General features: G+C 40.2%; 3 protein-coding genes, 2 long non-coding RNA genes and 1 pseudogene across 6 annotated transcripts; 4 read left to right on the top strand and 2 right to left on the bottom strand.

The window, feature by feature from the left end:
• Positions 1-41,309: 41,309 nt before the first annotated feature.
• LOC129054819 (zinc finger protein 717-like) lies at positions 41,310-42,992 on the top strand. Its single transcript, XM_054546189.1, has one exon. It carries the CDS (start codon positions 41,325-41,327, stop codon positions 42,990-42,992), a length of 1,668 nt encoding a protein of 555 aa, XP_054402164.1. The 5' UTR covers positions 41,310-41,324.
• A 12,765-nt stretch (positions 42,993-55,757) lies between these two features.
• LOC134760198 (uncharacterized) lies at positions 55,758-59,229 on the top strand. The gene is made up of 2 exons (XR_010137114.1): positions 55,758-55,972; positions 59,039-59,229. It is a non-coding gene; the product is annotated as an uncharacterized LOC134760198 (long non-coding RNA).
• On the bottom strand, positions 55,990-91,037 carry LOC112131866 (uncharacterized). The gene is made up of 4 exons (XR_002913749.3): positions 90,936-91,037; positions 64,180-64,244; positions 61,581-61,751; positions 55,990-56,275 (listed from the first exon to the last, which is right to left on the bottom strand). It is a non-coding gene; the product is annotated as an uncharacterized LOC112131866 (long non-coding RNA).
• Positions 91,038-91,109: 72 nt separating this feature from the next.
• LOC129054818 (zinc finger protein 25-like) lies at positions 91,110-115,003 on the top strand. 2 transcript variants are annotated; one of them, XM_063716119.1, is made up of 3 exons: positions 91,110-91,207; positions 94,801-94,958; positions 111,743-115,003. In XM_063716119.1, exon 3 carries the CDS (start codon positions 113,024-113,026, stop codon positions 113,510-113,512), a length of 489 nt encoding a protein of 162 aa, XP_063572189.1. In that variant the 5' UTR covers positions 91,110-91,207; positions 94,801-94,958; positions 111,743-113,023; the 3' UTR covers positions 113,513-115,003. The 2 variants fall into 2 exon arrangements, with proteins under 2 accessions (XP_063572189.1, XP_063572188.1); XM_063716118.1 differs by having other exon boundaries at positions 91,140-91,214.
• On the top strand, positions 114,810-134,167 carry LOC134760231 (uncharacterized). The gene is made up of 3 exons (XM_063716327.1): positions 114,810-115,159; positions 125,020-130,047; positions 133,882-134,167. The coding sequence occupies exons 2-3, from the start codon at positions 129,092-129,094 to the stop codon at positions 134,165-134,167; spliced, it is 1,242 nt and encodes a 413-aa protein (XP_063572397.1). The 5' UTR covers positions 114,810-115,159; positions 125,020-129,091.
• A 146-nt stretch (positions 134,168-134,313) lies between these two features.
• Positions 134,314-140,545, bottom strand: LOC129054817 (tubulin beta-8 chain-like; annotated as a pseudogene).
• Between the last annotated feature and the right edge of the window lie 3,634 nt (positions 140,546-144,179).

Raw genomic sequence — 144,179 nt, 5'->3', positions numbered from 1 at the left:
GACAGACTGTCACAAACTATCATCTATTCTGCTAAGGGTCTGGTCATCTTTCCCAAAAGTCATTTGCTCTCCCCTAAGTTTCCTACATTCTCCCTCCTGCCTTCCCTATAATCTCCTAAGTCTCACTGGGTTTTTTCTTGGTGGTGTTTTGTTTTGTTTTTGCATCCACTTTTCTTTCCTGTGATTCCCCCATGCATGTAATAAATGTGTATACCTTTTCTTCTTTTGACATTCCTGTTATCCATTTATTTCATAGACTCAGTTATCATACCTTCAGAGGGTAGAGGGAAAGTTCTCCCAGTCGTACAGTTCCAAAAGAAAATAGCTTGTAATTGAAAATGCAAAAGTCATATAAACTTTGGACAAAGTTAGCTTCTTATACGATATGTTCAGAAAGAAGAGGTGTGTTGCAGACCAAGGGACATTTCCCTGGTCTTAGCTCCTAAGTTTCTCTGAGAAGCAGCAGTTACTAGCAGTTAAACACCTGACTCCCAAATTATAAAAGCCCAAGTGTTGAGATTAAATCATTAGTTGTCACCTGTGAATCATAAAGTCTGAACTCTTTAAATTGCAAACACACATAGAAAGGGGATTCTTATACAGGGATCCATGAGTGGAACTGCAAAGTTTTGTCAAAATCTGTATATATGTTTTCTTTTTAAGGGTCATAGATGTCAATATATGTTAAAAGATATCTGGAGCTAGTAAAGATTAATAATCATTTTCAGTTTTGTGCTGAAGCTGGCTTATCCTGGCCTGTACCAGCTTTTGAGAGCTGATTATTAAATTGTCAAAAATGTTGTGAACTGGTTATCAAATTGCTGGTAGCTTGAAACTGGCCAGGATGGGAGTATTTAAAACATGGAAATGTGAAAGTTGTACAAATCATGGCTTTTCTCCTTCCAACACACCCCCTCCTGCCCCAGCATTACCACTGGTTAATCTTTATTTTCAGGAGAGGAAAAGATGTTTCATATGAATAAAGGTAAATTATACACTTGTTTGTTTTATACTTTTCCACCTCTTAAGCTTAATTGTGTTTTAATAATGTATAATTGAATACATTCACATTTAGATGAGTAAACTAATAACAAATGTTCATTATTTCTCTTGAGTAGAGGAATACAAATTTTGCACCTGTTGTTGTATAGAATGATTTTTAAAATCTCAGTCAATCCCCCAGAAATTTAAGATTTTTTTTCAAGAATTTAATATATAAAATTTTTACTTATAAGCAGATAGCTCAAAAAAAGTATGGGGTTTTTTTGGATTATAAATAAACTATTCCACTCACCAAACTGCTGAGACATTTTACTTTCTGGTATTTTGAAATGAAAACAAAACAAGGATGTGACGATGAAGCAAGTGAAAATTAAAAGGGTACAGACTTTAGAAGTATCATAAGCTAAAAATAAAATGAAACAGATCTGTAAAGGAACCAAAAGCCCAGGCAGATATAACACAGTAAATTATGAAAAGCTAAAAAAATGAGGAGGTGACAAACAATAAAGTGAAAATCTCTGATAAAGCCAAAAATATTTGAATGGCAGTCAACAAAATAGAAGAAAAACATAACACTCATGATAAGGCAGAACTATGGAAATACATCCCCGGGGGTAATACAATAGATCTGTGAATTAGTGGAGGCAGATCACCAATACTGGCCAACTGAAGCCCGCTAACTTAATTCAAAGGATGGAGAAATTCTGTAAAGATAAAAAGTCTGAAATCTATTATGGTATAGTCAAACGAGTGTCATTTCTAATATACACACTTATTTTTCAAGAGTTGATAATATGAAGTAAAAATTTAGTATGCAAAGTTCAAATTTTCCATTTGTTGACCAATTCATTTTTATTAAATATTTTCCAGCAATTAAACTAAAGTGGTACCAGAACAGAGTAGACATTCTGAGCTTTCACTTTACAAAAGCTACACGTAAATCTAGATAATTTTTAAGGGTATAAACAAAGTCAGAGCCTGTGTGATATTTCAATAAACAATTGGAGAAAATTTTTCTTTAAGAATAGATTACATACATATTGACCTCTTTGAGATCCTTATTCTGAGATTCAGTTCAGAATCTGGGGTTTTGTTTTGTTTTGTTTGGAGATGGAGCCTCTCTCTGTCACCAGGCTGGAGTACCGTGCACAATCTCGGCTCACTGCAACCTCCGCCTCCTGGGTCCAAGCGATTCTCCTGCCTCAGCCTCCCAAGTAGCTGGGACTGCAGGCACGTGCCGCTACGCCCAGCTAATTTTTGTATATTCCTTTAGTAGAGATGGGGTTTCACCATGTTGGCCAGGATGGTCCCGATCTGTTGACCTTGTGATTTGCCTGCCTCGGCCTCCCAAAGTGCTGGGATCACAGGCGTGAGCCACCCCACCTAGCCCAGAATCTGGGTTTTAACTAGATTTGCCATTATAAAATGAAATGAAACCAAAACCACCAGTCAATATCTGTAGCAGTGTTATTGTTTAGGAGCATGCATGTTTGTTTGAGCTTATTTATATATACAGAGCTGTTTAGCTTAATACTTAAATTGAAAATTTTTAGTACTTTCAGAATGTTTTAGATACTTTGATGAATAAATTTTGTGTTAAACTACTATTAAAAAAACTTATAGGTTATATATTTCTGAACACATTGGTAGATGTAAATGACAAAGTTATATTCACACAATCATCAGTTTTTCTTGCACAGAATTGACATTTTGTCAAAAAGTTAAAATCTTTGAAATGTATTTTCTATGTCCTCATCTTTCCCTTTTTGAGCCTTTTTTCCCCTCTGGGTTGGTTATAAAATGTTCCCTAACTTCAGGCATCTGATTAAGTTTTGGGTTTTCTCCCTTCCTCCCAACTCATGGATTGGTAATGATCTGATAGAAGACAATTGTCAAAGATCAATGAAATATGTTTTAAATTAAACTTCTTCAAGATAATATTCATATTAATCCTTCTTTAATTGCTGAATGAGGAATAATTGTTCATTGACCCTTAAAATCCTAAAACTTAATCAGCTCACTGGAGTGGATGAATGGATATTTGTCCAGATGAGAATGCTTAAGGTCTACTTCAAGGGGTTCATAATAGTAAAAATGTCCTTTTCTTCCATCAGAAGCTTCATCCTGGATCTTTTCATACTTGTTTTTCTACTAGCTCTCTTTCTCCAAATACATTGACTTGGAACCCCAGTTTCAGTGGTGGACTGTGTGGATTTGATTCTAAGCTATGCTATAATGAGAAAGTAGCTCTAACCCTATTCTCATTTTCATCTGTAATATAGAAATCATCATCAGACAATATACAGATAGGGGCCAGCAGTTCACGATAATAATAGGTGAAAAGGGAGAGTATGTGGGTGTAGACATGGGAAAGTGAGTTTAAATGGTTTCAGGAGTCTGTGGAAGTTGTCCTTGTGTGATTCAACATTCTCAGGGAAGCACAACCAAAAAGAGAATGAGGATTTCTGGGGAAGTGTTAGGGGTTAGAGACAGGATAAGATACAAAACTAGGTAAATTAGAGAGTGAATAGATTGGAACATACGTAGTATGATTGATTGATAGGCGGCGCTGAGAGTCTCAGTTTCAAGTGGGATATTTTTCAGTTTGCTCCATATAGCTAGTTGCTCAAATATATGTGGGGATTTGGTGGAAATTTGGATCTAACCCGGGTTATTTTCCTGGTTAGATTCAGCAAAGTGAAAGAGAAACAAGGAAGTTGAAGTTTCCTGGGAACGGTTGGCCGTGGAATTTAGGCAGGAGAACAGGCAACAGAGTACATCAAGGAGGTAAGGGTCATTGTGAATATGATAAAATAATAGTTTGGAGGTCTCAGAGAGATTGAAATATTTTATGTCAGGGTATGAAAGGGAATGATTAAAGGAGGAGCTCAGAGAATGGGATGAATGAAATTGTGACTACAGAGAAGTTGCTATTATAAGTAATGACGATGCTTCACTCAGTCCTTCTGGAAGTGTGGTCCCTGTGCTAGCAGCATCAGCATCACCTGGGAAATTACTAGAACTGCATATTCTCAGGTTACAGCCCCAGAGCTACCAAATCTGAAATTCCAATAGCAGGCCTCAGCAAGCTCTTATTTTAACACAACTGTAGGCAATTTTGAGGCACACAGTAGTTAGCACAACTGGTCTAGGGTATGTCCTATTTGATCTTCCTCCCCAGTTCACGGTACAGAGTTCCTAAAACTTGAAATTTCCTGATAGAGATGAGAGGACCATCCTTTACTATTCATAAGTTCCTTTTAGCCATACCTGAGTTTATGCTATTGACATGACATGACTGGTGGCTAGAGACCCGTATAGCTTCAGGGTGGGTACTGGACACCAGAAAGATGAAGGCATAACTAGACGTTTGGAACTGTCAGCCCTCTCCTCCATCACCTCTGAGGTGCTGGGAGGGTGATACAATGATATACCCAGAGGGCATATGGCAGCTCTGTTTCCCTTTTCACCATACCTGGCCCTATGTGTCTCTTCTGTTTGACTGTTCCTGATTTCTATCAGACAGTAAATGTAAGCAAAGTGCTTTCGTGGGTTCTGTGAGCCATCTTAGCAAATTATAGAACCCGGGGAAGGAATCCATGGAAGTCCTAATTTATAGCCAGTTGGTCAGGAGTATGGGAGGCCCACAACTCATCTCTAATGGTTGTAGGGGGGCAGTCCTGTGGGCCTGAACCCTGAACTTGTGGGATCTGAGGCTATCTCCAGATAGTCTCAGGATTGAATTGAATTGTAGGACACCAGTTGGTGTCCTGAGAGTTGAAGAATTGGTTGGGGTGAGACTAAATCCACAAATTTGATCTCAGAAGTTTGAGTAGAAACAATTCTGTTGGAAAACATTATCATTAGATCAAAGGTGTTCATAGAACTGAGAGATCAAGATGACAAAGAGTCATCTATGATTACACATTATTGACATAAACTAGAATTAAGAGAAGAGTATGTCAAAGAGAGTTACATTGAGCCAGGGATAAAAATAGTCAATCAACTGATTGATTAGAATTTAGTAAATGCTATTTTCTAAAAAATTAATCTTTACTTAATTAATGGAGATAATTACTTAATTACCTCCATTTTGACTTTAAATTTATAACTAAAAAATTGCTATTTTATCTATTTCCCATAAATGGAAATTGAAAAGCAATAGCAAAATGCTTCGACAGAAAATCTGCCCTTTTTATTCCCAAGAGGAAGAATGGCCAACTACCTTAAGCATAAAGTTAGAAAAACTTTCATAATTTTTTAAGTTGCCATATTTTACAGCTTTGAACAAGTTGAATTGTTAACTAGACTGCCCAGGGAATGGAGCCATCTAATATAATTTCCTTACTATTTAGATAAGATCTTTGTTGTTGAAAATCTTAATCTTTTTTAATGATCCTGTTTTCAGAGCCTGATATTAATGATTCATGAAACTCATTAAATGCAGTTGTGCATCTGATTTGAAAGTCATGAGGGAGATTTTTGGTCAGATATGCATAGCAAATCTATGTCACTAGACATATGTCCCTGCTACCCACATCACAACCTTTATGTCTACTCTTGAATTGAGCTTTTGCTACATGTTTTATTTTTGAGGTTTAAGAATTATTCATTTATCTGATGGAAAATTGTGTTTCTCTTGTTAGGATAGAGCCCAATTTATCTTTTCTATTTTTCATGGAGACATGAAAGGATGTGAATTTGGAATCAGACACACCTGAGTTCCACCATGCTTTCTTCCTCTTGCAAGCCATGAAATCCACAGTGGGTTAGTGGACATTACAAAGCCTCTGGTCCCACCTTCTTAAGGTGGAAAAAATAATACTAATTGAAAGAATGAATGTGATAATGAGAAGAAATGGTATCAATAAAGTTTCTGGAATACAGTAAGTTCTAACAAATGCTAGTTCTTTTCTTTCATTATTCAAAATCTAAATAGAAGCCAGTTGGTAATTCCAAAATAATAGTATGAAGACAAACAAAAAGTTTGTTAACCGACCTTCAACCATTGAGACCTTATCTTATAGGAAGCAAAATTAACAAATATTTTCTCCCTTCTACAACTGTACACCCTCTGAGAAAGAGAGACAGTGTTCCAATCAAGACGATGACAGTATTCTGTGCACACATAGGAAGGGAAGAAGAATAAGAGAGAACCTTTAAAAAGACAATTTTAGATAGGCACTCTATTTTTATCGGCAATAACATTTTTTAGAACTTATGGCATACAAAATAGACCTTAAATGGACTCAGTGTTGAGAAATTTTTATAAGGGTGCTTTATTTTCTTCTATGGTAAATCTAGGAACCAATAAAATAGCTTTGATAATTCACTCATTACATTCTTTCCTGACTAAACTATTTACATTATAAACTTTGTTGATATGCTATGCTTTTCCATTAATAATTCTCATGTGTCTCATTTGTGAATCCATGAAAACTAGTTGTACGATAAGGAAAATGTAATTTCAAAACATCTTCAAAAACAGTTGTATAATTTAACAAATGTTTATAAATTTTCATCCTTACTCTAAAAGCATAGATATCCTAAAAGTGATTGAAGGTAAAATGATTTCTTTAAAGAACTGGATTTCTCACCATGAGTTATTTTATCTCCATACAAACTGTAGTAGTGTTATACAATGGTTAAGAAGAAATTACTTACAAGTGAGAATAAAGATACAGCTTATTAACACTTCATTTTGTGGATGAGACCTGAAAAATTAAACCTTTCTTTTAGAGATAAGTTGGAGTTAGTAGTGTATATAGAGTGTGAATAGACAGTGTCCATATTTTACTGTCATTATTTAAACAGAAACATGCAATTTACACTTCAAAAACCTATTACAAATTAGCTGTGTCATTTGGAAGTGTCAAAATTACCTCATTAATGATCAGATAGGCTTTTGGCTCATTGTAATGAGATGTTCCTATAAACCAAAGTTGAAAGACAAAGAGTTTGGAGTCTTTAATTCTTGGTAAAATCAGTAGCTCTATTTAGGGCTATATTTGCAAAATACTATTTCTACTCAAGCATATTTTTATTTACAAGGCACTTCACAAATGTTGACCACAAAAATGTTTCTACCTAGCATAAATAATTATAGTTACATATAATTGTCTAGGAATATATTAAACATAGGGATTAAAATAACTTTCAAGAACAAGAAGAAATATTATACCCAACATTTTTGTACCTAGTGCTCTATTTCAGTGCGATATTTGTGGCAATTAAAAAACATCAATGGCTTGGATATATAGTTAAGATAGCAAAGGAAAAATATGCAAAGGCATGATTATTTTATAAATGTTCTGCATATGTAAATTGAGGTACGAAACCTCTAAGTTTAAAATTGTCCTTTTAAAAAAGAAATCAAAATAGACAAGTGGGCAATGAGTTATGGATATTATTATAGGGTAACCTGATAACCTAGTAACAAGAAGACTTTTGGTACTGAAAATGCCAAGTAGCCACGTGCCTCCATTAAGACCATGATTACTGCCAATTTTTACTTGCAAAGGCTGGAGCTAGAGTTATATGGAATTTCATACGTATCTAAACCATAGATTTATCAATTATCGCCTAAAACACAACTTAGAGGACACTATCCAGAATTTGTAGGGCTTGACCTTATTCTAGAGAAACATACACTGGAATAGGCAGTTGGATTTAAAATTCAATCTTAAATCTCTTAAAAATGATGCACTTTTTTCTGAGAGATGAGAAATTGTCCAACTCTCTTAGCTGATTTTAAATTTGATATTATACAGTTCGAACACCATGCAGATTTACTAATCTGAATGAACACATACCAAATTAGTCTTCGCTCCAGTCTCAAAATCTGAGATTAATTCTGGCAGCTGAATAAATTTTCCAGGGTTAGGAGTATGCTTCTACGCTGGTGACCGGTACTACTTTCTGGTAAACTGTGGATGACATGTGCCGTTTCACTGCCTAAACTCACTTTGTAGAACACCATTAAATGAAAATCATCACCAGCAATTTGGGAGGCTAAGGCGGGCAGATCATTTGAGGTCGGGAGTTTGAGACCAGCCTAGCCAACATGATGAAACCCCGTCTCTACTGAAAATACAAAAACGTATCCAGGCATGGCGGGCTGCACCTGTAATCCCAGCTACTTGGGAGGCTGAGGCAGGAGAATCGCCTGAACCCAGGTTGTGAAAGTTGCAGTGAACAGAGATGTTGCCATTGCACTCCAGCCTGGGCAACAGAGCGAGACTTCATCTCAAAAAAAAAAAGGAAAAAAAAAGAGAGAAAGAAAATTATCAGTGTTCAGGGACTCTTTTTTCATGCTGATAAACTATTACACAGAAAAAGAAACGTATCCATTATGGACAATTAAAAGGGCTATACAACCTCTCTCACTGTATGATTCTGGTTTTCTTTCTTTTTCTTTTCTTTTTTTTTTTAAGACAGGATCTCACTCTGTCACCCAGGCTGGAGTGCAGTGGCACTGTCTTGGCTCACTGCAACCTCAGCCTCCCGGGTTCAAGCGATTCTCCTGCCTTGGCCTCCTGAGTAGCTAGGACTAAAGGCATTCACCACCATGCCCAGCTAATTTGTGTATTTTTTTTAATTACAGGTGGGGTTTTGCCATGTTGGCCAGGCTGGTCTCGAACTCCTGACCTCAAATGATCCTCCTGCCTCGGCCTCCCTAAGGGCTGGCATTACAGGCATAAGCCACCATGCTTGGCCTGATTCTGTTTTTTAACAGAATTCTTATTACTTCTGTTTTAATTTTACAAAGCCATAGGTTTTTAATCTGGGAAACCTTTGAGAAAGCATCCAGATAAATTTATAAATAGAAAAATAAATTCAGATACATAGAATTAAGTTTATGATCTAACTAGTGGGTGGCAAATGAAAAATTTCCAAGTTCCTGAAAATATTACCAGGCATGATAATTACCTGGATTGTACTAAAACCTACACAATCTAGTATATTCCATAACAGCAATTCATAAAGACAGCTTCACTTTCCATGTAGAATTTATACCTACACTAAATTTAAGGAATGCATTACTTGTTATTGGAGTAGGATAATAAACTCCCAGCAGAACTGATTTGCATGAATGCCTATTAAACTATCATTGATGTAGAAATTAAACAACATATTCAGCTATTCAGCCCCAGATGTGTGAGAGACACAGAAAAATTTCAAAAGAGTTCGGCTACCAAATCCCTTCCTCAATAGCTCTTTGAGTCTCAAGACAGTTTCAACCACACACAGCCTCAGAGTCTGATGGTCCAAATATTTGACTGCGGCTCTAAAGTAAGCAAACATTTGAAAAGAAACAAAGATCTATGCCTGTAGTTACCATCAAGGAGGTCCACCCACTGGTAGATGACCATGGCAAGGATAGGGACTAAGCCAAATGATGGGTTTACCAAAACAGAAACAAGAGAAGCCATTGGAAGCAGAGTCGAGGTTATAACAGGAGTGCAGGCACTTGATGTGGGAACCCTATTTGTCTCATTTAGCAGCTAGAGTTTTAACATCCTATGTGGCAGAGCTAATGCCCTTCATTATTATTTATTTTTTGTAATTGACTGCATAGTTTAGAACTATGCCTTGAATTTAATATCTGTCTGTTGAATAAATGAATTAATAATGATGAAAATCTGTCCACAGGTTATGTGCAGCACTGAAGAGCGACTTCAGCTATTGAGGTATCTAGCAGAAGTCTTACTCTCTAAAAAGCCTCTCGTTAATTACTGATATAGGTTGCTGACGATTTCACTCTCACAATGTAGGGGAAGCAGGAATGTTATCTGGCCTCTTGGCTCCTCTTCCTTTGCCTTCCACAGCTCTCTCTGCTGGTTTACAGAGGGACACTTTTGTGGCTCTCAGTTCATTTTGCAATTCTGCTAGAATCTCATTCCATCCTCAACTGTAACCAGCTTGTCCTCCACCCAGCGCTTATTTATGGAGGGACAGATAGCAAGAAGAAATCACACTCTGGACTACAAAGTGGGAAGACGCACCCCTTGGCCAGAATGCCTGCCTCCTATGTTCGTGATGGATATTTCTAATTGATCTTGGCACTCTTTTCCATTGAACCCATGTCCCAAGTTGGCCCTGAGTTAGGGAGAGGACTCTAGAATGGGAAAGGTGTACCCAAAATTTCCCTAATCTGACTATCAAGCCTAAAAAATTAAACTTTCAATTCAACATCCCTTGTTTCTCCAGCTCGGAGTGCCTGATGGTGTGGGAAGCCCCTACTCATAAAAATTCATCATTGAAGATTGTTGGTAATTTTGCCCAACTTCCTTCTTTCTTTGCCTAGTTACACCTCAAGGCAACCTCCTGGTAGACCAGCCTTAAGCCCAGCAGTCCAACCATGCATCTAAGCTGAGTTCTCATCAGAGCCAACTTCAATTATAAACAACTGAGATGATGCCAGAGGCCAGAATCCCTGAGAACCCACTTTGCTGCCATCACCATGGCTAAAACAAGACTATTGGCATCTAGAAAAGCTGATGTGTAGGAAATTTCCAAAAGAGTTCAATTTTTTCTAAGTTTAAAGTACACGATATCATCAAGGTCAGACACTCGAGATAAAACTAGGCTTGCATTTAAATAGAATAAAAATACCTGAAGAATAGTAAGAGTGGTGACTACTTTTACACAGGAATGTTTTAAATAAATTGTTTTTTTCTTGTGCCTTTTAAATTTTGTGATTTGTCAATGTGATACTGACATATTTTTCATGAAGCATGCCTTGTAAAATAATAAGTGAATGAAAAATACACAGTAATATTTACATCAACAAAGCTAGAAGAAGACTGCATGTCCCAAGAGGCTCCATCATCTACCCAGTGGCCACTTGACCAAATTAAGATCCAAATACCAAAAAGAAAAGTAAATAAAACTTGTGTTGTATGCCTTACAAGATCAAACCTATAAAATGAGGGGAAACTTCACAATTACTTGTAATTTGCGCTGTGGAATCGTAACAGATGGATTATAAAGATGATTCCATGATAAATATCTAAATGTGGTTATTACCTTCTGTGCTTTCTTGGTTCATATTTTTATTCTTTTTTTCTTTATAAACAGATAATTCATTCTTATCTATGGCAATGCAAAATTTTCAGATGTATTGAATATGTCATAGTTTTTTTCTATTGTAGGTATCTCTAAAAAAGTTAGAGAAAACAAACAGAGCAAAGTCTGGTGTTGGAAAGGAGAGAGAAATAAATCTTGTAAAGGAATGAAAATTAGAGCTTTCTGGAGACAAAAATTCTTAGAGGACACAAAAGGTAGTTACTGAATTAGATGAAGGTTCTTTTTCAGTTTTTCCCATTTGTTCATGTCTTAGAAGTCACTTATTCACCGCAGAAAATAAAGAAAGGGTTAAAAAGAAAATACATCAGTGTAGTGAGACTGTAATTTCATGAAGGCATTACTGAAGACTCACCTTTTCCAGCATCACTCAGCATGGTATTATGCATGCATGTAATGTAAAGGAAAGTGAATACTCATTCTTGGATGGGTGATCAAATCATGATTCCAGAATATATCAGAAGCTGATTCATTATCCTCTTGAGATTTTACAATCTTTCCATCAGGAATTAAAATTCAGAAGAGAGTGAATGTATCCAGTCTTTTGAAAGTTAAAAATTAGAGGGTGGAGACAAGATGGCCGAATAGGAACAGCTCTAGTCTACAGCTCCCAGCGTGAGCGACACAGAAGACGGGTGATTTCTGCATTTCCAACTGAGGTACCAGGTTCATCTCACTAGGGAGTGCCAGACAGTGGGTGCAGGACAGTGGGTGCAGTGCACCATGCATGAGCCAAAGCAGGGCAAGGCATTGCCTCACCTGGGAAGCACAAGCGGTCAGGGAATTCCCTTTCCTAGTCAAAGAAAGGGGTGACAGATGGCACCTGGAAAACCGGGTCACGCCCACCCTAATACTGTGCTTTTCCAACAGGCTTATCAGACGGCACGCCAGGAGATTATATCCTGCACCTGGCTTGGAGGGTCCTACGCCCACGGAGCCTCGCTCATTGCAAACACAGCAGTCTGAGATCAAACTGCAAGCTAGAAGCAAGGCTGGGGGAGGGGCGCCCACCATTGCTCAGGCTTGAGTACCTAAACAAAGCGGCCAGGAAGCTTGAACTCCGTGGATCCCGCCACAGCTCAAGGAGGCCTGCCTGCCTCATTAGGCTCCACCTCTGGGGGCAGGGCACAGACAATCAAAAGACAGCAATAACCTCTACAGACTTAAATGTCCCTGTCTGACAGCTTTGAAGAGAGTAGTGGTTCTCCCAGCACACAGCTTGATATCTGAGAAGAGGCAGGCTGCCTCCTCAAGTGGGTCCCTGACCCCCGAGTAGCCTAACTGGGAGGCACCACCCAGTAAGCACGGACTGACACCTCACAAAGCCGGGTACTCCTCTGAGACAAAACTTCCAGAGGAACGATCAGGCAGCAGCATTTGCAGTTCACCAATATCCACTGTTCTGCAGCCTCTGCTGCTGATACCCAGGAAAACAGGGTCTGGAGTGGACCTCCAGTAAACTCCAACAGACCTGCAGCTGAGGGACCTGACTGTTAGAAGAAAAACTAACAAACAGAAAGGACATCCATACCAAAACCCCATGTGTATGTCACCATCATCAAAGACCAAAGGTAGATAAAACTACAAAGATGGGGAGAAAACAGAGCAGAAAAACCAGAAACTCTAAAAATCAGAGTGCCTCTCCTCCTCCAAAGAAATGCAGCTCCTCACCAGCAACGGAACAAAGCTGGATGGAGAATGACATTGACGAGTTCAGAGAAGAAGGCTTCAGAAGATCAAACTAATTCGAGCTAAAGGAGGAAGTTCGAACCAATGGCAAAGAAGTTAAAAACTTTGAAAAAAAATTAGACGAATGGATAACTAGAATAACCAATGCACAGAAGTCCTTAAAGGACCCGATGGAGCTGAAAACCACGGCACAAGATCTACACGACAAATGCACAAGCCTCAGTAAGTGATGCGATCAACTGGAAGAAAGGGTATCAGAGATGGAAGATGAAATGAATGAAATGAAGCGTGAAGAGAAGTTTAGAGAAAAAAGAATAAAAAGAAATGAACAAAGCCTCTGAGAAATATGGGACTATGTGAAAAGACCAAATCTATGTCTAATTGGTGTACCTGAAAGTGACTGGGAGAATGGAACCAAGTTGGAAAACACTCTTAAGGATATTATCCAGGAGAACTTCCCCAAACTAGCAAGGCAGGCCAACATTCAAATTCAGGAAATATAGAGAATGCCACAAAGATACTCCTTGAGAAGAGCAACTCCAAGACACATAATTGTCAGATTCACCAAAGTTGAAATGAAGGAAAAAAGGTTAAGGGCAGCCAGAGAGAAAGATCAGTTTACCCACAAAGGGAAACCCATGGGACTAACTACTGATCTCTCGGCAGAAACTGTACAAGCCAGAAGAGAGTGGGGGCCAATATTCAACATTCTTAAAGAAAAGAATTTTCAACCCAGAATTTCATATGCAGCCAAACTAAGCTTCATAAGTGAAGGAGAAATAAAATACTTCATAGACAAGCAAATGCTGAGAGATTTTGTCACCACCAGCTTGCCCTAAAAGAGCTCCTGAAGGAAGCACTAAACATGGAAAGGAACAACTGGTAACAGCCACTGCAAAAACATGCCAAATTGTAAAGACCATCAAGGCTAGGAAGAAACTGCATCAACTAACGAGCAAAATAACCAGCTAACATCATAATGACAGGATCAAATTCACACATAACAATATTAACCTTAAATGTAAATGGGCTAAATGCTCCAATTAAAAGGCACAGACTGGCAAATTTGATAAAGAGTCAAGACCCATCAGTGTGCTGTATTCAGGAAACCCATCTCACATGCAGAGACACACATAGGCTCAAAATAAAGGGATGGAGGAAGATCTACCAAGCAAATGGAAAACAAAAAAAAGGCAGGGGTTGCAATCCTAGTCTCTGATAAAACAGACTTTAAACCAACAAAGATCAAAAGAGACAAAGAAGGCCATTACATAATGGTAAAGGGATCAATTCAACAAGAACTAACTATTCTAAATATATATGCTCCCAATACAGGAGCACCCAGATTCATAAAGCAAGTCCTTAGTGACCTACAAAGTGACTTAGACCCCCACACAATAAAAATGGGAGACTTTAACACCCCACTGTCAACATTAGACAGATCAACGAGACAGAAAGTTAACAAGGCTATCCAGGAATTGAACTCAGCTCTGCACCAAGTAGACGTAATAGACAACTACAGAACTCTATACCCCAAATCAAGAGAATATGCTTTCTTTTCAGGACCACACCACACCTATTCCAAAATTGAACACATAGTTGGAAGCAAAGCACTCCTCAGCAAAAGTAAAAGAACAGAAATTATAACAAACTGTCTCGCAGACCACAGTGCAATCAAACTAGAACTCAGGATTAAGAAACTCACTGAAAACCACTCAACTACATGGAAACTCAACAACCTGCTCCTGAATGACTACTGGGTACATAACGAAATGAAGGCAGAAATGAAGATGTTCTTTGAAACCAATGAGAACAAAGACACAACATACCAGAATCTCTGGGACACATTCAAAACAGTGTGTAGAGGGAAATTTATAGCACTAAATGCCCACAAGAGAAAGCAACAAAGATCTAAAATTGACACCTTAACATCACAATTAAAAGAACTAGAGAAGCAGGAGCAAACACATTCAAAAGCTAGCAGAAGGCAAGAAATAACTAAAATCAGAGCAGAACTGAAGGAAATAGAAACGAAAAAAACCTTTCAAAAAAATCAATGAATCCAGGAGCTGGTTTTTCGAAAAGATCAACAAAATTGACAGACCACTAGCAAGACTAATAAAGAAGAAAAGACAGAAGAACCAAATAGATGCAATAAAAAATGACAAAGGGCATATCACCACTGATCCCACAGAAATACAAACTACCACCAGAGAATATATAAACACCTCTACACAAACTAGAAAATCTAGAAGAAATGGATAAATTCCAGGACACATATACTCTCCCAAGACTAAACCAGGAAGAAGTTGAACCTCTGAATAGACCAATAACAGGAGCTGAAATTGTGGCAATAATCAATAGCTTACCAACCAAAAAAAGTCCAGGACCAGATGGATTCACAGCCAAATTCTACCAGAGGTACAAGGAGGAACTGGTACCATTCCTTCTGAAACTATTCCAATCGATAGAAAAAGAGGGAATCCTCCCTAACTCATTTTATGAGGCCAGCATCATCCTGATACCAAAGCCTGGCAGAGACACAACCAAAAAAGAGAATTTTAGACCAATATCCTTGATGACCATTGATGCAAAAATCCTCAATAAAATACTAGCAAACCAAATCCAGCAACACATCAAAAAGCTTATCCACCATGATCAAGTGGGCTTCATCCCTGGGATGCAAGGCTGGTTCAACATAGGAAAATCAATAAACGTAATCCAGCATATACACAGAACCAAAGACAAAAACCACATGATTTTCTCAATAGATGCAGAAAAGGCCTTTGGCAAAATTCAACAACACTTCATGCTAAAAATTCTCAATAAATTTGGTATTGATAGGACGTATCTCAAAATAATAAGAGCTATCTATGACAAACTCGCAGCCAATATCATACTGAATGGACAAAAACTGGAAGCATTCCCTTTGAAAACTGGCACAAGACAGGGATGCCCTCTCTCACCACTCCTATTCAACATAGTGTTGGAAGCTCTAGCCAGGGCAATCAGGCAGGAGAAGGAAATAAAGGGTATTCACTTAGGAAAAGAGGAAGTCAAATTGTCCTTGTTTGCAGATGACATGGTTTTATATCTAGAAAACCCCATCATCTCAGCCCAAAATCTCCTTAAGCTGGTAAGCAACTTCAGCCAAGTCTCAGGATACAAAATCAATGTGCAAAAATCACAAGCACTCTTATACACCAATAACAGACAAACAGAGAGCCAAATCATGAGTGAACTCCCATTCACAATTGCTTCAAAGAGAATAAAATACCTAGGAATCCAACTCACAAGGGATGTGAAGGACCTCTTCAAGGAGAACTACAAACCACTGCTCAATGAAATAAAAGAGGATACAAACAAATGGAAGAACATTCCATGCTCATGGGTAGGAAGAATCAATATCGTGAAAATGGCCATGCTGCCCAAGGTAATTTATAGATTCAATGCCATCCCCATCAAGCTACCAGTGACTTTCTTCACAGAATTGGAAAAAAATACTTTAAAGTTCGTATGGAATCAAAAAAGAGCCCTCATCGCCAAGTCAATCCTAAGCCAAAAGAATAAAGCTGGAGGCATCACGCTACCTGACTTCAAACTATACTACAAGTCTACAGGAACCAAAACAGCATGGTACTGGTACCAAAACAGAGATATAGACCAATGGAACAGAACAAAGCCCTCAGAAATAATGCCACATATCTACAACTATCTGATCTTTGACAAACCAGACAAAAACAAGAAATGGGCAAAGGATTCCCTATTTAATAAATGGTGCTGGGAAAACTGGCTAGCCATATGTAGAAAGCTGAAACTGGATCCCTTCCTTACACCTTATACAAAAATTAATTCAAGATGGATTAAAGACTTAAATGTTAGACCTAAAACCATAGAAATACTAGAAGAAAACCTAGGCAATACCATTCAGGACACAGGCATGGGCAAGGACTTCATGGCTAAAACACCAAAAGCAATGTCAACAAAAGCCAAAATTGACAAATGGGATCTAATTAAACTAAAGAGCTTCTGCACAGCAAAAGAAACCACCATAAGAGTGAACAGGCAACCTACAGAATGGGAGAAAATTTTTGCAACCTACTCGTCTGAAAAAAGGCTAATATCCAGAATCTACAATGAACTCAAATTTACAAGAAAAAAACAAACAACCCCATCAATAAGTGGGCGAAGGATATGAACAGACACTTCTCAAAAGAAGACATTTATGCAGCCAAAAAACACATGAAAAAATGCTCACCATCACTGGCTATCAGAGATATGCAAATCAAAACCACAATGAGATAGCATCTCACACCAGTTAGAATGGTGCTCATTAACAAGTCAAGAAACAACAGATGCTGGAGAGCATGTGGAGAAATAGGAACACTTTTACACTGTTGGTGGGATTGTAAACTATTTCAACCATTGTGGAAGTCAGTGTGGCGATTCCTCAGGGATCTAGACCTAGAAATACCATTTGACCTAGCCATCCTATTACTGGGTATATACCCAAAGGATTATAAATCATGTCCCTATAAAGACACATGCACACGTATGTTTATTGTGGCGCTATTCACAATAGCAAAGACTTGGAACCAACCCAAATGTCCAACAATGATAGACTGGATTAAGAAAATGTGGCACATATACACCATGGAATACTATGCAGCCATAAAAAATGATGACTTCATGTCCTTTGTAGGGACTTGGATGAAGCTGGAAACCATCATTCTCAGCAAACTATCACAAGGACAAAAAAACAAACACCGCATGTTCTCACTCATAGGTGGGAATTGAAGAATGAGAACACATGGACACAGGAAGGGGAACATCACACACTGGGGCCTGTTGTGGGGTGGGAGGAGAGGGGAGGGATAGCATTAGGAGATATACATAAATGACGAGTTAATGGGTGCAGCACACCAATATGGCACATGTATACATATGTAACAAACCTGCACGTTGTGCACATGTACCCTAAAACTTAAAGTATAATAAAAAAAATTAGCAGGAGCCTTTTATACAGATAAGTTTGCTTTGCACCATGATCAGCACTAAAGAGTGTCATAGATTTAAACCATATTTATACAGTTAAAACAATATAACCAAATATGCAATATATTATGTAACATTGTACAAGATGCTTTTCAAGCATGCAAACTGACCTTTAAAACAATCATAAAATAACATTTTTAGGTTAGCGAAAAGACAGACATTTGGTTAGGGCAAAATATTTCTGTTCAAATTACAAAATCCTGAATGACAAATCACAGGATAGAAAAAAATTATATTGTACCTGGAATTTGAAATCTTCAAATTTATTTAGATATATATATCTATATGTACTAATAGAGACATATTTAACTAATTATAAGTTTAGAACATTTATATTTTGAAGATGTCATTCTTTAAAAAAATTATTAATATTTACAGCATTGCTACAGATATTTTAATTTTAAACACATATTTTCACTAATGTGACGAGTATTTATGCCCTATTTCATTAAAGAGACATTTCAAGATTCTTTTAGAGTTAATTTTTAAAAACTAAGTATCACAAATATTTCTGAATTACTACCTTTAAAAAGAAACTCCTTTCCTGGCTTTTCATATAGTTAAACATTTTCATAATGACTAGAAAGAAAAATAAATTAACAACCATAATTAAATTAGAATTTTACTTTTTATATCAGATGAAATACTACATAAAATGTCCAGAAAATCTAGTGTTAACGAGGCTGTGCAGCCTGGATATTTGATGTCCCATCTGTGGGAATGTGAACTAACCCAACCATTCTGAATAATTATTGGCTCTGTGTGTTAACAGGCTAGAGTCCTGAAACAAGGATCTTAATTCTAAAATAAAATCCAATTCTAAGAATATGCCAAGGGTTGATAATCAAGGAAGTTTCAAAGTTATAGAGAAGAACCTTCATCTTAGCATTATATACGTAATCATCCATATAAACCAGATAGTGTTGAATGAAACTGCAGAAAAACAAAGAGCCTACAGAATATGTTTCTCTTTGTGTACAACTGTAAATGTACACATCTATCCATGTAAAATTTTACATCTCAGGAGGATAGGTACCAACGTGTTAACAATGCTATATCTATAAGATAAGAAATTTTACTTTCCTACAATTTCATACACACACAGACACTCTCTCACACACACATACACATACACACACAGAGGATATATATGCACACAAATATATATATAAACATACATATTTATATAGATACACATGCACATACATATATACAGATGGTCACCAACTTATTATGGTTCAATTTATGATTTTTTTAACATTATGATGAAGCAAAAGTGATAGGTTTGAATAGAATATAACTATTCTGCTTTTCACTTTCAGTACAATATTCAACAAATTACATAAAATATCCAACCCTTTATTACAAAGTGGGTTTTGTATTCAACGATTTTGCCCAACTGTCAGCTGATGTATGTGTTCTGAGCACATTAAAGGTACACCAGGCTAAGCTGTGATGTTCAGTATGTTAGGTATATTAAATACATTTTTAACTTACAGTATTTTCAATTTATGATCAGCTTATCAAGACTTAACCCCATTGTACATTGTAAAGCATTTGTATTGCATTAAGCATGTTATATAATATTTTTAATTGAAATTACTGGCAACTTTTGAAAAAATGAAATGAAATAATGTGCTTTGCTATTGGTTAAAATGTTTTTGGCCAGGGTCAGTGGCTCACGCCTGTAATCCCAGCACTTTGGGAGGCCAAGGTGGGTGCATCACTTGAGGTCAGGAGTTTGAGACCAGCCTGGCATACATGGTGAAACCCCATCTCTACTAAAAATACAGAAGTTATCCGAGTGTGGTGGCGGTGCCTGTAATTCCAGCTACTTGGGAGGCTGAGGTGGGAGAATTGCTTCAACCAAGCAAGCAGAGGTTGCAGTGAACCAAAATCATGCCATTGCACTCCAGCCTGGGCAACAGAGTAAGACTCTGTCAAAAAAAAAAAAAAAGAAAGAAAGAAAGAAAAAAGAAAAGAAAGAAAGAAAAGAAAAAAAAAGTTTTAGCTTCAAGTAACAGAATAGTCAACTAATTGTAGAAAAAAACTAGGAGCAACTTTTACCAAGTCGCACAACAAATAGATGGTATCAATGGTTAGTTAATTCAACATGATCCACTTCTTTGTGATTCTCTTATCTTTCTACCTATGTTTTCAAGATGACTATGGCATTCCCAGCCTTACAACTTCATGTGACAAAATTCAATGGCAGGAAAGAATAAGTGAAGGCATTTTGGAACTTTAAGGAAAAACTTTAAGGATTGGAAAACAGGGATGCCAAATGTCCAGTAACATGGGATAGCCGCTCCTAATCAAGGATTGCTACATGTCATGAATGACTTTCTAACATAATGAAAGTGAATAACCTGCCTTGTCTAATTATACAAACCCAAATGTAACTGCCTAAGTGCCAAGTACTTTTGCATGGTTTTAATATTCCATGAATTTTGCAGGAATGAAACTATGTACATTAGAAAAGATGGTAGATTTTTTCATTTAGATACTCATTTCACAGTCTCAATAGGAAAAAGAGAACACACCCAAACTAAGATAATTTAACATGGGTTTATTTCCAAAGAGACTACTTACAAAAATGTCAGGGGAGAAGGTTGAAGGAATCACAGAAATCACACCCCACAATAACTCTGGGTTAGTAGCAGCAGGCAGAGTTCTGGGGAGTAAACTGCCCTAATCACACAAGGAAACACTGATTTTCTTATGAAAAAGATTGGTCAAGGAGACCTAGCAGAGAGGGAGTTCAGGCAATAACCCTCAATCCCATTTCCTCCTTCCCTTTAATCTCATGAACATGCATAGAAGGCAATGAGCAAGGGAACCTATTGACATATTCAATATGGACCATTCCACTTGGACAAAAGCCAGTAGATAGGGGAGTGTAACAGGGGACAAGGGGCAAGCAGAAAGTATCTATTACATTTGCCAATGCAGATCAATCATGTCAACAATAGAAATGGCAATTTTGGCATTTGGCTATTCAATGAAACTATATTTGTAGCTTTATATTTACAATGTTTCAAGGTATGGGTGAAGATATGAAAATTTCATCATGTTCTATTGTATTTGATATGTAAATGTTCTGGCACAATTATATACATTTTGGATTATATATTGACAATAAATTATTTCTCCTTTGTTAGCTGCAGCATAACATTAATATTTTCAACAACTTGAATGCATACATTGTGTTCTCATTAATAGTTTAGAATAGTGAAGGGGTCTTTGAAGAATTTCTTATGAAGTAGAGGCACTGGGTCAGACAGAGCTGAAAACCGTTGGCTTAGATTAATCACTATTTATCCTAGGGCTGAAGAGGGCCAATTGAAGACACAAATGTCCAATCCCTCTAGGACCTGGGAGTTCTATGAACCAGAGAAATAGAGACTGGTTCTTAAGGAGGTAATAAGTGTGCCTTCTATGGTTTATAATAATATGCATTGTCTTAACAATTGAATACTTAAAAGTTAATGCCCTCATAATGTGCAAAATTTTTAATAAGTACTTTGGTCCCTGTGTTCAAGTAGTTGGCAATCAAATGGCTGAAGTATGGTAAGTATTTTGAAGAGCATTAAACAGCAGAGAATGTAAGAAATTTGTCTCTATAATAGTGTGGGCCTTCTGTGTTTCCTAAGGACACATTCATATGATCTAATAACTGAGCAGAGAGAAGCCTAAAGGATAGTTTATGGTTTCATTTGTTTGTTTTTGCCAGTTAACATACATTTCTAGATTAAAAGTCAACTATCTTTTCCTTGGGAGTCGACTATAGGAGAAGATAGCGAAGAGGCAAGGAAAATTACAGCAGCTCAACAGCTTTACCCTGGAAAGAGCTGTATTGTATACCGCTATAGCCTACCTTTATCAGTCAGATAACAATGTCAAAGAGGCAAGTTTGGCACCAATGCTCTTAGTGAATCCCTGCTGCCAGCCTTTTATCCTAAGTGCTCTCAAAAGACCCATTTAATGGACCTTCCTGAAATTGTGCTCAGGATCAATATAAGGCTCATTGATACAGCATTTTTGGAACTCACCATTTGCTTATTTATTAAACCTGGGATAGTTGCCAGACTTCTATCATCTGAAATCCTCTCCATGACTTTCAAAATTACCAACATTTGTTCCAACATCATTCCTAGAAAACATTTCAGTGGAGTATATTTATCTGACATTTGACTGTGTTTATAACAGTAAGAATCTATGATGATTCCTCCCAAAATAATCTCACAATTACCTTTGAGGGTCTTATCCTTAATATCAGAGATCTGTTCTATGCATTTGAATCTTAGAAACAATTACTAGCTTCTCTCTGAATTTAACTGAAGTTGCTTACTTTTATTCAACCTATTACCCAAATTACATAATGTATTGAAGGCTAAAAAGTGTCCAAATGTCTGACTACATTTAGTTAAAAATAGGAATATGACTTTTTCTTTTTCTAACTTGGCAAAGATTATTTTTTTTATGAAGAAATATAGGCATATTTAAACACTCAGGATCTGAGAATCTGAAATACATGAAACTTAGGAAGTGGTCTTTAAGTAGTTTTCGTTTCTAAATTATAGTACATACCATTGAATGCTACAGAAGATAAGACAATGAGGGATTACTCATAAACACTGCCTTTATGATATCCTTCCAAAGGAAACCAAGTGTCCCTGTGCTTGGACTCACAGAGCAGGAATGTTTAACTTGCTTTGATGTCACTAACAAACACTTGTGCCTAGACATTGAATTCTAATGTATTTAAGCCACCTTGAGAGTAGAGCCCCTAGGGAAAACCACAAATGGAAAATTCACTGATTTTTGATTTTTCGTTCCTATGGATTAAATTTAACCCTTTCTTATAAATCTCTCCCTTGGCAGATCATATGTGATAAATAGTTATCCAACTTTCTAGATGTCCACCCACAGCTGCTTCCATATGAAGAGGTGGAAACGGATTCTGTGCATGATACTGGTTAGGCTCGGGCACTGTTTTTTTTAAAGGAGATTTTTAAAATTTTGTTTGTTTTCCTTGTACACATAGCCATAATATTGTGTTGCTAACTGCCCTCTGGGAAAAAAGTCATACCAATCACAAATACATTGCTTAAAGGGGGAGGCTTATTACTCTGCTGTGAATTCCATCTCCTATTATGTTTTAAAGATGCTACAAACTTGAGACATTACTATGTAGATGACATTCCCAGCAAATCCCCAAATAACACTTAATGAGATTTCAAATACCAGGATTATGAAACTGTGAAGGATATAAAGAAATAAAGAAAAGCCCAGTATATGTATAGAAGGCATTAAAACAAATTTTATAATTATGAAAGCATATAATAAGGAACAAATTTTATTCTAAATAGCAATTAAATCAAAACTACCATACAGGGAATAAAAGTGAATATTAAACCATTGTACAGACAATAACAGAGCCTTTTATCTGCTGCGTGATGGAATTTAGTGTTTACTAAGGAAGAAAAAAATGCAAGATATCTTAAATTTGATAATTTCCAACAAATTTAAGAAATGTGTACACTCTTGAGGAAGCTTAAGAAGTCTCTGACTAAAACCCTGGAAAAGAAAAACAGTGAAAAGCAAAATAACTATTACTCAACAATAACAACATTTATTAACTTTATATTAATATTAAACAAACTATTAAGCATCAACATTTCAGTTACTCAGTGAGCCCAAAGTCATTTTTCATGAACCATTCACAACACTGATAACCTATTGAAAAATGATTGAAAACAAAAAAGCTTATTGCTTTCCAAGTCCTTTTAAAGCCTTCTCATGTGTCATTTCATATAATCCTTATAACAAATCTATGGGGTATATACTGACTATCTCTGTACAGAAAAGAAAACTGAGTCATATTCAGAATAAGTTGCAAAGTTCCCCAGACAATCAGTGTCATAGGTGAAATTTGATGTCACAGTCTAGTCAAGTATAATTTAGGGAAGCAGTACAAATGATGGTTGAAAGCGCAGGCTCTGGGGTAAATAGCCTGAAGTCAAAATCTGGTTCACATCCTTAGTGGCTGTGTGATCTTGGGAAATTTCCCTTAACTCTCTGTGTCTTGGTTTTACAGTTTCATCCATTTTTGCCTCTCATATGAGCTGGTGAGCATCACACTAGTTTATGCTTCTAGGACACTTAAAACAGTACCTGGCTCTTGATAAATATTAACCATTTTGTTTCATTTTCTTCACCTTGAGTATTCATGGCCAGATGGAAATCAATGTCAATATGAAAAAATGTTCATAATTCAACAGGAAGAAATACAAAAGCATATAAACAACTTTGTTTTACCGGCAAGTGTATTTGGAAGCTATGTTAAATTGAGAAGGGGAAGGGAAAGCCTCTAAGGGCATTGATTAATCAATGACTGAAAGTTGATGAGACTTGTCTGGAATTTTTTTTGGAGACTCTGAGACTTAAAATTTTGACAAAGATAAGGAGATGAATTGAGTAGTGTGGAAGAGACATTTTCTGAAGTCAACAGAGAAAGGAGAGACAAATATGGTAAGGGGAAAATGGTATTAAGTAATAATAACTATGAAGTGCTTTCTAAAGTATAACACATGTAAATTGTGTTAAATGTAAACTATCATGATTATATCATTACTGCCTGACTGATACAACTATATCCACCTCAGTTAGCCACATAAGATCAATTTTCCTATACCTTAGAGAATACTAGTAACCTCCAGTTCAGAGACAGCATAAATATCTATCCACAGCTGAGCAGACACATACAGCTAGCTACCAGATGAAATGGGCTTTCTTCAAATACTATTGTTTTCCATTTTTTAATTGTGGCAAAATACACTCAACAATTTGCATCTTAACCACTGTTAAGTATACAAGTCAATGTTATTAAATGTGTTCACAATGTTGTGCAAGCATCACCACCACCCATCTCCATAATTCTTTTTGTCTTGTAAAATTGAAATCCTGTACCCATTAAACAGTGACTCCCCATTCCTTGCCCTCCCAGGGCAACTACAGCTTTACTTTCTGTCTTGAAGAATCATACAATATCAAATTCAGTTTTTAAGATATTTAAAATCTTTTGTCTGGAAGCAAAGTGGAAGTTAATATCAATGGCTATGCCTTCAGTAAGTTCTCAGACCACATTACAACATAGTTAACTGTTTATCTTTTATTACGTTCTAGACCTATTCTTTCTTCCTGGCATGAAAATATCTTCTTTGTAGATGATGGCATTTGCCTCTATCTCCACGCCTTTTTGCATCTCTCATCCACAGATCATCAGCCTCTTGCTTAGTCTTCCATTTAATGACAATTTCTGTTTAGTATACAACAGCCCTTCCCCCTGCAATGCAATTTCTTCACTCTGAAAAGCTCTGACTCTGGCTACTGGTCTCTGTTATGTACTCATTCCTAGAGCCATGTCTTCAAATATTTCTCAGAACTTCTTCACATCTAAAAATCTAGGATTAATTTATTGCTCTCTGACTATATGCTTCTGGTATTTCAAGTATCCTGTATAACTTCTTCGTCTGCCCTTGCTTTTCTTCTACATCGAGATGTCAAGTTCCTGGACTTCCCAACTCATCATTTAAAAAATTTATTTCAAGCCTTTATGAGTCACTACAATATACATATGTTCTCTGGAATTATGGCCCTACAATTTATATGTGAGAATAGTTCCTGTGTCAGGCATTATGGACATAAGAGTAAATAAATTCTAGCCCCTGCCTGCAAGGAGCTAACTCCCAGCCTAAGACAGATTGCAAGCAAATAATATGCAGAGTGGTAAGTCTAATGAAACTGATTAGGATATACCTAATTCAAGCTGGGAATATCAAAAGAAAAACTTTTTGAAAGTCATGAGACATGAGCTGTGCCTAAAAGAATAAAAAATATAGAGAGAAATAAGAAGAAATAAATTAGGGGATGAGATGAGTATAATCGTAGAAAAAGGAAATCTCTCTAGGTCAAGGGAGCTTAGAGATGAAACAGGGTATGAGAGTATATAGGGAGGCTCGTTAACTCAGTGTGGTTGGAGAAAACAGGTTGAAAGGAGAAATAGGGGAGAGAGTTACAAAGAGAATCAAACGTGTTAGTAGTTGAGGGAAAAGCAAATATTGAATACAACCCATAGATCTTGGATAACTCAGTGTTTGGTAGTAGCTTACATAAAAGGTTGTGACAAAATAGCCAGAGATATACAGAGAAAATAATAACTGAGTGTTATATTTCCTCTCAGTAGAAACCTAAAAAACAAAACAAACAAAAAAAAAAGACGTGTAATTGCAACCTGATCTTTTAACTGAACTCCACTTATCTTGCTGCCTGGATTGGCATACATATTCCTCTGCCTGAAAAACTGCTCAACACTTTTGAAAGGTCATTTCTCACTGTTACACCCAGGCATTTCTGCTAACACCAGCTGAGTTGTAAGGGGCCCTCTAGGAGGCCTAGGTTGTTCTCCTTATCATATACATTATTTTCATTTATCAATTTACCCAAAACATCTAATGAAATATTATGGACACCAATAACATGAATACAAATATAGCTATGGACACTAAAAAGTAAATTGATGTCTCTTGAAAGGCTGTCATGTCTTAGATGCTAAATTTGGAGTATGTGTTTCTAATAAATAAATAGCTTGCTTTAATCATTCTGATTTATGAATGTAATATAAGGGAGCAGCTTTGATTTTGCCCTTAACCTTAAAAAAACAATTAGCCGGGCATGGTGGTGGGCACCTGTAGTACCAGCTACCCAGGAGGCTGAGGCAGGAGAATGGTGTGAACCTGGGAGGTGAAGCTTGCAGTGAGCCAAAATCGTGCCACTGCACTCCAGCCTGGGTGACAGTGTGAGACTCTGTCTCAAAAAAAAAAAAAAAAAAAATCATACAAGGAGTAAATGATGATTTAGCATAAAACACAACTTTAGCATAAAACACAGTTCATAGGACTCAAACTTTGTTATTTTATGGGATTATACTAACCAGTTAATATTCAAAATTTACATTTCAAAAGAAGAAATATTGGTCTGGGAAAATTGCCATTGCTTATACAGAAGAATCGAGGAATACTTTTGAGCACAACAATTCTAATGATATTCCTCATCACTGGTTCCAAAACCAAGCCCAAGGAAGGCCTGCATAGGGATAATGTGGAGAACATGCAAAAGAAATACACATCACTAGCTCCTCAACCCAGAGCTCCAAGGGAATGGCCAAAGAAGCTGTATTGTCCTAAGAAACTTGAGACTGTTTTGACTTACATTAAATCCTGCTCAATCATACGTATGTATACACACACACACACACACACACACAAACACACAGACGGTGTTGTCAGTGAAGCCTCTAACAATGCATCTTGACTGGACAGATTTGATAATTAAAATGGCTAGAAGAAAATTGGGCTTCATAAGTGGCACTTACTATTCACATTACACATTAAAAGGACATCTCCTAAATTAAATCTTGTCTACGATAAAAAGGCAGAAAATCATGATCCAAGGCTAGTTTATAACTGCAGAAATGTTCAAGGCAGACCAATGCTTGCTATGTTTAGGAACTGAGAAGAAAGTACAGGTCTTCATAATCTACCATTTTGCCTCATTTGGTACCAGGTGAACTTCATAATGCAGGCAATAGAGAATTGCAAGATTTGTCAGAGATTTCAGGTCTTTGGAAAGCTGTGCTCTTTCACAGGAACAGCCATGGAAACAGGAAGAAAGTCAATTCCCACTTAAGGTAATCAGAATTTACAAATATTCCTTTCTTCATTGAAATCTTAATAGGCACTTCAATATTATCCTTAATTCTTTTGTTACAGTCATGCATCACATAACAACATTTTGGTCAAGGATGGTGCACATATATGACAGTGGAGCAATAAAATCATAACATTGTATTTTTACTGTACCTCTTCTATGTTTAGACATGTATAGATACACTTACTGTATAGATATAAGTAAGTATAGATATACTTAACTGTTGTGTTACAATTGCCTACAGTATTCAGTACAGTAACATGCTGCACAGGTTTGTAGCCTAGGAGGAATAGGCTATACCACATAACCTAGGTATGTAATCAGCTATAGCATCTAGGTTTGTGTAAGTAAACTCTGTGATGTTCATACAATAATAAAATTGTCCAGGAATGCATTTCTCAGACATACCCCTGTCATTAAGTGACACATGACTGTATTAGTTAACACTGTGGGAACTTCATGGGAAATGGACTCTGCCGCTCCATCATAAATAGAAACTGTTTATGTCAAAAAACACATAAAAGCATAGCTGCAAGATTACAATTCCTTCCAGATATTTCATTTAGTATCTCCACAGATCACTAACTGCCCAAATAGCATTCTTGAGTCTCCACTGCCTCACATTTGATTTTAGATCATTCCATCAATTGTCAAAGACGCATCCAACACTAACTTTCCAACTACTGGTTTGGATTGTGTCAACATTGTCATCCTGGGCCACAACAACACAAAAGGCTAACTCAGTGAGGTAACATAGACACTGATCGGTGAGATTTTGCTGACGGGTGGTACCATTTTTTACCAAGATCAAGGGTAATCATACCTTCAGGCATCTAGATAACATTGAAAAGGGCAGGTTCGTAGATAAAAAGGCAATGAGGAAGGGTTATTGCAGTATACATGAGCTATCATGTCTCCTGTTTAACCTGAGTCTGAAGAGATTCAAAGTGCAGGTGCCATGTATGCCTCTTTAATAGTTTCATGTCGATTGATTTTCTGGGCTACACTTCCCAGCATTCAAACTGCTAAATGCATATAAACTACTACTGAATATTTATAACCTGGATTTGTGCTTTTGAGTGACCTTATCTATAGTTAGGTGTTTCAGTGATCTAACTTGGGGTGGACTCCAAACTTTGATAAAGTAAAGACCCTGCTTATTCCTTGAGTATTGCTACACTGGCAACTGATTTAGTGAATGCCACTGTGAAAATAATAAACCTCTTGGTGAATATGTTTAGACATGTCTTGTAATCTGTACACATCTTAACCAGGGATGTTACTTGGTCTTTCTATGTATAGGAGTGTGTGGAGATAGAACAACATACAGGATTGCAACTGTTGCCTGTGAGACTAATAGAAAATTCAAGCTAGTGAAGTATGTTTATGCATGACACACTTCTCACCAGCAATTTTAGGAAGTTCTACCCACAACCCATATGTCTTTTGATATGTGGGTTACCTTGGAGAGAGAAAAAGAAACTCTGAACACAAGCATGAAATACTTTAGAATTTTATCTAGAGTTGGACTTGTCCCAAAGCTTTTGTATAAACTTGCTTGATGAGCAACTGTTGTCCACTGGTACCTTCACTGTACAATCCACACACAACCAAACTTCACAACTGGAGACCTAAATTTGCACTTTGTTTGGTTAAGTTGAATGAAAAATGTTGTCTTTTAAGCTTATGCTCTCTTATGAAAGCTGTTATTAGATTAATTTTACTCCAAGATATGCCAGTTAGGAAACAACTTCCAATTTAATTTCACCAGCCCCCTGTGGGTAGATTAATTAGTCATGCATCACACTTACTCTGGTGGTGAAATGCCTCAAAAGAAGGTCTCCAGGGTATTGCTCTACCTAGAAGGACATGAATGTAGAGACATAAAAATCATTCATTAAGAAGGAAGAAGATTTTCCTTGCCTAGATTTTCACTTGTAGGATCCAATTAATTTTATCACTTAATATTTTGTCCTGCTGTGCATTCATTTTACAAATTTGTAAGGTCAGTAGAAATGGAAACTTTCGGAAATCGAACTGTAAATGTCCGGTAGACATTGACAGAAATAGCTATTTGGAGCTGTGCTTTTGCCAACTAGACACTCTGAGAAAATCTGTGAGAGGATATTTTCAGGAAGTCACTGAACCCCCTAAAAATCAAGTTTATTGCTTTTATCATAAATATAAATAATTTATTTATTATCAACCACTTTCAATATTCCAATAAGTAACCTTTATTGTTTATTTCATTGGTATGATCTACATAGACACATGATTTATCTTCTTTTGCGATACATTCAGAAAATTTGCTGCCTGGAGAAGCCATGTTTTGAAATTACCACCTGTTTGATGATTTTTTTTTTATACTTTAAGTTTTAGGGTACATGTGCACAAGGTGCAGGTTAGTTACATATGTATACATGTGCCATGTTGGTGTGCTGCACTCATTAACTTGTCATTTAGCATTAGGTATACCTCCTAATGCTATGTCTCGCTGCTCCCCCCACCCCACAACAGGCCCCGGTGTGTGATGTTCCCCTTCCTGTGTCCATGTGTTCTCGTTGTTCAATTCCCACCTATGAGTGAGAACATGCGGTGTTTCATTTCCACTTAAGTATCTATCTCTATTTGTCCTTTATTTTCACTTCCATCCTAGCTGTATCCCTTGTCTCCTTCGTGAGTCTTGGGATAAGCGCCCTATAACATTATATATTTCCGGAAACCCTTCAATATAAAGTTATTACATGTAAAAAAAAGTATGTTTCAGCAAACTTTTTGTTCACAGATTATCTTCACCTACTTGCCTATTAGACAATTTTTGTAGGCTCCATATGCTACTAATTTATATTCACTTTTAGAAGAATTTTCATCAAAAGCAAAAGCCTTATGTAAATTGATTATATGCTATTTGTACTTCTATGTATATATATATATATATATATATACATAGCCACATGCATATATGTAACTCCAGAGGCCTGCCTGGACTGTTTAATAACTGTATTGAACAAGAGCAAGAAAAAGCTGTTCAAATTTCAAACAAGTTGAACTGAAGAGGTCACATCTTTGAATAAAATAGACACTAGCAGCCTTTAAAAATTAAACATTTCTACTGTTTTAAAAAATTATAGCCATCATAGTATGAGGAAAAAATGTAATAATCCTTTTTAATTCTTGCCATTTTGTTAACCATGGAGTCCTTATGCCCTAACTTCATTGGTACCCCTTTGAGATTAAACAGAACTTAATTTAAAATTCTGATAAATAAATTAATTACACCATTTACTTGAGGTACTCTTTCACCTTCCAAGAAATATTTTGAGAATTCATTAGCTAAATATTGCTATAATGCAGGCTAGTAATAAATGGAAATAATGAGTTCATTGTAAAGTTTAAACTAATGATGGTATAATCTGGAATTTGTTAACCTAGAATACATAATTAGCTCTAGAGGTGAAATGAAAGAGAAAATCACTTCACATTTTAGTAAAAAACAAATAATATAACTTTATAAGCTACTGCCGTTCTTTTGCTATTAAGAACCAATGACATCTGTAATTAGGGAACATTACGGAAAGGTTAAAGATGAGAATACATGCAGTCTATCTACAGGAAACCTAAACTGTTTAGGTTAATGAAATATCTGTGAAAGTCATATTAATTAGCAGGTTCACAGGAAACTAACATTTATTGTATAAATTCCATGGCTGTTCATGTCCTTCGCCCACTTTTTGATGGGGTTGTTTGTTTTTTTCTTGTAAATTTGTTTGAGTTCATTGTAGATTCTGGATATTAGCCCTTTGTCAGATGAGTAGGTTGCAAAAATTTTCTCCCATTTTGTAGGTTGCCTGTTCACTCTGATGGTAGTTTCCTTTGCTGTGCAGAAGCTCTTTAGTTTAATTAGATCCCATTTGTCAATTGTGGCTTTTGTTGACATTGCTTTTGGTGTTTTAGACATGAAGTCCTTGCCCATGCCTATGTCCTGAATGGTATTGCCTAGGTTTTCTTCTAGGGTTTTTATGGTTTTAGGTCTAACATTTAAGTCTTTAATCCATCTTGAATTGATTTTTGTATAAGGTGTAAGGAAGGGATCCGGTTTCAGCTTTCTACATATGGCTAGCCAGTTTTCCCAGCACCATTTATTAAATAGGGAATCCTTTCCCCATTGCTTGTTTTTCTCAGGTTTGTCAAAGATCAGATAGTTGTAGATATGTGGCATTATTTCTGACGGCTCTGTTCTGTTCCATTGATCTATATCTCTGTTTTGGTACCAGTACAATGCTGTTTTGGTTACTGTAGCCTTGTAGTATAGTTTGAAGTCAGGTAGTGTGATGCCTCCAGCTTTGTTCTTTTGGCTTAGGATTGACTTGGCGATGTGGGCTCTTTTTTGGTTCCATATGAACTTTAAAGTAGTTTTTTCCAATTCTGTGAAGAAAGTCATTTGTAACTTGATGGGGATGGCATTGAATCTGTAAATTACCTTGGGAAGGATGGCCATTTTCATGATATTGATTCTTCCTGCCCATGAGCATGGAGTGTTCTTCCATTTGTTTGTATCCTCTTTTATTTCCTTGAGCAGTGGTTTGTAGTTCTCCTTGAAGAGGTCCTTCACATCCCTTGTAAGTTGGATTCCTAGGTATTTTATTCTCTTTGAAGCAATTGTGAATGGGAGTTCACTCATGATTTGGCTCTCAGTTTGTCTGTTATTGATGTATAAGAATGCTTGTGATTTTTGTAAATTGATTTTGTATCCTGAGACATGGCTGAAGTTGTTTATCAACTTAAGGAGATTTTGGGCTGAGATGATGGGGTTTTCTAGATATACTATCATGTCATCTGCAAACAGGGACAATTTGACTTCCTCTTTTCCTAATTGAATACCCTTGATTTCCTTCTCTTGCCTAATTGCCCTGGCCAGAACTTCCAACACTATGTTGAATAGAAGTGGTGAGAGAGGGCATCCCTGTCTTGTGCCAGTTTTCAGAGGGAATGCTTCCAGTTTTTGCCCATTCAGTATGATATTGGCTGTGGGTTTGTCATAAATAGCTCTTATTATTTTGAAATACGACCCATCAATACCTAATTTATTGAGACTTTTTAGCATGAAGGGTTGTTGAATTTTGTCAAAGGCCTTTTCTGCATCTATTGAGATAATCATGTGGTTTTTGACTTTGGTTCTGTTTATATGCTGGATTACATTTATTGATTTGTGTATATTGAACCAGCCTTGCATCCCAGGGATGAAGCCCACTTGATCATGGTGGATAAGCTTTTTGATGTGCTGCTGGATTCTCTTTGCCAGTATTTTACTGAGGATCTTTGCATCAATGTTCATCAAGGATATTGGTCTAAAATTCTCTTTTTTTGTTGTGTCCCTGCCAGGCTTTGGTATCAGGATGATGCTGGCCTCATAAAATGAGTTAGGGAGGATTCCCTCTTTTTCTATCAATTGGAATAGTTTCAGAAGGAATGGTACCAGTTCCTCCTTGTACCTCTGGTAGAATTCGGCTGTGAACCCATCTGGTCCTGGACTTTTTTTGGTTGGTAAGCTATTGATTATTGCCACAATTTCAGCTCCTGTTATTGGTCTATTCAGAGATTCAACTTCTTCCTGGTTTAGTCTTGGGAGGGTGTATGTGTTGAGGAATTTATCCATTTCTTCTAGATTTTCTGGTTTATTTGCGTAGAGGTGTTTGTAATATTCTCTTATGGTAGTTTGTATTTCTGTGGGATCGGTGGTGATATCCCCTTTATCATTTTTTATTGCATCTATTTGATTCTTCTCTCTTTTTTTCTTTATTAATCTTGCTAGCGGTCTATCAATTTTGTTGATCCTTTCAAAAAACCAGCTCCTGGATTCATTGATTTTTTGAAGGGTTTTTTGTATCTCTATTCCCTTCAGTTCTGCTCTGATTTTAGTTATTTCTTGCCTTCTGCTAGCTTTTGAATGTGTTTGCTCTTGCTTTTCTAGTTCTTTTAATTGTGATGTTAGGGTGTCAGTTTTGGATCTTTCTTGCTTTCTCTTGTGGGCATTTAGTGGTATAAATTTCCCTCTACACACTGCTTTGAATGCGTCCCAGAGATTCTGGTATGTTGTGTCTTGGTTCTCATTGGTTTCAAAGAACATCTTTATTTCTGCCTTCATTTCGTTATGCACCCAGTAGTCATTCAGGAGCAGGTTGTTCAGTTTCCACGTAGTTGAGTGGTTTTGAGTGAGATTCTTAATCCTGAGTTCTAGCTTGATTGCACTGTGATCTGAGAGATAGTTTGTTATAATTTCTGTTCTTTTACATTTATTGAGGAGAGCTTTACTTCCAAGTATATGGTCAATTTTGGAATACGTGTGGTGTGGTGCCGAAAAAAATGTATATTCTGTTGATTTGGGGTGGAGAGTTCTGTAGATGTCTATTAGGTCTGTTTGGTGCAGAGCTGAGTTCAATTCCTGGGTATCCTTGTTGATTTTCTGTTTCATTGATCTGTCTAATGTTGACAGTGGGGTGTTAAAGTCTGCCATTATTAATGTGTGGGAATCTAAGTCTCTTTGTAGGTCACTCAGGACTTGCTTTATGAATCTGGGTGCTCCTGTATTGGGTGCATATATATTTAGGATAGTTAGCTCTTCTTATTGAATTAATCTCTTTACCATTATGTAATGGCCTTCTTTGTCTCTTTTGATCTTTGTTGGTTTAAAGTCTGTTTTATCAGAGACTAGGATTGCAACCCCTGCCTTTTTTTGTTTTCCATTTGCTTGGTAGATCTTCCTCCATCCTTTTATTTTGAGCCTATGTGTGTCTCTGCACGTGAGATGGGTTTCCTGAATACAGCACACTGATGGGTCTTGAGTCTTTATCCAATTTCCCAGTCTGTGTCTTTTAATTGGAGCATTTAGTCCATTTACATTTAAAGTTAATATTGTTATGTGTGAATCTCATCCTGTCATTATGATGTTAGCTGGTTATTTTGTTCATTAGTTGATGCAGTCTCTTCCTAGTCTCAATGGTCTTTACATTTCAGTATGATTTTGCAGTGGCTGGTACTGGTTGTGCCTTTCCATGGTTAGGGCTTCCTTCAGGAGCTCTTTTAGGGCAGGCCTGGTGGTGACAAAATCTGTCAGCATTTGCTTGTCTGTAAAGTATTTTATTTCTCCTTCACTTATGAAGCTTAGTTTGGCTGGATATGAAATTCTGGGTTGAAAATTCTTTTCTTTAAGAATGTTGAATATTGGCCCCCACTCTCTTCTGGCTTGTAGGGTTTCTGCCGAGAGGTCCGCTGTTAGTCTGATAGGCTTCCCTTTGAGGGTAACCCGACCTTTCTCTCTGGCTGCCCTTAACATTTTTTCCTTCATTTCAACTTTGGTGAATCTGACAATTATGTGTCTTGGAGTTGCTCTACTCGAGGAGTATCTTTGTGGTGTTCTCTGTATTTCCTGAATCTGAATGTTGGCCTGTCTTGCTAGATTGGGGAAGTTCTCCTGGATAATATCCTGCAGAGTGTTTTCCAACTTGGTTCCATTCTCCCCGTCACTTTCAGGTACACCAATCAGACGTAGATTTGGTCTTTTCACATAGTCCCACATTTCTTGGAGGCTTTGCTCATTTCTTTTTATTCTTTTTTCTCTAAACTTCCCTTCTCGCTTCATTTCATTCATTTCATCTTCCAGGGCTGATACCCTTTCTTCCATTTGATCGCATTGGCTCCTGAGGCTTCTGCATTCTTCACGTAGTTCTCGAGCCTTGGTTTTCAGCTCCATCAGCTCCTTTAAGCACTTCTCTGTATTGGTTATTCTAGTTATACATTCTTCTAAATTTTTTTCAAAGTTTTCAACTTCTTTGCCTTTGGTTTGAATATCCTCCCGTAGCTTGGAGTAATTTGATCGTCTGAAGCCTTCTTCTCTCAGCTCGTCAAAGTCATTCTCCGCCCAGCTTTGTTCCGTTGCTGGTGAGGAACTGCATTCCTTTGGAGGAGGAGAGGTACTCTGCTTTTTAGAGTTTCCAGTTTTTCTGCTCGGTTTTTTCCCCATCTTTGTGGTTTTATCTACGTTTGGTCTTTGATGATGGTGATGTACAGATGGGTTTTTGGTGTGGATGTCCTTTCTGTTAGTTTTCCTTCTAACAGACAGGACCGTCAGCTGCAGGTCTGTTGGAGTACCTGGCCGGCCGTGTGAGGTGTCAGTCTCCCACTGCTGGGTGGTGCCTCCCAGTTAGGCTGCTCGGGGTTCAGGGACCCACTTGAGGAGGCAGTCTGCCTGTTCTCAGATCTCCAGCTGCATGCTGGGAGAACCACTGCTCTCCTCAAAGCTGTCAGACAGGGACATTTAAGTCTGCAGAGGTTACTGCTGTCTTTTTGTTTGTCTGTGCCCTGCCCCCAGAGGTGGAGCCTACCGAGGCAGGCAGGCCTCCTTGAGCTGTGGTGGGCTCCACCCAGTTCAAGCTTCCAGGCTGCTTTGTTTACCTAAGCGAGCCTGGGCAATGGCGGGCGCCCCTCCCCAAGCCTCGCTGCCGCCTTGCTGTTTGATCTCAGACTGCTGTGCTAGCAATCAGCGAGACTCCGTGGGCATAGGACCCTCTGAGCCAGGTGCAGGCTATACTCTCCTGGGGCACCGTTTCCTAAGCCCGTCGGAAAAGCACAGTATTCGGGTGGGAGTGGCCCGATTTTCCAGGTGCCGTCTGTCACCCCTGGAAAGGGAACTCCCTGACCCCTTGCGCTTCCCGAGTGAGGCAATGCCTCGCCCCTGCTTCGGCTGGCGCACGGTGCGCTCACCCACTGACCTGCGCCCACTGTCTGGCACTCCCTAGTGAGATGAACACGGTACCTCAGATGGAAATGCAGAAATCACCCCTCTTCTGCGTCGCTCATGCTGGGAGCTGTACACCAGAGCTGTTCCTATTCGGCCATCTTGGCTCCTCCCCCATTTCTTTCATTTGAAGGTGAAAACTGCTCATCAAAATCCAGTTTAAGCTGAGAAACAAAGAACTAAATTTTGCATGAGAGATTATACACTGCATAAGTATAAAACAGGACCAGAAACAATGGTAGATTAGCAATTTTTAAAAAGACCGAAGCCGGTTATCATCAAATCAATTGTTACCAACACACCAATTCCACCTTTAGGCCAGAAAATTAGCCACTTACCCACAGGAAAACAATGATTGAAGACAAAGTTCACCAGTGAAAGTTGGTTACTTTTCTTTCCACCCTTGCATCAACTAAAATGATATCTGCAGTTCCTCTTAACACTTTTCTTACTTTCAAATATGTGGGTATGCTTAATTAGCTGAGGCCATGTTTCATATGCACATCTGGCTACAAGGGAAACTGGGAATGTGAGCCCTAATCCTAATGTTTGTAGAGTATTTAGAAATTTGAGAATTCCCTCCAAATAAAGAGTTTTTTAAAACATTGTTAGACAAAAAGTTTGCATTACAAAATGTGGTAGTAGCTCATGTCTAACTCAAATGCAGGGAAAATAACTATAAACTCTAAAAAAAATTAAATACACATTTGATGGTAATGAGAAACAGAAAACAGGCAGAAATACTAGAATATTCAACACTGATGAAGTATTTGACCATTGAATAAAGAAAATTGCAATGATTTAAATTTGCATCAATGCAACTTCACACCTGATGACACTCCCTTGTCTGTGCAAAATTAGATGTCTACGAGTAAAGCGGTGAGTTTTACTAGCTTGAGGAATAAGAGCACAGAGTTCCAGGCTGACAGAAAAGAAGAACTGGGAAATTCGTGTGACATGGGAGGAAATCTCACACAACTGAAAGTCACAGAGGAGAATGTCACAGAGTAAAAATCTAAAATCAGCACTTAAACTTCATTCAGATATACGATGGCTGCTACATTTCACATTCATAAAAAGAGACTCCATAGAATCCAGCAGAAAACAACAGCTAAATTGCTAGTACAGAGCAGAGATTTCAACCATTGCACATAGCTCAGGAGTGAAAGTTTGGTGTTTGACTACAGAAAGACTAATGTTAGAAAAGAGTCACTCTTCAAAGGAAAATAAAAGAACCCATCTCTACAAAATATCATCCACATAATCTAACATATAATTTAACCTGCCTAGACATAGAACCAGGAAAATATGACGCATAAGAAAAGAAGTAAACAATGGATTAAGACATTGAAATGGCCCACATGCTGGGATTAGAAGATAAGAAATTTAAAATAAGCTATTATAAGCATATTCAAGGATTTAAAGAATAGATGGTCATAAGAGGGAACATATGGAGAATCTCAACAGAGAAGTAAAAATGATAAAGAAATAATAGGACAAATTTTAAAACTGAAGGACAGAATATCTTATAGAAAAATGTCATTGTATGCACATACCAGTAAATTAAAGATGGCAGAAAAAACTATCAGTGCACTTAAAAACAGATCAAAGACAATTTCCCAATACAGTTAAGAATACAGAGGAAGAAAAATAATAAAAATAGGGCCAGTCTAGAACTAATATAATTGGAGTCCTAGAAAGAGTAGAGAACAAGAAAATGAGACAGAAAATGCTATTTGAAAAAGTAAAGACCAAAAGTTTTCCTAATTGTCAGCATATATCAACTTACAGGTTTAAGAAACTCAAAGAGCAGAATAAAAATAAAGAGAACCAAATGTAGACATACCATAGTCAAACGACTGGGCAAAAAGAGTAAATCTTGAAAGTAGCTAAAGGGAGGGAGAAAATAATTTACATACATGGAAACAAATAGACAGATGACCTGTCATCAGAAATGACAGTTTAAAAAGCAATGAAACTACATCTTCAAAATAAAAAAAAAAACTGTCAACTCCAAATTCTATAACTAGAAAAAGTCATTGTTGAGAAAATAAAGATTTATTCAGATAAAAGAAAGCTTTGAATATTTGTCATTAGCAGACCTAAATACAAGAAATGCAAACGGAAATGTTTTAGGCTAAAGAAAGATAACAGATGGAAATTCGGACCTACAGGAAGCAAGGAGAAGCTCTAGGATTGCCAAGTGCATAAACATGAAAAACTAAGGCTTTTTTCTTTTAGTTTTATAACAAACAACTGATGGTTTAAATAAAAAATTAAGTGTACTATTGATAATGTATGTAGAGTAAAATATTCTAAGTTAATAGCTCTGACAGGAGACTAAACGCAACAATCTTGCTGCAACATTTCTTCATGTTACATGAAAACGTTGACTATTAACACTAACTGCACTGCAATAAGCCCAGGATGCTTATTATAATCCCTATAGAACCACCAGATTATATGAAGATATTCTTCTAAAATGCAAATAAAGGAATTAAAATGGAACGCTGAATATTGTTCAGTTGGTATAAAAGGCATGAAAGAAAGAACAGAGGAGCAAAAAATGATGGAACAAATAGAACATAAGAGCAAAATAGGCCGGGCGCGGTGGCTCACGCCTGTCATCCCAGCACTTTGGGAGGCCGAGGCGGGTGGATCACGAGGTCAGGAGATCGAGACCATCCTGGCTAACACGGTGAAACCCTGTCTCTACTAAAAATACAAAAAATTAGCCGGGTGTGGTGGCGGCGCCTGTAGTCCCAGCTACTCGGGAGGCTGAGGCAGGAGAATGGCGTGAACCCAGGAGGCAGAGCTTACAGTGAGCTGAGATCGCACCACTGCACTCCAGCCTGGGTGACAGAGCGAGACTCCATCTCAAAAAAAAAAAAAAAGAAAGCAAAATAGTAGGCTTAAATCCAACCTTATCAATAATTATTTCAAATGTAATTTAAATACTCCAAATAAAACACAGATTGTCCAATTGGATAATAAAAGTACCTATAAGAGATGCATGCCAAATATAATGGTATAGATAAGTTGAGAGTAAAATAATTTCCAAGTTTACCATGGAAACAACAAGCACAAGAAATATTACGTGGCTATATTAATCTAAGAAGAAGTAGACCTCCAAACAAGCAGTATTACAACAGAAAGCTATTTCATAATGATAAAATGTCAAGTAATTATGAAGACATAATGCTATATTGCTAACTGATAGAATAATTAAAGAAAGTTAAGATAAAATAATTTTGACAACAACTTGACCTAATCGATATTGACCAAGACGATAGAATATATGTTCTATTATGCGACACATGACACATTTGTCAATAGACTATAGACCACAAAATATCTCTCAAGAAGTTTCAAAACACTGTAATCATAGTAAGTATGCTTTCTGACCATAATGAAAATGAGTTGAAATGGGTAAAAACAAGCTATCCAGGAAAGTCCACAGTATTGGAAGATTTAAATACACCTTAAAATGCCCTTTAGCTCAAGGAAGAAATCATAAGAAACACCTTAAAATACATTGAACTGAATACAAATAAAAATATACTATACCAAAATGTGTGGGATAAAGTTAAGCAGACCCAGAGTAAATTTTTTGTATAAATGCTTATTCTAAAATCTCGACAAGTGAACAAATTTTCTACCTTAAAAAGAAAATCTAAAACAAGAGAGCAAATTAAGTCCAAAACAAGTAGAAGAAAGGAAATAAAACAGAAATTAGAAATCAATGAGGCAGAAAACAGACACAGGAGAAAGTTAACATGGCCAAAAGTTAGTTCTGTGAGAAAGAAAGCAAACTCAAATTATAAATATCAGGGATTAATGAGATTGTACAGTTGTAGACACAAGAGACATTAACAAGATAATGGAATATTGTGAAACATTTTATACCAATTTTAATTACTTGGATGAAAGGGTGAATTCCTTGAAAAAAAAACTTATAAAAAAATTCACGAGATTAAATGGAACATTTGTAGTAATTGACATTTCTTAAAGTAATTAAATTAATTGTCAAATACCTGTACATAAAAACATAAAACTAAAGAAAATTTAAAAATAAGCAAACTCCAGATCCAAAGAGTTTTGCTGGTGAATTGTTTCAAATGTTTTAAAAAAATAGAAATTTTAAATTATTTCAGAAATAAAGAAGGGGGAAATTCCAAACTTGTTTTATGAGTCAGAATCCTGATACCAAAACTACAAAACACAGGAATGCAAAATTGATTTCAACTTAAGGAGCTATCACCATTCTAATCTGTGATTCTAATGAATTTGGCTTAGATATTTTATACAAGTGGAATCATACGGTTTGTCCTTCTGTGACTGATTTACTTTACTTAGCATTAATGTCCTCTAGGTTCTCCCATGTTGCATATTGCCGGGCTTTCTTGTTTTAAAGCTGAATAATATTCCGTCGTATGAATATACCACATTATCTTTATCTATTCATCTGCCAATAGACATTAACCTTATTTCCACATTTTGATTAGTGTAATTAATGCTGCAATGAGCCTGAGAATCATCCCAATTTCAATTCTTTCAGATAAATATCCTGAAGTGAGATTGCTAGATCATGTTGTAGTTCTACTTTCTTAATTTTTTTGAGGAATCACTGTACTCTTTTCCATAGAGGCTGCACAGTTTTAAATTCCCAGAAACACTGTACAAGTGTTCCAATTTCTCCCCATTGTTAACTCTCATTATCTTTTTCTTTCAGTAAGACCATTCTAACAGGTTTGAGGCAATATCTCTTTGTGGTTTTGATTTGCATTTCCCTGATGATTAGTGATGTTAAACATTTCTTTCATGTACCTGTTGGTTATTTGGATATTTTCTTTGGAGAAATATCTACTACTGATTTAAAAAAAAAAAAAACGCTCAGCAAGCTAGAAAAAGAAATTTTCTCCAAGTGATGGAAAGCATCCACAACAAAACATATAAACCCTATGAATGTGTTGAATGTGAGAAACTCTCCATTAGCAAATCAGACCTTATGATACAGCACAAGATGCCTACTGAGGAAAAACCTTATGCCTGTAACTGGTGTGAAAAATTGTTCAGCTATAAGTCCAGCCTCACTATCCATCAGAGAATTCACACAGGAGAAAAGCCCTATGGATGCAATGAATGTGGAAAAACCTTTTGCCGTAAGTCATTCCTCACTTTACATCAGAGAACTCACACAGGGGATAAACCCTACAAATGTATTGAATGTGGAAAAACTTTTCACCGTAAGTCACTTCTCACTTTACATCACAGAACTCACTCAGGGGAAAAGCCCTATCAGTGTAGTGAATGTGGAAAAACCTTTAGCCAGAAGTCATACCTCACAATACATCATAGAACTCACACCGGGGAAAAGCCCTATGCATGTGATCATTGTGAAAAAGCATTTAGCCATAAGTCAAGGCTTACTGTCCATCAGAGAACACACACAGGGGAAAAACCCTATGAATGTAATGAGTGTGGAAAACCCTTTATCAATAAGTCGAACCTCAGGATACATCAGAGAACTCACACAGGGGAAAAACCCTATGAATGCAATGAATGTGGGAAAACCTTTCACCATAAGTCATTCCTCACTGTCCATCAAAGGACTCACACAGGGGAAAAACCCTATGAATGCAATGAATGTGGGAAAACGTTTCGCCGTAAATCATTCCTCACTGTCCATCAGAGAACTCACACTGGGGAAAAACCATACGCATGTAACGAATGTGGAAAAACATATAGCCACAAGTCATACCTTACAGTACATCACAGAACTCACACAGGGGAAAAACCCTATAAATGTAATGAATGTGGAAAATCCTTTTACTGTAAGTCATTCCTAACTATACATCAGAGAACTCATGCTGGCAAAAAACCCTATGAATGTAATGAATGTGAGAAAACCTTTATCAATAAGTTAAACCTTGGGATACACAAGAGAACGCACACAGGGGAAAGACCCTATGAATGTAATGAATGTGGAAAAACCTTTCGTCAGAAATCAAATCTCAGCACCCATCAGGGAACTCACACAGGGGAGAAACCTTACTTATGTAATGAATGTGGAAAAACCTTTCATCGCAAGTCATTCCTCACCATACACCAGAGAACTCAAACAGGGGAAAAACCGTATGGATGTAATGAATGTGGAAAAACTTTTTGTCAGAAATCATACCTTATTATACATCAGAGAACTCACACCGGGGAAAAGCCCTATGAATGTAATGAATGTGGAAAATCCTTTCATCAGAAGGCAAATCTTCGGAAGCATCAAGGTATTCACATGGGGGAGAAACCCTATGAATGTAGCGAATGTGGAAAAACTTTCAGTCAGAAGTCAGTCCTCACTGTACATCATAGAACCCATACTGGAGAAAAACCTTACGAATGTAATGACTGTGGGAAAACCTTTTGTCACAAGTCAAACCTCAATACGCATCAGGGAACTCACTCAGGAGAGAAACCCTATGAATGTGATGAATGTAGGAGAACTTTTTACGATAAGACAGTTCTCACCATACATCAGATAACTCACACAGGTGAGAAGCCAAGAAGTCACACCTCAGCAGGAATCAACAAACCCATATAGGAGAGAAATCTGACGTAGCTGAGGCAGGCTATGTGTTCCCTCAAAATGACTCTTTTTTCCCTTGAACACACAACCTACACCTCTCCGGCTACTATTATAGATTTCTCCATGCTCAGTCTAGGAGAATATGGACACAAATGGTGACCATTACTTCCTGGCCTACCAACAAGAAGGTCTTAACCATGCTGTAACAGATGTGCTATCATGCAGACTTTCTTGTTCCCATTGTTACAGCACACTTCACACTTTAATGTCACAGATATGGGTGTTTTCCTAGAAGCTCATGTACCAACCTCTGCCAGCTTCAAACATTTCTTCCGCAACTTCCTCACTTCTCTTCTCCATAGAATTGAAGAGAGTTAGGGCCTTTCTCAGGATTAGGCTTTGTCTCAAGGGAATGTTGGGGCTGATTTGATCTTCTATGCAGACCACTCAGACTTTCTCTGTATCAGTAAAAATCTGTTTTGTTTTTTAAAATCATTCATGTGTTCACTGGAGTAGCACCTATAACTTCCTTCAAGAACTTTTTCTTTGCATTCACAACTTGGGTAGCTGATGCAGGAAGCTTAGCTTTGGTCTGTCTTAGCTTCCAACATGCCTTCTTCACTAAGCTTGATGATTTCTGCCTTTTGATTTGAAGTGACAGACGTGCACACTTCTTTTCACTTGAACACATGGTGGCCACTGCAGAGTGAAGTGGCCTAATTTCATTGTTGTATCTTGGGGAATGGGGGGCTGGAAGAGAGAAATAGAGACAGGGAAATGACTAGTCAATGAAGCAGTCAAACACATTTTTCCATCATGTTTGTTGTCTTCCATAGAGTTCCAGCACCCTGAGACAATTCCAATAGTAACATCAGAAATCACTGATCACAGATCATCATAACAGATGTGATAACTAAAATCTTTGAAAGATTGTGGGGATTGCCAAAAGATGTGACACAGATGTGAAGTGAGCACATGGTGTTGGAAAAATGGTGCTGGTCAGACTTGCTGAGCACTTCGTGGCCACAAATCTTTAATTTGTTAAAAAGGTGATGTTGCCAAGCAAAATAAAGTGAAGCTCGATAAAGTGAGGTGTGCCTCTATTTTGATGGGCTCTAACAATTTGTCTTTTCATTGGTACATTTAGACCATTGACATTCAAAGTGATTGTACAGTTGGATTAATTTTGCCATATCATTTTCCATTCACTCCTATTGTTCTTTGTTCTTGCTTTGTCCTCCACTCTTTTTCTGCCTTTTATTGAGTTGATGATTTTATGATTTTTGTTTCCTCTCTTGCTTTTTTTTTTTTTTTTATTGAGACACTCACCCAGGCTGGAGTGCAGTGGTGTGATCATGGCTCCCTGCAGCCTCAACCTCGTGGGTTCAAGTGATCCTTCCACCTCAGTCTCCCAGTTAGCTAGGACTACAAGTATGCAATTAGCTAGGACTACAAGTATGCAATTAGCTAGGACTACAGGTATGCAATTAGCTAGGACTACAAGTATGCAATTAGCTAGGACTACAAGTATGCAATTAGCTAGGACTACAAATGTGCAATTAGCTAGGACTACAAGTATGCTATTAGCTAGGACTACAAGTATGCAATTAGCTAGTACTACGAGTATGCACCACCATACCTGGCCTTTTCTGTAGGGATAGGGTCTCACTGTGTTGCTCAGGATAGTCTCTAACTCCTGGACTCAAGCCATCTTTCTACCTTGGCATGAGCCACTATACCTGGCCTGTTTTCTCTTTTTAACATTTTTATACTTTGGTTTTTACTAGTTGCCCTGGAGTTTGCAGTATAGACTTGCAACAAATCCAAGTCCACCTTCAAATAACAGTATACCAGTTCAGTTACTTCAACTGTCTTCTAATAGAAATGTAATACCAGTTTCTCTCATATTCCCATCTGTTGTGTTATTGTTGCCATTTGTTTCACTTATATGTAAGCATACATAGCCTTGTATATATTAAGTATGTAATTGGCTGGGTGCCTTGGCTTAAGCCTCTAATCCCAATACTTTGGGAGGCTGAGGCAGGTGGATCATGAGGTCAGGAGATGGAGACCCTCCTTGCTAACACGGTGAAACCCCATCTCTACTAAAAATACAAAAAATTAGTTGGACGTGGTGGCACACGCCTGTAGTCCCAGCTACTCGGGAGGCTGGGACATGAGAATTGCTTGAACCAGGGAGGAGGTGGAGGTTGCAGTGAGCTGAGATTGCATCACTGCACTCCAGCCTGGGTGACAGAGCAAGACTCTGTCTCAAAAAAAAAAGTATATAATTGCATACATTGTTATTATATACAAACTGTTATATGTTAGGTCAATTAAAAATAAAAAGCAGCTGGGTACAGTGGCTTATGCCTGTAATTCCAGCACGTTGGGAGGCCGAGGTGGGCAGATCATGAGGTCAGGAGATCGAGACCATCCTAGCTAACATGGTGAAATCCCACCTCTACTATAAATACAAAAACAAAATTAGCCGAGTGTGGTGGAGGGTGCCTGTAGTCCCAGCTACTCGGGAGGCTGAGGCAGGAGAATGGCATGAACCTGGAAGGCAGAGTTTGCAGTGAGCTGAGATCATGCTACTGCACTCCAGCCTGGGTGACAGAGTGAGACTCCATCTCAAAAAAAGCATTTTACCACCACTTATTCCTTCTCTAATGTTCTTTTTAAAGTGTAGATTCAGGCCGGGTGTGGTGGCTCACACCTGTAATCCCAGCACTTTGGGAGGCCGAGATGGGTGGATCATGAGGTTAGGAGTTCAAGACTAGCCTGGCAAAGATGGTGAAACACTGTCTCTAATAAAAATACAAAAAAATTAGCCAGGCGTGGTGGAGGGCTCCTGTAATCCCAGCTACTTGGGAGGCTGAGGCAGAGAATTGCTTGAACCTGGGAGGCAGAGGTTGCAATGAGCCAAGAATGTGCCACTGCACTCCAGCCTGGGCAACAGAGTGAGACTCTGTCTCAAAATAAATAAATAAAAATAAATACAATGTAGATTCAGTTTTCAGATGTATATCTTTTTTTTCTCTAGATAAGGTTTAATATTTTCTCACATGACACATCTGCTGGTAACAAGTTTCCTCAACTTTTGTTTGTCCAGGGAATGTTTTATTTCTCATTTACTTTTGAAAGAAGATCTCACAGGGCACTGAAATCTTAGTTGATTTTTTTTTTTCTCTCAGCGTGTTTAATATTTCATTCCACTCTCTTTTTACTTTCGTGATTCTGAGATGTTGAATGTAATTCCTTTTTTTTTTTTTTTTTTTGGAGACAGAGTCTTGCTCTGTCACCCAGGCTGGAGTGCAGTGGCGCAATCTCGGCTCACTGCAAGGTCTGCCTCCCAGGTCCGCACCATTCTCCTGCCTCAGCCTCCCGAGTAGCTAGGACTACAGGCTCCCACCACGCCTGGCTAATTTTTTGTATTTTTTAGTGGAGACGGAGTTTCACTGTATTAGCCAGGATGGTCTCGATCTCCTGACCTTATGATCCACCCACCTCGGCCTCCCAAAGTACTGGGATTACAGGCATGAGCCACCGAGCCTGGCCTGAATGTGATTCTTATCTTTGTTTCTCTATAGGTAAGATGTTGTCCACTCCACCTTTGGTTTCTTTTGGAGTTGATTTTTATACAGTTGGAGAATAATATGCCTAGGTGTAGGTTTTTGGCATGTATCCTGCCTGGTGTGCTCTGAGCTTCCTGGATCTTTGGTTTTGGTGTCTGACATTAACAGTGGAAGTTGTTAGACATGATTGTTGCAAATGTTTCTTCTATTTCTCTCTCTTCTCCTTCTGGTATTCTCATAACTCTATGTTACACCTTTTCTAGCTGTCCCACAGTTCTTGGATATTACTTTCCATTGTTTTCAGTTTTTAAAGTTTCTTTCAATGTTTCCAGAGCTCAGAGACTCTTTCCTTTGTTGTGTTCAGTCTACTAATAAGCCAATCAAAGACATTCTTCAGGTCTGTTGCAGTATTTTTTTATCTGTTTCTTTTTTGTTCTTTCCTTGTACTTCTGTCTCTGCTTACATTGCCTATCTGTTCTTGAATGCTGTCTCCTTTGTTCATCAGAGCCCTTAGCATACTACTCAGAGATTTTTTTAAAAATTCTTGTCTGATAATTCCAGTATCATAGCTGTGTCTTGTTCTGATGATCTGCCACTTCAAATTGTGTTTTTTGCCTTTTAGTATGCCTTGTGCTTTTTCTTCATTCCTAGATATGAGATACCAGGTAAAAGGAACTACTGTAACAGTGCATCCAGTAATGATGGGAAGCTGTGGAGGTGAGGGGAAGCTTAGTCCATCCACCAGCATAACTTAGAGCAAGTAATTTGTAAACAACAGAAGTTTATTGCTCGGTTTAGAGGCTAGAAAGTCCAAGGTCAAGGTTCCAGGAGATTCAGTGTTTGATGAGACCCATTCCTCATAGATGGTGCCAGCTACATGTCCTCTCATGTTGGAATGGAGAAAGAAGCTTCCTTTGGCCTCTTTCATAAGTGCACTAATCCCAATCAGGATGTCTTTGCCATTACCTTTCAAAGGTCCCACCCCTTAATTCTAGTGCATTGGAGACTCGGTTTCAACAGGCACATTTTGCAGGGGGTTGGGCAGGGACCAAATATTCAGACCGTAGCAGAAGTGTTCTGGAGTCTTATGACTGGGCCTCACTGTTTAAGTGAGTCTCTGCTTTTGGACTATGAACTTCACGTGTTTCTCTGTTTTTATCTTCCCCTTTAGGGATGACTGGAATAGGCTGGATTTGGTTATTTCCCTTCCAGCAAGTCATTTAGGATCTGATTATATGAGAGCAGGTTAGGCTGAGGTTCAGTAATTTCTCCTGAGGACAAGCCTTGCAGGGTGCTCTGGCATATTTTAAGATGGTTTTCCTTTCTCCTTCCCAAAGGTGGAAGCAGGAAGCGAGTTTTCTCAGGTATTTGCCACAGGAGCCTGGTGAAGCTCCAGGAGGTAAATTTTATAATATTATGCTCCCTCATAACTGGATCTCCCTGGCGTTTTTACCTCCTTGAGTTGTCCATATGGAACCTTCAGCAATTCACCAGTTATAGTTCAAGATTTTCTACTCCAGCACTGGTTCCTAAGGTGGTTTCAGTAGTAAGTCTGTTCCTGTAAGCCATAAATTCCTATATACACTTCTCTATCTCTCCAATCTGGGGGCAGTGATTTGTCCTATATCCTCTCCACATTCAAATCCAAAAAGAATTGTTGATTTTTCAGTCTCTTCAGCTTTTATTTGTTTTATTTAATTTTTTTTTTTTTAGAGTTGGGGGTCTCACTATGTTGCCCAGGCTGGTCTCAAACTCCTGGACTCAAGGGATCCTCCTGCTTTGGCCTCCCAAAGTGCTGGGATTACAGGCATGAGCCACCACACCTGACCTTTTCAGCTTTTCATGTGTTGTTAAGATGGACTGATTACTTCCATTCTTTTTTTTTTTTTCCTTTTTTTGAGATGGAGTCTCACTTTGTTGCTCAGGCTGGAGTGCAGTGGTGCAATCTCAGCTCACTGCAACATCTGGCTCCCAGGTTCAAATGATTCTCCCTGCCTCAGCCTCCTGAGTAGCTGGGATTACAGGCACCCACCACCATGCTGGCTAATTTTTGTATTATTATTATTTTATTTTTTAATTTTTTGAAGCAGCTCACTCTGTCATCCAGGCTGTAGTGCAGTGGCATGATCTTGGCTCACTGCAACCTCCACCTCCAAGGTTGAAGCAATTCTTCTGCTTCTGCCTCCCAAGTAGCTAGTACTACTGGCACACACCACCACACTTCGGTAATATTTGTATTTTTAGTAGAGATGGGGTTTTGCCATGTGGGCCAGGTTGGTCTCAAACTCCTGACTTCAGGCGATCCACCCACCTCAAGCTCCCAAAGTGCTGGGGTTACAGGTGTGAGCCTCCGCACCCAGCCTAATTTTTGTATTTTTAGTAGAGATGGGGTTTTGCCATATTGGCCAGGCTGGTCTTGAACTTCTGACTTCAGGTGATCTGCCCACCTCAGTCTCCCAAAGTGCTGGGATTACAGGCATGAGCCACTGCACCTGGCCACTTCTAAGCTTCTTACATGCAGAAATCAGAACCTGGAATCTAAGACTTATCTTCTTAATGCCTATGTGGACAATTAAAGATTTTTCTCCTCAGGACTCTGAATGTGATGAATTGTATTAGTAGACTTTCTAATATTGAGCTTTTCTTAATATGTGAAATAAACTCAGAAAGTTCCTTCTTGGTCTTAACAGTCTATTCCTTTCTGTAAATATTAGTGTTTCTGTGGATTCTGTACTTGTTCCTTTTTATCCTTTCATTCTCTTAGGTTCATTTGGTCTGATGGATTCAGGTACCATTGAAATTCTGATAGTTTCAAAATCTTTATCTCCAGCTTTGATCTCCCTTGTGAACTCTGGAACTGTATTCCCAATTGCCAGTTGGACATCCCTACGTATGGGACCTCAGATATTTCAAACATGCTGTGTCCAAGTCTGTATCACTTCTGGCCATCATATTGTTCTTTTATTTTTCCAAATTTCACATCACCAGTAACAAACTAGCTGTGATCATGGCAGATAGCCTGGAAATAAAACTCCCCTTTTTACCCTCTGCACAGCAAATTGACATCAAATCCTGTTTCTACTTTTTTTCCTTTTAACTATTGCTTCCCAATTCTGTATTCTCACTGCTCCATCTTCTGATGTAGGAGGTCATCTGTCTTCCTCTTTCCCACTCCTCTGACTCTTAAGCCCTTTCCCATTCTCTTTCTCAGGAATGGCTGTTAAAATGCCAATATGGTCATGTAACTTTCCTGTACTTAGTGAACCTCCGTATTTACACCCTGTTTGTGAAGTGGCTGTGTTCACCCTGGGTGGACACGGAATGTTTCTGGCATGTACAAAGAGAATTTTATGCTGCCTGTGTAGAGCTATTAATATGTAAGTACACTCAGCTTTTTGTATCTGTAGGTTTAATATCTGTGTATGTAAATAAACTTGGATGCAAAATATTTGAAATAAAATCAGACGCTTGCATCTGTAGTGAACATATTCAGACTTTTTCTTGTCATTCTTTCCTAAACACCACCACTGTTTACATCCACATTGTATTTGGTCTTCTAAATGTGAAAGGAAAATAAATCTTGGGACTCCAAACTCATTAAGCTAAAGGGAAAAGTCAAGCTGGGAACTCGGTCGTGCAAACCTGCCTCCTTCTTTTGGTTCCTAAATAAGATGGCTCCAAGATAAGAAGCTTTTTATCTTGTAGCTCCCTCCCTCATATTTTTCCCACAAGGAAATTTCTGGTGTGCTTTAAGATCTTTAAAGTATTTCTGTTAAAATTAATTATGGCGATGTAAATTGATAGCTTATCCTTTTTTTTTTTTTTCCTAGATGGAGTTTCGCTATTGTCACCCAGGCTGGAGTGCAATGGCACGATCTCGGCTCACTGCAACCTCTGCCTCTTGAGTTCAAGTGATTCTCCTGCCTCAGCCTCCTGAGTATTTGGGATTGCAGGCATGCACCACCACACTTGGCTAATTTTGTATTTTTAGTAGAGACGGGGTTTCTCCATGTTGGTCAGGCTGGTCTCGAACTCCTGACATCTGGTGATCCACCTACCTCAGCTTCTTAGAGTGCTGGGATTACAGATGTGAGCTGCCATGCCTGGTCTGATAGCTCATCTTTACAGTGCATAGGACAGAACTCAGAGTCACCCCTCTGCCCACCTGAGACAAATGCATATCTGATTGTTCCCCTCCCTGTTTGTCTATGTTATGTACAAATGCAGATTCACTGAGCCAAAGGCATGAATGACTGTATCAGTCTGTTCTCATACTGCTCTGAAGAAATACTCAAGACTGGGTCATTTATGAAGGAAAGAGGTTTAATTGATTCACAACTCTGCACGGCTGGGGAGGCCTCAGGAAACTTACAATAATCGCAGAGAGCACCTCTTCACAGGGTGGCAGGAGAGGCAATGAATGCAAGCAGGGGAAATGCCAGACACTTATAAAACCATCAGATCTCATGTGACTCATTATCATGAGAACAGCCTAGAGGAAACTACCCCCATGATCCAGTTACTTCCACCTGGTCCCACCCTTGAATATGGGGATTATTACAATTTATGGTGAGATTTGGGTGGGGACACAGAGCCAAACCGTATCAATGAATGTTTTCCCCCTACCTCAGTCTTACATGAAAACTGTATTTCTCAATATTTCACCCTTTCCCCTTTAAATGTGGAGCCCTCAAAATCATTTTTGAAGAAAGGCATAGACTGTCTCCTGGGTGTGTGTCCTTAATGTTGGCAAATAAACCTCCTAAAATGATTGAGATTTTTCTCGGTCATTTTTCTTGATTGACTGAAGTGTTCCAGAGGTGATATAAAGTACAGTCATGCATGGCTTAATGACATGTGTATCTTCTGAGACATGCATTACTAAGCAATATTTTTGTTTTGTGAACATCATAAAATGTTCTTACATAACCCTAGATGGTATATATATTTGTATTTTTTCATATGAGAAACCATATGTTCTAGCACCATCACTGAACATCAGTCACTTTCCCTACTTGATCTGCAGTGATAGTATTAAGTCCCACATGTCAGGTTTTATGGGGAAACCAGCCCCCACCATTTCAACGTAGGTTCTTTCTAGTTTCCCTAAGTGTTGGCTGGTCTGAGGAATAAAGAGTACAAAGAGAGAAATTTTACAGCTGGGCTTCCGGGGGTGCCATCACTTTGGTAGGACCATGATGGCGATCTTGAGCTGCAAAACCAGCCAGTTTTTATTAGGGATTTTGAAAGGGGAGGGGGTGTACGAACAGGGAGTAGGTCACAAGGATCACATGCTTCAAAAGGCCATAAAGATCAAAAGGCAAAGACAAAATTAGAACCCCTTATGAGGGTCTGTGTCCTGCTGTGCACAGATTGTCTTGATAAACATCTTAACAGGAAAGAAGGTTCAAGAGCAGAGAACCAGTCTGACTAGAATTCACCAGGCTGGAATTTCCCAATCCTAGCAAGCCTGAGGGTACTGCAGGAGACCAGGGTGTATTTCAGTCCTTATTTCAACCACATAAGACAGACGATCCCAGAGCGGCTGTCTATAGACCTACCGCCTGGAATGCATTCCTTTCCCAGGGTATTAATTATTAGCATTCCTTGCTGGGAAAAGAATTCAGTGATATTCTCTTACTCACACGTCCATCTGTATACTCTCTGCAAGAATAAAAACATGGCTGTATTCTGCCCAACCCTGCAGGCAGTAAGATCTTATGGTTATCTTCCCTCATTCCCTGAAAATCGCTGTTATTCTGTTCTTTTTCAGGGTGCACTGATTTCATATTGTTCAAACACTCATGTTTTACAATCAGATTTGATATTGTTTGAACAAACATGTTTTACAAACAATTTCTACAGTTAACGCAATCATCACGGCGTCTTGAGGCAACATACATCCTTAGCTTACAAAGATGACGGGATTAGGAGATTAAAGTAAGACAGGCATAAGAAATTATAAAAGTATTAATTTTGGGAACTAATAAATGTCCATGAAATCTTCACAATTTATGTTCTTCTGCCACGGTTCCAGCCAGTCCCTCCATTCAGGGTCTCTGACTTCCCACAAGAAGGTTTCTATATGTGTTTATAATCTTAGGGGACCATGGTAATATACATGGTTCATTATTGATTAAAAGGGCATTATAAGGCACATGACTGCATATGGAAGGATAAGCATGGGTTATATGCAAATACACCATTTTATATAAGACTTGAGCATCAGTGGTTTTTGGTATCTGGGGGGGTATTCTGGAGCTAATTTCCCATGGATACTGAGGAACAACTATACTTTGAAAATGAAAGGTGCATACATTTTTGTTATTAAAATTAGGTCAAATACTTAAATGCAGAATCACTGCATAATCAGTTCCTTTAAGACTGCATCTATCTCTCTCATCAAGGCCCAGGATCGTTTATCTAGATACACTGCAGTATGTCATTCCATTAACATGGTGTGTCTTCTTTGTGTCCTTGGGACTGGTCTTCTGCTACACCTCATACTTGTGAGATGGTGTAGTTCACATGGAAGTGCTAAACAACTTTGGTTTTTCAGTGAAGTGCAACCTCATAATACCATGCATCACCATGCCTGGCTAGTTTTTCTATTTTTTGTAGACAGGGTTTCACCATGTTGCTCAGGCTTGTCTTGAACTCATGAGCCCAAGTGATCCACCTGCCTCAACCTCCCAAAGCGCTGGAATTACAGGCATGAGCCACTGCACCTGTCCTAACTAACCATTTCAACTACAGGTGAAGCAAAGTCTTTCTCTCTCTGATATTTGGTCTTCTATTTACAACTCCTAAAATATCTAAATGTGCCCTCCCTCTCAGGGCACACAGCCCAATCCTATTTTCTCCCAAATGATAGGGAAGAAAGAATCACATAACAAACGCCTAGTGATCTTCATTGTGAAGAGCACATGGTCAAAACTTTTTTTAAAATCCTATTTTGAAGTCCAGTTATGCAAAGAATTAATAAATAATGACACAAATTGATGAATGAGTAGCTATCTTACTGAGTCCAGTTTAAGAACACAAATGGATTTCATAATGAGCCACAAAGTCATCTGAGTCCAGATCAAAATGTCAAGGTCTTGAGAAAAGGCCCAACTGGGAGTAAATTATGAAATCTGCATGAGTCTCTTAAGGACGACTTAGGGAAGGCTTGGCCTTTGGTCCTTATTATGAGACTGATACGGTTTGGCTGTGTCCTCACCCAAATCTCGAATTGTTATTCCCATAATTCCCACATATTGTGGGAGGGACCTGGTGGGAGGTAATTGAATCATGAGGACTGTGTTGTTCTTATGATAGTGAATAAGTCTCATGAGATCTGATGGTTGTATGGAGGGAAGTTCCCCTGCATATGCTGTCTCTTGTCTGCTGCCATGTAAGACCTGACCTTTGCCTTCGGCCATGATTGTGAGGTCTCCCCAGCCACGTGGAACTGTGAGTCCATTAAACTTATTTTTCTTTATAAATTACCCAGCCTTGGTCATGTCCATATTAGCAGCATGAGAACAGACTAATACGGAGACTTTCATAATGAGTTTGACAGGAAGGTGCAGAAACAGAGTTCTGGAGTCAGATTATGGGTGACAGCTACATAATCTTTTTTATTCAGGAAAATTGAAAGATTTTGTATATGAGTGGAACTTAGCTTCTGTTCAGGGTTGATGTGGGAAAAAATGAGGTTAGATTTGTGAGCAGGAGCTGAATCATTAAAAGTCTTCAAGTCCTTGCTAAAGAGTGAGAACCTAAGTTTTAAGCTGTTGTTAAATGCTTTTAAGTCCTTGAGGAACACAGTTACCTGTTTAGAGATATGTCTGGAAGCGAACAAGATAACGGGAAGTAAGAGGAGTTCAGGCTGATGGAAACATGATGGAAAATGGAAATATTTCAGATGAGAGAGAGGGAGGGTTTCACTGAGTCGAGGACAGCAGGCTGATGGAAACATGATGGAAAATGGAAATATTTCAGGTGAGAGAGAGGGAGGGTTTCACTGAGTTGGGGAGTACAGGCTGATGGAAACATGATGGAAAATGGAAATATTTCAGGTGAGAGAGTGAGGATTTCACTGAGCCGAGGAGTGCAGGCCGTAGGAAACATGGCAAATGGAAATATTTCGGATGAGAGAGAGGGAGGGTTTCACTGAGTCGGGGAGTGCAGGCTGGTGGGAACATGATAGAAAATGGAAATATTTCAGGGGAGAGAGAATGAAAGTTTCACTGAGTCGAGGAGTGCAGGCTGATGGGAACATGATGGAAAATGGAAATATTTCAGGTGAGAGAGAGTGAGGGTTTCACTGAGTCATAAATTTGTAGAGAGGAAGCAGTAAGTAGAAGAATACTTAAGAAGTAGAAATTAATAAAACTTTGTGACAGAACAGGTGTGATGGGTCTGGGAGAGAACTATACCTGGAACAGTGAATCTCAGAGTGCTCCATGAAAATAAGACTTTCTATCATAATACAGATATGTTACTTGTCTTTTTTGCTTGTTTTTTTCTCTGCTTTGGTGCAAATGCAATAGTAAGTAAAACCGTAGCACAAAACAAGACAGTGGCTCCAAACAATAGCAGCAGTTCTATTATTTACAGTCACATCGTTGCCCAAATAAGTAAACATGCCAATTTTATTTTCATGTTGCTTAAGAATATCCTTGATGAAGCAGTAAAAAATATAATTTTCATTAAATCTAGATCCCCAAGTATGTCTTTTCAGTATTCTATTTGATAAAATGGTAAGAACTCATAGAGCACTTATTACTTAAAAATGAACAAAGTGTGACAGCGTGCAGTGGCTCACGCCTGTAATCCCAGCACTTTTGGAGCTGAAGAGTTTGAGACCAGTTAGAGCAACATGGTGAAACCCCATCTCTACAAAAAATATTAGCCAGGGGTGATGATGTAAGCCTGTAGTCTACTGTAGGGATGAGCCCTACAGGGTCTGTGGGTTTTCATCCCCGTGTGCAGAGATGAGAGATCGTAGAAATAAAGACACAAGACAAAGAGATAGAAGAAAAGACAGTTGGGCTCGGAGGACCACTACCACCAAGACGTGGAGACTGGTAGTGGCCCCGAATGCCTGGATGCGCTGTTATTTATTGGATAAAAGGCAAGCGGGCAGGATAAAGAGTGTGAGTCATCTCCAGTGACAGGTAAGGTCACGTGGATCTCGTGTCCACCGGTCGGGGGCCCTTCCTTGTTTGGCAGCCGAGGCAGAGAGAGAGAGAGGACAGCTTATGCTGTTATTTCTTCTATGCATTTCAAAGACTTTTAGTACTTTCACCAATTCTGCTACTGCTATCTAGAAGGCCGAGCCCGGTGTACAGGGCGGAACATGAAAGCAGACCAGGAGCGTGACCGCTGAAGCACAGCATCACAGGGAGACAGGCCTCCGGATGGCTGCAGGTGAGCTTGACTGATGTCGACTTCCACAAGACGTGGTGGAGCAGAGTCTTCTCTAACTCCCCCGGGGAAAGGGAGACTCCCTTTCCTGGTCTGCTAAGTAACCGGTGCCTTCCCAGGCACTAGCGCTACCGCTAGACCAAGGTCTGCTAAGTAACGGGCGTCTTCCCAGGCGCTGGCGTTACCGCTAGACCAGGGAGCCCTCTGGTGGCCATGTCCGGGCGTGACAGAGGGCTCGCACTCTTGTCTCCTGGTCACTTCTCACCGTGTCCCTTCAGCTCCTATCTCTGTATGGCCTGGTTTTTCCTAGGTTATAGTTGTAGAACAGAGATTATTATAATATTGGAATAAAGAGTAATGCTACAAACTAATGATTATTAATATTCACATATCATCATCTATATTCTATTTCTAGCACAAGTATTCTTATTCTATATATTTTCTTTATTACACTGGAACAGCTCATGCCCTCAGTCTCTTGCCTCGGCACCTGGGTGGCTTGCTGCCCACAGTCTACTACCGGGGAGGCTGAGGCGGGAGGATCACTTGGCCCCGGGAGGCAGAGGTTGCAGTGAGCTATGATTGCACCACTGCACTCCAGCCTGGGCAACGGAGCAAGACCTTGTCTGAAAAAAAAAAAAGTGAGATTGTCTTAAAGAAAAATAACTGAGCTGTTACTGAAAATGTAAAAAGTTTTCAAGTGAAAATTGAAATTTGGAAAACCTATCTGCATTCTTGAACACGACAATTTTTTCAAAACTTACGGATTTTTCTGAGGAGATCAAGGGTAATATTACTGAATTTCAAAATATTTTATAATAAAGTGTATCAATATTTGGAACATCTGCATTACTCGATGAACCAATATTTTCCCAATGGCCATGCCAATATGATAAAAATCATGATTGGTAAAAGACCTATTAACATTGAAAATAGACCTACAGGTTTTAATGTGATATAGCAGAAAAAGCATATGATGTGGTGTCATGCCTTCCATTGCAATAACCTGAATAAAGCATTTGTTTGAAGATCAAAGAAGAAGAACAATAGTTGGCCAAAAATACTTAATTTTTTTTTTTTTTTTGAGATGGAGTTTCACTCTGTCACCAGGCTGGACACAATCTTGGCTCACTGCAACGTCCACCTCCTGGGTTCAAGCGATTCTCCTGCCTCCGCCTCCCAAATAGCTGGGATTACAGGCACTCACCACAACGCTGGCTAATTTTTGTATTTTTAGTAGAGACGGGGTTTCACCATGTTGGCCAGGCTGGTCTCGAACTCCTGACCTCAAGTGATCCACCCGCCTCAGCCTCTGAAAGTGCTGGGATTACAGGCGTGTGCCACTACACCTCGTCCAAAAATTCTTTTAAATTATTCTTCCTTTCTACAATTTCATGTCTGTGTGGGGCACTATTTTCTTCACACACTTAGTCAAAACAACATATTGCAACAGATTGAATTCAGAAGCAGATATGAGTATCAAGCTGTCTTCAGTTAAGCCAGACATTTTGCAAAAATGTAAGAACATTGCAACTCTTCAAACTGTTTGGGGACTTGTTTTATTTTAAAATACTATTTTGTTAGCATGAACTGAATTTATTATTTGTAAGCATATTACTCATTTTTTTTTTGAAGTGGAATCTTGCTCTGTCTCCAGGCTGGAGTGCAGTTGTGCGACCTTGGCTCACTGCAACCTCCGCCTCCTGGGTTCAAGTGATTCTCCGGCCTCAGCCTCCCGAGTAGCTGGGACTACAGGCGCCCGCCACCACGCCTGGCTAATTTTTTTTTTTTTTTTTTTTTGTATTTTTAGTACAGATGGGGTTTCACCATGTTGGCCAGGATGGTCTTGATCTCTTGACCTTGTGATCCACCTGCTTCGGCCTCCCCAAGTGCTGGGATCACAGATGTGAGCCACCGCACCCTGCCAATATTTACTAATTTAGAAGTCCTAATTTCTCTTATGATAATCATTAATAGAAATAATACATATGAATAAAGTTGGGTGAGAGAGAAAGGTTTGGAAGTTGTCAATTTTTTTTCCTTTTAACTTATTTAAAATTCAAGTGTCATGTCTACAAAGTGGCTGCAAAACTCATAAATTAAAATAGAGACCTTATTCCTCCACACTCCTTCCTTTAGTTTCATTTTTTCCTTCTATCATAGGGTTTATCACTATTATTTTTAATCTTGTCATCCCAACTAAATTATGAAGTCCTGCAGAAAAAGAAAGTTATGTGCTTTATTTTTTACTTATTCGTACTTAGCACCATGAATTGCTTAGGGATTGTTCTTTAAAATAAAAATTAAATAACATCAGGCGTGGGGGCTCACGCCTGTAATCCCAGCACTTTGGGAGGCTGAGGTGGGCAGATTACCTGAGGTCAGGAGTTTGAGAACAGCCTGGTCAACATTGCGAAACCCCGTCTCTACTGAAAATACAAAATTAGCCAGGCGTGGCCGCGCTCGCCTGTAATCCCAGCTACTCAGGTCACTGAGACAGGAGAATCGCTTGAACGTGGGAGGCAGAGTTTGGAGTGAGCTGAGATTGTGCCACTGCAATCCAGCCTGGGTGATAGAGCAAGATTCCATCTCAAAAATAAATAAACAAACAAAAACATCAGTTAGCAATGTTGTCATTTAGGCATATTTAGGCATCAATTCTGTCACTTACCAGACCTTAATATTTTAAATTGTTGATCATGGAATTTGTTGATTTGAACCTGAACAACCTTAATTATTTTCAAGTAGTTTTTCCTTCAATTAAATTATATTAACTTTATATTTATTTGAAATAATTTATTTTCATGTTTTTATTAAACTTTAATCAATGTTTTGTGCTTTTATAGCCATGTGAAATATTGATTTGTTTCTGAAATATTGATTTTAAAAACAATGCAATCAGTTGATATTTATTATTGAAAAGTACTAGAATTTCACAATCTTAATAAATATTGATAATTATTGTCATTTAGAAAAATAAGACTGGTGTAGGAATGAAGACAGAAGAAGGAGTAAGAAAGGTGATTGCTTTTGATTTTGAGTATTTTCTTTTCTTTTTCTTCTTTCTAGTAAAAATTGGGTCTTGCTATGTTGACTACGCCGGCCTTGAACTCCTGGCCTCAAGTGATACTCCTGCCTCGGCTTCTCAAAGCACTGGGTTTACAGATATGAGCCACTGTGCCCAACCTGATAATTATTGTTATGTCATATTGACAGGTTGTAGACTAATAAAACATTTTTATTTCGTTTATTATTTCAGATTCAGGGGTACATGTGCAGATTTGTTATAAGGATATATAGCATGGTGCTTAAGTTTGCGCTTCTATTGATCCCATCAACCGGATAGCGAACATAGTACCTAATAGGAAGCTTCTCAGGTCTTGCCCCGTTCCCTCCTCCCTACTTTGAAGTCCCTAGTGTCTATTGTTCACATGTTTACATCTGTGTGTACCCAAGATTTAATTCCCACTTATAAGTGAGAACCTGTGATAGTTGGTTTTCTGTTTCTGTGTTAAGTTGCTTGGGATGATGGGCTCCAGATGCATCCATGTTGCTACAAAGAACATTATTTCATTCTTTTTTATGGCTGCATAGTATTCCATGGTGTACATATGCCACATTTTCTTTGTCCTATTCAGCATTGATGTGCACCTAGGTTGATTCCATGTCTTTGCTATTGTGAACATATTAGTGTATGTGTCTTTGGGTAGAATAATTATAATTTATTTTCTTTTGGGTATACACCCAGTAATGGTATTGCTGGGTCTAATGATAGTTCTGTTTTTTGAGAAATCTTCAAACTGCTTTCCACAGTGGCTGAAATAATTTGCATTCCTACCAAGAGTGTATAGGCATTCCCTTTTCTCTGTAGGCTTGCAAAAATCCGTGGTTATTATTATTATTATTATTATTATTAATTATTATTATTTTGAGATGGAGTTTCACTCTTATTGCCCAGGCTGGAGTGCAATGGCACGATCTCAGCTCACTGCAACCTCCTTCTCCCGGGTTCAAGCGATTATCCTGCCTCAACCTCCCGAGTAGCTGGGATTACAGACATGCACCACCATGCCCAGCTAATTTTTTGTATTTTTAGTAGAGATGGGATTTTCATCATGTTGGCCAGGATGGTCTCGAACTCCTGACTTCAGGCGATCCACCTGCCTCAGCCTCCCAAAGTGCTGGGATTACAGGCATGAGCCACCACATCCAGCCAAGATGTTTTTTAAAAGTAGAATTTTATACTCCTCATTAATACTTTTCCTTCTTGGCATCTCTTTAATTTCTTAGGGCACACACTGAGGCAGATGGCATCTCACTGTTAATCAAGAACAAAAAGTCTTAAATTATGCTAGAAACCACTATAGCAATGTCTGTGTCAAGAGGCTGTCTGCATATCTAAATGTACATTTCACAGTACAGTAAACATTTTTTTTGAACTACGTTATCTGTCAGATTGCCTAAGGCACTGAAATAGAAAATCCCTAGTGCTTGCTGTATTTTGCTAGGTTATACATTAGTTTCTTTTGTTGATTTTTGCTATGAGAGGACCAAAAAGATAGAAACCACCGTATCTGTTTCAATATTCTTTTTTTTTTTTGAGACAGGGTGACACTCTATTATCCAGGCTGGTGCAATCACAACTCACTGCAGCCTCAACTTCCTGAGCTCAAGCGATCCTCCCACCTCAGCCTCCCAAGTACCCGAGACCACAGGCATGTGACACCACACCTGGTGTATTTTAGTATTTTCTTGTACACAGAGGGTTTTGCCATGTTTCCCAGGGTGGTCTCAAACTCCTGGGCTCAAAGGATCCCCCTGCCTCAGCTTCCCAATGTGCTGTGATTACAGGTATGAACCACCGTGCCTGGCCTTAATATTCTTTTCTATTTGTAAACGGAAAGCTTCAGAAAAGATCCTCAAACAGGACTATAAATGTTTTCACAATACTGTTTGGTACAGCCAGATATTAATAATATATATAATATAACTCAGGGGTCCCCACCCCTGGGCCATGGACAGGTATTGTCCGTGGCCTCTGAGGAACCAGGCTGCACATCAGGAGGTGAGTGGTGGCTGAGCAAGCATTATGACCTGAGCTCCGCCTCCTATCAGATCAGCTGCAGCATTCGATTCTCATAGGAGTACGAACCCCAATGTGAACTGCACATGTGAGCGATCTAGGTTGCATGCAGTTATGAGAATCTAATGCCTGATGATCTGAGGTGGAATAATTTCATCCTGAAACTATCCTCCCTGCCATCTGTGGAAAAATTGTCTTCCAGGAAACCCATTTCTGGTGCCAAAAAAGGCTGGGGACCACTGATGTAACTTACATACCAGTATATCACATTTATTCTTACCTTTTGACATATATCCTGAAATTAGGTGTGGACAAGCTGTGGGAGTTAGGTGTGAAATTTACTTAGCAAGTTACACTCCCAGGACAATTCCACACTTCACTAAGCAAATGATGGCTTTTCTTAACTGACAACATCATCACCACCTGTCTCTTACTAACCCTAACAGTATAATAGTATACACGGTAGGAGCCCAGCCAAATGTCTTCCTCCAGCCCCACATCCAATGGCTGGGATGTGCACCCTCTTACCTAAGGTTGTGTATCCCCTTCTCTGCAGCTAGAGCCCACTTGGCCTGGGTTCCATTCCCCACTGCAGAAAAGCCTTCTACTACTCACTGGAGTGGAGAATACATGCCTCAGTTCCGTTGTCCCCCGGCTGTGTATCTCTGAGGTCCATGTTCGACGTGGCTCCCTAGAGTTCTGTCATGGGAGTAAGCACCAGTCTTCTGCAGCGTAACTCACTTCGCAACACATCCTTATTTTGTCTTCTTCCTGTTCCCTGTCCCATTCTGTCGCTCCTTGACCCATGCTTCCAGTCTCCTTGGGATCATGTCCCAAATAAACTACGTGCACTGAAATCTCTGTCTGATGCTTCCAGTCTCCTTGAGATCATGCCCCAAATAAACTACGTGCACTGAAATCTCTGTCTAATGCTTCCAGTCTCCTTGGGATCATGTCCCAAATAAACTATGTGCACTGAATGCTTTCTAATGCTTCCAGTCTCCTTGGGATCATGTCCCAAATAAACTACGTGCACTGAAATCTCTGTCTAATGCTTCCAGTCTCCTTGGGATCATGTCCCAAATAAACTACGTGCACTGAAATCTCTGTCTAATGCTTCCAGTCTCCTTGGGATCATGCCCCAAATAAACTACGTGCACTGAAATCTCTGTCTAATGCTTCCAGTCTCCTTGGGATCATGTCCCAAATAAACTACGTGCACTGAAATCTCTGTCTAATGCTTCCAGTCTCCTTGGGATCACGTCCCAAATAAACTACGTGCACTGAAATCTCTGTCTAATGCTTCCAGTCTCCTTGGGATCACGTCCCAAATAAACTACGTGCACTGAAATCTCTGTCTAATGCTTCCAGTCTCCTTGGGATCACGTCCCAAATAAACTACGTGCACTGAAATCTCTGTCTAATGCTTCCAGTCTCCTTGGGATCATGTCCCAAATAAACTACGTGCACTGAAATCTCTGTCTAATGCTTCCAGTCTCCTTGGGATCATGTCCCAAATAAACAACGTGCACTGAAATCTCTGTCTAATGCTTCCAGTCTCCTTGGGATCATGTCCCCAATAAACAACGTGCACTGAATGCTTTCTAATGCTTCCAGTCTCCTTTGGATCACGTCCCAAATAAACTACGTGCACTGAAATCTCTGTCTAATGCTTCCAGTCTCCTTGGGATCATGTCCCAAATAAACTACGTGCACTGAAATCTCTGTCTAATGCTTCCAGTCTCCTTGGGATCATGTCCCAAATAAACTATGTGCACTGAATGCTTTCTAATGCTTCCAGTCTCCTTGGGATCATGTCCCAAATAAACTACGTGCACTGAAATCTCTGTCTAATGCTTCCAGTCTCCTTGGGATCATGCCCCAAATAAACTACGTGTACTGAAATCTCTGTCGAATGCTTCCAGTCTCCTTGAGATCATGCCCCAAATAAACTACGTGCACTGAAATCTCTGTCGAATGCTTCTAGTCTCCTTGGGATCATGCCCCAAATAAACTACGTGCACTGAAATCTCTGTCTAATGCTTCCAGTCTCCTTGGGATCATGTCCCAAATAAACTACGTGCACTGAAATCTCTGTCTTAAGGTCTGCTCCTGGGGGAACCCACACTAAGACATGGTGAATCTTCCATACTTAGGAGGAACTGGTTCCTGTTGAAAATGAATTGTTGTGTTTATTAGAGAAAAATTCATCTGTTATGCTGGAAGCAAACAAATCCCACAAGAATCCTGTATCGCCAATATTGTCTGTGTCTCTAGCTGATCAGGTAAGGAGAGCTGCACTGATGCTGGTAGTTGCCAACACCTGTGAATGACTCTGGAGCCTTCTTGTGGCCCTCCACCTTGGAGGAGGTGGCAAATGCTCAGTAGTCTCCCAGGAGTCAACATGCGGGCACTCACGCTGATCTCCATATCATTGTGGAGAGTCAATGTCAAGACCCTCTGCCTTCAAACCTGCCACATTGTATGTGCCTTAGATGCCACCTGCCAGAAGCAAGCCAGGTTTACCTTTGGACACCAACAGCATTCTTTCCATTCATTCATCCTCCTGACTTATCTGACCCTGCTATGAATGACTTGATTGTTCCTCAATTTCCAATTTACCCTCAAAATTGGAAGACTTTCTACCCATTCAAAGAAAGTGATTTTGCCTTTTTGGAAAGCAGCTCACAAAGAGATTTGTTGAATAAATAAAAATTGATCCATTTTTAGGAAGCATGTATTTGGATGTGTCCGTTGGACATACCTATCATTTGTTGACATACCTATCACACTGTCTGGAATGACACCTCAGTTTTGTCCTTTTTCTTTCAAAGTAGGCCATTGGGAATCACATTTACTTTTATATAGAAACATGATTTTTCCTCTCAAGAGCTTGTCTTTGGTATTTAGCAAAAAAAGCCTACTCCATTCTGTAGAGAAAATCCCCAAATTGTGCAAAACCTCTGGAGAAAGCACTGAGTCCAGGAAATCAGCATTCCAAGAAAAAGACTCTGCACACAGTGTCTGCAATTGTGTGCTGAACTGTTAAATGCGGATGTAGTGAAATTAATAGCTTTTTCAAAATGTACAATATAGTGAATAGGTGTTGCCAATACATTGTAATTACCCTGGACTTGTGTGAGGTGGATCCTTTGGATGAGAACTGGCTTCCTCAGATGAAGGGAATCCTTTCTGTGAATGAAGAAGACAAGGAGGAACATAGTATTCTTGGGAGAGGCTGCCCTGGTTTTCATGATGTCAGTGGTCCTTTAACCCAAAAGCCCACAGATGTTCTCCCTAACTAACCACAGAAAGTATAATTATTTACCACCCCCCAAGAATCTTCCAGACTATTTTTTCACTGAGTTCTTTTTCGGAAACCTAGATTGAGAGGAATTACTCCCTGAACCAGGGTGCAATACTCACCTTTGAGCCCTTTGAGCTCTTTGCTTTCTTTCACAGCTTGTTTTTTCTTGCCTGTTTTTCCTGTATTCTTTCAGGCTAAGACTCCCTCCTTTTGGTAGAGGCTTTTTATGCCATTTGGGAATGGTTTGGATAAGCTACCTTAATGAGGGACCACACATCCCTCCAGAGATGATAGAAGACTTTTTGTCTTTTCTGGTAAGCCCTTTCTGGAATAAAGATCAGTGTCTTTCTGGATTAGTCTTGGTTTCTACAGATTTTACTTTCTGTCTGTGAGGCATATATTCTAGTGAATTTACTTTCAAATTGATCTGCATGCCTAGTTTAATATTTTGATCTGCATGTCTAGGTTAAAATTTTTGTGAACAATCTTCTCTTGGTTTCTTTTGATTTTGTTTGACTCTTTATCCTTGTTTCTGAAATTCTCCCAAGAGCAAATGTAAACATTCCAAATGGTGGGTCAGGATGGCTAACTAAAAGCTGCCAGGACAGCTGTCACCCTCTAAAACAATGGCCTAAAGCCCTGAAATTCCATGACAGGATTTATAGGATTTTCTCTACTCTTGCAAGATTAATGAAAAACAGAATGGTTGCCCGGTGCTGTGCCTCACGCCTGTAATGCCAGCACTTTGGGGGGCCAAGGTGGGTGGATCACGAGGTCAAGAGATCAAGACCATCCTGGCCAACATGGTGAAACCTCATCTCTATTAAAATACAAAAAAAAAAAATTCGCCAGGTGTGGTGCCATGTGCCTGTAGTCCCAGCTACTCGGGAGGCTGAGGCAGGAGAATCGCTTGAACTTGGGAAGTGGAGGTTGCAGCAAGCCATGATTGTGCCACTGCATGAGAGTCTGTCGACAGAGCGAGACTCCATCTTAAAAAAAAACCAAAAACCAAAAAACAAAACAGAATCGCATTCTCAAACATTAAGGCATGCTAGGTTTTCTGGGACTCCAGCTGGTTATATATTATGGGTTATATTTTTAACTTGCTGGAAAAATTACATCAAGGAAAACTCAGATCTCCAATAGTCATTATTTGAAAAACCTGCAATTATAGAGTTAACATGTAGAGTTTTCTAAGTTCTCTGTATACCTCTCTCTGTTCTTCTTCTGCCCATTCTTCTTCTGCCCTTTCACTGTTTATGGAATTCTGGCCTGTGCCCCAAATCTTAAAGAGTTTTCAAATTAATGGCTTTATAAATTACAACAGCTTCATGATATCAACAAGTGAGATAATTTTTAGAAATATAAATTTAATTCTAAAATACCGTGTGTTAAGAAAAAGTAAGAAATATAAATTTAGATTTACCTGACTTACAATTGTGTACAATGACAGAATACTTAATTAGAAGTTAATATAAGAGAAAAATAACTAGATAAATATTTATGAAATTAGGCTCTCAGATCAAACAGGTCAAAACCTTGACCTTACAGCAATAATCTAAGGTGTGTCTAGCACAAAAATTTTGCTATTTCTGCCATGCAAAAGCAAAAAATAAAAATTATAAATAACTTAAAACCGCTAAAAATCTTTCCTGTCCACACTTGCTAGTCAAGCAAATCACACTGGCAAACAGAAAATAGATTTGCTACTAATTCAAGGTTACAAGGAGATTTTATTTTCCTTATACAATTTATCCAGTCCCAACTTAAATGTAAACGTTGAAAATATAACCCTAAACTCATTTGAAACTTAAGAAAAGGTGAAAAAAGTTTTTTAAAAAGTCAAACTGCCATGGAAACTGCTTTATCCAAACTGTGGTTCACAGCACTTATTAGATTACCTATCGTGGCAAATAAATTTTAGCCATGTTTTACATTTTGCCAAAAAATATAATTTGGGTCCAACTGTCTTTTATAAACTGGTGGATTAGTAATACTATCTCATGACTAGAAGTCTAACATAAAAAAACCATGAGATCTGTTATTTGTGTGTGTATATGTAGTCAGATGTGTTTATGCATATACACATGTATTTTGTTATATGTTTTGTCTACATGGTAAAATCTGGTGTAGTGATCCAGAAATCCCTTAGTAAAGTCTATTTAGATAAATGGCCTCATGAAATATACAATAATTAACCTAAATGGTTTTTAATTCATGTGACTTAATTAAATCTGTGATAAATAAACTATTCTAAAATTAGTGGTAAAATAAAAATAGAAATATCTTCAAAATGGTCAGTGTACATTTTACCTGAGTTTACTGGTCAGATGGTTTTATATTTGTCTCTTCTAGAAATCTGTTATTATATGGGTGGCAAGCCACCCAGGTGCCCAGGCAATAGACGGAGGGCAAGAGCTGTTTCCAGTGTAATAAAGAAAATATATAAAATAAGAATAGTTATACTAGACATAGATCATAGATATGATTATAAATGAATATCATTAATCATTAGTTTGTAGCAATTACTCTTTATTCCAATATTATGATAATCCTCACTCTGCAATCATAACCTAGGAAAAAAACAGACAATACAGAGATAGGAGCTGAGGGGACATAGTGAGAAGTGACCAGAAGACAAGGGCTCCTTGGTCTAGCGGTAACACCAGCGTCTGGGAAGACGCCCATGACCTAAGCGGACCGTGGTCTAGCAGTAGTGTCAGTGCCAAGGAAAAGCACCCACTACTTAGCAGACCAGGAAAGGGAGTCTCCCTTTCCCCGGGGGAGTTTAGAGAAGACTCTGCTCCACCACTTCTTGTGGAGGCCTGATCATCTCCCTGTGATGCTGTACTTCAGTGGTCACGCTCCTAGTCTGCTTTCATGTTCCATGCTGTACACCTGGCTCACATTTTAGATAGCAGTAGCAAAATTAGCGAAAGTACTAAAAGTCTCTGATATGCAGAAATAATGGCATAAGCTGTCTCCTCTCTGTCTCTCTCTCTCCACCTCAGCTACCAAACAGGGAAGGGCCCCCGTCCAGTGGACACGTGACCCACATGACCTTACCTATCATTGGACATGGCTCACACTCCTTACCCTGCCCCTTGTCTTGTATCCAGTAAATAACAGTGCAGCCTGGCATTTGGGGCCACTACTGGTCTCTGTGTCTAGGTGGTAGTGGTCCCCTGAGCCCAGCTGTCTTTTCTTCTCTTTGTCCTGTGTCTTTATTTCTATGGTCTCTCATCTCCACACACGAGGAGAATAAAACCCACCAACTTTGTGGGGCTGGTCCCTACATTATTAGTCATAATTTTGGTTGCTACGTTAACTTTTTCCTAGAGTTATATTTATGTAGATATGTTATATGGATTTTTATACCCATATAACTTTCTATATTGCTATAAAATTGTTCTCACCGATAAAATACTGATAATACTGATATGTGACAGATTTCTTGCTTCCGAAGTTTTCACTATAATTTAAGGTTACTACAAGTTTAAAATTCTAATTAATATAGGCCAGGTACAGTGGCTCATGCCTGTGATCCCAGCACTTTGTGAGGCCAATGTGGGTGGATCGCTTGAGCCCAGGAGTTTGAGACCACTCTGGGCAAGATGGTAAAACCCTATCTCTACAAAAAATACAAAAGTTAGCCAGGCATGGTGGCACATGCCTGTAATCCCAGCTACTGGGGAGGCTGAGGTGGGAGGGTTGCTTGAGCCCAGGAGGTTGAGGCTGCAGTGAACTGTGATTGTGCCACTGCACTCCAGCACGGGTGGCAGATTGAGACTTGTCTGAAATAAAATAAAATAATAAAATTGTAATTAATATGGATAATTCTTTTTGTGGGGTGAGGGAACAGGATCCCACTGTGTCACCCAGGCTGGAATGCAGTGGCATGATCATAGCTCACTGCAACCTCAAACTCCTGGGCTCCAGCAATCCTCCTGCCTCAGCCTCCCAAAGTTCTGGGATTACAGATGAGAGCCACCATGCCTGGTCTAACTAATATATATAATTCTATATGAAAGTGTGCCTTAAAAAGTAGGACAAGTTTTTAATAATAAAAAAATGTATAAGAAATGCCTACAAATATGCTCTTTATTGAGAAATAAATAATAATTTTATATAATTTGAAGGTTATTTAAAGGTTGTTTCAAAATATTGATTCAGGAAAGACAGTGAAATGCAAAAGAAGAACCAGTAAGTAGAAGAGAGAGATGTGAAGAAAGTTATTGATAGGGAAATGGAGATAGGAGAAGGTTGAAAAGAAAAGAAATATTTCACATGACAAAGAATCTTGTGTGGTAAATTTTCATCCTAAACTAAAATGCCTAGTTATTTAAGAGGGAAGGTACAGGACAAAGTGGAAAGCCCAAGCATGTCACCAATGGTCTGAGTAACTCATTTGTGAAAAGAGAATTTATGCAAGATGTTTTGCATGTGACCAAGTTGGTTACAATCAGAAGAAAATTAAATTATAAGTCTTTGTAAGGATTGAACTTTGGCATTAAAAATACACTAATACAAAACTGAAAATATGTGGTCCCCTATGTTAGAACAACAAGGTTTTCTTAAAGTATTGATTAGTTTTCATAAAGTTGCAAGAAGTTTTGAGTTTTAATTCTGAAATCTGTTCCCTTTACAGCCATCTTCTAAACTACAGACAATTTACATTTCTGTCAAATATCTTTCTGAGATCTATTTAATTTGCATAGTTTGAGGATGGAGATTCAGCTCCCCCTTTTTTTTTTTTTGCCTAAAAAGGCATAACATTTTGCCTTGACTGAGGTGATAACTTTCCTTCAACATTTTTTCAACTCTTGTAACTTTTTTCTGTGGTTCCAACTCTGCTGTTATGTCCTGATGCTGAAATACATGTCCTGAAAAATCTAGAAAAACAGTGTTTTACTCCAACATAACTTGAAATTAATAAAAGTCTGATTGTCCTGATGTGATGTAGTCAGTCATGATTCTGGTTGCATGAAATAAAAATAACCAAGTTTCATTGTCAGTTGGGGCCTTTGATCAGATTTTAAACCATGGCTATTCCAAGTTTTTGTCATTCACAGTTGTCATGAAAATTTCTCCAAAAGTGTTTGCAATCTGCTATATTCCAAAACTGCTTTTCATGGAAAATAACAAATACTCTTGAACACAGAATTCTGACAAATTTTTTGAGACAGGGTCTCACTCTGTTGCCCAAACTGGTATACAGTGGCACAGTCTTGGCTCACGTCATCCTCAACCTCCCAATCCTCTAATCTCAGCCTCCTGGATAATTTTTGTATTTTTTTGTAGAGATGGGATTTCTCCATATTGCCCAGGCTGGTCTCAAACTCCCAAGTTGAAGTGATCTACCTGCCTCAGCCTCCCAAAGTGCTGGGATTGCAGATGTGAGCCACTGTGCCTGGCAAAATTTTTGATAATTTAAGATCAGTAGACTAAATAAAAATCTCCAGAGCTCAAATAAATAAACTGATGGGTTTATAAAACTGTTAATCAAGATTAAACAAAACAAAACAATTACATGAAATTAAGTGTTTCACGAAGACGATGTTTTTATGACTTTTATTTGAAACATTATTCGTTCTGAAATATTTTGTTTTCCAGATTTAAGAAAACTTTATCTTGTAAGCTACCTATAGTTTACAAAAATTCAGTAAAGTATGCTTTTTTGAACAAAGATGGAAGCATTCATTTTGTCTCCCTATTTGATTCCTCCAAAATTTGGAAAGTAATTGTGAGTATTCTTTTATTTTTACTTGATAAATATCTGTTTCTCTTCATAAACAGAATACCATTGAAACCATTGGTTATATTATTAAGGCTTTAACTGAAATCTCATATTTAAGAATGTGCATAAAAAGCCTGGCTTCCAGTGCTTCCACCCTGACAGTGAATGAGTAAAAATTGTCACTTCCTGGCAGTCTCAAGAACTTTAAGATTGTAAGTAAAATCTAAAACCTCCCTTGCTTTGGCCTCAAGAGGTTTTTAAACCTGAACTTTCTGTAGATTAATGTAGAGAAAAAGTTCAGTTTCTAAAGAAAAACTATAATGCACCTGTTAGTAGATTGTAAACCTGTGCATTCTTTTCAAGTTCTTGTTACCTACGTGTAGATTATACTAGATCCTGAATTTTCCTAATGTATTTCTCCTAATTTGGCAACAACTCTCCAACTAAAAGCAAAAGCTGCTCTGTTACTAAAGCCCTATGAGCCGAAACTAGATAAATTTTAAAGAATAAACATGTGCCTGATGTATGGATCACAGAAAGAGTTCACCAAACCAAATGATGTCATGACCAAAGACATTCAAACTACAAAGCAGGAGAAGTTAATGTTTTCATGGCGATTTTCCCAGGTCACTAGAACAGATTTTCCCAGGTCATTAGAACAAGACTCCATGTGATGAGATTTTTACCCCTTCTCCTTCTTAATGCTACATTTTTCACCTGGCAGAATAATGATGTGAATGAAAATTCACAATCAATAACTTCTGCTCATAAGTATCATTTGGTTAAATGAGAAAATGACTGCGTTATTGTCAATACTATATGCTGTACCTAGATAAATTTCTCCAGGAAATTAGAAATTTATAGACACAAAAGAAGAAGACAGGCCACGTGGTTACACCATTTCACCTGATTCCCTATGATTATTTGATTTATTCAATTAGTTTTCTGTAAGCCTAGGTTAATGGCTCAAAGCCATTATGCAAACTAGAATTGTCCTATTACTATTTACTTCATAATTTCCCTTTTTAAACTGTGTATCCATTACTTAAGTTTTTTTTCCAAGAGTACAACTCCTAATAGAATAATGCCTGTACAGCACTTTGAGATGATAGCAAAAGACTACAGAACAGACAAATTCGAACTTAATAATGAACTCCAGGTAGACTTAGCCTGAAAAATACTCCCTTCAAATCTCCCTTGTTGCTCCAAATGTGCCTAAAAGGATTTTGACACTGACTCTTAGGTGCCAATTACCCCCTGCCTCAATGTGGGACGAGACCAAAAACCAAAACAGGTCCAACCTAGTACCAAGGGCCATCAAAACCAAACTAAAAGATGATTGATCAGTGATGCTTTTGGAAAAAAGATCTGGAGCACAAAAGGGAAATGTGAAAGTTGTCAGAATCAAAATGGAGTCACTAGTGATAAGAAAACTCTGACAGCTCGAGCTGGGGAAGGCCATGAAGAGAGCATTCTCATGCGTGTATGCCTGATGATGAAAAAGATTCTACAAAAATTACAACCTTGCACAAAGTCCATGACAACGTTATACAAAAAAAAATTTCTGTACTGGACGTTCTGCCCAGTAACTACTGCCTTCCAACCATGGACTGGCATCACGACTGTTATTGATTTTTGTAGCCAAGGATAATTATTTCACAACAATTATGTAACCTTCCTCATTGTTTCCTTTGAAAACCTTTGTCTTTCATGTAATTTGGGTGTTTGCCCTCTCCAAATCTCATGTTGAAATGTAATCTCCAGTGTTGGAGGTGGGACCTGGGGAGGTGACTGGATCATGGGGGAAGGTCTTCATGAATGTTTTAGCAACATCCCCTTGGTGATAAGTTCTCACCCTGAGTTCATGAGAGATCTGGTTGTTTAAAAGTGTGTGGAGGCCGGGAGCAGTGGCTCACGCCTGTAATCCCAGCACTTGGGGAGGCTGAGTTGGGCAGGGTACTAGAGATTAGGAGTTTGAGACCAGTCTGGCCAACATGGTGAAACCCCGTCTCTACTAAAAAATACAAAAAATAGCTGGGCTTGGTGGCATGTGCCTGTAATTCAAGCTACTCAGCAGGCTGAGACAGGAATCGTTTGATCCCAGGAGGCAGAGGTTGCAGTGAGCCGAGATCACGCCACTGCACTCCAGCCTCGGTGACAGAGTGAGAATCCGTCTTAAAAAAAGAAAAGCTGTGGCACCTCTCCCATCCCTCTCTTGCCTCTGCTCTCACCATGTGATGTGCCTGCTCCCACGTCAAATTCTGCCATGAATAAATGTTTCCTGAGGCTCTCACCAGAAGCAGATGCCAGAACCATGCATCCTATAAGGCCTGTAGAACCATAAGCCAATTAAACCTCTTTCCTTTATGAATAACTCAGCCTCAGGCATTTCTTTACAGCAACATAAAAATGTTCTAGCAGAATCTTTACCTCCCTGCATATGCACATGGTTTACTATGGCACACATATTTCTATTCAATGCTCTACTCCCAAACAAGTGTATTTTCTTTTAGAGAGGCTCTGTTTCCTGTTTAGGTTGATGGTTCCAGCTGATCTCAGAAATACTGGAAAAGTGAAGCAAAACTGTGGCAGAGCAGGTCTCATTAACAGTTGAACAGGCAGGCCTCCATGACAACTGCTTCCACACTGACTGAACTGGTTAGGCTAAATATTAAAGGCTGAACAAGGAGTTGCCCTTACACAAAGGCTGGAATGTAACAATAGCCAAACAAAAGTCTGGCCTAGGCCTTCCCTTGGCCTTGAAGTGCAACAAGATAATAAAGAAATGCTTATATTCCTCACACCAGGATGCGTTTAGGATTAAAAAGCTTCTATTGGATGTCTGAAGAAACTCCCCCAGACCTCCACACCTTAGCTGGAGACAAGATAACGGTAATCACCTCCAGCACCAGGACCCCATCTAGATTAGGTAAACTTATTGAGGCTCTGGAGGAAGGTCTCCAGGACCCAGACCTTAGTTGTAGATTAGGTGGAATCTGTCACTTTTGTCCTTAGGAAAATGTACACTTACACATAGACATACAGCTTAGAATGTATATAAGCACTGGAAAAACTTGGTAACTTTTAGTTGGTCTGGTGATGTTTTCCCCAGCCTTCTCCCTATACCTGGTTACAGAAATAAAATCTCTTCTTTCCAAGTTTGTCTACATCTCATTACTGGACCATGAGAACAAGCGGCCTGACTCTTGGTTTGGTCCAGGAACACAACCAGCTAGAGAAAATCTGAATTAGAATTAGAAATATGGAGGTATGTACACAGATCAGTTTGAATATTGGGCTCCAAATCCTTTCATAGATATTAAACATATACCTGAAATTACAAGAAATGAGGTAACCATTCAAAAGTTTACTCATGATTGAAGAGGGGCTGGGATACCCCTTTCTTCTTTGGGGACATGCTTTTCATTAGCCCTAATCTCATAATCCACATAGGAGCTCCTTTCTTCTAAAGATTTTTCTTTCTTTACCACTTTCTTCACTGCTGCTTGAAGGGCAACCCCAGATGCAGGTTGAGCCAATAGTGGCAGCCAGAGTCTGTAAGAACTGGGGTGCACTGTAAGAACTGGGATGCACTCCCACCACCATTGCCAGTGCTTTCACACCCTCCCATGGGATGCAATAACCACGGCAGAGGAGCACTCTGAACAGAGCTGTGGCTTACGAGGTTGCATCTGCAGTCCACACTCTTATCAAACCACGAGATCAGTGCTAACTCCGTAAAGCAGGCTAGGAACACAGATCCTCCTTCAGGCATCTCTGGGAAGCTCTAACTTCTTGTTGCACTTAAGATAAATTTTCATGCAGCAATCCCACTACCAGGAACTTATCAAAAGGAAATATTTGGAATGCACACAGATGCATGCAGTTATTCATCTGTAATTATCTGGATGTCTATCGGTAAGAAATTAATTATTTAAATTCATTCACATACATTCAAATGACAACTCCACAACCTTTAGAATAAAAATGGATTTCAAGGATCTTCTCTCTCAGAGAGGCAGTGTAGAGCGATGGCTGACAGTTCCAGCTGGGGAGCAACCTCACCTGGACTCACATCTGAGCTCTATACTTACTGTCTGTGTAGCCTTGGGTAAATTATCCAGGGCTCTGAGCCCCACATCTCCCATCTGTAAAACGGATTTTTAGGAAGACTAAGTGGATTTTCATGTAAAGTACCCAGGACACAGTGTACTTGGGACATAGCAAGAATTCAGTGAAAATTAGTCAGTATTGATGACATGTCCTTAAATGAGTAAAACATGTTATGAAACCGCATGTAGATGATGATCATATTTTCGTTTCCTACGTGAACCCAAAATATCTGAGACAGGTCTTAGTTCAGAAACTTAATTTTGCCAAGGTTAAGAACATACCCATGACACAGCCTCAGGAGGTTCTTATGACATGTGCCCAAGGTGGTTGGGATACAGCTTGCTTTTACACATTTTTTTTTTTGGAGACAGAGTCTCACTGTGTCACCCAGGCTGGAGGGCAGTAGCTCAATCTCGGCTCACTGCAACCTCCTCCGCCTCCCAGGTCCAAGCAATTCTCCTGCCTCAGCCTCCGGAGTAGCTGGGATTACAGGGGACTGCCATCACGGCCAGCTAACTTTTGTATTTTTATCAGAGATGAGATTTCACCATGTTGGCCAGACTGTCCTCGAACTCTGACGTCGTGATCCACCCGCCTCGGCCTCCCAAAGTGCTAGGTTTACAGACGTGAGCCACCGTGCACAGCCACTTTTATACATTTTGGGGAGAAATGAGACATCAATTAATATATGTAAGATTTTCATTGGTTTGATCTGGTAGGGTGGGGAGCTTCCAGGTCATAGGTAAATTTAAACATTGGTTGTAAAAGTTATTATTAGTAGAAACGAATGCCTGTGTTACAATAGGCAGTTATGAAGACCAAGGTTTTTTCATGCAGATGAAGCCACCAGGTCGCAGGCCTCAGAGAACATAGATTGTAAATATTTCCTATTACACTTGAGGTCTGTATTGATGTTAATGCTGGAGGGCTACAATGAGGCATCTCCAACCCCCTCTTTCATCATGGCCTGAACTAGAGTTTCAGGTTAACTCCGGAATGGCCTCGGCCAAGAGGAGGGGTCCATTCAGATGGCTGTTGGGGGGCCTTAGAATTCCACTTTGGGTTAACACTGCTCTCCTTCTGGCCAAGTCAGTGGCCACCCAAATTTTATTTTGTCCTGTAGTGTTGCTAGGGTGGCGTAGCTGCCTATTTCACGTTCACCCTATTTTTATAGCCTGCGAGTTTCAGGTGATTACCTAAGAACCTTAAGATACATGATTATTTTACCAATAATTCAAGATTTAACTGTTTTCATTAAACCCACAATATTAACATCTAATTGGTTTAAAAGCTACACAAGCAGAGATAATGCTATTTGGTGGCTGGGTTTATAGTTTTATAACTTTTTTTTTTTGAGACAGAGTCTCACTCAGCCACCCAGGCTGGAGTGCAGTGGCACCACTTGGCTCACTACAACCTCTGCCCCCTAGGTTCAAGAGATTCTCCTGCCTCAGCCTCCTGAGTAGCTGGGACTACACGTGCCCGCCACCACAGCTAGTTTTTGTATTTTTAGTAGAGATGGGTTTCACCATATTGGCCAGGCTGGTCTCGAACTGACTTCGTGATCCAACCACCTCGGCCTCCCAAAGTGTTGGAATTGCAGGCATGAGCCACTGCGCCTGGCCATTTTTATAAATTTTATGCCAAATTCTGACACCTTATAGTATGTGGCAGAGATAAGTATGAAATTGCTTGATCAATAAGTCATGTGAACTTGAAAAACATTTGGGCGAATATTTAATTCATGAGTACCCTTTAAGCCAAATTTGTTGCCTTGTGGTCAAAACATGTAACAAAATACATGTACATACACATAAATACACACATACACACTCGTACAAACAAAGATCCTATAGCTTTTGCTTCAAAACTCTAACCATGATATATTGATACAGACACTTAGGTTTGCAAAACAGTAACAAAAATAATTGGATGCAAACAGTGGATTTTATCTTAGTGAATAAATCTTTACTGCAAAGCCCCTCATCTCAGTCATTGTGTGTCTGTGTGAAGGGCACAGCAAACCTGGTTCTGTGTCACCGGTGTGGCCACAGCTGCAGATGCCACCTGAAATGACCCAGGGCTGAAATTGTCAATCTCTTCTGGCCAAAGCTGTGCTCTTAGGCCTGTTGGGAACCCAGGTGCCAACCCTTGCAAGGACCCCAGGCCATGCACCTCTTGCCTGGGCCCATGTCTGAGGCCTGACTTAAGGTCCTGGGTGGGTCTGATCTGGGGGTCCTTAAAACACCCCATGGAATTTTTTTTTTTTTTGAGATGGAGTCTCACTCTGTCTCCAGGCAGGAGTACAGTGGCATGATCTTCAGCTCACTGCACCCTCCACCTCCCGGGTTCAAGTGATTCTCCTGCCTCAGCCCCCTGAGTAGCTGGGACTACAGGTGCACACCACCATGCCCAGCTAATTTTTGTATTTTCAGTAGAGATGGGGTTTCACCATGTTGGCCAGGATGTTCTCGATCTCTTGACCTTGTGATCTGCCCTCCTTGGCCTCCCAAAGTGCTGGGATTACAGGTGTGAACCATGGCACCAGTCCAACACCCCTTGGAATTTTTAACATGCTTGGTGAGAGGCAATGGTACTGGGAAACCATGGACCTGCACACAGGGGGTGCCTCCTGTGGTATTACCCAGGGCCCTGCTGCCACAAGGAGACCCCTGGCCTGTCCTGCTGGCTGCCAGCTTGTTCTCCACCACTGCCGCCTGTGGTCCTCCCAGTCATTTCCAGTCCTCAGGGTTGCTTCTCCTCAGTCTCCTCAAGCCCTCAGCTCATTGCTGCCCCTCCAACCTCACTGAGACCCTTGGCGGTTCACTTCCATCTTCAGCTCCCTCACAGACCCTGGGTAGTATCCAGCCACACTCAGCTCTCTCTCCTGGATGCTCTGTCCTCCCGTGGCCACTCAGTACTACAGTATTCAAGTCCTATTGGTTATAGTCTTTGTTGGGGGTATGATGATGACTAAGAGCCATAGTTCACAGTGAAGTGGCCTGATTCAAGTTAGTGTTAGAGTCTGGTTCTGGGTTAGGGATTGGGGTGTTAAAATAAAAGCCTTAGACAAGTTCAATTTAACAGAGTTTAGTTGGGCAGAAAAAGGTTCATAAACTGGGTAGCACTCAGGAAAAAAGTGGTTCAGAATCCTCCACCCCACACGGGGGTGCAAGCTATATTTATAGCCAGAAAATAATGACATACAGAGAGCCTTTGTTGGCTGCAGTCAGCATTTGCCTTATTTGGTCATGCTTTCGCAGCTTTCAGCCTGAGACTGGCTGCTTGAACCTTCAGCCAAGACTTGGCTCCTTGACACAAGAATGTATACTCTTGGCTTATAGTTTGTGTTCACATTCAGTCATGTTACAGTTCACCATGTACAGAGTCAGCTTTATGCCCAACTTGATTTAACAATTACCTGCTTTGGAGAGGGAGCTTTGTGAAACTGACCAAAGGCATGAGCAATGACACTACCTTCTGTCATCATCATGATGAATTTGTTTGATCCCAGTATGGTATTCACAATTCACAATGTCAAAATAATTACATGATTCTCATGTTTTCTTCAAGGTTTTGTTACTCCAATAATAATGAGACTAGTTGATGTACAAAGAATGGGCTGCATACTAATATGTAAGACTTTTAAGTGAGTACAACACGTTAGTGATGACATCATGATGGTTATCAGAAGGATAATACCAAGAAACTGCAATTCACTCCTTAACAGGAATTTCAGCAAAGAAAACATTAAAATCAAATAATTCTAAATTCAGGCAATAAAGAGAGCACTACAGTATTCAAGTCCTATTGGTCACAGTCTTTGTTGGGGTATGATGATGATTACGAGCCATTGTTCACAGTGAAGTGGCCTGATTCAAAGAGGTATTCATGCTTTCAGTTGGTCTGTGTTTTACTCCATTTGTATTGTTATAAATAAATACTTGAGGCTGGGTAATTTAGAAAGAAAAGAGGTTTATTTGGCTCACAGTTCTGCAGGTTATACAAGCAGCATGGTGCTGGCATCTGCTTCTAAGGAAGCTCAGGAAACTTACAATCATGGCAGAAGGCCAAGAGGGAGGTGGCCGTCACATGGTGAGAGTGAGCAAGAGAGAGAGTAGGGAGATGCCAGCCTCTTTAAATCACCAGACCTTGGCTGGGTGTGGTGGCTCACACCTGTCATCCCAGAACTTTGGGAGGCTGAGGCGGGCGGATCACGGGGTCAGGAGTTTGAGACCATCCTGGCTAACACAGTGAAACCCCATCTCTATTAAAAAACAAAAAAATTAGCCAGGTGTGGTGGCAGGGACCTGTAGTCCCAGCTGTTCAGGAGGCTGAGGCAGGACAATGGCATAAACCAGGGAGGTGGGGCTTGTGGTGAGTTGAGGTCATGCCACTGCACTCCAGCCTGGGTGACAGAGTGAGACTCTGTCTCAAAAAAAAGAAAAAAATAAAAACAGATCTTATGTGAACTCAGAGTAAGAACCCGCTCGTGACAATGAGGACAGCACCAAGCATTCATGAGGGATCTGTCCCCATGACCCAAATACCTCCCAGTGGGCCCACCTCCAACATTGGAGGTCACATTTCAACGTGACATTTGGACGGGAGAAAACATCCAAAGCATATCTGTGGGATAACACAAGTCATAGTAACCTGGGCTAAATGAAACATAAAAATCAGAAAACGTTGGAATAGTCAAGTCCAAAACTGGACTAAATGAAACATAAAAATTAGAAAACCTTGGAATGATGCCACCCATCATTCAGGGAGCCTACAAATCAGCCATATGCTGCTCCCAAAAGCACGTCATGTGTTTGTTTCCCCTGAGAAATTCCCTTAATGTATTCAATGGCAGTATTTAGAGAAACAGTATTACTGGCCACCTTTTAAATTAAGTTCTCCATAGTAGTAAAATCAGGGGAAAGATATGTGGAATATTTAGTTTTGTTCAGCACCACATACAAGCCCCCAGCATGGGCCAAGTGATGATCGAAAGCTGTGTCATGTTCCACCAAGTGTTTTTGTTGGACACAAACTTTCCTATCCACCAGTTGAAGGGTGGCCTCTACCTGTCTAAATCCCAGTGAAGTATGACTAGCCCCCAAATCCAAAATTTTTCCCAACTTACAGATTAGCTTCAAATTCCACACAACTGGCGCCCCACTACCACCAAGTCTGAGGCCCCAAGAACCCCACTGGAATCTTGCCTCAGGGAAACTAACTCATCTTCCTCTATTTCAAGGTTGGTAGTAATTTCCGTTATTGACTGCTTTGACCTCTGATTGTGGGAAATATTATGGGAACTTTTAAGGAAAGCTATTTGGAAGGCAAGACTGAGCCAGGTTAAATAACAACGTCCAACCAGCAAGGAGGCAGAACGAAGAAAATTCTCTGTGGACCCAGGAGATACCCTGGCAGCTGGAAAACGGGTCACCTCATGGCATGTGAACCGAGCTCAGTTGCATCGGCCTACCCCTAAGTCTGCCTAGCTCCTGATGAAGTTGCAGGGAGAACTTACTCTTAGATGGTCCACTTACAGCTGTGCAACCTGCAATGTGCTCAAGGTGCAGCAGCTGTAAGATGTCAGAGCTAGTAACAGCCTAGTCCCTGAGGCACTCTGTGAAGTACCACATACCCCTCACTGAACTGCATCTGCTGAGTACCACATACCCCTCACTGACATGCATCTGCGGAGTACCACATACCCCTCACCGACCTGCATCTGTGGAGTACCACATACCTCTCACCGACCTGCATCTGCGGAGTACCACATACCCCTCACCGACCTGCATAGGAAGGTGAGTGAGAAACAAGTTATTTTCTGAAAATTAGCGAAAATTTTAAAAACTATACAAAACAAAAATAACCATTCACAGTCTCTGGAAATGGTCCCAAGAGCATACAGCTAATAAAGTTTTACTCACATGCAGAAGCTCAAGGAACTTCTAATTAGACAAACATAAAGAGATCCACAGACACATCATAGTAATGACGCTGAAAGCTAAAGACACATAGGAAACACTGAAAGCAGAAGTGAGATAAAGAAAGAGGAGCCATTGAGCTTAAAAGGGATCCTCTAAAACTGTTATGAGTAGGAGGAATCCCAAGGAGACTAACAGCTGATTTCTCACCAGAAACAATAGAGGCCAGGAAGAAGGGGAATAACATATACAATGTCTGAAGAAAATATCCTGTATTCACCATGGCTATGGTTAAAAAATGATGGTGAAACAAAGACATACCTAGATTAACAAAACTGAGATAATTCACTGCTACCAGACCTATCTTACAAGAAACATTAAAAGAAGTTATTCGGCTGAAAATCATAATCCAAGACAATAATCAAAATTTACACACACACACACACACACGCACCAGTAAAGGTAAATATGAAACTCTAAAACGAATATATTTTATATTATGAAAATAATAAAAGGCAGTATAAATGCACATTTTTCTATTTTTTCTCTGGATTTAGAAAGCAATTTATAAAACAATGTCTATTGAATGTATTGTTTGTTCTGTGACATACAAAATTTAATATGTTTGCCAATAACAGTCTGACCGAGATGAGTGGGAACAAAGCTGTATTGGGTTAAGACAACAACTCCATATATCACACTACAGACAACTCAAGTCTATAAAAACAAATGAAGAGAACCGTAAACGATAATTAAGGTTAACTTAAAATTTTATATATTTATGTGCTTTACTTTTTCCTCTCAGCTTCTTAAAAGACATGGTTATATGACGTAATAATTGTAACAATGTATTGTTGAGTTTTTAGTATTTATAGATGTAACATAAATAAGAATAATACCTTAAAAAGTACAGTAAGAAGAGTATAGAAGTACATAGGGTACAAAGCTATGTGCAGAAGGGTGTGGAGCAAAGTAGGGGTAATGTTTTTGTGTCTAACTGAAACTATTCTGAATTAGCATGAATCTGAAGCTGATTCTGATAGGTTAAGATGTATAATGTAAGCCCAAGAACACTGATTAGGATAATAAGCCAAAAATAGAGTACTAAAATCATTAAAGAAATATAATTGTCATTTTAGAAAATATTCACCGTTGCCAGGCGCGGTGGCTCACACCTGTAATCCCAGCACTTTGGGAGGCCAAGGCGGGTGGATCATGAGATCAAGAGATTGAAACCATCCTGGCCAATATGGTGAAACCCCATCTCTATGAAAAATACAAAAATTATCCAGGCTTGGTGGCAGGCACCTTCAGTCTCAGCTACTCAGGAGGCTGAGGCAGGAGAATCCCTTGAACCTGGGAGGCAGAGGTTGCAGTGAGCCGAGATTGCGCCACTGCACTCCAGCCTGGCAACAGAGTGAGATTCTGTCTCGAAAAAAGAAAAGGAAATATTCACTTTTTGCAAAAGGAAGCAGAAAACAGGACTGAGGAATTAAAAGGACATATGAGGAATAAAAAACAAAAATTAAGTGTATGATATGATCCAACTATATCAATAATAATATTAAATATAACTTGATTAAACAAACTAATCAAAAGTTAATTCTTGTCAGACAATAAAAAATAAGATCCTCTATGCCATGTACCAGAGTAACATTTTAGATTCAAAGATATAAATAGGGTAAAAGGATGGAAATACACATATCATGCAAACAGAAACCCTGAGAAAGCTATTCCAAAGTAGCTATACTAATATCAGACACAATGAATTTTAAAACAAACAAAAAAAACCTGACCAGGTGCAGTGGCTCATGCCTGTAATCCCAGGACTTTGAGAGGCCAAGGTGGGCAGATCACCTGAGGTCAGGAGTTCTAGACCAGCCTGGCCAAGATGGTGGAACCCCGTCTCTACTAAAAATACAAAAATTAGTTGGTTGTGGTGGCATGTGACTATAATCCCAGCTACTCAGGAGGCTGAGGCAGGAGAATTGCTTGAAACTGGGAGGCGGAGGTTGAGTGAAAGTTATGTTATTTCCTCAGTGAGCTGAGATCATGCCATTGCATGCCAGCCTGGGTGACAAGAGAGAAACTCTGTCTTAAAAAAAAAAAATTGTTTTTAGAGATAATCTGAGATATTTTACAACAATAAAAAGGCCAATCCATCAGTAAGAAAGAAAGCACAAGTATAAACGTATATGCATCCAATTAAACATCACCAAAGTACATGAAACAAAAACTGACAGAAATGACAGTCGAAATTGATGATGACTGGAGACTTCAATACTGCAATTTAACTAACGGATAGAAAAACTACGCAGAAGAGCAACAAGGAAACAGAAGACTCAAACAACTTCATAGTCCAACTAGACCTGAAAAACACGCGCCAAACATTCCATACAACAAGAGAAGCTACATTCTTCTCAAGGGCTCATCAACATTGTCCATCATAGACTCTACACTAGGCCATTAAAGGAACTAAACAACATGTACTCCAATCACAATAGAGTGAAAGTAGAAATTAATAAGAAAAAAATAGGGAAACTCAAATACGTGGATATTACACAACACATCCAAATTACTAATCAAAGAAGAAATCAAAACAGAAATTTGAAAATATACTTAGAGGAATGAAAATGAAGTCACAACATACAAAACTTAATAAAAGACAATTACAGACATGCTTACAAGGAAATTTATTGCTTGTAAATAAATTTATTGCTTGTAAATACAGATAACAAAAAAGAGAACAATTTCAAATCAATAACATAACTTTTGACATAAGGACACCGGGAAAAGAAGAGAAAATGGAAGCTAAAGTAAGCAGAAGGAAGGAAATAATAAAGATCATAGCAGAAACCAATGAAACAGAGAATAGAAAAGCAATAGAGAGAAACAATGAAACCAGAAGCACATTCAAACAAGCTTAACACAATTGACAAACCTCATTGTCATGAAAATGTATTCTGAGTATACGACCAAGAAGTAGTGAGTTGTAGGACACAGGAACTGGAGGTCCAAGATAACTGCTGTTGCTAGGAACATCCCCCTGCATCCCCTCACCTAAAAATGTTGACCAGATTGTAGGAAACCCGAACAATTCCTTTAAGTAGAAAGCAAATAAATTAAGAAAGCAATTTAGATGGCTTTTTTTTCTTTTTTCCCTTGTTATTTTCATGATATAAAAGGTTAGACAGGCCTGAACTGCAAATGTGGAGACCTGTGTCATCTTTCTGCTGCCAAGACTATCCCAGTGAGTTCCTCCTGAATAAATCTTTGACTATCTACCAGCCTGGAGTGGTCTATCTATTTCTTTGGTCTGAGAGCTTCCTCTCCATTATGTAGGATAGCTCAGTTCTGGCAGGGAGTTTTCCTAACATTTTTCTAGACTGACTAGGAAAAATAGAAGACTCAAGTAACTAAAATCAGCAATGAAAGAGGATATATTACTAGCAGCATTGCAAAAAGAAAAGAACATTTAAGGAAAAATAATATGAACAATGGTATGCCAAAATATTAGATAATTTAGATACAATGGAAAAATTCCTAGACACAAACCAGTGACACTGATGCAATAAAAAATGCTCTCACTAGACATAATAAGCAAAGAGATTGAATTATTAATAAAGAAACAACTCCACACCAAGAAAAGCCCTAGCCCAGAAAGTTCACTGGTGAATTTTGTCTAATATTTGAAGAAGATTTAGGATCAATTCTTTTAAACTCTCCAAAAAATAGAAGTGATAGAGACATGTCCCAACTCATTCTATGAGGCCAGTATTACCATGATAGCAAAGCCATACAAAGACATCACGAGGAAAGAAAAATTCAGACCTATATATCTTATGGATACAGATGCTAAACTCTTCAATAAAATACAAGCAAATGGAGAGGCCAGTCATGGTGGCTCATGCCTGTAATCCCACCACTTTGGGAGGCTGAGGCGGGGGCATCACAAGGTCAGGAGATCGAAACCATCCTGGCTGACACAGTGAAACCCTGTCTCCACTAAAAATACAAAAAATTAGCCAGGCATGGTGGTGGCACCTGTAGTCCCAGCTACTCGGGAGGCTGAGGCAGGAGAGAGAATGGCATGAACCCAGGAGGTGGAGCTTGCAGTGAGCCAAGATTGTGCCACTGCATCCCAGCCTTGGTGACACAGCAAGACTCTGTCTCAAAAAATAAAATAAATAAAATTAAATAAAATAAATAAAATACAAGCAAACAGAATACAGCAACATGTAAAAATAATAATACCTCGTGACCAAGTTGGATTCATCCCAAGTATAGAAGGTTGGATAGCAGCCAAAAATTATTTAATATAATACACTATACCAACACAATAAGCAAAACCACAGTCATCTCAATAGTTGCAGAAACAAAATCCAACATCCTTTCATGATGAAATATTCAACAAAGATGGAAAGAAGGGAACATCTTTAAACTAATAAAGGACATATGAAAAACCACAGCCAACAGCATACTTAATGTTGAAGGCCTGTATACTTATATGCTAAGATCAGGAACAAGACAGATAAATCCACTCTCACTACATCCATTCATCATTGTGCTGGAGGTGCTAGCCAGGACAATTTGGCAACAGAAATAAATGTAAGCCATCTAGATTAGAAAAGGAGAAGTGGGCCAGGCATGGTGGCACATGTCTGTAATCCCAGCACTTTGGGAGGCCAAGGTGGGTGGATCACCTGAGGTCAGGAGCTCGAAACCAACATGGCCAACATGGTGAGAACTCGTCTCTACCAAAAACACAAAAATTAGCCAGGTGTGATGGTGCATGCCTGTAAACCCAGCTACTTAGGAGGCTGAGGCACAAGGATCACTTGAACCCAGGAGGCGGAGGTTGCAGTAAGCTGAGACTGCACCACTGTGCTCCAGCCTGAGCAACACAGCCAGACTCCATCTCAAAAAAGAAAAAAAAAAGCTGAGCTGGTGCGTACCTTAAATAAACAACCCTCCTGTTCTGCATATCAGCCTCTCTCATCCTCAGTTTCCTGCAACATTTTTGGCAACCATGAAGGGAGCAGAGATGGAAAGTTTACTGTCTCCTTTGCCTCTAGGGGCTACAGCCCCGGCCTCAGGAGACCTGTGACCCCAGGCACCACCAGGAGAGCTTCAGCCCAGAGAGCAGATCGACTTTTACGTGACGCGGCACCCCTACCGAGCAGTGCAACAGAACCTAAAGAAAGGCTCCAGGATGATTCCAGAAACAGTGTGCTTCAAGAACTGCGGTAAAGTTTTAAGGCCCAAGGCAGGACCCATCCCATAAGGGCGGAAAAGGAGGCTGATCACCTCCCGAGGTGTGCCTAATAGTCCAACCCAGAGAGGCTAAAGGCGGTGAGAAAGGCTCACCAATTCAGATGAAACTCACACACCAAAAAACACAAGATGTGAGACTGTCTTGCTAAGTCTGTTAAGAAAAAGAAACTACAGATGGTGAGAGTGGCTTGCCACCCCAGTTAGGTACACAGGAACTAGGAGTAGAGAAGTGTGTGAAAGTGTGTGAATGAAAAGGCCTAATTAAGCTCATCAGCCGTGAAGTAAGGAGTCACAGATCTCTTAGCGTGGACTGTGCGCTCCGAGAAAAGTGTAAGGCCGACTACGAACAGTAGCGATCTGCATATGACTAATAAGAACTGCCCTAAAGCTCAGAGTTGTAGCAGGAATAAGGAACTCTCCAAAGCCAAGCAGCCTCTGAAAACTCCCCTAATAGGAGATGGTATAGTAGGCCGAAATGAGAAGAAAGAGTGTGCTGTGCCATAAAAGAAAGAATAGGAAGAAAGTCATCAAAACTTACCGCGTTAGAGTGCATGTTACAGAACTTTAAGAAAGGTTTTGCAGAGGATTATGGAGTTAAGCTAACCCCACAGAGGTTGAGAACTCTCTGTGAATTAGAATGGCCTTCTTTTAGTGTTAGATGGCTGACCGAAGGAACTATAGATAAGGAAATAATTGGCTGTGTATTTAAGGTGGTGACAAGAGTCAGAGGACACCCAAGGCATCCAGATCAATTTCCTTATATTGATTCACGGTTAAATATAGCATAGACAAGACCAATCTGGATCCAGCCCTGTTTAGCAGCTTATTGTGAAACAAGTGTGGCCTGAGCCCAGACAAGAGTGAAAGTAAGAGCAGCTTCACTGGCAGACACAGAGTTAAAGAAGTCCCAAAGAGAGCAAGAAAAGTCAGTTTTGCAGGAGCTGCCAGAAAGAACAGAGATTCTTCTTCCACATGTCCCAGCCTACCCCCCTTTACTGAGTCCAACATCCCCCCGGGAGCCAGACTGAAGAGCCAGCATGCCCCAAGTTTCACCCCAAAGGGGAGGATCAGAACCTTGAAAGGCCAGGGAAGGAAGTCAAGATAGTCAAGCAGGCTGTCTCAGACCTGGTGGTGCTCAAGCTCTGCAAATGCCTCTCTAGGAGACACGAGGACCCATTTATTATGATGACCAAGGCCAAGTCCAAAGAAGGCAATGGACTTTCATCAGTCAGCCCTTTTCAACCACTGATCTTTTAAACTGGAAACACCATACTCCCTCATACATGGAGAAGCCTCAAGCTCTTATAGATCTGATACAGTCCATCTTTCTGACACACAATCCAACCCGGCCAGACTGCCAGCAGCTCCTCCTCACATTATTTAACACAGAGGAACGCAGGAGAGTAACCCAGGAAGCTCTCCACTGGCTAGAAGCCCAGGCATCAGCAGACGGAGTGCATGCTCAGGCACACACGCAAGGTCAGTTCCCAGATGCTGGCTAGGAGCCCAGGCATCAGCCGCAGTGCATGCTCAGACATGATGCAGACACAGTGCATGCTCAGGCATATACTCAAGGTCAGTTCCCAGATGCTGGCTAGGAGCCCAGGCATCAGCAAACGCAGTGCATGCTCAGGCATACACTCAAGGTCAGTTCCCAGACCAAGATCCTAACTAGGACCCAGAGGATGCAACTCAGTTTCAGCATTTGCAGAGGTACCAAGAGGCACTTCTGCAAAGGCTGAGATGATGGAAAGAAAGCCATTAAGATAAAGAAGATTTCAGAAGTGCTTCAAGGAAGTGATGAGAGCCCTAGCCAGTTTTATGAAAGATTCTATGAGACATACCGGCTTTCACCCCGTTTGACCCTGAGGCCACTGAAAATCAGTGTATAGTGAATACATCATTTGTAGGACAGGCCCAAGTGATTTCTTAAACGAAAGCTTAAGAAGTTAGAAAGTTTTGGCTGGGCACGGTGGCTCACGCCTGTAATCCCAGCACTTTGAGAGGCCAAGGTAGGTGGATCACGAGGTCAGGAGTTCAAGATCAGCATGGCCAAGATGGTGAAATCCCGTCTCTACTAAAAATACAAAAAATTAGCTGGGTGTGGTTGTGGGCACCTGTAATCCCAACTACTTGGGAGGCAGAGGCAGAGAATTGCTTGAACCCAGGAGGCAGAGGTTGCAGTGAGCCAAGATCGTGCCACTCTACTCCAGCCTGGGCGACAGAGTGAAACTCTGTCCAAAAAAAAAAAAAAAGAAGAAGAAGAAGAAGTTAGAAAGTTTTGCAGGTATGAATGTCATCCAGCTTGTAGAAGTAGCCACCAAAGTGTATGTTAACTGTGACCAGGAGGCAAAGAAAGAAGCAGACTGGAGGCTTAAGATCTGTTGGCAGCAGCCCTTATAGAAAAAGAGATTACCAATGTAACATGACGTGGACGCAGACGTGGATGTAGAAGAAGTCAAGTCAGACAAGGATTTGAAAGTTGACCAAGGCTAGAGAAGTATCGGTGTGCGAGATGCAAAAAGAAAGGACACTAGAAAGATGAATGTCCAGAAGGCAATGAAAGAAATGGCCAAGGCCATGAGACAAAGAGGCCATTGGCCAAAGGCTGCCGCACCTTAGAGGAACCAGATATTGATCTGATCAGGCTAGCAGGAGCTGAAAGATGTGAGGACTAAAACAGACCACACTCCTTCTCATTAGGCCTCCAAGAGCCCATCGTCATATTAGAAGTTGAAAGCAGCAAGATTCTGCTGTATCTAGATTATAAATTTCTCACTGATGGCTAAGCCATTATATGAAATTACAAAAAAAAAAAGAGAGAGAGAGAGAAAAAAGAACCCCTCCTCTAAGAAACTGAACAGGAGAAGGAGCCATGCCTTCATGCCTTGTGAAAACTTGCTTATGGACTTTATCAAAATGCCCCATGGCAGAGGCTATCAGTCTATGCTAGCGTTTATTTGCACTTTTTCAGGATAGGTTGAGGCTTTCCCCATCAGGACAGAAAAAGCACGAGAAGTGACTAAAGTACTACTAAAAGACATTATCCCTAGGTTTTGACAGCCTCTAACTTTAAAGTCAGACAATAGGCCAGCATTTGTAGCTGAAATAGTGTGAGATTTAACAAGACTGTTAAAAATAAAATAGAAGTTAAACACAGCCTATCGGCCGCAAAGTTCAAGAAAAGTAGAACGCATGAACCAGACACTCAAGCAGCTACTGAAGAAATATTGCCAAGAGACTCATCATGAGAGATCAAAGGAAGGTCCTCTCTTAAACCAAACCAGGGTCCCTCCCTTTTACCAAAGGCCTATTTCTCTGTATTTTGATGCTTGTCAGGCAGCAGACCAAGACTCCCCTGTCTGTGGTAACCTACCTTTAGAAAGATACTATAGAAATGACTACAAATACGTATGCATGCCAAGAGTAACTCCACCTTGTTCCCCTAGGACCCCAGAAAAATATTGTTGGCATTGCATATCGTAGCACCCTAGCACACAACAAAGGTCAATTATGCTTACCAAAATGCTGGTGAAACCAGATTGTGAAGCAAAAACCTGTAATCCTATAAATTTCACCATTCTAAAGCTAGACTTACCCATGTACACTGCAGGTTACCCCATACATATGTATATACACACATACCCAGCAATCTACCTATATGTTATCAAAAAAGAACCCGGACCCATCCAGCCCAGCAACAGTTCCAACTCTTTAAATCATTCTATAAGCATGTAGACCAGAAGTTACCAGAGCCTACTCCTTTAGCCAAAAACCTGTTTGCTCAGCTGGCTGAAAACACTGCCGGCAGCCTAGGCATTTCATTACGTTTGTAGAAAGACTAACGTAGGAGACCAATGGCCTTAGGAAGCAAAAGAGTTAATGCCACAAGATAATTTAACTCTAATAGACTCTTCCCCTGAACGGATGCCCACAAGTTCAAGTGTCTAGCTCTTAAAGACTTCTATTATCAGGAGATACTGTGTTGCTCCCTGAAGAAAGGCTTTTACAGACGCAGTAGAACTAACCTGCTTTGGACAGCAATATTATAATGAAACACTAAAGAAAATTTTGTGGCGAGGCAGAGATGACTCCAAAGCACCTCATCCAAATCAGTTCTCCTGTTTCTCTCCTCTAAACCACACCTGGTATCAGCTTGAAGCTCCAAACACTTGGCAAGCACCCCTTGGTCTTTATTGGCATCTGTAAGCCACAGGCATATCGACAGTTGCCAGCTAAATGGACAAAGTCCTGTGTGTTTGAAACAATTAGACCATGTTTCTTCCTACTCCCGCTGCAACAGGGACAAACTTTAAGGTTTCCCATCTATGATGGAGTTAGAAGAAGCAAAAGAGATGCAGACATAAAAAGAGATATAGAAATAGGAAATTAGAAAGACACAGATCGGCCCCCTGAAAGAATAATTTAATACTATAGGCCAGCTACCTAGGCACAAGATAGGTCGTGAGGGTACTGCACTCCTATTTACATGCTTAGCCGCATCATAAGTTTGCAGGCAGTACTTGAAATGATCACTAATGAAACAGCAAATGCATTAGATTTACTGGCCCAGCAAGCCACAAAATGAAAATTGCTATTTATCAGAACAGATTAGCTTTAGACTACCTCCCAGCCCAGGAAGGAGGAGTATGTGGAAAGTTCAATCTAACTCATTTCTGCCTGGAAATTGATGACAATGGAAAGGCAATTGTAGAAATAACGGCAAGAATGAGAGAATTACCCCATGTTCCAGTTCAAACTTGGAAAAGGTAGTCTCCAGATTCCCTCTTTGGAGGCTGGTTTTCTTCCTTCAGTGGATTCAAGACTTTAATAAGAATAGTCCTGGCCATACTAAGAGTTTGCCCAGTAGTCCCTTGCCTCTTACCCCTCCTTGTTAGAAGCACTCAGTCAGCTATAGAGGCAACAGTAGCTAGGCAAACTAACACTCAGCTAATGGAGCTATATAAATATCAGCCTGTGCCTAAAGAAGAAAACTTGTCTCTTCAGGCAGAATACCCTACATACCCTAAAATAAACAATCGTCCTGTTCTCCATATTGGTCTCTCCAGTCTCTGGAGTCCTCTATTTCATGTTGGTCTCCCTAGTCTCTCTAGTCCTCTAGTCCAGCACTTTTGAAGGCCAAGGTGGGCAGATCACTTGAGGCCACGAATTCAAGACCAGCCTAGCCAACATGTGGAAACCCTATCTCTATTAAAAATACAAACATTATCTGGGTGCGGTGGCGCATTTCTGTAGTCCCAGCTCCTCTGGAGGCTGAGGCAGGAGAATCACTTGAACCTGGGAGGTGGAGGCTGCAGTGAGCTGAGATCCTGCCACTGCACTCCAGCCTGGGAGACAGAGGGAGAATCCGTTTAAAAAGAAAAAAAAAAAGTTTTTTCTGTGACAGCAACATTTAGAACTAAAAAAAAAGTAAGATTACTTGCTAATATAATTGACTAGTTGGTCCGCATTCGAATTTTCCCAATATTCCTGCAATGTGCCTGGTTGTCAAACCAGGATTTAATAACCAGATTCCACGTCTGTCAGGCGGATAGACACCAATCCTGATCCATCCTCGGCTCCCGCTTGGAACAGAATTTCCCGCTTCAATACCGCAATGTCTGTGGGAAATGCAGTCTTGGCTTTCAATGACGTCACCAGCACAGGACGGCGGGAAGGGCTCTTTGCGCATGCGCCATCCCGCCCACGCCCGCCATCTTCCGCTAGAGAATTCCGGCTCCTGCCGCAATGGAGAGGGTGCTCTGGAAGCTCTGGGGTTGGAGTCTCTTCGTCCCTGCAGGTCGGTGGTAGGATGAAACAGGAGACAGCGGGCTTGGAGGCACCATAGGGAGGCGGGGCTGACGTGCCACAGTTGGTGGGAGCAGAGGCGTGGGCACATCTCAGGGGGGCGGGGCCTGATGCGCAGGTGCGGCCCGCGGACCCAGGCTGGGGCTGAAAGGGCGGCGCTGCTGGGAGGGCGGGCGTGGGATCCCGGTACTGAAGCCAGTTCCAGAGACGCTGGAGCGGGTGGACGAAGCCAGTGGCGCGGGGACGGGGTCTGCAGGCCACCCGAGCCTGGGAGGTCTGCGGGGAGGCTGCGCTCCCGCACTGCATGAACCTTGTGCGGCGTTCCATGCACGCCCTTGTAAGGTCAGCATAGGGAAGTTCTAGGGAGATGCCCCTCATTCCCAGAAGAGGAGTATGAAGCGCGTGCACACCGACCGTCCTACTACTTGGCGAGTGTATTAGTAGGGTTTCCCGGTGTCTTTTCAGCAAGTGAAGATTCTGCTTGTGTCCCCTTCCTACGCATCCCATCCCGGCTTTAGTTTATAGGAGTTTATACAAGATCTGGTTTCTAGGGAAGTTGGGGGTCCCAGATGATGGTCCTGTTTTCTTTGTAATAAAGTAGGTGTTACAAAGTTTGGAGGAGGGCGCCTTTTAGGAATCCCACCTAAAAGAACACCTCTTTGGACTAACCCTCTCACTGGTACTTCAAAGCAGAGGAAGTGTCACAGGTGAAGATTCCAGTTTGTATGACCTAAGCAGTTATTTTCCCACTCCCCGGAATGGCCCAGATTTGGTTGATAAGACCTTATCCAATAGCTCTCAAACACTGGGTGGTAGCGGAAGGTTTGGACCAACATTCAGAAGGAAGAGGGGAGTTTGGCTGCGAATGACAGGCAGGGGCCAAAGAGATGTTACTTATTGGAGAGGACTTAATAGTGTGGCCTTCGGTGGAAAAATATCCTGTTATACCTGAGAGGATCTGTCTCGAGTACTCTGTAAAGACACTTTCATTCCTTCAATCTTTTCTCATTGTTTCCAGTGGCTGAACTTTCTTAAAAGTAGCCTAGGCCAAGGCAGGAGGATCACCTGAGGTCAGGAGTTCGACACCAGCCTGGCCAACATATAGTGAAACCTTGTCTCTACTAAAAAATACAAAAATTAGCTGGGCGTGGTGGTGCACACCTGTATAGTCCCAGCTACTTGGGAAACGGAAGCAAGAGAATGACTTGTACTGGGGAGGCGGAGGTTGTAGTGAGCCGAGATTGTGCCACCCTAGTCTAGCCTGGGCAACAGAGAGAGACTCTGTTTCTCAAAAAAAAAAAAAAAAAAAAAGGCCTGTCATGAAATTCAGCTTCCAGTGATATGCCGAAGCTCCCTCTATCCTGGTAGCTCTTCCTGGTAGTTCAGTAAGGGTTAGCCAAACTATTTCTACCTTATGAGAAACATGAAAAAAATCTGGCTTTGAGGAGCTGTGACTTGCCAGGGTCACATGATATACAGATGTTATGCATCCTGACTTTTTGGCTAGTGTTACTCATTTTGCCCCAATTAAGTCAAAAGTTTTTTTTTTTTTTTTTTTTTAGATTTTTGCTGACACTGAAGTCAACTAAGAACAAACATTGCTTTAAAGTACTTCCTCAGCCCCTCCCTGCCTGTTCACCCCTCCCACTGGAAAAAATAATAATAAAGTACATTCCCTTGCCGGGTGTAGTATCTCACAGCTATAATCATAGCACTTTGGGAGGCCAGACAGGAGGATCGCTTGCGCCCAGGAGTTTGAGACTGTCCTTGGCCACATAGGGAGACCCTATGTGTTCACAAAAAAAAAAAAAAAAAATTTAGCTGGTTGTGGTGGCATCCACTTGTGGCCCCAACTACTTGGGGGGCTGAGGTGGGAAGATCACTTGAGCCCAGGAGGGCGAAGTTACAGTGAGCTGTGGTTGTGCCACTGCACTCCAGCCTGGGTGACAGAATGAGACTCTGTCTCAAAACCAACCAACCAACCGATCAACCAAGCAGAAACATTTCCGTAACCATCTCTTTTCCTTTTTATCCCCAACTCTTTCTTTGAATTATGTGACCTCGCGGACAAATAACACAAGTGTTTCCTGCTCAGTGTCAGTAATCTGTTCTTGGAAATTATAAATTCTGTAGGAAAACAATAGTATATTTTACATACTTAAAAAGGGAAGATTAGACAGTGTCTCACTTCTATTCCAACCAGTATCTTAAAATGTAAGTAAAATACAGTACAATGCTCACTTTGTAAGAGATCCTTTTTGTGTATTTTTTTAAAAGTCAACAGACATTTTTATGATGTAAAGAACCTTAAAACACAATTTACTAATATGCAAAGAGTTGCTTTTTATGATTTAGCACCAGCAGTCTCACTGATTTCCATCAAGTTGGCATTTATTGTGATTTGCAAAACTTCTACATGAGGTTGTGATGTTCTAGTGATTGTATTTGACAAGTAATTTCACATTATCTCCTTCACATGATTTTCTTAAAAACATTGAGTTCTGGTGGCTTAGGTGTATCAGTTACTGTTTTCTGTGTAAAGAACCAACGAAACTCAATGGCTTAAAAAGAAGTGACCGCTTTATTTGATAGAAGTTCTGTTGATTCACATTTTGGCGTGTGTTCTCCTGGGCATTTCCTTTGCTAATATTGTCTGGATCACAAATGAGGCTTTAGTCATCTGGTGCCTCCACTCATATGTCTGGTGGTTCATGCTGACACTTGTCCAAGAAGGCAAGCACCAGTGGGCAAGTACTTTTCCAACATATATTTTCATCATATTTTCTATGTCCCATTGGCCAAAGCAAGTCAAATGGCAGAGCCCCATTCATTATGAGAGCACACTCTATGAGGTCTTAGATACAGGGAGACTTGTCACTAGGAAACATTACTAAAACAGTATATCCCAAGAAATATACAATATGTACATCTTTCCCCCTATATAATTGTGGGCAAAAAATGTTGGGTTGCAAGATGCATTCTTTCAATGATGCTTAGGTATATAAAAAATGCATCCTTTCAATGATGCGTAGGTATATAAAAGATGCATCCTTTCAGTGATGAGTAGGTATATAAAATGCATCCTTTCAGTGATGCTTAGGTATATAAAACATACATCCTTTCAATGATGCGTAGATATATAAAAGATGCATCCTTTCAATGATGCCTAGGTATATAAAAGATGCATCCTTTCAATGATGCATAGATATATAAAACATGAATCCTTTCAATGATGCGAAGGTATAAAAGCAAGATGTATTCTAGTGGAAACACCTATATGGAATCGTGTAGAATCTCCATATTAGTAGTGAAATAGATAATGCAGCTGAATTATATTTCTACAATATTAATTTCATTGAAGACTAAATGTATATTTCTTTAGTTTAAATTATTACATTGTTTCTTTGGATAAATTAATTGTCTCTTAATCAGTAGGTAATACATGTTTTCATTAATCCCAAAATAAATTGTATGTATCTCTACTAATTAACGTTCTTGTGGGTACATCTTCAGTGGGATATTTGTTGTCCTTTACTGAGGCATGAATGACTATTCTGTCACAGGGAGGTTTTGTTGTTGTTTTAGTCTTTTCCAGCTATTGTGTAGAGCGTTTTGGGCAAGAGAATCTAGGACCAAGACACATCGGTTCTCTGCTTAACCCACTCCATTCGATTGTTCTCCCAGCTATGCTTCCAGAGTGCTCTGTGCATTTCCACAATCAACAAACGATGAATAAATCTCTGGTGAGTCATTTGTTTATATATTCCTCACTTTGTTTTACATTGTATTTTTTGCCTTTATGGAGTCCACCCACGGATTAAAATGAAAAAATAGAAATAAGTAAAATTCAGGTTAAAGGAAATGCACATAAATCAAATAATGCTGGCATGTAGACATATGCAGGTTATAAGCCATGGAACTTGAGTACAAATGTGTCTCTGGTCTTTCTGATGCTGCAACAAAAAGGCAGTTACATTTGTTGCATGATTGGAATGGAACCTGTAAGGAGTGCATGCTGCATTCTTGTGGGAAAGGAAGACTTGCTGTCACCAAAGTCTGGAACACTGACTGCATTGGTCACAGAGATGATGTAGTGAAAAGTTTTTTTACTACCAACCTGGAAATAAACACTTTTAGCATTTTGCAGTAGAAACAGTCACTTAGTGCTAAAGCATAACTCCCGTAATGAGGTTTTTCTGGAGTTGCTAAAACAGTGCGGTCCCAGACGGCTTTTGGAAGGCCCTACTTGATTCATGGCTAAAACTTAGAACATCTGGAGGATTGAGTTGACCACAGGTCCTTAACTAACCCCCCATACGTTTCTGTCAATTCATCTGTACATGAAGAATTTGTAGCAGATTGTTCACAATTGTATTTTCTGACAAATATTTCCACTGCTCACTTGCATTTTCATTCAGTGTAGTCTTAATTGGTTTATTCTAATGCTCACCATTAACCTAAATTATATGCAACCCCAATGGCTGTTCTGTAGTCTGCCTTACTTGAATCTTGTGCTGTACAGTAATCCCCCTTATCCACAGTTTTGCTTTCTGTGGTTTCAGTTCCCCGTAGTCAACTGCAGACAGAAAAGACAATAAGATATTTTGAATATCTTAAATATTTTGATATTTTGAATATGTTGAATACAGTAGAATAAGATATTTTGAGAGACCACATTCCTATAACTTTTAGTATAGTATGTTGTAATAATTGTTCCATTTTATTGTTGTTAATATCATGCTGTGCCTGATTTATAAATTAAACTGTCAAGGGTATGTATATATAAGAAAAAACATAGTGTATATAAGGTTTGGTACTATAAACAGTTTCAGGGATCTGCTAGGGGACCTGGAATGTATCCCCCATGGATAAGGGGGGATTCCTGCATTTCAAATTATTGTTCATTATCTTCTCCTGGAAATTCTTCTGTGTTAGTTTCTATCATGATCTCACTGATGCTGCTTGTCTTTTTTTCCTGAATTCTTCTCCTTCTCCTTTACATAGCTTATCCAATTGTTTCATCCAATTCCCCATCCATCCCACTGTGCAGTTCTTTTTTTGTTGTTGGTTGTTCGTTTTTTACCAGTTCTGCTCTCTGTGGTGTAGCAGTTGTGTTTCTCTCCAGCATGGACTTCTCCGGACTTTAGACCAGGGATCCCCAACCCCCAGGCCATGGACCGGTCCTGTCTGTGGCCTGTGAGGAACTGGGCTGCACGGCAGGAGATGAGTGGCAGGCAAGCAAGCATTACTGCCTGCACTCTGCCTCCTCTCAGATGAATGACAGCATTAAATTCTCATAGGAGCAGGAACCCTATTGTGAACTATGCATGTGAGGGATCTAGGTTGCCTGCTCCTTATGAGAATCTAATGCCTGATTAATAGCTTCATCCCAAAACCATCCCCCTCACACCCTGGTATATGGAAAAATTGTCTTTCACAAAACCTGGTGCCAAAAAGGTTGGGGATCACTGCTCTAGACCACAGGTTCAACTCTCCATTGAATGATTCTTTGTAGCTATCCGGAAGGCACCTCAAGCTTAACAAATCCAAAATAAAATTACATCCTTCTCTCTTCCTTTACACACGGTATTAGATTAGAGACTAATTAGCTTCTACCTCTCAATAAGAGGAATAGTGAGAATCTGTAGCAGTCTTTAATAAAACACAGTTTTCCCTCGGGCTACAAATTATTTACATTCCTTCCACATGCAAAATATACCTACCTGTAGAGATAAGTATTCACCCATGGAACCGTCACCACAAACAGTGCGATAAACAACCTTTGCCTCCACGAGTTTCTCCCCCTGCTCCCTGCCCCTTTTGGGATACAACCATTTGACATATGATATATTCTCTGTATAAGTCTGTTCTCCCATTGCTATAAAAAACTACCTGGGACTGGGTAATTTATAAAGAAAAGAGGTTTAATTGACTCACAGTTCCACAGGCTGTACAGGAAGCATGGCTGGGGAGGCCTCAGGAAACTTACAGTTATGGTGTAAGATGAAGGGGAAGCAGGCACGTCCTATGTGTCTGGAGCAGGAGGAAGTGGGTGGTGAAGGGGAAGGTGGTGTACATTTTTAACAACCAGACCTCATGAAAATTTACTAACACGAGAACAGCAAGGGGCAAGTCTGCCCCCTGATCCAGTCACCTCCCACCAGGCCCCTCCTCCAGCCAGCCTTGAGGCTTACAATTTGACATGAGATTTGGGCAAGTAAACAAATCGAAACAATACCATCCTCTTAACACATTTTTAAGTATGCAATTCCGTATTAACTATATGCTTTGATCTGTAGATTCGATATTTTGAACTTACTCATTGCATAACTAAAACTTATACCCTGTGACCAATACTTCCCCAGTTACCCTTCCCCATCAGCCCTTGGTAACCATGATTCAGCTCTAGGCTTTCGTAAGTTTAACTGTTTTACATTTTTATATACGTGGAGTTCCACAGGCTGTACAGGAAGCATGGCTTCATTTGTGCTGGAACAACAACATGCTTCAGACTTGGAAATTAATAAAGAACAGAAATTTATTCTTAACAGTTCTGAAGGCTGGGAAGTCCAAGATCAAGGCACCATCATCTGGTGCCTGGTGAGAGACTTCTTCCTGCATCCTTACATGGTGGAAGGCAAAAGAGTGGCAGAGAATGAATGCACTCCATGTCCATTCGAGAGGGAAGAGCCCTCACCTCATCACTCCCCTGAGGCCTCACCTTCTAATATTATCACCTTGGTGATTAGATTTCAACATAGGAATTTGAGGGGAATACATACATGTAGACTATTGCAGATGGGATTATGTAATACTTTGTTCCTGTTTGGCTTATGTCTTAGCACAATATCTTTCTGGTATGTGCATGTTTTTGCAGATGGCAAGGTTTTCTTCCTTTTTAAGGCTGAGTAATATTGCATGTATAGACCACATTTTCTTTATGCATTCATTATTATTGAGAGTTCTTATTACAAATGGGGAAGTGGTTTTTAATATTCATTTAATTTTTATTATTAAAAACGTTTTTAGATGGTTAGATTCTTTTTAAAAATAAATATACTTTATTAAGGCAGTTTTAATTTCACAGCAGAATTAAGAAGTACATAGATTTCCCATATACCCTGATCCACATATATATGTAGCCTTCACCCTTTTCAACTCCTCCCCCCACCATAGTAGTACCTTTGTTAAAATGAGGAACCAACATTGAGACATCATAGTTGTCCAAAGGCCATAGTTTACATTAGGGTTTACTCTTGTGGTTTTACATGCTATGGGTTTGAGTAAATGTATAATGACATGTATCCAGCCTTATAGTACCTCACAGAACACTTTGTTCTAAAAGTCATCCCTGCTCTTCCTGTTTATTACATATCATCCCCTTAACCCTGCAAACCATCTCCATCATTTTGCAGAATGTTACATAGTTGCAGTTGTATAGTAAGCAGCCTTTTCAGACTGCCTTCTTTTACTTAGTAATATGCATTTAAGTTTCCTCATCTTTTGAGGACAAGATAGCCCATTTCTTTTTAGTGCTGAATTATGTTCCATTGTGTGTACCATAGTTTATCCATTCACTTACTGAAGGGCATCTTGGTTGCTTCCAAATTCTAGTTATTTTGAATAAAGCTGCTATAAATCCCTGTTTACAGGTTTTTATGCTAGCATTTATTTTCACCTCCTTTGGGTAAATACCAAGGAGTGCAGTTGCTGGATCATATGGTAAGAATATGTTTACTTTTGTAAGAACAACCAAATTGTCCTCCAACTGAGTGACTGTACCATTTTGCATTTCCACAATCTGAATGAGACTTCTGGTTGCTGTGCATTCTCACTGTCAATTGTTGTCAGTGCTCCCAATTTTGGCCATTCTACTAGGTATGTAGCGGTATCTCATTATTTTAATATGTTATCTTAATGTTACACAAGATAATGCATTATTTTATATATTTATTTCCTATATGTTTCTCATCATTGGTGAGGTATCTGTTAAGGTCTTTGGTCTATTTTATTAGGTGGTTTTCTTACTGTAGAGTTTTAAGAGTTTTTGGAATGTTTTGCATAACAGTCTCTATATCAGATGTGAGTTTTAAGAGTTTTTGGAATGTTTTGCATAACAGTCTCTTTATCAGATGTGAGTTTTAAGAGTTTTTGGAATGTTTTGTGTAACAGTTTCTTTATCAGATGTGAGTTTTAAGAGTTTTTGGAGTGTTTTGTGAAAGTCTCTTTATCAGATGTGAGTTTTAAGACTCTTTGGAGTGTTTTGCATAACAGTCTCTTTATCAGATGTGAATTTTAAGAGTCTTTGGAGTGTTTTGCATAACAGTCTCTTTATCAGATATTTTGTAGAACAGTCTCTTTATCAGATGTTTTGTGTAATGGTCTCTTTATCAGATGTTTTGTTTAAAAGTCTCTTTCTCAGATGTTTTGTAGAACAGTCTATTTCTCAGATGTTTTGTGTAACAGTCTCTTTATCAGATGTTTTGTGTAATGGCCTCTTTCTCAGATGTTTTTTTAAAAGTCTCTTTCTCAGATGTTTTGTAGAACAGTCTATTTCTCAGATGTTTTGTGTAACAGTCTCTTTATCAGATGTTTTGTGTAATGGTCTCTTTCTCAGATGTTTTGTGTAATGGTCTCTTTCTCAGATGTTTTGTGTAACGGTCTCTTTCTCAGATGTTTTGTGTAACAGTCTCTTTCTCAGATGTTTTGTGTAACAGTCTCTTTCTCAGATGTTTTGTGTAACAGTCTCTTTCTCAGATGTTTTGTAGAACAGTCTCTTTCTAAGAAGTTTTGTGTAACAGTCTCTTTATCAGATGTTTTGTGTAACGGTCTCTTTATCAGATGTTTTGTGTAACAGTCTCTTTATCAGATGTTTTGTATAACAGTCTCTTTCTCAGATGTTTTGTGTAAGTCTCTTTATCAGATGTTTGGTATTAACAGTCTCTCAGATGTTTTGTGTAACAGTCTCTCAGATGTTTTGTGTAACAGTCTCTTTCTCAGATGTTTTGTAGAACAGTCTCTTTCTCAGATGATTTGTGTAACAGTCTCTATCAGATGTTTTGTATAACAGTCTCTTTCTCAGATGTTTTGAGTAACAGTCTCTTTATCAGACGTTTTGTAGAACAGTCTCTTTCTCAGATGTTTTGTGTAACAGTCTATCCGATGTTTTGTAGAACATTCTCTTTCTCAGATGTGTCTTTTGCAGATATTTCCTCCAAATCTGTGGCTTTTCTTCTCATTTTTGTGACATTGGCTTTTGCAGAACAGAAGTTTTCAATTTTAATGAAGTCTTGTTTATGAATCATTTTAAAATGGATCTTGACATTGTTATTATATCTAAAAAGTCATTTCCTCTCCCAGGATTGTCTAGGTTTTTTCCTTTGTTATTTTCTAGTTTTATACTTTTGTATTTTACATTGAAGTCTATGATCCATTTTGAGTTAATTTTTGTGATGGCATAAGAGCTATGTCTAGATTCTGGTTTCTTGTTTTTTTAAATGTAGATTTCTAGCTGTCCCCATGCCATTTGTTGAAAACAGCAACTTTGCTTTATTGTATCAGTTTGGTGTATTTAGGTGGGTGTATTTCTGGGCTCTTTATCCTGTTCCATTGTTATGTTTGCCTACTTTTGGGTAATACCACAGCATTTTGATTAATGAATAAGGCTTAAAGTTAGGTAGTGTTAGTTTTCCAACTTTGTGCTTCAGTAATTGACTATTCTTGGTCTTCTGCTTCTCCATGTGAACTTTAGAATCAGGTTTACTTTTATTTTATTTATTAAGGTTTTATAGTATTCCTCATATAGATCCTGTTACATTTGTTAAATTTATACATAAGTATTTCATCTTTTGGGTGCTAAATATAAGTAGTACTGTGTTTTCATAGCAAATTGCACTTGGTTGTTGCTGGTGCATTAGAAAGTGATTGACTTTCTCTTTTAACCTTGTATTCTGTAATCTTGCTTTTCAGTTCCAGGAGGGTTTTTTTTTTTTTTCGGTTTGGTCTTTTTTCTTTTTTCTTTTTTTTTTTTAATTTTTTAGATTTTCTGTATAGACAATCCTGTCATCTGTGAACAAAGTTTTATTTATTCCTTCCCAAGCTGTATGCCTTTAATTGTGTTTTCTTGCCTAATTGCTTTAGCTAGTATTTTCAGTATGATATTGAAAGGGGTGATGAGAGAGTACATCCTTTTCTTCCTCCTGATATTGTGGAAAAGCTTTGAGTTTCTCATTATTAAGTATGATGTTCCCTGTAGTTTTCTGCAGATATTCTTTATTAATTTCAGGAAGTTCCCCTCTTAGCTTGATCATGTGATTTTTCCTTTTCAGTCTCTTGGTGTAATGAATTACATTAATTGATTTGCAAATGTTGAACCAGCCTGGTATCTCCAGAATAAATCCCACTTGGCGATGGTGTATGATTCTTTCTATATATTGTTGGATTTGATGTGCTAGTGTTTTTGAGGATTTTTGTATATATTTTCATGGGAGATCATGGTCTGTGATTTTCTATTTTGAAATGTCATTGGAATAATGCTGGCCTCACATAATGAACTAGGAAGTATTTCAACAGCCTCTATCCTCTGAAATAGATTATGGGAAATGGGTATAATTTCTTCCTGAAATATTTGGTCAATTTACCAGTGAATATATCTGGGTCAGGTACTTCTGTTTTGAAGGTTATTAAAATAATAGGTTATTCGGATTGTGTGTTTCTTCTTGTGTGAGTTTCAGTAAATTGTGTCTGTCAAGGAAGCAATCCATTTGAACTAGATGATCAGATGTGTGCACAGAATTGTTCATAGTATTTCCTTATTATCTGTTTAATGTCCACAGGATGTGTGGTGGTAAACCCTCTTTCATTTCTGATATTATTAGTTTCTGTCTTTTTTTTCTTAGCCTGGCTATAGGGTTTTTAATTTTATTGACCTTTTAAAAGAACCAGCTTTGTCTTTAATAATATTCTCTTGATTTTTCTGTTTTCAATTTCATTGATTTCTGCAATAATTTATTTTCTTCTTACTTTGAGTTTAATCTGCTCATTTTTTCCTTTATTTTATATCATAATTATTTTCTAACATATGCATTTGATGCTATAAATTTTCTTCTAAGCCATGCTTTTGCTGTATTCTACAAATTCTGATAAGTTGTGTTTTTATTTTCATTTTTAGTGAAAATACTTATTAGGCCAGGCGTGGCTCACACTTGTAATCTCAGCCAGGGAGGCTGAGATTTGGGAGGCCAAGGCAGGAGGATTACTTGAGGTCAGGAGTTTGAGACCAGCTTGAGCAGCTATAGCAAGACCCTGTCTCTACAAGAAAATTTTAAAAAGTTAGCAGGGAGACATGTCCCTGTATTTTCAGCCACTTGTGAGGCTGAGGTGAGAGGATTGCTTAAGCCCAGGAGTTCAAGCCTGCAGTGAGCTTTGATCATGCCACTGCACTCCAGCCGTGGTGACAGTGAGACCCTGTCTCTAAAAATATATATAAATAATAAAATAAAATATTAATTTCTCTTGAGATTTCTTCTTTGATCCATTCATTATTTAGAAGAGGTTCTTTTATTTTACTGTATTTAGAGATTTTCCACTTCTCTGTCTATTGCTAATTTTAAGTTTGATTTCATTGTGGTCTAAGAGTGCAAATGGCAAGATTTGTTATTTTAAATTGGTTAAAGGGTATTTTATGGTCCACAATGTGATATATCTTGGTGATTATTGAGCCTGAAAAGAATGTATATTTTACTGTGGTTGGATGAAGTCTATAAATAGAATTGTATTTGTAAGAATTAAAGAAAGAGGAGAGAAACATGAAAGGTGTCTTGCCAGTTAAGACAGATTTATTTTAGAGAAAACAAACCTGAGAGACGCCTTCTGGACAAGTGAGGTCAGAGGCACACTCTCTTACAGACTAAGAGTTTTTAAGGATTCAGGGTGGGAGAGTTGATTAAGCCTTGGACTGCTTCTGTGTCTGTGTTGCACTTATCTGGGAGGGAGAGTTGTGTGTCTGTCCCCATACATCTTTCTGCAGCTGCAGGCATGTCCCCTGAGTCTGCTTTTAGCTTTTCTATCTTAGTGCACCTGCAGGGAAAGGAATGTGCTTACTAAGGCCCACATTTTACTGGGCCTATTGTATGAGGGTGAAGTTTGGCAGTTAAACTTTACCCAAGAGACTTTCCCCCCACCTCTGTCTGGGCCCGAGCTGTCTTATCGGTGTTTTACTGTCTGCTCTTTCTGGCTGCTTGTAGTTAGAAGAGAAGTGATTTCCTTGAAATTCATGAGGCTAAGAAGGGAGCTGGAACTTAAAGTGGTAGTGATTGTCTGAGGTGATGGGTGCTTCTGCTCTGTCAGTATCCAGTTGATGTATATTGATATTGAATTCAACTATATTGTTACTAATTTCTGCCTGCTAGATCTGTTTCTGATGGAGGGTGCTGATGTCTCAAATTGTGACAGTGGATCCATCTATTTCTCCTTCTAGTTCTGTTTTTGCCTCATGTCGTTTGACAATCTGTTGTCAGGTGCATGGACATTAAGGATCGTCATCTTTTTGGAGGGTTAACTGCTATGTCATGATGAAGTACCATTCTTTATCCATGATAACTTTCTTTCTTTGAAGTCTACTTTGTGTGAAATGTAGTTACTCTTTTTTATTTTGAGACTGAATTTCACTCTTGTTGCCCAGGCTGGAGTGCAATGGTGCAATCTCAGCTCACTGCAACCTCTGCCTCCTGGGTTCAAGCGATTCTCCTGCCTCACCCTCCCAAGTAGTTGGGATTACAGGTGCCTGTCACCATGTCCAGATAATTTTTGTACTTTTTTTTTTTAATACAGATGGGGTTTCACCATGTTGGCCAGGCAGGTTTCGAACTCCTGACCTCAAGTGATCCACCCACCTCAGCCTCCCAAAGTTCTGGGATTACAGGCATGAGCCACCACACCTGGCCACTCCTGCTTTCTTTTGATTATTGTTAGCATTGTATATTTTTCTCTATTTACTTTTAATTAATGTGTGGTTTTATATTTAAAATTGGCTTCTTGTAGACAACATATAGTTGGGTCTTGTATTTTGATCCACTCTGACAATCTGTTTTAATTGGTGCATTTAGACCATTGACATTCAAAGTGATTATTGATATAGTTGAATTAATATCTGCCATATTTGTTATTGTTATTATTCCCATATTGTTTTGTCTTCCACTCTTTCTGCCTTTTGTGATGTTAACTGAGCATTTTATGATTCCATTTTCTCTTCTTTCTTAGCATGTATTTTCTTTATAGCTGTATATTTTTAAACTTTTTATACTAGTTGCCCTAGGGTTTCAATATGCACTTACAAGTCCAGTTTCAAATAATACTATACCACTTCACAAATAGTGTGACTGTCTTCTAACATAATTTTTCTCTTCCATCTTCCTGTCCCTTGTGTCGCTGTCATCATTCATTTCAACTATATATAAGCACACATAATCATGCATGTGTATGTAATTGTATATATTTGTACACAATAATATGTAGATTGGTTAAGATACCCCCATTTATTGTTTCTTTACTGCTCTTCCTTTATGTAGATCCAGGTATATGACCTGTATCTTTTTCTTCTCTCTAAATCATTTTTAATAGTATGAAGATGATAATTTTAAAAATTGGTTTGATTGATACTTAGTGCATACAATATATTAGGCATGATTCTAAGCCATTGTACATACATATTTAATGGACATGATACATAAGAGTTTAAAATTAGGGACCCAGAGATTCATTAGTAGTGACAGATTGACATGTTTTAAATCCTATTTGGTAACTGTAAAACTATCATACAAATTTACTATTTAGGTTTACAATAAATGAACATACCATTGTTAGAAATTTTATTAGAAAGTTGGACTAACTGGGCTTGAAGATAAATGGGTAGCACAATTGAACAGTAAGCAGAGGATACACATTATTAGCAAATGACAGACAAAAATATTTTAGAAGAAAAAATACTAGGACTAAAAAATGCGACTGACTTTGTAACAGCAAAAATACAGCAGATCACATTTTGGGGCACTGTGATATACTAACAGAGGCTATCATTTAATGTGTAATGACAGTCCATTGTGCTCCTCATTACACCAAATAACTTTTTGAACTAATAAACTAATTAAGTAACATTTCAGGATATTGTATCAATGTACCAAAAGTACCACTTGCATTTCTGTACCCTAACAATATATCTGACAAAAATCCTGAAATAAATCCATTTAACAAATGTCAAAGTATTTAGGAATAAATATAACCAAGAAAGTGAAGGATCTTTACATCAAAAACTGTAAAATATTAATGAAAGCAATTATAGGAGACACAAATAAAACAAAAATATGTTGTGTTCTTGAAAAAGGTTTGTTTAAACATCCATACTGCCCAAAGTGATATACAGTTTCAAATCAGTCTCTATCAAAATTTCAACAGCATATTTCACAAAAATAGAAAAAAATTCTCGTTTAGAATCATGAAAGAGTAAAGCAATTTTGAGTAAAAAGGCAAAGCTGGAGGCGTTATACTTCCTGATTTTAAACTACCTACCAAAGCTGTAGTCATCAAAACAGAATGATACTAGCATAAAAATAGACACATAGACCAATGGAACAGAATAGAGAGGTCAGAAATATATCAGTCAACCCGGCCTGAGTGAACTAATTTTCAACAAATACATACAAATACACACAAGAAAACAAACCCTTCAGTAAATCTGGTTATCTACCTGCAAAAAATTGGACCCATATTTTACACCATACACAAAAGTAAATTGAAAATGAATTATGGCAAGATATTAAAACAACCTAAATGTCCATAGAAATATAAGTGAATATAGAAAATGTTATATAGTTGCACACTGTAGGTCATGTCTTCAATCCCAACACTTTGGGAGGCTGAGGCAGAAAGACTGCCTTAGGCCAGGAGTTCAAGACCAGCCTGGGTAACACAGTGAGACCTCATGTCTACAAAACAACAACCAAAATATTAGCTGGGATAGTGGTACACTTCTGTAGTCCTAGCTTCCCAGGAGGCTGAAGAGGGAGGATTTACTTGAGCCCATGAGGTTACAGTGGTCTATGATTTTGCCACTATACTCCATCCTGAGTGACAGAGTGAGATCCAGCAGCAGGATGGTCTGGGTGGCCCTTTTCTCTGGGGTGAGTTTGGTGCTGGAAGTGTCTCTACTTAAACGAAAGGATTACCATGTGTGTACTTGAGAGCAGCATGAGACCTATAAGGCAGACATCACTCAGTTTTGGAAAACACAGTAGGAACAGCTAGGTTCCAAACTTTTCCGTGTGTGAGCTCATTTTTCTAGATAACTTTGGCCTGGTTGATTGTGTGGTCTCAGTGTTTGTCATCAAAACAGGTATCTCCCAATAGTCCAACCATGGCAATCACTTGAATTTGTATCTTCCAAATCTTGCAGTAAAATTAGAGGTCAGGCTTCCAAATAATGATTTTGGACGACAAAAACTTGTAGACCATAGCCAAAGTGGGCTGTAGTCCCATCAATAGGGCTTATTCTTTTCATGAGCTCTTCTTCCTTTTGAACTGTGAACTTCACAAGTGTTGCTCTTTTTTTTTCCTTCTATTTTAGGTGGGACATGATGGCTAGAGTGGGTTGGAGTTGGGTGTTTCCCTTCACCTAGGTCGTTGAAGCTGTCAATAGCACACCAGGCTAGGCTCTGGTTAAGTAGTTTCTCTGAAGGCAGGCCTGGCTCTGGTGAAGTAGTCTCTACCCAGGGCAGGCCTTGGCTCTGATGAAGTAGTCTCTCCTGAGGGCAGGCCTGGGCTCTGGTGAAGTAATCTCTCCCGAGGGCAGGCCTGAGCTCTGGTGAAGTAGTCTCTCCCCAGGGCAGGCCTGGGCTCTGGTAAAGTAGTCTCTCCCCAGGGCAGGCCTGGTAAGAAACAATGCAGTGCTCTTTCGTATTTCAGAATGATTTGCCTTTTCCGCTCCTGCCTGCACGTGGAAGCAGGAGGGCAGGTGGAAGCAGGAGGGGAGTTACCTCCAATATTTACTGTAGGAGCCTGTTTAAGCTCCTAGAGGTAAATTTCACAATACTGTGGAGTTACCCCTATGACTGGGTCCTCCCAGAGTTTTTAACTTTTGGAGTTGTTCACACTGAACCTCTCACAATTTGTCAGTTACAATTCAGAATTTCCTACTCCTGCACTGGTTCCCATGGTGGTTTTTGCTAGTGAATCTCTGTTCTTCTTTTTCCCTGTCTATATCTCGAATCCTGGGGCAGTGGATTGTCCTGTGTTCTCCCTCCCTTACAGATCCAAGAAGAGTTGCTAATTTTTCCGTTTCTTCTGCTTTTCGTTTGTTGTTAAGATGGAATGATGACTTTCAAGCTTCTTACATGCAGAAATGGAAACCTGGAATGTGGTTCTAAAAGTACCTTGTGTATGTCTATGTGCAAAATTGAATTTTTCTTTATAGAACTATGAATATGATTACATTAGTATACTTATTAACACTGAGCTTTATTTGTAGAATAGTCTTAGAAAGTTTCTCTTGGTCAGTGTTTCTGTAGATTCTGCATTTGTTACTTTTTTCTTTCAATCTCTTAAACTGTGATGACTACAAGTACCTTACAAATTCTGATACTTTCCACATATTTATCTTCTGCTTAGATATCTTTTCTGAACTTGAATTGTATACCCAGTTGCTAGTTGGACATCCCCACGTACGGTACCTCAGATGTTTCCAATATGATCTAAGTCTGTGTCACTTCTGGTAATCATATTTTTAATTTTCTAAATTTGCAGTACCAGTACCTCACTAGACATGATTCTGCATCATCTGGAAGTGAAACTCCCCACTTTACCCTCTGCACAGCAAATTAGCACCAAATTCTTTTTCTTTTCCCCTTTTCCTTTTTAAGGGTTACTTCCCTGTTCTGTATTCTTACTGCTCTGTGATAGGATGAATGTGATCATCTATCACTCTATTTTCTTCCCCTCTGAGTCTCCCCAAAGTCCTTACCCATTCTCCCTCTGGGTGACTGTTAAAATGCATATTTGGTTACGTAACATACTTGTTCTTACAGGTATGTATTACACACATTATACTCACAAATGAGTGTAAATTTTACACAGATTTACACATTATTTATACCAGGTGGTTAGGGAAATAGGAGTGTTCATCCTAGGGTGGACACAAGCAGTCATTGGGCATGAGGAAGGAAATGTTCAGATGCTTGTGTACATTATTTTAATTTATAAATAATTTAAAAATAAGGTTTGGAGTTAGGTCAGATATTTACATGCAGACTCACTCCATAATCAGTTCCTTCAGTGTTGTGTTCTCTCTCATCACAGCCCAGTGTCATTCACCTAGACAGGGTGCTGGGTGCAGTTCCGTTAATGTGGTATGTGTTCTTCCTGTCCTTACGACTAGGCTCCGGTGTTGCCTCATAGTCATGAGAACACACGGTTCACATGGAAGTACTAAGCATCTTTGGTTTTTCAATGAAGTGCAACCTTCTAATACAATATAGAACTATATTTTCTCTTTTCTTACTACAGTCAACATTAAACTTATGTCTCTACTAGTTCATCTACCATATTGTTCCAGGTATGTATTTATAATTTTTTTCATCATACCAGATTACAGCAGAATTTTATTCCTACTTTTATCTTTCACAATAAGGATGATTCTACATCTACAAGGTAAACTCTGTAATCTATTTTATTAACAAAACATTATAGTGGCAGGATACTTCTACTGTGCTTGTCCTTTCTCCATATAGAGTACAGAGAAGCTACAGTTTATGTAAGATACACATAAGAGACATGCAGCTACAGAAGAATGAACTCTGACATTCCTATTCTTGTGATCCTGGGCTGATGACTTGAGGAGAAATGTGCTATTACAGGGGTTGGGGTCCTTTGAGGAGGTAGCCATGCACTTCACCTGGGAGGAGTGACAGGACCTGGATGATGCTCAGAGGACCCTGTACAGGGACATGATGCTGGAGACCTACAGCAGCCTGGTATCATTGAGTGAGTGAAGCTTCCCAGTAACCCCCAGAAGCAACACTTACTTCCACGTTGGTAAATATAGGAAGCATTTATAAGGTTTCTTTTTTTTTATTGAGATGGAGTCTCACTCCATCGCCCAGGCTGGAGTGCAGTGGCATGATCTCAGCTCACTGCAAGCTCCGCCTCCTGGGTTCATGCCGTTCTCCTGCCTCAGCCTCCAGAGTAGCTGGGACTACAGTTGTCCACCACCACACCCAGCTAATTTTTTGTATTTTTAGTAGAGACGGGGTTTGACTGTGTTAGCCAGGATGGTCTCGATCTCCTGATCTCATGATCCACCCACCTCGGCCTCCCAAAGTGCTGGGATTACAGGTGTGAACCACCATGCCCAGCCCCACATTTATAAGGTTTAATGCTATTCCATGTGAAGAATGTGTCAACCCTCTCTAACAAAAGATTCAAATAGGCTCCTTCATTATCCAGCTTCTGAAACCGAGCTGTTATCATTCTGAAAAGGACCTTACTTTGCAGTTTGGCTAAGTCCTCCATTATTTCCCATTACCAGGCCATTGCATTACCAAACCTGAGGTGATCTTCAAGTTGGAGCAAGGAGCAGAGCCATGGTTAGGAGAAGAATGGGTGAATCAGTGTCTCTCAGGTTGGTCACTGCATCCTGGGCAGGGAAGCCAGGAAGAGCAAAGCCCAGCAGATATCTGCATTGTTGACTTGTTTTCACCAGTTTTTCTCCCAGGTCCCATACCTGAAGACAGCTGGTCTTTGTGCATCAAACATGTGAATTATATCATCTCCAAGGAGGGCTTTCATGCATATATCCCTGAATTTTATTTTGCTGAATATTTAAAAATATTTCCTCAATCTAGTCCCTACCTTGCTCTTCTTAGACATTTTTCTTTGCTGTTCATTTTCTCAGTTGTCTTCTTTTCCTGCATTTTCATGGACTGCTTTTTTCCCCCAGACATTTATTCATACATCTATTTATTCTTTCAACACATCTTAATTGAGGAGCTTGTAAGCCGTGGTAACTTTATACTTGCATTTATAAGAGCAATGGTCAAAATAATGTCTTTTTCATAAAGTGTACATTGTGATAAGAGAAAAACAAAATAATATATGTTAAGTAGTTGTAAAAGAACCATGTGGAATATTTAACCAGAGTGAGAAAAAAAGATATAATTTAGGAAAGATGTTAAGACAATGCAGTGTCAGAGGCATTGTTAACTTTGGCATAGCTCCAGTTCAATTTCACTCTTTTCCAATTATGGCACATAGTAGGTGAATATAAATATATATGTAAGAGTGGACATCACAATTGGAGATACCAACTTAAAAATTGGTAAGTCACAGCTGGTGTTTAGAATCATAATTATAGAGGAGGTCACCTAGGGAGTTGAACAAAAAATAAGAGCAATCTAAGAGTGAGGCTTTTTTTATAATGACACCAGAAATCCTTACAGTGAGGAAGACCCAGCATAAGAGCATGGAACAGGATAGGCCTGGACTTTGGAAGAGAACCAGGAGGTTCTGGATTCCAAAGCCTATTGAAGCAAAGGTTTGATGTTGAAGGGCTGAGATTTCTGTTTGGCAGTAGACAGTGAGAAGTGTACAAGAGACCCCATTTTTCTCTGAAACTAGGAGACAGCTGAAACTTGAACACACAAAATAAAAGCCTTCAGAGGCATTGAATTATGAAGCAGGGATGGATGTGCCAGGAATTTGGGGGGAGAATATCAGGGCTGTTCATCTCGGAAGGAACCCATAAATGACTTTTCAAAGATGGTGAACACCACCCGAGTTCCAGAACTGAATCCTTAGGACCAGCAGGGAGGGGATGCCCACAGTGGTGGAGTGGCACTTCTTGTACCTATTACAGTTCTGAGAAGTGAAGCAAGTCAGTTTAAATTAGAAATTTGAAAGAAGCAGTCTTCATGTAGTTTGGAGGAGAGACTTTGTATTTGAAAAATGCCCAGATGCCTATAGACATTCCCAGGGAAGCATGAAAACTAAAGAAACACTGGTATAAAATCTGGTCCTGAAGACACGTGGCCATCATGGGCACCTGCAGGTAGCTGATCCAGGAATACCTTATCATCTTCAAGGCAGAATGAGAAAAATAGCAGCACAAGATACCTCCTGTTGTTACAAGAATGAAATGGAGAAAAACAATAGAGAAAACAGTTGGCAGGTGATAAGCACTTAGGTGAAAATTACAACTAGGTGTAGGTGAATATTTTTTACCAAATATATTTGATGAAACAAAAAACAGTGAAAGACATGATTTCACATTAGAAAATCTATTAATGTAATTTCTTATATTAAGTTAGTAGGAACAGCCATGTGCTTATAAAACCAGTACTGATTATTGATTTTTAAAGAACCTTATGCCACTAGGAGAGAAAGTAACTTCATTGAGTCTTTACATAAGCATTCCATAACAAATGCTTACGTGTGGTTCATGGATTTTTGTTTTGCTTTGTTTTGTTTTGTTTTTTCATTTCAGATGTCCAGACAGTTGACATAATTGAAAGAAGCCAGGAAGTTCATCAGAGACATATATGGCAGGTTGCAATCACCAACAGCAAAACATCAACTGAGGAAACAGTTGAATTAGCAAAAATACTTAATTTGAGCTTAAACCGTATTCCAAATATGATGGTAAATAATGCAAGCTATTCAGGAATGAGGGCTGAGGAGTTAAATGTAAGTCAGAACATATTTATCTCTATTGAGCCTTATGAAATGCAGGCAGGAGGAAAACTTGATGATTGAAGTATAACTGGGAAATCTCTCATGTGTCATGAGTATCTTAGTCACCATAACAAGATTCATATGGGACAGCAGCTTTTTGAATATAGTGGACAAGGAAAGCTTTCAGCACTGAGGCAGAGAAGGTTCATGGTAGAGAGACTGCATGTACTTATAATGAATATGGGAAATCCTGTGATAAGTCAGCACTCTCTTCCCAGAAGATAAATGTTGAATGTAATGTATGTGGGAAAATGTTCAGTAAAAAGTCTAAACTTACCAAACATCAGAAAATACACACAGGAGACAAACCCTATAAATGTATACAATGTGAGAAATCCTTCATTAGGAAATCATACCTTGCAAATCATCAGAGAACACATACACAGGAGAAACCCTTTGCATGTACCAAATGTGAGAAATCCTTCTGTCAGAAGTCAAATCTAATTGTTCATCAGAGAATCCACACAGGGGAAAAGCCCTATGAGTGTCATGAATGTGGGGAAACCTTCTGCCAAATGTTAGCCATTATTTATCATCACCGAATACACACAAGAGAAAAACCCTATAAATGTATGGAATTTGGGAAAACCTTCTACCAGAGGTCAGCCCTCAATGTACATCAGAGAATTCACACAGGAGAGAAACCATGTAAGTGTAATGAATGTAGGGAAACTTTTTTCAGAAGTCAGTCCTCACTGTACATCAGAGAATTCACACAGGTGAGAAACCATATGAATGTAAAGAATGTAGGAAAACTTTCTACCATAAGTCAGCCCTCACGGTACATCAGAGAACTCACACAGATGAGAACCCATATGAATGTAAAGAATGCAGGAAAACTTCTGCTCAGAAGTCAAAACTTTCTGTATATCAGAGAACTCACACAGGGGAAAAACCCTATGAATGTAATGAATGTGGAAAAACATTTTGCCTGAATTCAATTCTCATTATACATCAAAGAACTCACTCAGGTGAGAAACCATATGAATGTAATAAATGTGGAAAAACCTTTAGCCAGAAGTCAAATCTCAGGATGCATCAGGGTACTCACACAGGGGAAAAACCCTATGAGTGTAATGAATGTGGGAAAACCTTCTACCAGAAGGCAGTACTCACTAAACATCAGAGGACTCACACAGGGGAAAAACCCTATGAGTGTAATGAATGTGGGAGAACTTTTAGCCAGAAGTCAAACCTGAGGATGTATCAGAGTACTCACACAGGGGAGAAACCCTACAAATGTAGTGAATGTGGAAAATCCTTCTACCAGAAGACAGTGCTCACTACGCATCAGAGAACTCACACAGGAGAAAAACCCTATGTTTGTAACGAATGTGGAAAAACCTTTCATCAGAGGGCAAACTACAGCAGGCATCAGAAAACTCACATGGGACAGAAGCCTTATAAATGTAATGGATGTAGGGAAACCTTCTTCCTGTACCTGAAAGAATTCACACAGGGAAGAAATCCCATGAATGTAATGAATGTGGGAAAACATTCTACCAGAAGTAATCCCTCATGATACATGAAAGAATACACACAGGGGAGAAACCATATCAGTGTAAAGAATGTGGGAAAAGCTTTTGCCAGAAGTCAACCCTCAGTAGACGTGAGAGAACTCACACAGGTGAGAAACCATATGAATGCAAAGAGTGTAGGCAAGCTTTCTACCAGAAGTCAGCGCTCACTGTACATTACAGAACTCACTCAGGTGAAGAGGCCTGTTAACATACTGAAGGTGTGAAAAGCCTTATTAGCAAATGAAATCCTACAGCCTATCAGTGGATGCATACAGGAAATAAACCCTGTGCATGTAACCAGTGTGAGAAATCCTTCAGTTACAAGTCAAGCCTTACTGTCCATCAGAGAAATCACACAAGGAAAGCCCTATGACTGTATGAGTGTTGGAAACAGCTTTTAGTAGAAGTCAGACTTCAGGAGGCATCAAGAAATTCATACAAGGGAGAAAGCTTAAGAGTATAATGAATGTGGGCTGGGTGCAGTGGCTCACGCCTGTAATCCCAGCTCTTTGGGAGGCCAAGGCGGTTGGATCATGAGGTCAGGAGATCGAGACCATCCTGGCTAAGATGGTGAAACCGTGTCTCTAATAAAAATACAAAAAAATTAGCTGGGCATGGTGGTGGGTGCCTGTAGCCCCTGCTACTCAGGAGGCTGAGGCAGGAGAATGGCATGAATCTGGGAGGCGGAGATTGCAGTGAGCCAAGATCATGCCACTGCGCTCCAGTGACAAAGTGAGTCTCCAATCTCAAAAAAAAAAAAGAGTGTAATGAGTGTGCAAAATCCTTTTGTCTGAGGTAACACCTCAGCAGGTATTAGGGAATTCACACAAGAGAGAAATCCTGTGTGTCAGAGACTGGCTGTGTGTTCTACAAAATTCACCCTTTTATCTGTTGGACACACAGACTGCATTTCTCAGCCTCCTGTTATTGTGGGTGCATTATATAACAGCTCTGTAGTAGAATATGTATGCAAGTAGCCAGGCACAGTAGCTCACGACTGTAATCCCAGCACTTTGGGAGGCTGAGGTGGGCACATCACGAGGTCAGGAGTTTGAGACCAGCCTGACCAACATCGTGAAACCCTGTTTCTACTAAAAGATATAAAAATAAATAGCCAGTCATGGTGGTGTGCACCTGTAATCCCAGCTACTCTGGAGGCTGACGCGGGAGAATGGTGTGAACCCAGGAGGCAGAGGTTGCAGTGAGCTGAAATCGTCCCATTGCACTCCAGCCTGGGTGACAGAGCAACACTCCATCTCAAAAAAAAAAAAAAAAAAAAAGCATGTGAGTGATGATCCTTACGGGCCTGGCTCTCACACAGAGTGACATAAAGCCTTCCACATTTTCTCAGATCCTGTGGTACCGAAGTACTGATGACCCCTATGATGGCCTTGAGAGACATAGGTGGGAAAAGGTGACTGCTTTAAGACTGAAGGAATTACATACACCTACTATGTCCCAACAAAAATTAAAAATAAAAACATTGAACTGATTGTCTATCCTTGGCTTACTCCTTTAGGACATGTGTTAATCCATGGCAAGTGGCGCACACAAGTGTGGCAGCGTTTTTTCCGAGTACAGTAGTTTAATGGGGAAGAACAGTATTGAAGAACATGTCAAAAACAGAAACAGACACCTGCTGAGGCAAGGTAACATATACAGGATCTTGACGAATAGGATTTTGCAGTGGTGGAGTGACACACCTCAATTCCAAATGCAGCATGGTGAAATGGGAATGTTTAACAAGGGAGGGGGTTTAGGGTCACTCAGGGTTACGGCTTAGAATCCAAAGATAGGTTTATGATTGTTATGGTGAGAATTAGGGTTACTATCAGTGTGAGGGTTAGGATTAGGGTATGATGTTGGGGTTGGGGACAGCATTAGCATAAGGGTTTAGGGGTTGTGATTAGGATTAGAATTAGGGTTAGGGGTTATGGATTAGGATATGTCAGCTTTGGGATTTGGGTTGTGGTTACATTTTAAGGTTAGGGGGTTAGGATTTGAGGGGTAGGGTTAATGTTTGGGGTTAGCATTAGTGGTTATGGTGAGGGGTTGCAGTCAGATTAAGGTCAGGGTTTAGGGTTTGGGCTAGGGTTATGGGCTACCATTAGTGGGTTTGTGTTATGGTAAGGGTTAGGGGTTAGGGTTAAGGTTTAGAATTAGGATGAGGGTTAGTGGGTTAGGGATGTGGGTTCAGGTTCAGGTTATGGATAGGGGTTAGGGTTAAGGTTTAGGGTTGGGGGTTGGAGTTAGGGTTAGGGTTATGGTTTAGGGGTTAGAGTTAGGGTTAATGCTAGGGTTAGGGTTGGGGTTAGGTGTTAGGTTCAGGGCTGGTTCTGGGGTCAGGGTCATGGTTAGGGGTAAGGGTTAGGTATAGAGTTGGGTTAGGGTTAAGGGTAGGGTTAGGGTTAAGGGTTAAGTTTAGGGGTTAGGGTAGGGTTAGGGGTTGGGTTTGGCATTGGGGTTGGGGTTAGGGTTAGGGTAGGGTTAGGGTTTGGGGGTTAGAGGTTAGAGGGTTAGGATTAGGGGTTAGTGGTTTGGGTTAGGGGTTGGCGGTAGGGTTAGGGGTTGGTGGTAGAGTTTGGGGCTGGGGTTAGGGTTGGGGGTTATGGGGATAGGGTTGTGGTTAGGGGTTAGGGCTAGGGTTAAGGGTTGGGGTGAGGTTTAGGGTTGGGGTCAGGGTAGGGTTAGGGTTAGGGTTAGTGGTTAACTTTAGGGGTTAGGTGTTAGGGCTAGGGCTATTGGTAAGGGTTAGGTTTAGAGTTAGGTCTTAGGATTAGGGGTTAGGGGTAAAGGTTAGGGTTGTTGTTGTGGTTAAGGTTAGGGTTACAGGTGTGGGATTACAGTCGTGAGCCATGATGCCTAGCCTCCCCATCTTGAAAAATTGGCATATATGGTCCAAATAAATTACCACATTACTTCAAATAAATAAAACTTATTATATAAGTCCTAATTAATTAGTGAAGGGGTGATTATCCTCATTGCTTCAACAGTTAGCAGTAGAATTTGGTCTGTTCTTAAACCTACAAATAATAAATGGTGTTTCATAGTGGGTTGCTGTATTGTGAGTGAAGTGCTCCCATCCATTAAGGCCCCCATACCCAGTGCCTGATATTACTGTGGTTAATTTTTTTTATTTCGGTAGGTTTTTGGGGAATACAATGGTTCTTTTTTTATTTCAACAGGTTTTTGGGGAACAGGTGCTGTTTGGTTACATGAATAAGTTCTTTAGTGGCGATTTCTGAGATTTTTGGTGCACCCATCACCCAAGCAGTGTACACTATACCCAAGATGTAGTGTTTTATCCCTCACTGCACCCACCCCACCACTCCTAGCCTTTCCCCTAAGTCCCCGAAGACTATTGTATCATTCTTATGCCTTTGCATCCTCATACCTTAGCTCCCACTTATGAGTGAGAACATACAATGTTTGGTTTTCCATTCCTAAGTTACTTCACTTAGAATAATGGTGTCCAGTTTCATCCAGGTTGTTGTGAATGCATTCTTTCATTCCATCTTATGGCTGAGTAGTATTCCATGTTAAATATATATACCACATATTCTTTATCCATTTATTGATTGATGGGCATTTAGGCTCGTTTCAAATACTTGCAGTTGCATATTGTGCTGCTATAAACATGCATGTGCAAGTATCTTTTTCATATAATGACTTCTTTTCCTCTGGGTAGATACCCAGGAGTGGGATTCCTGGATCAAATGATAGATCTGCTTTTAGTTCTTTCCAAAATCTCTTCACTGTTTTCCATAGCTGTTGTACTAGTTTACATTCCCTCCAAAAAGTGTAAAAGTGTTCCCTTTTTACTACATCCATGCCAACAGCTATTATTTGTTGATTTTTTGATTATGACCATTCTTGTAGGAGTTAGGTGCTATTGTATTGTATTGTGGTTTTGATTTGCATTTCCCTGATAATTAGTTATGTTGAGCATTTTTACATGTGTTTGTTTGCTAGTTGTATATCTTATTTTGAGAATTGTCTATTCATGTCCTTAGCCTACTTTTTGATGGGTTTTTTTTTTTCTTGCTGGTTTGTTTGAGTTCCTTGCAGATTCTACATATTAGTCCTTTAATCAGAAGTATAGATTGTGAAGATTTTCTCCCACTCTGTAGGTTATCTGTTTACTTTGCTGATTATTTCTTTTACTGTGAAGAAGCTTTTTAGTTTAATTAAGTCCCATCTATTTATCTTTGTTTTAGTTGAATTTGCTTTTTGGGTTATTGGTCGTGAAGTCTTTGCCTAAGCCAATGTCTAGAAGGGTTTTTCCAATGTCATCTTCTAGAATTTTTGTGGTTTCAAGTATTAAAGTCCTTGATCCATCTTGAGTTGATTTTTTTATAGGGTGAGAAATGAGGATCCACTTTCATTCTTCTATGTGTGGTTTTGCCATTTATCCCAGCACCATTTGTTGAATAGGATTTTCTTTCCCTGCTTTATGTTTTCATTTGCTTTGTTGAAGATTAGATGACTGTTAAGTATTTGGCTTTATTTCTGGGTTCTCTATTATCTTCCATTGATCTATGTGCCCATTTTTATAACAGTACCATGCTGTTTTGGTGACTATGGCCTTATAGTATAGTTTGAAGTGGGCTTCTAGATTTGTTCTTTTTGCTTAGTCTTGCTTTGGCTATCAGACTCTTTTTTGGTTCTAGGCTTTTATTACATTAAGGTATGTCCCTTCTATGTCTTTTTTGTTTCCATATGAATTTTTCTGGTTCTGTGAAAACTGATGTTGGTACTTTGATGGGGATTGCATTGAGTTTGTAGATTGCTTTTGGCAGTATGGTATTTTCACAATATTGATTTTACCTATCCATTAGCATGGGATGTGTTTCCATTTGTTTGTGTCTGTAATTTCTGTCAGCAGTGTTTTGTAGTTTTCCTTGTAGAGATCTTTTGCTTCTTTAAGTATTCCAGATGTAATTAAGATTTTGTCTGCAAATATTGCACACAATTGACAATTATAGGAATATACTATTATAATTATAGGAATTATAATATTCCTAAGGTTTTTATTGCAGCTATTGTAAAAGGGGGTGAGTTCTTGATTTGATTCTCAGCATGGTTATTGTTAGTGTATAGCAGAGCCACTGACTTGTGAACATTAATTTTGTATCCTGAAACTGCTGAATTCATTTACCAATTCTAGTAGCTTTTGGGATGAGTCTAGGGTTTTCTAGGTATATGATCATGTCATCAGCAAAGAGTGACAGTTCGACATCTTTACCGATTTGGATGCCGTTTATTTCTCTTATCTGATTGCTCTGGTGAGGACTTCTAGTACTGGGTTGAATAGAAGTGGTGAAAGTGGGCATCATCGTCTTTTTCCAGTTCTCAGGGGGAATGCTTTCAACTTTTCCCCATTCAGTATAATGTTGGTTGTGTGTTTGTCATATATGGCTTTTATTACCTTAAGGTATGTCCCTTCTATGTCGATTTTCCTGAGGGTTTTAAACATAAAGGGATTCTGGATTTTGTCAAATGCTTTTCCTATGTCAGTATTCCTGAGGGTTTTAAGCATAAAGTGATGCTGGATTTTGTCAAATCCTTTTTCTGCAGGTATTGAGATGATCATGTGATTTTTGTTTTTAATTCTGTTTATATGGTGTATCACATTTATTGACTTGCAGATGTTTAACCATCCTGCATCTCTGGTTTCTCTTCAGATCGTATACATCTTTCGCCTTTGATGGTAAATTTTATTTGCCAAGTTGGGTTGCCTAAACACTCTGAATGTGTCTGTGAGGGTGTTCCTTGATGAGATGAACATTTGAATATGTAGACTTAGTAAAGTAGTTGCCCTCCTCAATGTGAGTGGGCCTCATCCAATCCATTAAAAACCCAAATAAAACACAAAGGTAGAGGAAGAGAGAATTCACTCTCTTTGTCTGATGATTTCAGAGCTGAGACATAGATTGAAGTCAGACGTGGACTGTAACTTATGCCATCAGCTTTCCTGGTTCTCAAGACTTTAGGCTTTGACTGGGACTCCAACATTGGCAGTCCTGGTTCTTCAGCTTGCTGACTGCAGGTCCTGGGACTTCTTCGCCTCCATAACCACATTAGCCAATTCCTTACAATAAACCTATATATATTCATGCAACTGATAAATACTTTGTTGTTACAGATTTGGCTACCATGTTCTTTTTGTGCCTATTTTAACAGAGTCTCAGTCATAGCCTGCCTTCATCTCTGAAGGGACCAGGCGACCCACGGAGTGCCTCGGCAGCCTTGTCATTGCATGCAATCTTCACAGACAAGATCTCACTGCAACCACCTTTCTACAGGAGCACAGTTGTGACATTATACTGATGACATCATTCTCAGAGAAAATTCATTTTACACACTAAGGACACACAGATACAAGGAGGCTTACACAAAGGGAATGGACCTTTCCCTAACACACTGGTGCAAGGCCCTGCCACTTTGCTTCAATTCCTGAAAATTCCTTGGTAAACATGGGGCTGCCCTATTCCTGAGACTTTCAAAAAATAGTTATTGATCCTCTCAGCATCCACAATGTTAATACAAGCCCAACAGTGTTTAATTTGTGTTTTGTTTTTTGGAGGCACAGTCTTGCTCTGTCACCCAGACTGGTGTGAAGTGGCACGATTTCATCTCACTGCAGCCTCGACCTCCTGAGCTCAAGCAATTCTCCCATCTCGGCCTTCCAAGTAGCTAAGACTGCAGGTGTGTGCCACGACACTCAGCTAATTTTTTTTTTTTTTTTTTTTTTTGGTAGAGAAAAGATCTTGCTATGTTACCCAGGCTGGTCTCAAACTCCTGGGCTGAAGCGATCCTCTTGCCTCGGCCTCCCAAAGTTCTGGGGTTATAGGTGTGAGCCACTGTGCCCAGCCCTTTAATTCTTCACTTGGGGTTCAGGTGACAACATATTTCTTATTTACAAATCTTACTTAATCTCACTGATGCTGTCATTGGCAAACTGACCCACCTTGAAAGAAGCCTCCTTCAACAAGTCTGGAATCTGTCCAAATTTAAATTAACAGGTGCCCCTATGAATATCCTCAGAGAACACACTGTGGATGCTTTAGCAACCTCTTCTCATGCTTCCTGAAGTATCTGGGTTGCATATGGTGGCCATAAGTAGTCCATTGGCTTCTGATGTAAAAAACAAACCTGCCCCTTTTGACCCTGTGCTGTACAGCATCAGGGCAGTGATTGCTGACCACATACTGGACACTCTGGAAACAGAGGGCTCTGCATCCATGTCCACGAGTCTTCATGCCTATCTGGTCATCAGGCCTTGGGAAGTAGCACCCCACAACCTTGGCACAGCTGCAGAGACCTCCTTGCCTCAGGATGGAGTCAAACCTGGACCCCCTACCATCTCATCTGCAGGAAACCCTGGCCTGCTTCATCCTCAGGCTGTGGTGCTGGAAGTCACCCGTCTCTGAGGCCCCTCGGGATCGACTGAGTGACCAGCAGTGAAGTTCATCCACCTTCTGAATGAATGCCATCATCAGACATTATGGAGCTCAGTGGGATGCTGCTGCCTTCCCTCCCTTAGCTAGGATGTCCCTGATAAAGGATGACACCCAAGCCTCAGCATGACCGGCCAAACTTGAGGTGGTCATCTCAGCACTGATGCTGGGCCAACAATTAGCCCCATTTGTAAATTTTTACAAACTTTTTGGCAATTGCCAAGAATTGTCCACCTTCCCTCCTCATTGAATTGAAGAAACTTCTTGTCTAATGGATACTCAGAATACAATCAAGGTAACATGCCTTTTTTTTAACCAAGGACATAGTACGGATCTCACAGGGACACTCCTTATCCCCTGCAGAGTTCCAGACACTACTGATGGTGACCAAGGCAACATTTCATCAGAAAACACAGTGCTGGGCTTGTGAAAGTGTCCACTAGAGCTTCCACTGCCCCTATAGGCTGCAGGCAGCTGCTTTAGTTGAGAGATAGACTGAGCTCCTCAAAGAATTCCTATTTAAGTTACAAAGCAGTGAGTGGATGCCCTGCTGGGTTCCACTGTTGTCCCAGGCTTTGATTACTCTAAGTTCATGCTTCTTAGGAAAGTGCACTTTTTACACCAATGCTACACAGTTCCCTCAGTTGCCTTTACTGGACATCAAGGAGTTCACATTTTTGACAACCATTCAGTCCTGGACTGTCCAGGGGTGGAGGTAGCTCCACACAGGAAGCTGCCTGCTGCTTGTGAATCAGTAATATCAGACTTGCCCAACAACTCACTGGAGACATGAAAACCAATGCATGGGGAATGCGTGACGTCACCCAAATATTTATGAACACGCTTGTGCTGCCAGAGGCCCCAGATCTCTAAACCAATGCATGGGGAATGCATGACATCACCCAAATATTTACCAACACACTTGTGCTGCCATGGACCCCAGATCACTTTTCCTGTGTCCTGCTAAATAAATGGGGGCAGTAGCTTTGCATTGGCTTCCACATTACATTACTCATAACTGTGGCCTTCCTAATCTCTCATGTCCCTAAGCACTTATTACAATGTCTCAACAGCTTTCTCTCAGCCTCTCAAAATATTAGTCATCATGAAAATAAATGTCTGATGTTAAAACATCGGGGTCAATTGTATTTTGGCACCTAAAATTTCATGCAGCACCCCACCATGTCCTCAGCCTAATGGCTTCATGCCCCCACCAGACTGCAAAACTCAATTAGTCAAGCAGATCCCTGAAGGGACCAGGGTTTACCCCACCCTCTGATTTCTACCAAGTCTGCCTCCCACACCCACTATTCCAGAGTGCAAACCCTGGGTAGACCTGCATAAATGCAGTGTCATCCCCCGCTGGGCTGAGTATGTGTGATGAGTAAATTACTGTGAATTTCGTCTGCTCGGTGTTTGTTGTGTCTGCAGCCATTCCCAGACTTCTAGGGCAAGAGTAGCTTCTTCACCAATGGGGTGAACAGGAAGGAACCCAACTAGGAATTGCCTTTTTTAAAAAAATCACTTCCCACCCTCTTAATTATGTAATGCATGCATTTTTATAGCTTTTTTTCTCATTCCATTACCTGAGGTCAGCCACTGATATTTAATCCATCCTTAGCCTCGGAGGAGGGCAGAGGAACACTGGTCATATTGATTTCTCCAGCAGTGACATGGTTTCCTCCTGTGCCACTCAAGTTATCTCCTTCTTTAACTTGATGCTCAGTAAGTTGCATTTCACTCATCTTTGCAGATTGTTAGGAAGGTGAGAATCAGCTTTCATTTTTGATGTTGCCATAGAGAAGACTCCATGGTAATGTTTATTCGCACAATCAACTTTTTCTTTTCCCCCAGAAATTGCAAATTCTTATGTGAGAGACAGCTTTCTGGAGTCTGCAAACATAGATTATCGTCTCTCTTTTGATGGCAAACTTCTTATATCCCCACCAACAATAAGATACTTACATATAATTTTGGCATGTCATATTGATTGCCAACTACAAGTAAGAACATTCCTTGATTTTAAATCTAGACTAATTATGAAAATTTGTGTAGTCACAAAAAATTATTGTGTACAAATTTATAGACCTTAGGATTAAATGAGTTACTATTAACTAATATTTATTGTGCAGTTAGTGTATGGCAGAAGCTTACTATGTACTACTTCATTTTATACTTAAAACGATATTCTATGCAAAATGCTATAATTTCCCCGTGCCTCCAATTTGGACATGTTAAAACTGGGTCTCATAAAATTTTCACCCCAGAGTTCTCTGCTTAGTAAGAAGTAGAAGGAAGTCTAAACTTAAGTCATCTGATTTCAGAGCCCATATAGTTAAATGCTCTAAATGCAGCTTCCCATGGTGATGATGACTATTAGAGCCTGCCACATATGATGTAGGACAGTGCTTCCCTGTAACGTGCACAGGATTCCCGTGTTGATGGTGACTATGAGAGCCTGTCAGATACGATGTAGGACAGTGCTTTCCTGTAACATGCACAAGATTCCCGTGATGATGGTGACTATGAGAGCCTGTCACATACGATGTAGGACAGTGCTTCCCTGTAACATGTCCAGGATTCCTGTGATGATGGTGACTGAGCCTGTCACATATGATGTAGGACAGTGTTTCCCTGTAACATGCACAAGATTCCCATGATGATGGTGACTATGAGAGCCTGTCACATATGATGTAGGACAGTGCTTCCCTGTAATGTGTGCAAGATTCCCGTGATGATGGTGACTATGAGAACCTGTCAGATACGATGTAAGACAGTGCTTCCCTGTAACATGCACAAGATTCCCATGATGATGGCGACTATGAGAGCCTGTCACATATGATGTAGGACAGTGCTTCCCTGTAACGTGTGCAAGATTCCCGTGATGATGGTGACTATGAGAGCCTGTCACATATGATGTAGGACATTGCTTCCCTGTAACACACAAAAGATTCACCCGGGGATCTTATTAAAATGCAAATTCATAGACCACACTTTGACTAGCTAAGACAAGAGCATTTAAATGGATGTCCAGGTGACAGTGCTAAGATCCTACTGTTCATGTGGGCACTGGCTCACCATATTAATGAAGCTTAGGACCTCCAGTCCATGCTGGAAAAGAAATACAGATACATAGGATGTGACTGTGCATATGGAATATCTGTTATGTTCTCGACATTGTACTAGACACTAGAGATAAAAAGTCAAATATCCCTTGCCTGTATCTGAAAGGAGCTTCCTACACAGTGGCTTCTGACTGCTGTGTATATTTTCTCTTCTGTCCTGGGTGGGTGAGCTCTATCTCAACGTTGGTAACTGAACACTGCCTAGTGGGTTTGACGGGGGAGACCATAGCTGGCTGTGCTACCACATAGCTATGACCATAGCATGTCTCATGTTGCCATTTCCCCCTTGTCGAAAGGCTCCCTCCAGTATCATACATGCTCCCCATTATTATAAATTCTTCCTCCTTGCACCAAATGTTCCTAAATCTTGCAAAGATAAAAACATAAACCACATTCTCATCATATTAGTTATAAATGATGAAAGTTCCTTTTATTTCTTTTTTGTTTCTTGCGACGGAGTCTCACTCTGTCCCCAGGCTGGAGTGCAGTGGCGCAATCTCGGTTCCCTGCAGGCTCCGCCTCCCAGGTTTATGCCATTCTCCTGCCTCAGCCTCCCAAGTAGCTGGGACTACAGGCACCTACCACCACACCTGGCTAATTTTTTTGTATTTTTAGTAGAGACGGGGTTTCACCATGTTAGCCAGGATGGTCTTGATCTCCTGACCTTGTGATCCACCAGCCTCGGCCTCCCAAAGTGCTGGGATTACAGGCATGAGCCACCGCACCCAGCCCAAGTTCCTTACTTTTCATGTGTTTAATATTTTCTCCCAATTTATAGAATATATTGATTAAGAATAAATGTTAGCCATGCACATCTATTACAAACTTCATGATATACTTTGCTGTTTTTAAATTTCTTATACTCATAAAATGTGTGTTCTGGACTCACGTTGGCTTCCATTTCTTCCCTCTGGCTTCTATTAGTTTAGGCTATGAGCAGAGATGGACGAGGTGACTACTGCAATGGATCAAGGCTATGAGCAGAGATGGACGAGGTGGCTACTGCAATGGATCAAGGCTATGAGCAGAGATGGACGAGGTGGCTACTGCAATGGATCAAGGCTATGAGCAGAGATGGACGAGGTGGCTACTGCATTGGATCAAGACTATGAGCAGAGATGGACGAGGTGGCTACTGCAATGGATCAAGGCTATGAGCAGAGATGGACGAGGTGGCTACTGCAATGGATCAAGGCTATGAGCAGAGATGGACGAGGTGGCTACTGAAATGGATCAAGGCTATGAGCAGAGATGGACGAGGTGGCTACTGCAATGGATCAAGGCTATGAGCAGAGATGGACGAGGTGGCTACTGCAGTGGATCAAGGCTATGAGCAGAGATGGACGAGGTGGCTACTGCATTGGATCAAGACTATGAGCAGAGATGGACGAGGTGGCTACTGCAATGGATCAAGGCTATGAGCAGAGATGGACGAGGTGGCTACTGCAGTGGATCAAGGCTATGAGCAGAGATGGACGAGGTGGCTACTGCAGTGGATCAAGGCTATGAGCAGAGATGGACGAGGTGGCTACTGCAGTGGATCAAGGCTATGAGCAGAGATGGACGAGGTGGCTACTGCAGTGGATCAAGGCTATGAGCAGAGATGGACGAGGTGGCTACTGCAATGGATCAAGGCTATGAGCAGAGATGGACGAGGTGGCTACTGCAATGGATCAAGGCTATGAGCAGAGATGGACGAGGTGGCTACTGTAATGGATCAAGGCTATGAGCAGAGATGGATGAGGCAGCGGCTGTAATGGATTAAGGCTATGAGCATCTTGTGAAGTAGGATGTTAAATCTGTAAATATCAGAATGAATCCAAACTTACCAGTTCAAAACTGGATTGTAAAATAGCTCAAAAAAGACTGAAAACACAGCTCTACACATTAGGAGGCTGAGGCAGCAGATTGCTTAAGTTCAAGAATTGCAGACAAGTCCAGGAAACATGGAAAAACCGTCTCTACAAAAAAAAAAAATTATTTTTAATTAGCTGGGTATGGTGATATGAGCCTGTGGTCCCAGCTTTTCAGGAGGCTGACGTGAGAGGATTGCTTGAGCCCAGAAGGCAGAGGCTGCAGTGAGCTCTGATCACGCCACTGCCTAGGTGACAGAGTGAGACCCGTCTCAAAAACAAACAAACAAAAATAACAAACAAAAACAGCTCTAAACGAAGGTGGCTAGAAAAGTAGCTCAAGTTGTTCCTGTCTGGTTAAACACAAACATAAATGAACTACTTATGTGCCCCAGTGGCTTCATAATGCTGAGAGCAAAGTCAATTATTCTAGCAGGTTCTAGAAAACTTCATCATATCATGGGGTTCAATGAAAATATCAAATCATAAATATAATAATCAAATCTGAAAGTGAATCTAGTTTCAAAGACCTCAGAAGCCACTGTGTAGGAAGCTCCTTTCAGATAGAGACAAGGGATTATCTGACTTCTCTATCTTTCAATAAGAGAAGATTATTTCAATATTTGAATTAAGATTATTTCAACATTTTAATTGAAATAAGATTATTTCAACATTTGAAATAAATAATAAATTTGATTATTTCTCTATCTTTCAGATAGAGACAGGGGATTTTTTGACTTCTTATCTCTGTTGTGTAGCACAATGTCCAGAACACAACAGATATTCCATATCCATAGTCACATCCTATGTATGTGTATTTCTTTTCCAGCAAGGACTAGAGGTCCTAAGGTTTGTTTATATGGTAAGCCAGTGCCCAAATGAGCAGGAGAATCTTAGCACAGTCACCTACACACTCATTTCAATGCTCTGGCCCCTTATCCAGGCTAGTCAAAGTGTGGTCTATGGTTTTGCATTTTAAGGGATCCCCGGGTGAATCTTGTGGCTGTCAAAGGAGGAGAAGCACTGCCCTCAAAATATAGAAAAGGTGAACTAATTTATCCTGGCAGGCTGGCTATTTATTTGTGTATTTATTTATCTTGTTGATGGGAAAATTCAAATTGACATACACAATCACCCCCATAAGGATTTCAGGTAAAAAACAAAGGTTTAGATATCAGATGTGTTTTACAATTACCACACCAGTCTTTTTACTACAGCATCTAGTAGCACATTTCCAATAGATTTAGGTGAAAATTTCTATCTCATGAGCCTTCTGTCAGTGTTTTTAAAATTGGATTCTCTATTAGTGGCCATATTGAATCTCTTACAGGCATCTCACTCAAACTGCAGTCATACTTTCCAATAGGCCCCATAAAAATCCTTGTTCTGGAGCAATCTAATATATTTATTCACCTCTTTAGACACTTAGGTAAGTATAATAATACAAGTTTTGTGTGTGTTTGTGTGTATTGTGTAGCTTGTGGCCTCGCCCAGTTTCTGCAACACCCGAAGCTGATGCAAGTTTAATGTAAATAACGTCCAGCAATGTTAGAAATGTTGACTTCTATGAGCCCATCAGGAAAAAAAGGTGAATGTTATTGTAGAGGAAATTTTCATTCTGGAAAAAATGCATACTGTTTAAATATTACTTTCATGCTTTCTGCAGATATTATACACAGATATTATATTCCAAGTGTTATGTTTCAAAGTCTTCAAAAATAGAAAATACATTTTATATTTCTAGCCGAAAATAATAACAGTAATTAGCCTACCTTTGGGGAAATGTGATAAAAATACTAATGAACATCACAACTCATTTAAAAGCATAAAATGTGCAATGATTTAAACTACATGTTCTTTCTATGAATCTGCATAGAAATATAGACACATTTGATGAATGCTATTTAAAGTCTGAGTGCTTTGGTAAATGATTCATCTATAGGTTGAAGGGATTACTTTTATCTGCCTTCATAGTGAGAATTAGATTTCTATTCTTTATAAAGCAGGGAATACAGATTGTGCATGGATTAAAAGCATTCAATCCTTAATAATGATGGTAGCTGCACTGCAGAAAAGAAAGCCTGTCAGAATAACGTATTCAGTTTTACATCATAATCAGAGGTATGTCGATCTCTGTTGAAGGCAGAATTAAAAACGCCTTCAACATTTTTAAAATAATAGATGAAAAACATCTCAAAGTCACTTTTAAAATTTGAATTGATGATTCCACATAACAGGAAAAGGACCAAGAACATCTTAAATACTTCACTATGGAAGTGATGTTTTAAGTGCAATTTCATCAAGGAGAAGTTTTTCCAGAAAGTCTTTTGACCTCAGTAAGAATCTTATTTACTCTGGTAAATAGTTTCTAGTAAAATGAGAAAGACTTGATTTTTTAAAAACAATAAAAAATTTACATGGTTTAATCTAATGTTGTGATTTCGAAAGTACTACTTGTGCCCTTATAGTTACGCATGTGTATTTATACGCATTTTCTTGGCTCATTCAAACGCCAATAAAATACTTTACTATCCAGGCCCCTTAAAAGCCAAATTAATTTCTAAAAGTGAGGATTGTATGTATGCTGTGAGGTGTGCGCAGGTGTATGCGTGTGATGTGTATGTATGGTGTGTGTGTGTCTGTGTGTGTAGTAGGTTCATGGGGTATGTATATGTGTGTATGGTGTGTATTGTGGGTGTTATGTGTGTATACTGTGTGTAGTTTGCGGGTGGTGCATGGTGTGTATATGTGCTGTTTGTGATGTATGTGTGTGTGGTGTGTATGTGTACTATGTGTGGTGTGCGTGTGATATGTGTGTGCAGTGTGTGGTGTATGTGATGTGTGTGTGTGGTGCTGGGTGTGTGTGCTCTGTGTGTAGTGTTTGATGTGTGATGTGTGTAGAATGTGTGGTTTGTGTGTGTGCACACTGTGTGTGGTGTGTGTGCTCTGTGTGTGTGTGATGCTATATATACGTGTGCAGTGTGTGGGGAGTATGTGTGGAGTGTGTGTTTGACGTGTGTGGGGAGTATGGGATGTGTGTGGTGCTGTATGTGTATGTTGTGTGTGTAGCAGATTCGTGTGTGTTGTGTGTGTGCCGTGTGTGGGGGGGTATGGGTGTGTGCACATTGTGCGGTGTGTGTGGGGATGTGTGCACGTGTGCACATGGTGTGTGTGCAGTGTGTGTGGTGTGTGGGTGTGTGTGTGTGCACATGGTGTGTGTGTGGTGTATCAGGGGTGTGCGTGTGTGCACCTGGTGTGTGTGCGGTGTGTGTGGTGTGTGTGGGGGGGTGTGCGTGTGCACATGGTGTGTATGCAATGTGTGGTGTCTGTATGTGGTGTGTGTACATGTGCACGTGGTGTGTGTGCAGTATGTGGGGGGGGGTGTGCATGTATACATGGTGTGTGTGCAGGGTGTGTGGTGTCTGTGGGGTGTGTGTGCGTGTGTACATGGTGTGTGTGGGGGGGTGTGTGCATGTATACATGGTGTGCTGCGTGCAGTGTGTGTGGTGTCTGTGTGTGGTGTATGTGTGGGGCGTATGTGTTTGCATACATGGTGTGTATGCAGTGTGTGTGGTGTGTGTATGTACACATGGTGTGGCGTGTGAAGTGGGTGTGTGTGCAGTGTGTGGTGTCTGTGTGGGGTGTGTGTGCACATGTGTGTGCAGTGTGTGTTGTCTGTGGAGTGTGTGCACGTGTGTGTGCATGTGGTGTCTGGGGTGTGTATGCGTGCACATGGTGTGTGTGTGGTGTGTGTGTGCACATGGTGTGTGTGCAGTGTGTGGTGTCTGGTGTGTGCATGTGCACATGTGTGTGCAGTGTGTGTGTGTGTCTAGGGTGTGTGCATGTGCAGATGGTTGTGTGCAGCGTGTGTGGTGTCTGGTGTGTGTGCACATGGTGTGTGTGCAGTGGTGTCTGGGGTGCGTGTGCATGTGCACATGGTGTGTGGAGTGGGTGTGGTGTGTGTGTGGGGTGTGCATGTGCACATGGTGTGTGTGCAGTGTGTGGTGTCTGGGGTGTGTGCGTGTGCACATGGTGTGTGTGCAGTGGTGTCTGGGGTGTGTGTGCATGTGCACATGGTGTGTGGAGTGTGTGTGGTGTGTGTGTGGGGTGTGAATGTGCACATGGTGTGTGTGCAGTGTGTGGTGTGGTGTCTGGTGTGTGCGTGTGCACGTGTGTGCAGTGTGTGTGTATCTAGGGTGTGTGCATGTGCAGATGGTTATGTGCAGTGTGTGTGGTGTCTGGGGTGTGTGCACACGGTGTGTGTGCAGTGTGATGTCTGGGGTGCGTGTGCATGTGCACATGGTGTGTGGAGTGGGTGTGGGTGTGTGGGGTGTGCATGTGCACATGGTGTGTGTGCAGTGTGTGGTGTCTGGGGTGTGTGCGTGTGTACATGGTGTGTGTGCAGTGGCTGTGGTTTGTGTGCAGTGCGGGGGGGCGTGTGTGTGCGTGTGCACATGGTGTGTGTGCAGTGGGTGTGGTGTCTGGGGTGTGTGTGTGGTGTCTGGGGTGTGTGTGTGTGCACATGGTGTGTGTGCAGTGGGTGTGGTGTCGGGTGTGTGTGTGGTGTCTGGGGTGTGTGTGTGTGGTGTCTGGGGTGTGTGTGTGTGCACATGGTGTGTGTGCAGTGGGTGTGGTGTCGGGTGTGTGTGTGGTGTCTGGGGTGTGGGTGTGGTGTCTGGGGTGTGTGTGTGTGCACATGGTGTGTGTGCAGTGTGTGGTGTCTGCGTGTGGGGTGTGTATGCGTGTGTGTGGGGAAAAGAAAGAGATCAGACTGTTACTGTGTCTATGTAGAAAGAAGTAGACATAAGAGACTCCATTTTGTTCTGTACTAAGAAAAATTCTTCTGCCTTGAGAGGCTGTTAATCTGTAACCCTACCCCCAACCCTGTGCTCCCTGAGACATGTAATGTGTCAAGTCAAGGTTAAATGGATTAAGGGCTGTGCAGGATGTGCTTTGTTAAACAAATGCTTGAAGCCCGCATGCTTGTTAAGTCACCACCACTCCCTACTCTCAAGTACCCAGAGACACAAAACACTGCGGAAGGCCGGCCACAGGGACCTCTGCCTAGGAAAGCCAGGTATTGTCCAAGGTTTCTCCCCATGTGATAGTCTGAAATATGGCCTCATGGGAAGGGAAAGACTTAACTGTCCCCCAGCCTGACACCCATAAAGGGTCTGTGCTGAGGAGGATTAGTAAAAGAGGAAGGCCTCTTTGCAGTTGAGGTAAGAGGAAGGCATCTGTCTCCTGCTCGTCCCTGGGAAATGGCATGTCTCCGTGTAAAGGCCGATTGTATATTCCATCTACTGAGATCAGGGAAAACCGCCTTAGGGCTGGAGGTAGGACATGCTGGCAGCAATACTGCTCTTTAAGAAATTGAGATGTTTATGTATATGAACATAAAAAGCACAGCACTTTTTTCTTTACCTTGTTTATGATGCAGAGACATTTGTTCATATGTTTTCCTGCTAACCTTCTCTCCACTATTACCCTATTGTCCTGCCACATCTCCCTCTCTGAGAAACTCCCGATAATGATCAATAAATACTAAGGGAACTCAGAGACTGGTGCCGGTGCCGGTCCTCCATATGCTGAGCGCCGTTCCCCTGGGCCCACTTTTCTTTCTCTATACTTTGTCTCTGTGTATCTTTCTTTTCTCAAGTCTCTCATTCCATCCAATGAGAAACGTCCACAAGTGTGGAGGGGCAGGCCACCTCTTCACGTGTGCACATGGTGTGTGTGCTGTTTGTGTGGTGTCTGTGTGGGGTGTGTGTGCACATGTGCACATGGTGTGGTGTGTGCATTGTGTGTTATGAGTGACTGCTTCTCTTAGTATGTGGACATCAGTCTTCCAGACCAGCTTTCTCCGTGTGTCTGGGAACATAAGAAACAAGTTTCTGCAATTATTGTTACACAACTTTTCCCGAGAGGGACCAAATCTCTGTCGTGAGTGGGTATCTGCGTCATTGCAGGAGGGAATGTGATGTCCTGGCTTGGTTCACACCCTCTGTGGGTTTAGGCAGGGTTCCTGCTGGATCCCTCACTGTGGCCAGAGAGGGAGGGCTCTGTTTAACCACAGGGAAGCAGAAGAGGACTGGTGTGTGGGAAGACAAGGTAATCATAATGGTATTAATAATAGTGGTAATAATACTGTTTTATACATTGTATATGTCATAAGGATTTTAACTTTCATGTAACATAATTGTTGTAAAAATGTCCCCAGTTTGTTTCGTGCTATTTACCTGGTGTTGAAATGTGTAAGAATTTATGTTTTAGGTATGTTAGGTTTATTCCTTTTTATATGGTTTCTGTTTGAAATTTTGATTTCAGAAGACATTCATTCTCAAGGTCGTAAAACACACACACATCTAATTTTTTTTTTTTTACATTTAATACTGTAACTTTTATGTAAGGTGTGGGACCATGATTCAATTCTATCATTTTATATTCTCAAATCATTACCCAATATTTTAATATCATAAATGGAAAAATCGCTGTTTTGTGGGTTTAAAATGTTACCCTGTTACTAAAGGAAATTATACTCAATTTCTGTGTTTTTAATTCTCTTTCATTAATGTGTTTATTTTTGTACCATTTCAAATTTGTTTAATTTTCAATAGTAATAGCAATCTTAAATATAGTAAGTTTTATAATATTGGGTCTCGTGTGTGTGTTCAATATATGGATTTAAAATCACATTTTCTTGTTCAAAAATATTTTTTAGAATTTTTATTGGAAAATGATTTACAGCAAACTAAAGATTTAATATTGAGTCCTCTCATCCAGAATGTGACATGCAAATTCCTCAAACCTCCTTTAATGCCATTTAGTCAAAATTAATATGTTAAATCAATATAAATTAGTATAAATGAGTATAACTAATGATTAAAATAAATTAATGTGTTTGGCTCCACGTTTCTGTCTTCTGCCTTCTATCACTGATGTTTTATTGCTATCCTTGTTTTCTATAGTTTCTTTTGTTATGTCTTTTTCTGTCTTGTGATTTGAAAAGTATATGGCACATTGTAATGTTTTAATTTTTCTAATTTTTTGCTTTTAATTTTAACTAATTTTTTTAGAAAAGTGCAGGTTCACAGCTAAATGGAGCAGAGTACAGACTTCTCTTATGTCCCTTTCCCCACACACAGCCTCCCCACTACAGCTTCCTGCCTCACAGGAGCACACCTGTGACAACCAGGAACCTACCTTGACCCTTCATTATCATTCAAAGCTTACAGTGCACATTCATGTTTACTCTTCACATTGTACTTTCTGAGTCTTGACAAAACTATAATGGCAATGGGATATTATTCACTGCTAACAGGAGATGATCTAACAAGCCACAAAAAAAATACATGGAGGAAACTTAAATGCATATTGCTAAAAGAAGCAGCCAATCCGAAAAGTCTACATACTGTTCGATTCCAATTATGTGACGTTCTGGAAACGGTGAAACTATGGGAACAGTAGAAAGATCAGTGGTTGCCATGGACCAAGGGGAAGGAAGAGATGGACACAGAGCATAGAGAATCTTCACGGCAGTAAAACCATTCTGTATGATACTATAATGGTAGATATATACATTTTTCAAAATCTTTTAATCCTTTAAATTATGTTTTTTTTTTTTTTTTTTATGGAGTCTTGCTCTGTCTCCAGGCAGGAGTGCAGTGGCACTATCTTGGCTCACTGCAATCTCCGCCTCCCGGGTTCAAGCAAGTCTGCCTCAGCTTCCCGAGTAGCTGGGACTACAGATGTCCACAACTATGCCTGGCTAATTTTTAGTAGAGACTGGGTTCACCATCTTGGCCAGGCTGCTCTCGATCTCCTGACCTCGTGATCCACCTGCCTTGGCCTCCCAATGTGCTGGGATTACAGGCGTCAGACACCACGCCTGGCCATTTTTGTTTTAAGAACTGCAGACATGCTGGGTCTCCTAGAAGTTTGGTACATAGGATAAGCCAAGGCTTCCTTCAGGAACAGGTTCTCCACCACGTCGCTGCTCAAAGGCTCAGGGCATCCCCAAGTTCGTGTGAAGCCTGCCTGCCATGTCCACAGCCCATGCCGACCCCTCCTGAAGCCACTGGAATGCTTGTTCCTGCGCATGTGATAACTCCAGACAGCTTCAGCCTTGCAGGACAACTATGCGCATCTGGCAGCAGTGGCCAGAGGGCCCATAGAAAGAAATTGGAGATGAAACCAGATGCTGTGAGAATACTTTGTTAGGCAAAACCACATACTATAAAAGTGCTTTAAAATGCAGCAGGAGGAGACGTGAAGACACAAATGAACAAGTGCGTAGTGACACATGGCTGTCAGAACACAGTGAAGGATCCACACTGCTTCCCCCCTTTACCTAGGAAAGGAGAGTTCTAGGCCACCTCCTCCTCGGCAGTGGCATCCTGATATTGCTGATATTCAGACACCAGGTCGTTCATGTTGCTCTCGGCCTCAGTGAATTCCATCTCATCCATGCCCTCGCCCGTGTACCAGTGGAGGAAGGCCTTGCGCCTGAACATTGCTGTAAACTGCTCTGAGACACGCCTGAAGAGTTCCTGGATGGCTGCGTTGTTCCCAATGAAGGTGGCCGACATTTTCAGCCCCCGGGGTGGGATGTCACAGGCGGCTGTTTTTACGTTGGGGAGCCAGTCAGCAAAGTAGCTGCTGTTCTTATCTTGAATGTTGAACATCTGTTCATCCACCTCCCTCATGGGCTTTGACCCCTGAAAATGGGGCCGCCGTCAGGTAGCGGCCGTGACGGGGGTCGCAGGCCGCCATCATGTTCTTAGCATCAAACATCTGCCGGGTGAGCTCAGCCACGGTCAAGGCCCGGTACTGCTGGCTGCCCCGGCTGGTCAGTGGGGCGAAGCCGGGCATGAAGAAATGCAGCCGGGGAAACGGGACCATGTTCACGGGCAGCCTCCTCAGGTCGGCATTCAGCTGGCCTGGGAAGCGCAGGCACGTGGTGACCCCACTCATGGTCGCAGACACCAGGTGGTTCAGGTCACCATAGGTGGGTGTGGGCAGCTTTAGGGTCCTGGAACATATGTCATACAGCGCTTCGTTATCTACGCAGAAGGTCTCATCCGCGTTTTCTATGAGCTGGTGGACTGAGAGGGTGGCGTTGTAGGGCTCCACCACGGTGTCCGACACCTTGGGTGAGAGCAGGATGCTGAATGTGTTTATGATCCTGTCTGGGTACTCCTCCCGGATCTTACTGAGCAGAAGGGTACCCATCCCAGACCCAGTCCCCCCACCCAGGGAGTGGGTCAGCTGGAAACCCTGCAGGCAGTCACAGCTCTCAGCCTCCTTTCTGACGACGTCCATCACTGACTCCATCAGCTCCGCGCCTTCTGTGTAGTGTCCCTTGGCCCAATTGTATCCAGCCCCACTCTGACCTGTAAGACAGTACAACCAGTCACTCGATGGCCAGGTTTACGGTCATCAATGGTCACCACCATAATGCAAAAAGGGCCAAGTGTCACGCGTGAGGTGAAAGCACCATTCGCCCTGCAGGTGGAGCAAAAGAAACCCCCTCCCCCGGAGTTACAGGACAGCAGCTTCCCCTGTTAGGAATTAAGTCAGGAGTCAAACCTGAGAGGGGCTAACAGACCTTGCTGCAGGTAGCTCCTGCCCATTTTCAGGGAAGGCAGCAGCCATGGCCCCAACTCAGCTCCCTGCAGGGAGTTTACATCAGTAGCTCCTCACCTTGAGGAGACACCCGGGCCTTCCTCCCAAAGCCCGTTTAGGAGAGATGGACTGAGCGACTCGACTGGGAGGACAGGAGGATGTTCAGGGGCCCTGGTTCCACAGTTCCCACAGGATGACCTTGGGCCACTCCTAGATTTTGAGCTGCCCTGGCCCCAGCCCTCTCCCGCAGCTCATCGAAGATGAAGTTGTCTGGCCTGAAGACCTGACCGAAGGGCCCTGAGTGCACAGAGTCCATGGTGCGGGGCTCCATATCCACGAGCACAGCGCGGGGCACGTACCTGCCACCAGCGTGGGGCGGGAGCGCATCAGGAGGGGAGGGCCGCGTTCCCAGGAGGGCATCTCACCGCTGGCCTCGTTGTAGTACACGTTGATGTTCTCCAGCTGCAGGTGGCTGTCCCCGTGGTAGGTGCCAGCGAAGTCCATGGCGTGTTCATCAGAGATCACCTTCCAGAACTGCCAGAGACGGGAGGGGCCAGACAGACCAGGGCAGAGTCATGAGGGCGCCCCAGCCCCTCTCCCACCCGCACCCTCATCCCTAGGCCGCCATGTCCCTGGGGTCCACCCCGGCCATCTCGCCAGCACCTAGTTCCACCGCGTCCCCGGCAGGGATCCCAAGGGCCGCAATGCAGGGACTCCGCCCCCGCCACTGCCAACATCTTCCCTGGCTCCCCCGGCAGGCCCGGGCTGGGCCCTCAGAGCCCCCGCTGCCAACTTGGCGCCGAGCTGGTTCCCGCACTGCCCGGTCTGCGTGAGCACGATTTCCCTCATGGCCAAGGCGGGATCAGGGCTGTAGGAGAAAGGCGAGAAGGAGGAGCAGACGCGCAGCGACCCAGCCTGCCCTCCGCCAAAGCTTAAATAGCCCTGCGCTCACCTCCCCCAGCCTCGGATTGGGCTCCCAGAATAAGCAACAGCTTTGCTTCCACACAGGTGCACCCACCTGTGAATCCCTTGGCGTTGAACGTCTGTTGGAAAGCTCAGGTGTCCTTGCGTGGTCCTTTCCACGTTGGGGAAAGCTGCTCAGCTGGAGAACTTCCTCACGCTTCTTTAGTAAGACTAAATCCCTAGCTGAGCTGAAACTGAATTTTCCTCCCATGTGGGAGGGGAAGACACTTGTTTCCATATTCACAGAGTGCCTTTGCAAGTGTCCTAGATTGATGACATATTTTTGTAATGGATGCGTCCTTTCATCTATTAGGAGATCTGTGGTTAGGAAAGGCCTTCCGTATGTTAACTCAACAGACTTAATTATACGTTTTACTTTGGAGCAGTTCAAACCCGCAGTAAGCTATGGGTGTTAGAGATAGTCAGGCCTCTGATTTAGCTAGAGTCTTCTTTAGAGTAGGATTAGCCCTTTCACCTTTCCAGAGGACTGCAGTCTCCAGCAGAGTGAAGGTAATATTGGATTCTTAAAGCTGAGGATAGGTGTTGGGATACGCCTGCTGTGAAAGATGGGCCATTGTCACTTTGCAGGCTTTTAGATTACCCAAACTGAGGAGTTATTTCTTCCGGTAAACATTTTTCAGATGGGGTGGGGAATGCCTCGATCTAACCAGTGAAGGTATCAGTAAGCATTAGCAAATATTTGAATCTCCTGCAGAAAGGCATTGGGGCACATTAGAGTTGCCAGTTCTCACCTGGATAGGTTCCTCAACTTTGGACATGTTTAACTGGAGAAGGAGAAAATTGCTGGCCGTTTGGGTCATGTCAGGCACAGAGCTCACAGTGCTGAGTCACCTGTTTTAGTGTCTTGAAAAGATTTACCCCTATAAACAAATGAGACATTAACAGAAACAATCCCTTCTAGGGTGAAAAGAATCATGAAAGTGCTGAGTTATGTTCCTGTGATTGGTACTTGACATTAATAATTTATTACCATCATTCAGTCAGCCAGAGGGGCCCTGGAATGAAATGCAATCCCTGGCCCATTTTTCTTCTTCTTCAGGGTATTCCGGCCCAGTTCTATGTATGCTGACCAGCACGCCCATAAGCTTCACTGGCCCTTTCAGTGCAGGGGCCTTGGCTGCAGCATCTACAAGGGCATTTCCTTTTACGTGGTCAGTCTCTCTTTTGAAGTCCACTGCAATTAATTATAGTCACTTTCTGGCAGCAAAGCAGCATTCTAACAAACTCAAAATCTGAATGATGTTGTATGGGAAAGCCCTTGGGGGTCAGGAGTCCCTACCCATTCCAAATTGCAGCATAAGCATGAAGCAAAAAAAAAATCATACTTGGAATCAGTGTAAATGTTAATTTTTAAATCCTTTCCAACTGCAGGGGCCTAGTAAGTTCAATTAACTCAGCTTTTTGAGCTGAGGTCGAGGCCAGCAAGGCTTGTGCCTTGATTCTCTTGTGCTGACTAATAGTAGCATATCTAGCCCTCTGTTTTCCTGATGCATAAAACAACTTGCATCTGTTAACCACTCTTCCTTAGGATGGTCAAGTCTGGCCTGCTAGAATACATTTGTTTCATAACCTGTGACATGCTTTGGCTGTGTCCCCAGTCAAGTCTTATCTTGAATTGTAGCTCCCATAATTCCCATATATCATGGGAGGGACCCAGTGGGAGGTAATCGAATCAGGGGATGGGTCTTTCCCATGCTGTTCTCGTGACAGAGAATAAGCCTCATGAGATCTGATGGTTTATTTATTTATTTATTTTTGAGATAGTCTTGCTCTGTTGCTCAGGTTGGAGTCCATTGTCATGATCTTGGCTCACTGCAACCTCTGACTCCTGGGTTCAAGTGATTCTCCTTTCTCAGCTTCCTGAGTAGCTGGGATTACCGGTGCCCACTACCATGCCTGTTTAATTTTTGTACTTTTAGTATAGACGGGGTTTCGCCATGTTGGCCAGGCTGGCCTCCATCTCCTCACCTCAGGTCATCCACTGCCTTGGTCTCCCAAAGTGCTGGGATTACAGCTGATGGTTTTATAAAGGGGAGTTTCCCTACACAAGCTCTTTTGACTGCTGCCATGTAAGAGATGTGACTTTGTTCCTCACTTGCCTTCTGCCAAGAGTGTGAGGCCTCCCCGACCATGTAGAACTGTGAGTCAATTAAACCTCTTTTCTTTATAAGTTACCCAGCCTCAGATATGTCTTTATTAGCAGCATGAGAACAGACTAATACAATCTGTATGCCAGAAAGGCTAGGAGCACCTTCGGACTCTGGCAGATAAGTAGCTGGGTTTGTGGTTTGGCAGGCTTTAAGGGTTATGTCTGGAGTGTCTAGCAATAAGGCCTGACACTTTCATAAATGTTCTCCTATTAACCACTTGTGCCCTTTAGTTTCTAAGACCTTCTTCCCTTGGTGTGGAGTCAAAAACCTGTAGGTGCTGTTCTAATGTTAGTTTATTAGCTTTGCCTACTAGAAAAGAGGTAGCAGCAATAGCTCTAAGACATCAAGGCCATCCTGAGGCCACCTGGACTATCTGCTTAGAAAATTAGGCTACTGGCCTTGGAATGTCCCCCAGTGTTGGGACAAGATTACCCAAGGCCTATGACTTGCTTTTTGGTCAGATAAAGAAAAAATGGTTCATCCAACCTGGGGACTCCCACGGCTGCAGCAGAGCCCAATTTCTCCTTGAGAGTATTGAAGGTTTGCTTGCAGTTCTACTTACATTCTAGGAGCCCTAAATCTTTCGCTTCAGTGTATCATATAACGGGTTGGCTACATATCCAAATCTGGGCACCCATAAGCAGCAGTACCCAGCCATCTCCTAAAAAAGCCCACAGTCATTCGTCGGACTAGCACCCTTAGATGACTAAAATAACTTTTTTAACTTCTAGGGATGTTGATCAGTTCCAGAGGTTAAGATAGATTCCAAATATTTAAGTCTTTGAGTCAAAATCTGAGCCCTGTATGGTGATACCATATATCTGCAAGTTCCCAGGAAATTTACCAACTTAACAGTATTATTATTTGAGTCTTCTTTAGTTGGGCTAGCAATGAGCAAGTCACCTACATACTGAATAATTGTGTCCCTTTCCAATTGTAGATTTCTTAAGTCCTTAGCTAGAGCATTTTCAAATAAGTGGGGGCTATCCCAGAACCCTTCAGGGATGACTGTCCAGGTTAGTTTTGAGGCTGAATCCATATCTGGATCAGTCCATTCAAAGGCAAACATATTATGAATCTGGATGCATTGAGATGCAGAAAAATGCATCTTTCAGATTTAAGAATGTAAACCAGCTTGCATCCACTGTGACTTGGTAAGTTTTGGGGACAATGAGGTGTATGGAGACAACTGCATTTCTTAATGCTCTAAGGGTTCTAACAAATCTGTACTTGCCATTAGGCTTTTTATCTGGTAATATGCGAGTATTGTAAGGAGACTCTCATGGCCTTCATAACTCATATGGCAAGAATTTGGCAATAAGGTGTTGAATTTCCCCTCATGCTTCTTGCCTTAAAATGTATTGTCACTTCTGAGGGCAGGAGAACTAGGCTGAAGTTGGATTTGAATGGGGGAGGTGTTTAGTGCATTTCCCAGAGCCTGTGTGGCCCAAACCTCAAGATTTACTTGAGACATTATCTCAGGTGGTAAATGTGACAGCTCATTCTTAGCTTCTTTTTTTTCCCCGAGGGGTCAGGAACAAAAGTAACCCTTGCTATGCTTTATGATCTGTGAAGGTGACCATGACTTGGTCTCCTGAGTCAATAAACCTCTCCCTAGTAAGAGGTCAGGCATTCAGACAGTACTAAAAAAGGTAGGTGAGAAGCCCAGAGGCCCTGGAGGACAACTTAGAAGATACCAAAAGCAGTTATTTTGGGCTTGTCCATCATAAGAAGACAGGAGCCCATTGTACTGAATCAGGACAGAGTCATCTGCTCCCATACCTAATAAGAAGTTAATACTCCTACCTGCCACTTCAAGAGTCACCTGAGGCTCCTCCATCTCTCGATAGCTAATAGTCCAATAGGAGTGGCAGGAAGTATCAGGCCCTCCCACTTGCGAGTCTGCTGGGCTCTGAGGATGGCTCCCTTGGAAGCACGGTGCGTTTCCTTCGGCAGTGGCCGACCTTCTTACAGAAGGCACATTGATTTATATCCATGGCACAGTGGCCCAGAGGCACAGACTGGGACTTTCACCTTCTCACTTCCTCTGTGAGGGCCAGGGTTAAGGGGCTGCCTCTGAAGTGGTGGAGAGCACAAGGCTGCAGCTAGAAGCTGGGCCTCTTGACAGATTTGGTTTATTTTATGTTTTCTCTGCCCTATTCCTGTGATGGAAAACTGCAAAATCCAAATCTAAAATCTGATCCATGGGAGTCTGGAAGCCAACGGCTGCTTTTGGCAGCTTCCTGCAGATATCAGAAGCAGGCTGGTCTATAAAGTAAACTCCTAGCAAAGCCTGTCCCTTCTTGGAGTAAGGGTCAGCGTTAGTGTATTTTCTCAAGGTCTAAATTATCCACCCTTGTAATAAGGCTAGGTTTTCATCTTTTCCGAGTAATTTTCCAGACTTTATAAAAATTAAAAAGCTTTATCACACTTTTTTTTATTCCTTCAAGGAGTCAAATGATCATAATTTTTTCTCTCTATATCCCACTTTCTTCCTAATTCATTTGTCTTTTCTAGATTCTAGTTCTCTTTTGGGTCCTAGTCAGGCACTGCTGTGCCTCCTACTTGATAGGTGTCATGTCCCTGGTTGCAGGCTGCCACCCTATTAGCATCTGCTCTACCACTCCCATCACACACTGCTTTTCTTTCTCTTTTTTTTTTTTATTATACTTTAAGTTTTAGGGTATATGTGCACCACGTGCAGGTTTGTTACATATGTATACATGTGACATGTTGGTGTGCTACACCCATTAACTCGTCATTTAGCATTAGGTATATCTCCTAATGCTATCCCTTCCCCCTCCCCCCACTCCACAACAGGCCCCGGTGCATGATGTTCCCCTTCCTGTGTCCATGTGTTCTCATTGTTCAATTCTCACCTGTGAGTGAGAACATGCTGTGTTTGGTTTTTTGTCCTTGTGGTAGTTTGCTGAGAATGATGCTTTCCAGCTTCATCCGTGTCCCTACAAATGACATGAACTCATCATTTTTTATGGCTGCATAGTATTCCATGGTGTATATGTGCCGTATTTTCTTAATCCAGTCTATCATTGATAGGCACGTGGGTTGGTTTGAAGTCTTTGCTATTGTGAATAGTGCCGCAATAAACATACGTGTGGATGTGTCTTTATAGCAGCGTGATTTATAATCCTTTGGGTATATACCCAGTAATGGGATGGCTGGGTCAAATGGTATTTCTAGATGTAGATCCCTGAAGAATCACCACACTGACTTCCACAATGGTTGAACTAGTTTACAGTCCCACCAACAGTGTAAAAGTGTTCCTATTTCTCCACATCCTCTCCAGCACTTGTTGTTTCCTGACTTTTTAATGATCACCATTCTAACTGGTGTGAGATGGTATCTCACTGTGGTTTTGATTTGCATTTCTCTGATGGCCAGTGATGATGCGCATTTTTTCATGTGCCTGTTGGCTGCATAAATGTCTTCTTTTGAGAAGTGTCTGTTCATATCCTTCACCCACTTTTTGATGGGTTCGTTTGTTTTTTTCTGGCAAATTCGTTTCAGTTCATTGTAGATTCTGGATATTAGCCCTTTGTCAGATGAGTAGATTGCAAAAATTTTCTCCCATTCTGTAGGTTGCCTGTTCACTCTGATGGTAGTTTCTTTTGCTGTGCAGAAGCTCTTTAGTTTAATTAGATCCCATTTGTCAATTTTGGCTTTTGTTGCCATTGCTTTTGGTGTTTTAGACATGAAGTCCTTGCCCATGCCTATGTCCTGAATGGTATTGCCTAGGTTTTCTTCTATGGTTTTTATGGTTTTAAGTCTAACATTTAAGTCTTTAATCCATCTTGAATTAACTTTTGTATAAGGTGTAAGGAAGGGATCCAGTTTCAGCTTTCTACATATGTCTGGCCAGTTTTCCTAGCACCATTTATTAAATAGGGAATCTTTTCCCCATTTCTTGTTTTTTGTCAGGTTTGTCAAAGATCAGATAGTTGTAGATATGTGGCATTATTTCTGAGGGCTCTGTTCTGTTCCATTGGTCTATACCTCTGTTTTGGTATCAGTACCATGCTGTTTTGGTTACTGTAGCCTTGTCAGTTTGAAGTCAGGTAGCGTGATGCCTCCAGCTTTGTTCTTTTGGCTTAGGATTGACTTGGCAATGTGGGCTCTTTTTTGTTTCCATATGAACTTTAAAGTAGTTTTTTCCAATTCGGTGAAGAAAGTCATCAGTAGCTGGATGGAGATGGCATTGAATCTATAAATTACCTTGGGCAGAATGGCCATTTTCACAATATTGATTCTTCCTACCCATGAGCATGGAATGTTCTTCCATTTGTTTGTATCCTCTTTTATTTCATTGAGCAGTTGTTTGTAGTTCTCTTTGAAGAGATTCTTCACATCCTTTGTAAGTTGGATTCCTAGGTATTTTATCAACCAAAAAAAGTCCATGACCAGATGGATTCACAGCCTAATTCTACCAGAGGTCCAAGGAGGAGCTGGTACCATTCCTTCTGAAACTATTCCAATCAATAGAAAAAGAGGGAATCCTCCCTAACTCATTTTATGAGGCCAGCATCATCCTGATACCAAAGCCTGGCAGAGACACAACAAGAAATGAGAATTTTAGACCAATATCCCTGATGAACATCGATGCAAAAATCCTCAATAAAATACTGGCAAACTGAATCCAGCAGCACATCAGAAATCTTATCCACCATGATCTAGTGGGCTTCATCCCTGGGATGCAAGGCTGCCTCAACATATGCAAATCAATAAATGTAATCCAGCATATAAACGGAACCAAAGACAAAAACCACATGATTATCTCAATAGATGCAGAAAAGGCCTTTGACAAAATTCAACAATGGTTAATGCTAAAAACTCTCAATAAATTAGGTATTGACATATCTCAAAATAATAAGAGCTGTCTATGACAAACCCACAGCCAATATCACACTGAATGGGCAAAAACTGGAAGCATTCCCTTTGAAAACTGGCACAAGACAGGGATGCCTTCTCTCACCACTCCTATTCAACATAGTGTTGGAAGTTCTGACCAGGGCAATCATGCAGGAGAAGGAAATAAACGGTATTCAATTAGGGAAAGGGGAAGTCAAATTGTCCCTGTTTGCAGATGACATGATTGTGTATCTAGAAAACCCCATCTTCTCAGCCCAAAATCTCCTTAAGCTGATAAGCAACTTAAGCAAAGTCTCAGGATACAAAATCAATGTGCAAATATCACAAGTATTCTTTATTATTATTATTATTATTATTATTATACTTTAGGTTCTATGGTACATGTGCGCAACGTGCAGGTAAGTTACATATGTATACATGTGCCATGCTGGTGCACTGCACCCACTAACTCGTCATCTAGCATTAGGTATATCTCCCAATGCTATCCCTCCCCCCTTCCTCCACCCCACAACAGTCTCCGAAGTGTGATGATCCCCTTCCTGTGTCCATGTGTTCTCATTTTTCAATTCCCACGTATGAGTGAGAAT

This window comes from Pongo abelii, chromosome 16 (genome assembly GCF_028885655.2).
Source record: "Pongo abelii isolate AG06213 chromosome 16, NHGRI_mPonAbe1-v2.0_pri, whole genome shotgun sequence".
Classification (NCBI taxonomy): Eukaryota; Metazoa; Chordata; class Mammalia; order Primates; family Hominidae; genus Pongo; species Pongo abelii.
The sequence above is the reverse complement of the archived record's forward strand: the minus strand, read 5'-3'. Positions and strand labels throughout refer to the sequence as shown.

Bases quoted from the DNA above. Each gene is read 5' to 3' on its own strand.
- LOC129054819 (XM_054546189.1), top strand. From the start codon at position 41,325: ATGGAAAGCATCCACAACAAAACATATAAACCCTATGAATGTGTTGAA.
- LOC129054818 (XM_063716119.1), top strand. From the start codon at position 113,024: ATGCATCAGGGTACTCACACAGGGGAAAAACCCTATGAGTGTAATGAA.
- LOC134760231 (XM_063716327.1), top strand. From the start codon at position 129,092: ATGTGTGCACGTGTGCACATGGTGTGTGTGCAGTGTGTGTGGTGTGTG. The intron at 130,048-133,881 runs GTGTGGGGTGTG...TGGGTCTCCTAG, and splicing joins GTGGAGTGTGTGTGGTGTGT to AAGTTTGGTACATAGGATAA.